This window comes from Coenobita brevimanus, chromosome 110, assembly GCF_032717465.1.
Source record: "Coenobita brevimanus isolate Jiangsu-jjx chromosome 110, ASM3271746v2, whole genome shotgun sequence".
NCBI lineage: Eukaryota > Metazoa > Arthropoda > Malacostraca > Decapoda > Coenobitidae > Coenobita > Coenobita brevimanus.
The window spans coordinates 50,255,384-50,399,562 of NC_137063.1; the positions used below are offsets into that span (position 1 = coordinate 50,255,384).

The 144,179-nt window shown below is 42.1% G+C and overlaps 3 protein-coding genes across 3 annotated transcripts; 1 reads left to right on the forward strand and 2 right to left on the reverse strand.

The window, feature by feature from the left end:
* Positions 1–20,456: 20,456 nt before the first annotated feature.
* Positions 20,457–104,722, forward strand: LOC145417585 (pteridine reductase 1-like). The gene is made up of 6 exons (XM_080286290.1): positions 20,457–20,601; positions 98,108–98,267; positions 98,856–99,078; positions 99,625–99,786; positions 102,049–102,117; positions 104,550–104,722. The coding sequence occupies exons 1-6, from the start codon at positions 20,457–20,459 to the stop codon at positions 104,691–104,693; spliced, it is 903 nt and encodes a 300-aa protein (XP_080142416.1). The 3' UTR covers positions 104,694–104,722.
* A 10,172-nt stretch (positions 104,723–114,894) lies between these two features.
* LOC145417335 (uncharacterized) lies at positions 114,895–116,679 on the reverse strand. The gene is made up of 2 exons (XM_080286015.1): positions 116,583–116,679; positions 114,895–116,319 (listed from the first exon to the last, which is right to left on the reverse strand). The coding sequence occupies exon 2, from the start codon at positions 116,199–116,201 to the stop codon at positions 115,269–115,271; it is 933 nt and encodes a 310-aa protein (XP_080142141.1). The 5' UTR covers positions 116,202–116,319; positions 116,583–116,679; the 3' UTR covers positions 114,895–115,268.
* A 12,680-nt stretch (positions 116,680–129,359) lies between these two features.
* On the reverse strand, positions 129,360–142,295 carry LOC145417586 (uncharacterized). Its single transcript, XM_080286291.1, has 8 exons — positions 142,244–142,295; positions 140,565–140,789; positions 136,303–136,519; positions 134,742–134,875; positions 133,542–133,652; positions 132,705–132,862; positions 132,217–132,417; positions 129,360–129,833 (listed from the first exon to the last, which is right to left on the reverse strand). The coding sequence occupies exons 1-8, from the start codon at positions 142,293–142,295 to the stop codon at positions 129,360–129,362; spliced, it is 1,572 nt and encodes a 523-aa protein (XP_080142417.1).
* Positions 142,296–144,179: the final 1,884 nt, after the last annotated feature.

Consider the following 144,179-nt stretch of genomic DNA (forward strand, 5'->3'; position numbering starts at 1 on the left):
GAAAGCAGACGAACGAAAGACGTTAGTAAATAGCAATTTATATAAATTTTGTTATGTTATTTCCATTTTAATTACAATATAACTATACATATCATACAAATATTTAATAAGATAGATAGTTTCCTTTTACTTACTCGATGTAAAATTATTTAGCAAGCTTTCATTATGTATTGTGCAGTGTTTTCAACGATTTGTTGTTCTCATAAAAGATAGTTAATTTCATGAGCTCAGCCTTTTAAATTATGTGTACGTAATTTCATATTACACTCTGTAATTGTTAATGGGCGAAATAAAGAATTTGAATTTCAACATAGGAAAGTATATTGACCAACCATATACGAAAAAAAATAAATAAGTAAGGAAAAGATGTTACGCAACTTCCATACCCGACGAGAATACGTGTCCTTGACTGACACGGGTCATATATAAGCATCACTGGACCCCCTGCCATCCATTCTGTCTCGGCTTGACCATGAGACTCGCCACGCTCAGTAAGTTGGCAGCCCCTTTTTGCTGGCCTCGAAGACCGCGTAACACCTCTTCTATAGCGATTTATCTTGCTCCTTTAGGAATTGTTTGCGCTTTTATCTACTTCTTTTACACTCTTAGCGATAGATTTTGCACCGTCAGCGATTTACTTTGCACTTTTAGAGGGTTAGTGTCACCTTATAAGCTTGTTCAAAAGATCTTTTGGGCTGTTAGTGACGTTTAATTTGTAGGCATATTATATATTCACTTTACATATTTTTTTTAAATTTCATTTTTCTTCTTTCCTTTGTACATCTGTAAAAAAAGGGAGAAAACAAATACCATACTAGAGGAAAGTCACCTTTTTTCTGCGTTGGTTTTTATATATTTATTTATTTATTTATTCATTTATCTATTCTCCCTTATTTCCGCTGCAACCCTACGATTTAATAATGAGCCTGTTGGAAGCCTCATAATATAGTAGGATTAATTCATACTCTGTCAAATCCCTCAGATTCGAAAAACGTCTCTCCCAGGCTCAATAAATCTTCTGGAAACAACAAATATTATAAAAATGAAGTTACTGAATGGAATTGATGTCTTCCCCATGTCGCCACAGCATGTTAGAAAAGATTAGAGTATCATGTGCAGAATAGATCGCTGAAGAGAAGGTGCTGAGAGATCCTGAAAGTCAAGGAAAATGCAGCCAGATATCTTCTTCAAACACCCTCTCACGCTAACGCACTCATCTGATGCCCGCACTCCAGCCACTCACGCACTCTTGCTTTACACCTGAACCTTACTGCGATACTGGCTCCTAGTTAACCCGTTAGTGCCCAGAGTTCCTGTGCGAGGGAGTTTGCTGAAAGGGTACTAAGCGCACCGCCCTCCGCCTATCGGCTCATAGTAGCGAAGCTCATAGGTCCCTACCCAGGGGTTCCCTTCTTTATTAAATTCTGAAAATTCCCAGATCCGTCCTTTATACAGGACACCAGGCGCCAGTGGGTTAAGGAAGCTACCTAACACCTCTTCTTTTCCGATTTATTTCTGAATATGTCTGGTATACACACACACACACACACACACACATTCTCTCTCTCTCTCTCTCTCTCTCTCTGAGCACTTACACTTTTTCCCCCCACTTTCTAACCCATTGATATCAGCGCCTCGGGAATCACAGCACACGCAATCTAGCACTCACATGCAACCCACACTCACATACCACTCACACGCACTTTTACAGGAGGGAAAAAAGAGGCGTTCGATCATGTAACTATGGATCAACATTGGATTCCGCTGACCGTGCGAGGGAAAAAAATGGAAGAGAGAAAACGGGAAAACACCACAAAGAGAAGAAGTTGTGGTGCCATTGTAGTGTTTCTGCCTACCACCTCGCCCGCTAAAGAGGGACGCCTACACGTGGTGGCACCGATATGACCGGGTGGTGTAGCTGCCCGGTTATACGGACGTTCCTCAGTCGCCTCCCTGTCTCCCGAATAGAGCAAGGCAGACTGCAGAAGAAGGGTATTTTTAGTCTGTAGTCCACTGGGGTTACGAGTCAAGTTAGTTTAAGGCCACGGAGGCACCTGCACTGGTTTCACTCTATTGTATTACTTAATCTGTCCCCTGTTCACTTATTAACATTCTTGCTTCGAGGACTCACTTGAGACTAAATTTTTAATGTTATCCCTAAGTAAGCAGGGAGGTACAGGAGACGTCATTGTTTTTCTGCCTCATGCTTTACGAACTCTTTTTCCTGTTCGCGTATTTTATCCACTTTGGTATTACGATGACATTTTGTATCATTCTTCCTGCTGCTTAAATAGCGTGACGAAATAACGTGCGAACTCTCTCAGAAACGGAGCTAATCAACACATCCCTTGCCTATGCTTTGAAATTTGGATAATGTTTGTTTCTCATTCGTTCATTCATATTGAACAGTTTACTATTTAAGGCCATTTTTTTCCTTTAAACATTCAATTAATGTTTAGTATACCCTTTCTATGACTTAATCACTCAGAGTCAGCATTACCCTCCTGATTTCACGTCTGACTAACTTAATATCCACTACACAGTCTCCATCCAGAAAGGCCCTCAAGTTTTGTGTGATCTCTCTCTCTCTCTCTCGCTCTCTCTCTCTCTCTCTCTCTCTCTCTCTCTCTCTCTCTCTCTCTCTCTCTCTCTCTCTCTCTCTCTCTCTCTCTCTCTCTCTCTCTCTCTCTCTCTCTCTCTCTCGTCGATACATGCGATTCGTATCAATTCACGGAAGCGCTTAAAGCGTAAAAAGAAGTCAGTGTTTGTTCACAGTGTGAGCCGACCATAAAGGGGCTTGGTCACGCGGCTCCTGTTTGCGTACCGTTGCCATGGCGATTCTGTCTCTGTTTACTGTTGCTTGGGGGCCTCTGTCTCATGCTTTTGCCTGTTTGTATTGGGGAAGCGCTCCCATCGTCTTGTGAGGCTTCATAGCAACTCTTTCAGTGCGACTTGTTTTGCGTATGAAACATTAGCGAATTATTTCCGCATAGTTCTTTAAATTCTTCAGTACGATGACGACTTTATTTTATTTCTATTACTGCCATGTGAAATTTTTTTTCTCTCACCTGACGGAACTGGGTCACTCTCACTCCTTGAATGCAAATTATACTGTGCTTACATGAAACTGGTTTATGCTCTGTTTTTTTTTTATAGATGTTCAACAGAGGAAGAAATAGCAAACTAAATAAAAAACATCAAAACATGAGATTAAATTACCCTTAGTTAAGAGGAAGGACTGAACCTCCTCGGTTACTAGTAAAATCGACCCTCCAGTCTGGCTATACCTGCCTGTCAACCCAACTGAAGGGCACTGTGGATCTCCATTATGGTCAAACAAGCGCTTTGTAAGTGGAAATGACTGTGATGAGTGTGAGTGGACATGAAGTGGAGATAATGCGCCGCTCTCTAATTCCCAGCCATCACATCATCTCTCTCTCTCTCTCTCTCTCTCTCTCTCTCTCTCTCTCTCTCTCTCTCTCTCTCTCTTGTTGATATAAACCCGCACCCCGTTAACAAATCCCGTTATCTGTTTCCTGCCTGGCCCCTCTCCCCCCTGTTAATCTGTTTACAGGGAGAGTTAACCCTTGCTGTGACAATGCGAGGTCAAGGTCAGGGGTCAGGTGTGCAGAGGGTTAGGCAAATGACACGGGACAAAGGATCATGTTGTCTTTAGTCTTGGAGATATTGCACCTCTTCGTTACTTATCTGTCTTTAATTTTACAACTTATGGACCTCTTTATTTGGTTAATTATTTCCTCTTAATTACTACTACTACTACTACTACTATTTTTTCTTCTTTATCTTCTTCTTCTTCTGCTGCTGCTGCTGCTGATGATGATGATGATGATATTAGTATTAGTAGCAATAGCAGTAGTAGTAGTAGTAGTATCATTGTTATTATTATTATTATTATTATCATTATTATTATTATTATTATTATTATTATTATTATTATTATTATTATGTGGTAGGTGGGGACGCTCATCATCCACTCACTCGATGTAGTGCTGCTCTCGCGTGTCTCCTTTTTCCTCTCCTTCATCCTTCTTTACTTCCATCCTCTTCTGTCTTTCTTTCCTTCATTCTTTCCTCTTCCTTCTGCTTGTGTGAGACTCTACACTGAGTGACAAGCCAAATGGTTTCCTGTACACCAGAAAACCATTTACTACGCTGGGTGGTAACCATTTAACAAAATTTAGGCATCTGGTGGTTTAGTGGGTAATTACGACGCTCCAGTCGGATTGAGCCGGTGAAGGTTTATATCCAAGAGGTGGTTGGGGTTTATTGCCCACGTAATGCCACTCAGGGACGAATGAGGCTGGTCACTCTCATTTTAAATGTCAGGACCACCTTGCCTAGCCCCGAGCTCCGACGCTCCTCCTGGGGCGACATAGGATTTGATGATGATGATGATGATAATGATGATGAAGATGATGATGATGATGATTATCCTGTACCGCCCCCCTGCCCCCCAGGCGCTGTGCTGCTATGCGTCTACCCCACACCCCTCCACACCACCCCGGACGCACATCTGCAGCCACGCTCTGGACCCTCACCTGGTATGATGCCTTACAATCTCTATTCCTGGTGTAGCAGTAATACTTGTTGTTGACCGAGGTTCATCTGAAACGTGAACCCAGTGGACTGCAGACTTAAATTGCTCTTTTGCTGTCCACCATCCTCCTTTTGGGGGACAGGGAAGTAGTTGAGGGACGTTTGTTTAGGCCGTTGCGCTTACATCGGTAATATAGGTGTAAATGTGGAATATATCAGTGTTTAAGTAGAGTCACAGAAGAATATTGCGTAGGTTAATAGCCTGAAATGTAATTAAACTACTAAATGTAAGAATGAAGTACGAGTACTTACTGAACAATTTATTCATCTGTGTTAATCGAGCGTCAGGTCATCAACTGAAGGTTAGCTGTAGAGCGATTAGTAAAATATCCAACTCATAATTATTGGTATATTAAATGCAGGATGATCTGTAGAGAGAAAAACAAACGTGACGGATATGGTTGTAAACAGTATATTTTATTATATATTCTAACAGGTTAACTTTACTCTCACCTAATAGAATCCTTGACCATCTCCCTTTTCCTATACTGCTGCCTGTATGGCAGTAAACTTGGTATATCACTTCATATATTCTGACAATAATATTTGACTTTACTCCTATAGATGCCTCGCCACACTTCCGCTTGCCCTTCTTTACATTTGGTTTTGGAGGGAAGCCCCACCGCCCTGGGAAGCCCCACCGCCCTGGGAAGCCCCACCGCCCTGGGAAGCCCCACCGCCCCCACAAGCCCAAAGACGACAAGCACTGGGTGAAGGAAGTGCATGTACACCACCACCACCCGGCGCCGCCTCCACCGCCGAGGCCTCATACACACGTATTTCCACAGGATTATCATCCACCACACCAAATTGGCAAGCCTGTAGTGGTACAAGCTCCTGTTCCTCCTCAGAAATATTATCAGCCTATTTATGTTCCCTATCCTCAAGTTGGAAGTACAACTGGGCAGATTGGCGGTGTTAATCCTCCCATACACTTGCCAGGGATTCAGATAGGGGGCCAACAGGGTTCCAATCAACAGTTACTGGCCTCTCTCAATACACTTCATCAGCTTCTTCAACTTCTGATCACTCAGCTTGCAAGTATAGTGCAACAGAAGCCAGAAGGAAGTATGACGCTTCAACGCATCCTTATCCTACTTAAACAACACGATCACTCAAACCTCCAGCTAGGAAGTCAGCTGGGACAAACCGATACCCTTGGCTCCAGTGCTCAGCAGAATCTTCAGCAACTTCTCCAGCTGCTCCTTAGAATTAAAGAGCGCCCACTGGTCCAAACAGGCAGCACAGTACAGGTCCAGCAGTATCTTCAGCAAATCCTTCAGCTCCTAATCCAATTTAAGGAACATTCGAGTCAACATTCACACATACAAGTTCATCAACTAGTGCCTCCCATTACTTCCCCTAATATCCCTGGCTATGGATCTGGAAGTACCTCTGGAGAAATAACTAAACTTCCCATCACATCGATTATTGGCCTTACAGGCTTACCTTCTCAATACATCCCTCCATCAGCCACACTCACCGGAACGGGTTCGGTGGGGGCGGGTTCGGTGGGGACGGGTTCGGTGGGGACGGGTTCCGGAATTTTGACATCCCTAGGTTCCACACAGTACCCAATCCCTTCCTCCCCCTCCGACCCTGGTACACACCTCGGAATTGGAGGCTACATTGGTGGCGAACTGCGTCGAAGTGCGTATGGTCTGGGTGGTGGTGATGATGATGATGATAATGATGACGATGATTAACTTACATGATTTTGATGATGATGATGATCAGGAGGAGGAGGAGGTGGAGAAGGGGGAGAAAGCAGAGAATAGCTCAAGATCCAATTCAGACTCAATATATCTTTGTTAGATCCCTCTGGATATTGCTGAACGGTTTTACTCAGCCTCAGAAAAATTCCCAGGTCTTCTTGATTTATAGTCCATCTCAGTAAATGCGATATAGATTCACTGTATCTTTTATTTCATTCAGTTCTCTGCTCATTTACTTAGGCGTAAATTTGTCATCTCTCAGTCTAATCCTGAGCTGTAACAAGAGATCAACATTGGAATATAATGCTAGTCACCAAGAAGTGCTATATAAAGTATGCGGAATTAAAGTATTATTTCACTCTGACTCTAAGCAATGGGAAATACGCTGCAAAAAGGTGAAAAATTACGCCAATTTAAAGTGAATGAATTAGTGTACCCATTAGATAACTTCATGTAAATTCAGAAAACCCCAGAGTCCGAATGGAATGGGGTACGCTGCATCCCTTGAACGTGTTGACGATCTCCCAGCACAAGGAACTTAGGCTATTTTAGGTGTTGTCTGTGAGAGTTGACGAGTTATTTTGTCTTTATATTCTCCACTGTTTTTGCCCTATGCATTTTCTGGGGAACTAGCCATGATGTCGGCTGGTTGTTCGCAAAAAACTGAACAAGTGTAAAAAATGAGTCAATTTTGGATGTGGTCATACATACAGAAGAATTCGTGCAGTCAGATATGCCAGATTTCTACACGCTCCTGTTAGTGTTTTGGAATACTGCATATCATACAGTTTACAAGTATATCCGTAATTAGGAAACTTGATTAATTCTTGATATTCATCATGAAGAACCAAGTATCCCCCCAAAGGAACATGCTCAATTACTTCAGTTAACTTCTAAACTAATAAAAATTTAATCACGTAAGAGGAAGGATTTTGATTTAGCCCAAGTAAAATATCCATGTGGGTCTGTGGCACAGGAAAGGTTAAAAAAATACGCTTCTGAACATGAACCGCCATTCAGATTATTCTCTTTTTTTTATATGTATATTTCCAGCTAAACCAAGAGGTTCCCTTCTTCCCCTATATCTATTGGTATTCTATTCCTAGCTAAGAAATGGTAAATTATGCACCATACTTTAAGAAATCATTTTTTCTTTACTAAAGTTATCATGATTTACGAAGCAAATGTACATGATTTGGATAAATTATCAAATAAACTTTCGAAGACTACATTACTGCCTTGTTTCCTTGTGTGTAGATAGATACATAGATAGATAGACAGATAAAGAAAGAGAGGATGGTCTGCTGCCCTGATGAAAGTGAATCCAAATCTCGGCTGGAGGAGGGAATAACTTAAGGATTTGAATTTCGTTGAAATAGACTTTACTTATCTACCATAAGACCTACGGACATGTCATTAAAAAAAATTCCACTAAGATCAGATCCACCAGTTGTGTATGTGACAGCCTTAGCATGTATTCAGTATGGACGGTGGGTTTAATGCGGAAGTGGTGGCGTGGAGGTGTGGTGCGTAGGAGAATTACTGAACCCCAGGAAACGGACATAATTATATAGATAGATAGATAAATAGGTAGATAGTTAGATAAATAGATAGACATACTGCATCAGACTTAGATACATTGATAGATGGAGAATAGACAGATAGATTGATGGATGACATATTGTATCAGATATATATAAACAGATTGATGGATAGATAGATGGGCGAATAGGTAGAAAGATAGATAAATGAATGAATTAACAGATAGACAGAAAGATAGATGATCTGATATTACTGTTTCAGATTAATAATGATCTACCTCTGACCAGACACTCTTAAATTAAACGAAGAACAGTTCATAAAAAATATAGGATTTTACAGCACGGCTTGTTAGTATACCTGCCTCAGCTCTATTGATCCTATTAAGCTGTTGTTTTCGAGCACACACCTGTCGCCATTACAGGTAAAGAAATAAACCCCATCACTAATTCCTCAGCCATTGTTTACACTGTTCTCCCAGGTAGCTTCCTGTGAGGGCCGACCTTGGCTCTATTTGTAAACAATTACACGTTCTATCTCCGGGATCCGAGTGACTCTCTCTCTCTCTCTCTCTCTCTCTCTCTCTCTCTCTCTCTCTCTCTCTCTCAAGCACTTTACCAACACTTCACCCCACTTTACATCGACAGGCTGGGCGATCAAGGCGGCGTTAATTTTAAGACAATGACCCTTGATTATAATGAGTGTTGGTCGGCCTTAAAGAGAATCGAGTTCATCCAAAAACAGTTCTCTTCTGCCTCGTTAAAGAGAAAAGAGAAAGCTTACTGAAATAAATTGGATACTGGTAACTGATTGCATGAGGCTGAAGGAGGGAAAAATGTGCCCACGTATTCTCTGCTTTACTGTGACGAAAAGACTAGTGTATCCTAGTGATGAGTGGCGCTATATTTTTCAGGTGCAGCCATACTATGCAGCTCCAGTTTTAGGAATCAAACGAGAACTAACAAGCGACTAAGCTGACCCTGAGAGTTTCCAGCTCAAACCACCTCATACTGCACCATGAGAGGTCCTAGCAAACCATGACCCCTAGTTACAAGCAGCAATGGAGCAACTGGCCATGGCGGAGGTCAGGCTGTACTGGTCCAATATTAGGTTAGGTTAGGATAGGTTAATGATTCTAAAAATCCCTGGGTTTCGCTATTTAACCACCTGTGGAAAGTAAGTCATGAGAGGTACACTATCCAGACTCTTGCTAGTGAAGCCAATTTAGTTGACGGTACTGAAGAAATGAAGGGGTTATTTTGGTTTACCTTAGTCAAAAAAAAAAAAAAGTGAGGAATATGGTGGAGAAGGATTTCCTGCTGAATACACCCGTAAGTTGTAATACTGAAGAATTTCACAGTACAAAGGAAAGAGTACTCTCTTACATCCCTTATCAACCACTACCATAATCGTCACCAAGTGCAGCTACATCAATAAGCTACAGAAATAATCATATCAACCAGTACACCATCATCACCAAACCTTGCCATCATCAACACCATCACCACCACGATCATCACTACCACCACCAACTGCTACCATCACCAAAAACAATAACCAAACCAGTTACTGTTAGCTCTCACTACCCAGCAGCCTACCACCACCACTACCACTACCAACAACCACTCTTACCATCATCACCAACACCAATAACCACACCAACCACCACCACCGCACCACACCACCACCACAACCCAGCATACCAATGAACCCCCGCCCTCTCCATACCAGCCCCCACCACCACCACCACCTGCTTCCCCTAACCACACCAACCACCACCACCACACCACACCACACCACCACCACACCACACCAACCACCACCGCCACACCACACCACCACCACCACCACCACCACAACCCAGCGTACCAATGAACCCCACCCCTCTCCATACCAACCCCTACCACCACCACCTTCTTCCCCTCACAATATCCCCACCCCACCCCACCTCCTACCCCTCACCACCTCACCAACCCCACCCAGCCCATCCTTCTTCCACCATGGCAATCCAAAACCCCCCCAAAAAAAAAATCAGGGGTATTTCAGGACCCAAATTCGTCTTTCCTTTACCCGTCCGAGATATTCTGAATTGTGTCGATTTTGTTTTTCCTTTCGGGGATTTTTTCAAGGTATTTTTGCTCTCTCATGTCATACTTTTCCCTCTCTCTCTTTCTCTTTTTTGCCTATTTCTGCCTCGTCTTCTTCGCGGTATTATTGGCGTTTTCGTGTCTGTCTCAGTCTCTTGTTCTCTCGTTCTTCTGTTCCTGTGTCGGTTTTTCTTTTTTCAGAATATTTTTGCTTCCTCCTTTTGTCGTTTTTCTTACCCTCTTTCTCTCCTTTTCTGTCTCACTCTTATTGTCCTTCTATCGCCTTTTTTTTTCTTTCCTCCCTAGCTTTCTGCCTCTCGTCCTTCTCTCAGTCGTTCGAAGTATTTTCTCTCCCGTCTTGTCTCTTGTTCACTCTTCTTTCTTTCTTTCTCTCAGTCAGTCACTCTCTGTGTGTCTCTATAGTCTTTTCCTGCCTGCTTGTCCGTCTCTTTCTTTGTCGTCTCTTCCTCCCTCGCCTCCTGTCTTTGTGCTCCCTCTAGTGGGTCTTCCAATCGCCATTTAGCTTATTTTTTTAACTCCCTTTTACCTCACTTTTTTCTTTTTACCATATGACTATTTTTTTAAACTTTATTGCGTCATTTTTCTTGATCATATCCTCACACCTGATTGCCTACTCTCTCGCTAGTTATAAACGATATTATGAAGCTTATGGCAGACTTTGCATGGTGAAGCGGAAGTGTGGTCAACAAGGAGAATGAATTACTCTGACAATCGCTGGTAATACTGTTGTCTCTGATCCATTTTGGAACCGTGTTGGGTGTGATGGTCTAACACTGAAAGGAGTGTGACACAGGGAGAGACGGAAAGTGAGAATGATATCAGCATCTGGTTATAAAATCCTAAGGCAGAGTCTTATATATAATTTTTACTCGCCGTAACCTAAGCACAGAAGGTATAACTACAGGCAAGATGTTAATGTAATGCAGATTGTTCTTCCGGAAAACATGGTTGAATATATAGATAAACAGAAAAAATATATACATCAGAAATGTGTAGCAAAGGAATCATAACTCAGTTGTTGTATGAAAGAGAGAGAGAGAGAGAGAGAGAGAGAGAGAGAGAGGAGGGGGGGGAGGGAGAGATTTACTGTACAGCCAGGTACAATAAAAAAATTTTTTTTTATAAAACTCCTTAAAAAGAGTGAAAGTAGAGAACCGGGTAGCCTACATCATCGACGTAAGACTGAAGTGATTTATAAGCTTACGCCGGGAAATAAGGCGTCTTGAAGGAGTTCCATGGAAAGCAGTGAAACTCTTACCTTCGCCCAGGTACTGTATTTATTACCGTATACACAGGTTTGATTGGAGAGGGGGCGTTACGTTGCGTGTGGTGGTGGTGTTTGTGACGTGCGGGGTGGTGTGTTGTTTGTGGTGATAAGGTGTGAAGTGTGGTGTTACGTATTGTGTGTGAGATGCAGTGTGTGGTGGTGTGTAGTGGACTGATGGTGTGGTGCGATATGGTGTGTGCTGTGAGGGGTAAGTGTAGCGTAAGGTGTAGTGTGGTTTCTGGTGTACTCTGATGCGTGGTATGTGGTGTGGGTGTGTGTGGTGGGTGGTGGGGCGTAGTTTGCGGTGTGGTGGTGTTTACCCTCCCAGTATATTGACTTGGAGATTCAGGCAAGGCGGAGGTGATGGGTGGGGAACGTGTGGGAGAAATGAGGCAGGAGCAGTGTTGACGGAGAGGTGAGAAGAGGAAACTGAGAGGAGAGGAGAAGAGAGGAAGGAAAACTGAAAAAGAGAGGAGGGAAAAGGGGTGAGAAAAGGAAGTGGAGAGGAGATGGAGAAGAGGAGGAGGGTTAGAAAAAAGGGGTTATATGAGGAGGACAGTAGAAGAGAGGAACGAAACTGGATGTAAGGAGAGGGAGAAGGAGTGAGAGAGTGAGGAGAAAGAGAAAAGAGTATGAGAGAGAGAGAGAGAGAGAGAGAGAGAGAGAGAGAGAGAGAGAGAGAGAAGGGACACGGACATTGGGTAAAGAATGTGCTGGAGAAATGAGACAGGAATAATGTTGCCTGAGAGAGAGAGAGAGAGAGAGAGAAAGGGGGGAGGAGGGGGAAGAGAGGGCGAAAACTTAAAGAAGAAGAGGAAAAGATGTGAGAATGGGAGGCGTAGATGTTAAAGAGAAGAGAAGAATAGGAGGAAAGGGTGGAAGGGGATTGGAGGAGGAGGAGGGGGAGCTGTTGAAGAGGAGAACGGAGAAAAAGGAGAAGATGTGGAGGAGAAACAGAATAAGTCTGAGGAAGAAGAACCGAAAGATAGAAAAGAATGAAAATAGGGAAGAAGATTTACAATTTGTGACCTGGATATAAGCTTGACTGTTCTTTGCCGTACACCAATTCGTTCAACTCAGCTTCGCCCAGATTTTCGTCCTTTTGCTGTACATTAACATTAAACTACGGCTCTGCATTTTATCTATAGCACTTCTTCGTGACTGGTATCATCATCATCATCATCAAAGCTTTATCAGTTGTTGCAAATAAGCAGTCAAGATGGAATTGGAAGGAGGACAGTTAGACACCACACTGGAAAAAAAAATGCAGAGGATGATAGGTAAAGGGAATAATATTAAAGAGAAAATAATATAACTTTAGGTAATGAGATACTGATAAGAGAATGGGAGAGAGAAAAGAAAGGGAGAGGGGGAGGGGGGTGGGGGGGTTGAAATGTATATAATCAGTCACATGGTATCTCGCTTAGTCATTCACCTTCCGATTTCTTTTCCTGACGCACCATGAACACCCACTACGGAAGTAAGTTGAAATTAACTACTTTTTCAACATTACTGTAAGCTGATTAGAATGCTTTACTTGTAATTCTTTACGTTAATGTAAGCTAATTAGAATTGTCTATTATTTCTAAAGCATAATTAACTATTATAAACAAAGTATAGCGTCTTTTATGTTACTTCAAATGTCAGTGTATGCTGATTAATAGTTTCTGCTTGTAGAGTAATTTTTAAAGTTGATGTAAAGTAACTTACATCAACGATAAATATTACTGTACAAGCATAAACTTTTAATTAGCTAACATTAACGTTTGAAATAGTATAAAGATCTATACATTGCGTTTATAGTCGTGTATTAGTATTGTTTGTAGTATTTCTAAAGCATAATAAAGCACTATAAACGCAGTAAGATTATTTTTGTATTATTTCAACTTTCTTGGGTAGACTAGGGTCAAAATATTTCCAAGTTCAATTAGTCTACTTTATTCCTTAACCTGCAGTGATTCCGCCACCTCTAGTTTTCTGTCCAACAAACACCAGACGATTTTATTCAGCTGCGATACCCATAAGAGCCTGACTGCCTGTTCTCGTAAATCTTCATGGTCACAACACGCAAGATAATTTTAGGAAGATAAGTGAATCCTAAGAAACTGATAGGAGGAACAGTACTAAAATAATCCCGGTCTCCTAATTCAAATCGTTACTATACCCCCTCTCATCTTCGGGGTAACTCTGTTTCTGCAGTTTAATGTGTGTATATTACGCCCGTATTCTCTCTCTCTCTCTCTCTCTCTCTCTCTCTCTCTCCTAAGCGATTTATTTTGTTTATCACACCTTACTGTTCTCTTCTGTGCTGCGTGAATCCTTCCAATATCGCCCTATTCTTCATAAATAGAGCACAAATGGATATCCGCCCAGCCATATCCAAAAATAAATCGCTAAGGAAGAGGTGCCAAGGAAGCTTTAGAAAAACACAAGAACACAGGCCATAGAATCCTGGGTATGCATTCGCCTTCAGGTGTGGAGGTTCCCTAGCACCGACTCCTTATTGACTTATTTTCCATACTACATTATTAATTTTCTGTTTTATGTTACTTACTGCATTATAACATCTATACAATTTGCATATATGGCCTACAAGAGAATAGTAACGTGCAATTTCCAAAAATAAGTCGGTAAGGAGCATGTGTTAAGGGAGCTTCTTTGGCCGACCAGAATACGGGCCCTGGACGTAATGATGTTCTCCAGCACTCTCTCTCTCTCTCTCTCTCTCTCTCTCTGATGATAATATTTATGATTGCACTCAACAGTAAGGTCAGTATTCTCGTCGGTTAAAGAAGCTCCCAAACAACTTTTCCTAAGAGATTTATTCAGCTTATTTACTCTTACTATTCTCTTTTGTATCTAAAAAAAATCACTCAAATATCACCGTACTCAGCATAAATAACAGAAATTGCTATTAACCAGCCGTGTCCAAAAATAAATCGCTAAGGAGGAGGCGGTAGGGAGCTTCCTTAAACAACTAGAGAAGGAGGAAAGTGTTGTAAATGAGGATGTAATTATCTGCAAAGCATATCAAAGGAGAGCCTACCAACATCCAGCTTAAACGTCTCTCACGTCTTGGATTTTAAGTCCTAAACATAGGGAGCAGGCAGACCGGAAGGCGAATACGCTACCCCCACGGCACTATGGCTCCTTACACACATATTAACGTCCGCAGCTTTACTCTCAATAGATCTAAATCCGTCCATCCTAGACATACTGCAGAATCGGAGAGAGGGAAGGCTAGAATCGACCTTCCTCCATGCTGGCGAAAGTGTGATTGGGAAGTGTGTGTGTGTGTGTGTGTGTGTGTGTGTGTGTGTGTGTGTGTGTGTGTGTGTGTGTGTGTGTGTGTGTGTGTGTGTGTGTGTGTGAGAGAGAGAGAGAGAGAGAGAGAGAGTTGAGTGTCGCATGTGTAACTGGACAAATTGGTATTGCCTATGTTATGTACGTCATGGCTATATTACGTATAAGTCGGGGGCAGAACAAATATGATACAAATATATAAGAGGACACACTACCTGTACCCATTTTAACTCCCCGCCAGTCCTTGGGCTTGAACCCTAGACTCGAGCCACGTCCATCACGGGACAGGTACACTTGCATCGACCCACCTCAACACCAATCACCCAAACGCGTACCGAAATCACTACCATCAAGGAAATTGGAGCCGAGTCATGTTTTTGCTCATCTGTCACTTTCCTCGCGTGTACAGGTAGTGACAAAAGTTAGTCTACACATTCCACAGCACTTACTTCATACTGAGGGGTGTCCATCGCTTTCCTCTCTGACGCATTAAAAAAAATGTAGTGTGTGTAACATACCAAGCCTCTCTCAGCTTAGGAATATTAGCTAGCAGAGGAATGTAAGCAGAAGAGGCGAAATATTAAGTAAATTTTTTTCCCCTACTCGACATTCCACAGAAGAGAAACCGGCTCGCAGGTACCCTTGATATTGGATCTGATTGATATTTCTCCGTATGGCGACCCGTTCCTTCTGATAACGTATATTTTGGCATATTTTTTTTCATATGGTGCTGGAGACGGACGCCTTCATGTGGTGATACTGATATAACTAGTCGTTCAGATAACTGGTTAAACAAGCGTTCCTCAGCCACTAACCTATCCATCGAAAGGAAGATGATGAACTATTGAAGAAGGGTAACTTCAATCTGCAGTCCATCGGGTTCACGTTACAGATGAACTTGGTGCTGCTGCTAGTACTATTACTACTACTACTACTACCACCACTACTACTACTATTCTTCCTACTACTACTACTATTGTTCCTACTACTACTACTACTATTACTACTACTACTACTACTATTCTTTCTACCACCAAACGATTTCATTCAGCTTTAGGTTGAATGAATCGAACTGATGAGATTGGATACAATCTTCAGTAACTCCTTTTTTTAATACAGACCTTTTCTAAGTTCAGTCAAATCGTCTGGATGTGGCAAGAGTGAATTTAGGCAGATGTCGCCGGATTTAAGAATTAATTCTCTTGTTGTACCGTCTCCTATATTTTATTCTCATATATGTTTGTTTGTTTGTTTTTTAGATATCTATATTTACACCAACTAACGTCAGATTTTCTCATCTAGATGATAGTAAATCATTAAAACTAGGGAAGGTAAAAGGTGTCGTTCCTAATCCTCTCTTAGTCTGAACCCCTCTCGTGTTCCATTCCAATTGATTTCACACGATTTTCTTCAGCTGAGCATGAATCAGAGGAGCCTGAGAAAGTTAAAGTGTGTTACCAGGTCTGCAGCACCCGTCTCGTAACGCACTGTCACCCCTTCTCCGTCCAGCTCTGTAATGTATGACCTAACCGATACTGTTAGGTCTTTATGTATGCAACTGGTCATCTCTGGAACTGTCCTCAGCCTGCACATCCCCCTCCCTATAACCTCCATTCTCCATCCATCTTGATAAGGACGAATCTTGGTATAGTATTTGGCACCCTTTTATCCAGTGTTCCTGGAGACAGCAACTTTTATGCACTCTTTCAACCGTTGGTTCTTTCTTTTTTGCACTGAAAAACGCAAATCGTCTGCCTCGTCACTCTTTCTCGTCAATTAGACCCGAGATAACGAGCGTATACAGATAAACGAGCGGCTGATATGAAAACAATGTGCAAGGTCACGTGTGAGGAAGGTGATTGTGTTGGTAAGTGGGTAGGTGTTTATGTGAGATAGGTGAGAGTGTTCATGAGTGAGGGGGTGTGTTTATAAAGAAGCGAGTGTGTTGATGGGGAGGTGGGTGTGTTTGTGACGAAGGATGGTGAATTCCTCAGAGAGGTGAGTGTGTTTACGTTGTGCTCACGTCTGCTGGGGTAAGTGTGCGGTGTTGAGGCGGGAGATTAGACCCGTGACCCGATAACGATCTAGCTCACGGTCAGGCCATCAGATACCCTCCCAGGTTTGCATGAAGGTTATATAAAACAAGTGAAGCATAACTTGAGCCTATACGGGTTTGATGAGTGTGTGTTAACGCATCACAGCTCGAACCCAAGAGGTAATCGGATGCTTTTCTAACATTTAAACGTTGCTCGGGACGTAAGATGGTCACCTGTATCTTAAATGGTCTGGATTTTGGTACATTTCCCTCCATTTATAAACACTTCAGGGCCTCGCATGTTTTGTTTTTGGGTCTTATGTGGCACTAGTGTCTGTATTTACGTCTAGTGTCTACTTTGGTCTGTCCAATATAGCAGGGTCCGTCCGGCACAGCAGACGTAAGATATAAACAATTACACTGGTAACCCAGACTCTTAGCACACCAGCCCCTGTAGTACCTGTAAGAGAAGCTGATTGTACCCTACCCTTTGCGTACTCCCATGTTCCTAGGATAAGTGTATACTGTAGAGGCAGGGAGAAAAAAATTGCCATATATTGTACTGGTGTATGTATTGGAGAAGAGAAGAAAAAACTGGTATACGTGGGTGAAAAACAGAGTGGAAATCAGTGAGTTCACATAACCACATTTCTATTGCCATCGCGAACCTGCTCGGAATGATTTTTTGCAGTTTATGTCCTTGGAAGACTCTTGCAGCGAGGCCAAGGAGGAGGAGCAGAAGGGGTAGGAGGAGAAGGAGGGGGGAGAGACAGAAAAGAAGCAATATTATGTCTTTTTTTTTATTTATTCATATGTATACCAGCACTGAATGGGGAAGAAAAACCTTGACTTGCACAGCCAGGGGAGGTCGTTACTAAAGTTAATAAAATCATCCAGCTTTAGCTAAACAAAATTAAGAAGAAGAATGAAGATGAATAAATAAATTAAACAAAAGTCAGGAAGAAAGAGTTACAGAGGTGGTCTTGAGGGTTTTAGATTCCATGGTGGTTGTCCTAAGCTGAATAAAATCGTCTGGCATTAACTTGAGTAAATTTTTTAAAATCTTCCCTGGTGTATTCCCTCGGGTGTTTGTACCAGTTAATAATTTTCTTGATTTGTTTTCAGCAACTGATTCGATTATCTGCAATGCATTAGGCCGCGTCTGTATCCAATGCGCTCTGGCACGGCCGGGAGTTTTGCATCACTGTAACTCATACAATTTCTCGCCCGAGCCCGCCCACGTCCAGTGTGGCCGCTCGCATGGGTTTAAATGATATAAAATTCCCGCCCCCTCCCGCCTACACCCACCCACGCCAACAACCGTTTGGTGTGGACCTTAGTCACTGAATTACCTATGATAATGTGAAATGTGTTGTCGTACTGCAGATGTGTTGGTGATGCTGCTGCCGCTGACTGTGCTGACTCAGGCCACGGGAAAGCCTGGTGAGTCGCCTTGATATATTTCTTATAATGAAGGTTCTCACTCAGAATGTCGTTTTCAAGGTCGAAATTTTAAAAAAGTGAAATATCATTGTCAAAATCCTTTAATATTAGAGTAATGGTTACATTAGCACCAGAAATTATTGTATACACGTATTTTTAAAAATGTTGCCATCTGGCTGCTATTGAAATTAAGGGGAACTGTCCAGAGGGCTCCAAAAAAGTCTAACTATGGCAATTATTGACGAGGACTTTGCGTGTTCAAGGTTGCTAGAATGGCGCCCCTGGTGGCTAACGGTAGAACTAATTAGATCAACATGGCGGTGCATGGTGGCCAGTTACTACAGAGATTTAGTTCGCTACAACCATGCCAAAAATGCTATGTAAAATCAATATGGTGTAGCTTGGTGGTCAAGTGGGTAAGATGGCAGACAGATGGGCTGGGTTGGCAGAGGAACGAGGTGGGTGAGCAGGATTTGGTGAATCGGTGTGTGTGGTATGGCTGGGTGGGGCAGCATTGTTGGGTGAGTGGGTGGGCAGATGGGAGGGGTGAGCAGGGGAATGAGGCTGGTGGGTGGATGGGCAGGGTGGGTTGGTTGGTGGGTTGGTGGATTGTGAGAAAATTGGCCCATGGGACGAGGAGATCCATGGCAGAAAGAGATCTTTGGGATATTTATCCTTGGGGAACTGGGCCCAAGGAAGAACATAGACTCATCGGGTAAAGTAGGATCCGGAGATTTTCTCGTACAGGAGGGCGGCCCCCCAGGGTCCCAGGCAATGCCAGTATGCACGGTAATAGTTACCTGTATTTACCCAAGTAACATCGGCAACCATGCTAGTATTGCATTAACTGTATCCAGAATTGAAAATCAGAATGAAGGCTATAAATGGCCCCTATGGTCAGAGAGCCTTGCATGAACTCAGTATATTTCCATGGAGAAGCAACAGTAAATTCAAAAATTCTTCCACCGGACTAAGGAAGTTAATGCCAATTTTCCCACCCATGTTCCAGTGGCGAGCCCAGTCTTCAATATCTCCGCCATGATTCCGAAGAAGCTCCAAGATATCTTCAATGGCACCTTCCCCACCTTACAGGTTCCCAACCTATTCCCAATGGGCTCCATGCCTCTACATGGGCTCTACCATCCACCCTCGTACCCCTGTCCATCCTATCCCCTCCTGCCTCATTCTGGCCACCCTCCTGCTCTGCCTCCCCACGGCTACCCTCCCGACCGTCATCCCTATCCTCCCCACGGCCACCCTCCCGACCGTCATCCCTATCCTCCCCACGGCTACCCTCCCGACCGTCATCCCTATCCTCCCCACGGCTACCCTCCCGACCGTCATCCCTATCCTCCCCACGGCCACCCTCCCGACCGTCATCCCTACCCTCCCCCTGGCAGTGGAGGTAGCCAGAACACCCTTCAGAACGAGATCAATGTCTCACCGATTATCATGTAAGTGGAGCTTCGTCCTAGCCTGTTCGTCGTTAGAGAAAATGGGGTTTTAAAAAAAATTAGATTGATAGATTGATTGATTGTCTAAGACTGATTGATGGACTGAGACAGATAGATACATAGATAGATAGCTATAGGTAGGTACAAATGTAGATAGATACGGATATGAATAAGAGGTAGAATAGTAAACTTTGGTTCAAAAGTAATAGCAGGAGGAAGAAAATTAAGTATCAGATAAAAAAATCAGAGCTTAACCCACCTACCTTAGCCTCAGATGTACTAATCTCACCTGCCTTCCATTTTCTTTTAATTCATTTTTTGACACCAATGGAATTGCCTAACCTTTTTCCTGCTTGTGATTAGCAATTATTAAAAAAAAATCGCCCGGCACTAGTCAGAAATCTGGCACTAGTCAGCAGTTGTTACCCCGCCTCACCTGACTGTTAACCCAGTGGACTGCAGGCTGACGATGCCCATTTCCTACACCTCACCATCCACCTTTTGGGGAATAGGAAGGGAAGTGAAGGATTTTTTTTTTTTATATATATATAACCGGGCAGTGGAGCCGCCCAGCTATACCTGTGCAACCACGTGAAGACGTCCCTGACTAGCACATAGATAGGAGTAAACTTCCCATCCGTGTATTGCCCGGGAAAGTGTCAAGATCACTCCTGCGTAATGCATTAAAAAATCCTGATATACTATCCCCCTCTAATATTTCTCTTACCTGCCTTCCTTTTTCCATGCATAAATTAATTGGTCATCTCGTCCCGCCTCCCGTTTTTCAAAGTCAGCTCCTTACCTTTTAAGTTTTCCTCCCTAAAGTTAATGGAAGATCAGATTTTTCCCGGTAAACAATATAGGAACCCCTCTTACCCCCATCCCCTTTCCCTAAAAATGTCCTTGACGTATAAATTATTTCTCGCCTCTGGTCCCGACGTTATTTTTATTCTATTCTTGCCGCCTTTTAACTTGATGCTGGAGAGGGGCGCCTTCACGTGGGGGTACCGATATAACAGGCGGGTCCACTGCCTGGTTATACAAATATCCCTCAGTCTACTCCCTATCCACCTAAAGGAGGATGGTGAACTGCAGGAGCAAGGCAGCGGCGGCCCACCAGGTTCCGGTTCAATGAGCCTGAGGTTGTGACTGGTACTACTACGACTACTGCTACTACTACTACCACCAGCACCACCTCTACTACTACTACTACTACTACTACTACTTATTCGTGTTGGGAAAAGACTTTAATAGTGAAGGGGTTAATGATGGCAATATCTAACTGCTCCCAGCCATAACCTCCGTCGGCTCAAGAACCTTTTTTTTTAATCTTGTTATCTCCGGAAAATTGTACTCAGCTTCGGAGATATCTCATTGAACTGGAGTGGCTAAATACAAGCTTCAGGGAGTGCATACCTCTGCCAAGACAGCACCACCACCACTCCTTTTGACCTTGACCTTTGACCTACTTGGCCCGAAATTTAGTCACTTGATCCTTTGATTTTACATAGTCATTATTTTAAATTAGGTTCACTTCCATCCAAGGGAGTTTCCATGTTACTATAAGACAGACAGACAGGCAGAAAGACAGACAGGCAGAAAGACAGACAGACAGACTAATCGAACCAAATGATAACCGTGAGAGAGGAAGGCCAATAAACCAGTTCAACCCGCGGGATCGCCCATTACTTAAGCATAAATACTCTGACGGAACCAAGAACAAACAAACCAAAAAAATGTCACTTAATTCAAGAGATTTAAAAGACTGCCGGGGAAATACGCCTCTCCTTAGTTTTCCTTTTTTTTTCCTTTTATCTTTTTTTTTCCCCTGTTCGTGTCCCCGCCGGTGATATATCTCCATTTTTGCCACCGCCTGACACGTCCAGGGAAACTTGTAGTCGTATATCAGGAGGAAATAAACGCGTTATGTATTAAGCCGGGGAGATAAAAGACTGAGGAGATGGATAGCCCCAGTTTTTACCTATGCAAAGATATTCTAAAAGAGAGAGAGCGACCCCACTCCTTCCCCCCCCACACTCCAGTTAGTCGTCAGGAGAAAATGATTCAGTTTTTCTCGTCATTCACTCTCCTTTTGATAGATAGATATAGACAGATAGATAGATATAGATGGAGAGTGATATAGATAGATATGATCATGAATTTCGTCCACGGAATATGACTATGTGCTACGCCAATGCCTGAACAACACCCGCTCGCTTTTCTATAAACTGTTTTCCACGTCCCCGTATCCCTTTTTCCCTGTCCATCCACCTTGCCCCACAATGCTGACTATATGTGTAGCCATGTCAAAGTCAGCACCTGCATACCAGCCAGTCCATCCCGTTGTGGCCATGATTTTACGCGTCCGGAAAAAGCTTTATTCGCTCTCAGGTGTGTGTGTGTGTGTGGGAGGGGGGAGGTGAATGGGGTTTTGTGTGTGTGTGTGTGTGTGTGTGTGTGTGTGTGTGTGTGTGTGTGTGTGTGTGTGTGTGTGTGTGTGTGTGTGTGTGTGTGTCTGTGTCTGTGTCTGTGTGTGTGTGTGTGTGTGTGTGTGTGTGTGTGTGTGTGTCCTTTCAATCAACCATTCTCGCACCTGATCCGAGTTTGCTTTTCATCCACTTCCGCGAATGGTGTCAGTATCACTGCAGGAATAGCCTACGTACCGACATCGAACACTTTTGCCTCTCTCTCTCTCTCTCTCTCTCTCTCTCTCTCTCTCTCTCTCTCTCTCTCTCTCTCTCTCTCTCTCTCTCTCTCTCTCTCTCACTGTCCCTTCCCTGCTGAAGTGGTTTGAGAGAAATTCATTAACTGCAGAACTGACAACCATACTCTTTCCTTAAGATGACGTGTACTTAACTCTTCCACACGTCACACACCAATTCACTCCAATCCGTGTTATATTTCACTCCCATTTCCCAGCATCTTTTATTTTCGTATTGATTTTGTTGTTCTCTAGGAAGGAATTATATTTTTCATGTAGGTCACTCTCGTAATACATTCCATTAACATTAATAATAATGTGTTAGTAATTTTGTTCAGAAGTTTAAGGTTATTAGCTACGAGGAAGTAATATTTGTAATTTAAGTTCATGACCCGTTATATTTGGCTGTAATTTCATAGAAACAAGTATTGTTGTTATTACTACTACTACTACTACTACTGCTGCTGCTGCTGCTGCTGCTACTACTACTACTACTACTACTGCCACTACTACTACAACTGTTATCAATTATCATTATTATTTACGTCGTTGCCAAGAAGAAATCAAAACATCTTTTTCTTTCTTCCTCATCTCAGCGTGAACACCACAGGCAAAAATCTCACCGACTCCGAGATAAAGGCTCTGGTAGCCAAACACCAGGAGGAGAAGAAAAAGAAACCAAAACGAGGAATACGAAGACAAGGAAGAAAGTGGTGGGTGTAAACAGAGCTCAAAGAAAACGGAGTGGCGTTGACGGGGAACACGGAAAATGGAAATGGAGACACGCCAGGAAAATGTTTTGTTTATTTTCTGCTCCTACGGGGTTAAGAGATTTCCCTTTAACTTGTACCCAAGCAAAAAATGGCCCAGAAACCAGGATAATTGATTGACTGAGTGACTGGCTGGCTGTATGATTGATTGCTAAGGGAAACTGATCCTGCCAAACTAAAAGCAAGTGATTTTTGGTATAATGCAAGAATGAAATTATGAAGAAACACATGAGCCTTATACACAATAATCCCTGCCGCTAATCATCACACACACACACACACACACACACACACACACACACACAAACACACACACACACACGAGAAAAAAAAACAGCAGGATGAGACGATAGATGTTCAAACTCCAGGTGGATAAAAATATACTAAATAAAAAATGTATAACTAAATGCCATTCTGTAGGCCCCACTTGAGACTTCCTAGCACCTTTTCCTAAGCGATTTATTTTCCATTTTGTAAACTCTCTGTTGCATGTTATCAAAATACCGTATGTTCAATATTTGCATCAGTAACGTGCAAGGGGATTTTTTTTTTTCAGGATTAATGTACAGAATATATCACTAATGAAGAGGTAATAAGAAGCCAAATGATAATAATAATAATAATAATAATAATAATAATAATAATAATAATAATAGACGCATGAGGCTGTAAAATTTGATATGTAAAACGGTGATGAAAAACGATGGCTTATGTGAGAAATTAAAGTGGGGATTAAAACTTGATTGTGTTTTTATTACCTTTAGTCTCGTGTGTGTGTGTGTGTGTGTGTGTGTGTGTGTGTGTGTGTGTGTGTGTGTTTTGCTTATTAGTCTCTCTCTCTCTCTCTCTCTCTCTCTCTCTCTCTCTCTCTCTCTCTCTCTCACCTGACCCCACTTGCCCACGTTGGCAGGCCGGGACGAATGGTGTTGAGCCACGCAAATCGTTCCTTCGTTAGGGCGGATAACAAGACACGGATATATTGCATTGGCGGGAGGAGGGGCGACCATAGGCAAAAAATTTATATATATTTTTCTGGTTTCATTTAAGATTATTTTTATACACAAGGTGATTCATAAAAGCCTACTCATCTACTCAGCTGGGTATAATATTGTGTTCCGCGGACGGCTATGGAAGCGTTATTAATATTTTTTGTGTATTATTTATTCCCTTCGTACTCCCAAAGTCACACCCATGACCACACCAGCAGGCTGAGCTGTCCCTGCAACATATTAAAACAACATGAAAGAACAGCAACAGTTTTATCTTAAAGTTGGCAACCAGCCCTGCATCCTGCCCTCCCCCCTGCCCCGCCCCTTTACTATCGCCAAATCTAAATGGGATTTGGCTTCTTACTTGCACCTACAGGATGTTTAGGTTTTGTTTGTGTGTGTGTGTGTGTGTGTGTGTGTGTGTGTGTGTGTGTATTAATGCCGAGAATGAACAGAAGAAAAGATAAGCAGGGCCAATATATACTCCCACATGCACACCCACCATAAGTGTGTGTGTGTGTGTGTGTGTGTGTGTTGAGTATTTACAAAGGAGATAAACGAGGCTTACACCCCCTTCCTCCCACATGTACAGGCCTCACAAGCGCCGGAACTGGCTGAAAGCAAAACCACGTCTCAGCAATTACCTCCCCCTCCGCCACTCGTAACTATGATCCACCGCCAAGTTACTGCAGTAACCCCTCCCCCGCTTCTCTCTCTCTCTCTCATCCAAGGGAAGTCGATGGTGCACTGGTTACTTCATTTAGTCCGCAACTGGAAAAGCACGAGTCCGAATGCAGGAAGAAGTCATGAATTTTTATGGAACACGGCTGACAAAGACCATAGAATTAATTGCCTCTGCCACCTACAGTACAATGGGCGGAGTGGCGCGGGCAGAGGTATGAGCTTTCTGCAATGCCTTGTTGTGTGTTTATTTTTCTATTGCTGGACAATTTTAAAATGAAGATTCCACACCACTACAAAAAAAAAAATACAGCCTTTCGTTTATAGTTTATTTTATTTATTTATTTATTTATAATTTTTTTTTTTTTGAGGGGGGGAATGAATTCCAACCTAACTAAAATCGAGAAATAGCAGAATGAAAGATATATATATATATATATATATATATATATATATATATATATATATATATATATATATATATATATATGTATATATAAACTCCCGGAAGGAAACAGGGTTCAGATTTGTTATGAATACAAGCTTGTGAAAACATTAATTGTTGACTGAGTAAGCGATAACATTGCAGGAACATACCGGCAGAGAGAGAGAGAGAGAGAAAGGTTATCTGGGAAAACGTACAACGGATACACAGATTAAGAAGAAAATTATATGACTACAGAGAGAGAGAGAGAGAGTTATCTGGGAAAACGCACAGCGGATACACAGATTAATAAGAAAATTATATGATTACTGAGAAAGAGAGAGAGAGAGAGGGGGGGGGGAGGAGGACGAGTAGGAAAGGCAAGAGCGGCTTTGTGACGTCAGGGAAACGTGCAAGGAGTGGCCTTCACTGTGCAATGTTTCCTTCTCTTGTTGTTGCAAGATCTTAACACTCTCTGTCCAGTTTTCTTCCATCTTCTTGTCTTACCCAGTTTTCCTGTTTTGTTTTGTTTATCTGTCCAATTTTTCTCTTTTGTTTTCCTGACCAATTTTCCTCTACTGTCTTTTCCTATTTCATTGTCTGGTGATGATTGGAACTCCAGGACTTTTACCATCCGGCGATAATCAAATTAAGAGTATTATCTCTGTTTCACGGGAAGTTATAATACAGCCACTTTTCCTCTTGAACAGAATTCTGCTTTAATTCCTCCTATGTTTCAAGATGCGAAATTCATCGGCCTGGTCAGTCAGTCACGCCTAAGAACTTTCACATGCAAGATATTCCTCTCGATAATCTGATTCACGTAAACTTCACTCTAATGCTCCTGTATTTAGCGTCACCGCGTCACTAGACTACAAATTGTTATGGTTATGTGCGCTGGCGTTCGCTGTTGAAACTAGAAACTGGTAACAGGTCAACTCTGAAACTGTTTTCCTCGATCTAGTTCCCCATGCCTACGACCTCGTGTTTTAAATGCAGTGTAAGCTGGTGTATGAAATTTTTTTTTTCCTTCCTCCGTCTATCTTCTTTAAAAAAATGCAAAAACAAAAATAAAAGGTGTGTCCAGGTATCTCATAATGAATGAATATTGAATTTGTCTCTACTTTCTTCGGTTTCTCCTGTAAAGAACATTTCTAGTTTCCCAACACTTGAGTAAAATGAAATTGCTCAGTGATATTCAGTTGCTTGTTCGCTTGCATTCATTTCCTGGCTACAGATTATGCTATGCCAAAGAGAACGTGTGTCTGTTATTAAGACAGGTGACCACAAGGTATAATTAAATTGGCCAGGTAACTCCTATGACCGAGAGATATCTAGAAATTTTAAAACAATTGTTGGAAGCACTAATATTTTCGAATCACTGAGCAGAATCATCACAGTCTAGAATCTTTAAAAATGATTAGAATTACTTAATATTTCATGTTAACTCGCCCACTTGCTCACACACACACACACACACACACACACACACACACACACACACACACACACACACACACACACACACACACACTCATGCTGCCACACAGAAATATATGGAGTGAGGCAAGACTCGAAGTTTGAGAGGGCTACCTGAGCGAAGTCCATATATCAAGCCCACAAACTTGCTGAATGAGAAATGTTCGGCAGACTTGCGTGGCGGGTGAATGCTACGCTCTTTTTACTCTAACTTGGCCTAAAATTTTCCTCTCTCTTTCTTGCAGGCTCAGTTGTATAAAAAAAATATATACACTAGGAAATGATGCTAGTCACGAAGAAGTGCTGTGGGAAGGATGTAGAGCCTTTGCATTGTCCTTTTTCTGTTACGTGGAATGAGTTGCAGGACAAAAACCTTGGTCAAGTTAAGGTGAAAGGACTAAATAAGTAATGAATGAGATGGAATGTTTGTGAGTCTATACTGAGACTGACTGTTGATGAGTAAATGATGGAGTGTTGCTGATGCTGACAAGGGATGTTTAGTGGTATAGTTGAGAGGGTGTCGGAACAGGTTTAATGCTGGAATGGTACGTAGGTGTGTGTTCTTACCTAATTGTATCTTTACAGGAATGAGTCAAGCTCGTACTGTCCCGTCTTAAACCATATTTACCGTACATATCCTTAAATTCATTAATTGTTTTGGCACACACTGTTTCATTCGGTAGTGCATTCCACTGATAAATTTCTGTATTTGGGAAACTAAATTTCCTAACGTCTCTATCACCTTTCTTTTTATGCAGTCTTTTGCAGTGTCCTCTTGCTGATGTATCCCCATAGTTTTTTTTTTTTTTTTTTTTTTTTTTTTTTAATGTGTCCGACTCTGGGCAAAGGCTGCAGGGCCTATTTCTCGGGGGCAGTGACCCATTCCGAGGCCCAGTAGTCCTCCTACACCTCCACATGTCATCACTCCGGCGCTAACACCCACCTTCCATATTGAATACATGCTAGGGCTGTCTCATACAGGAGAGTATATGTACCGTAAAGCGAGTATATTTATCGTAAAGCTCGTGTATGTATCGTAAAGTGCGTATGTGTATCGCAGAACGAGTATATGTATCTTAAAGTACGCACTGCGAACTCTTCCACAGTGCAGCAGGTGTGTGTCTTGGAGCGATAATGAAGCCCTGATGACACTCCTTTATCAAACCAAGTCTCCCTTGGCACGCATTTGTCTCTATTACCGCAGCTTCTGGAGAGGGACGCCTTCATGTGGTGGCACCAATATGGCCGGGTCGAGGAACTGCACGGTCAGATAGATAGAGAGAGAGACTGATAGACAGATAGATAGACAATCAGTAATAAGTCTAATAGCTGGTCACACCTAATTTCCATTTTGGTTACCGGACCCTCACATCAAACTCCATTTCAATTATTCCCTCCTCCTTTACGAATAATTACCCCATATATGAACAGTCCTCTATCAACTCATATATTGGTGACAGGTGTCTGGTGGTCTAGTGGTTAGAACGCCCTGGTCGGAGTGACGGCTTTGCTTAGGTACGATCCCAAAGAGGTGTCAATATTTGATATAAAACCCAACCCACCCTTGGACTGAAGCCCTTTTACAGCACATCCGGCAGGAGAGACTTCATGCACTAGACCAACAGACGTCCGTCTGGTTATATGACTACCACTCAGCTCTGTAGATGGTTCTCTGGATTACAAGAAAACATTTTAGTTTGTCTTTTAGTATAGAGTCACCTGGAGGTTACTTTACAATACATAGAGTAAGTGGATGTAGGGCGCCTCCACCTGTTTTAACCAACTAGTTCTATTACCTTAATTTGGCACTTCTTCGTGACTAGAATTCATTCACTCTTGGAGGAGATTTTCGTTCCTGTAGCACCTTATTAACCGCAGTTCAGTGACAGAATAAGACATACAACGGCTCTGCATCCTTTCCATAATACTTCTTCGTGACTAGCACACATTCTACAGGTCATCTCTTGCTACAGGTCAGAATTCAAGATAAGGAGATGGCAGTTTTACGCCTACTGAAAGTGAACAGAGTATAGGTTGCCCCTCCAGTGTTAATCTATTGTTACAACTCAGCATTCAAGATAGATAGATGGCAATTTTAGGCCAAGTTAGAGTGAAAAGAGGGCATTGATCAGGTTACATACTAAAATATACCCCAGTGCAATTCGACCTGTCACCCCGTATCACTGGTCGCGCATCAACAACCAATTATCTGATGGTAATTGTTTATTGAACGCCGTTTTGTGTTGCGATACCCAGTGTTGGTTGCTTTTGTGTGTGTGTGTGGGCGTGATTGATCATTGAATGAGGCTTGCTTGCGTGGTGATATCTGGGTGATTGGTTTACCCTGGCCCCACACACACACACACACACACACACACACACACACACACAAGACAGAGAAATAGATCAGTACATAGATAGAATGCAGATGGACAGACGACAGAAACAGACAGACACACGGAAAACCAGACCTCCGTGGAAAACAAACACAAACACACACTCTACACAAAAAAAACACGCTCTCCCACATCACAAAATGCTCTGTAAATATGATACGCTAATTTTGGTGTTGGTGTCAGCGGTGGGTGGCGGTGGATCAGTTTACCTTATTAACTTGATTGCCTGTGTTTTGCAAAGGATCAGGTGGGAGGCTCATTTTTTTCGTTTTATTATTATTGTTTTTTTGTTGTTGTTGTTTTTTTTACTGGCAGAAATAGTGGGATGATTTGTAGGATTCTGTGTGATCTGTGTATGGGGGGAACGAAGCGTGTTTGGGAATGAGTGTGGGGATTGGTGTGCTCGTGTGTGTGTGTGTGTGTGTGTGTGTGTGTGTGTGTGTGTGTGTGTGAGAGAGAGAGAGATACGTCAAAGCATTATTATATTCTATCAGTTAGGCCTCACCTTCCTTTACAAACTTTCACTCTCCTTCCTCCTCACTCATGTTTCCCCTGCGTTTTCAAGACTCGTTCCCTTTTTCATCACCTCTCTCTTCCTTCCCATATTTCAACATTACTTTCAGGTTCATACTCCTCATCCATCTCCTTCTGCGTCTCTTACAATATTCTTACGCACTGTCACCCGCTTTCTCGCATATCCATTTTCCTTTCGGGGGGCAGGTGATGCTGTGGTTAGCATATCCTACTCGCAAATGGACTTCCTTTGCCTTCAAGAACTTCATAATAACATCCTTTCTGTCGTTTTTTCCATCCTCTTTCATTTTTTTCCTGCTAACTCTCCCTATTCTACACTCAAAGTCCCAAGTATTACCATACCTCTCTCTCTCTCTCTCTCTCTCTCTCCACCAAGGTACTGCACATCCTCCCTTCCTGCCTCTCTCTTCTGTCTTCCTCACCCTCTCCCTTCACACACACAAACACACCTCTTCTTCTTCCACACACACACACACTCACACACACAGTGGCAATGGCGACGGAGAAAAACAAAAAACAGTAACCCCACTTTGCACTTTTCCCAATTTCCACTTTCTTTTATATTATCAAAAGGACTAAAATCAGCTTCTGAAAAAAGCAATAATAAGAAGTCTGCGTCATCCATGAGTGTGGGACTGGGTTAAGCTGTTTGGGGAGGGTGGCGAGGTGGGCTGACTCCCTGCCCAGATTGGAAAGTGGTTAAGCTAATGGAATGTTGCGATGTGTCAGGGTGATGTGTGTGTGTGTGTGTGTGTGTGTGTGTGTGTGTGTGTGAGAGAGAGAGAGAGAGAGAGAGTATGTGTGTTTTACTATCTTTAACATATTCCATATTACAGGCGATAGGAATTACATGCAACACAAGTGCTGGACAGTGGAATTACAGCCATTACGACAACATATTGATGGAAATAATGCACTCCCCCTCCCCTCCAAGATCTTATCTCTCATGACGCAGAGAAAACGTGAGTAGCAATTTTCCCATTAGTATGTATAATTCTCTGTTATTTCAAGATCGAATTTCACTAGTCAGAAATACCTCCATTTATTTCTATTTATTAATGGGGTGTGAATGAGAGTCTGGCCCATTTATCTAAGGAAACTCTGGTTAGCATCTCATATTAAGATTTTTTTCCGGGTCTCAAAACCCTACGTCATCTAAACCTAGGATAGGAAAGGAGGTCTGGATGATGATGATGATGATGATGATGATGATGATAATGATATTTTTTAATTAATTTATTTATTTACTGAACTGGATCTTCAGGTATGTCGGCGACACCAGATAAGTCAAAATTATTAACTAGCACATCATTATATTATTAAGAGAGAGAGAGAGAGAGAGAGAGAGAGAGAGAGGTGAAAATCAAAAAGAGTACTTTGATATGGGCTGGACGTGTAGGGTGGAAAGGTGGTTAAAAAGTTGCGAGAGTTCTGTCAACACTGAGACGTGAGTGAGAGAGTCAGAGATAGAGAGAGAGGGGGGAGGGGGAAGGAAAGGTTAGAGAGAGAGAAAAAATAAAGGAGTAATATAAATAAGGAAGGAAAGATGTAGAGAAAGGGAGAAATAAGAGACGAAATGTGTAGAGAGGAGGATTAGGGTTACCCATCCATTTTACAGAAACCTTTCCCTCCAATTCTCCGGTCACCATCAATTTCTCACTTTCCATCTCCACCATCTTCACTCAACCACGCCCTCCCCTCCCTCACCCTAACTCTCCAATCCTCACCTTTCATTACCCATTTCTTCTTCCACATCACCCCATCTCTCCATGTCTCCTCCCAGCCACACCAAGTCATCCTTTTCCTCATTTCAAATCCCTTTATGCACAACTTATCCTAGCCCTACCCACGCCTCCTCATCTCCCCTTATACACAACTTATCCTTGCCCTACCCACGCCCCCTCATCTCCCTCCTCATCTCCATCCCCAGCATCTCACCCTCTCACCATCATACCCACCTCCACCACCCTGCTCCTCTCATCAGTCACTTCTAAGAGACTCTTCTGAGAGCTTTCCATCCTACGTCACCTCCTCTCTCTCTCTCTCTCTCTCTCTCTCTCTCTCTCTCTCTCTCTCTCTCTCTCTCCTGTTTATTTTTATCACGAACTTGTCCTTTTCGAGTTTTCTTTTATCTAAAGTTTCCTCGTTCCTTCTTTCTCTCTCTTTCACACACACACACACACACACACACACACACACACACACACACACACACACACACACACACACACATACACACACACACACACACACACACACACACACACACACACACACACACACACACACACACACACACACACACACACACACACACACATTCACTTACCCTCACTCTACAATTTCAAACATCAAAGAACTTTTACAGACTCAGGGTACCTCTCTCTCTCTCTCTCTCTCTCTCTCTCTCTCTCTCTCTCTCTCTCTCTCTCTCTCTCTCTCTCTCTCATCCCGGCACACAGTCCTTATCACGACCCTGGTTTATCTCAGTTAGTTCACCATAATCTGGGGCGTAATTAACGGAGCTGGAAATTGAGAGAGAGAGAGAGAGAGAGAGAGAGAGAGAGAGAGAGAGACTCACGAACCAGGTTTTACCATGGAAATTAATTTGTCCTGTTTCACCAGCTGGTAATTGAGAGAGAGAGAGAGAGAGAACATGATATACGTTTGTGTGTGTGTGTGTGTGTGTGTGTGTGTGTGTGTGTGTGTGTGTGTGTGTAAGAAACCTGGAAATATTATTGTATCGAAAGATGCCAGGTCACCTGCCTTGAGTTTTCAAGAATGAAAAGTAGATTAAATCGCAAAGAAAGAGGTGCTTGTTCACACCCTAATGTGTCTTTGAATATTACCTAACACCTCTTCCTTAGCGAATTATTTTGTACATAACACCTTTGGATTGTCTTGTATATGATTGCTCAGCTGAATGTGTACGCGGTGGACTGCAGGCTTAAGTTCCTCATCAAACAGCAGTCCACCATCCTCCCTACGGGGGATACGGAAGTAACTGAGACTCTATATTAATGCCACCACATGAAGGCGTCCCTTTCCACCACGAAGCCAAAGATATGAACACCAACGAATATTAAAATGAACATGCAAAAATAAATCGCTACATAAGGGTTGTTAAGACCCTCCTGAGATACGAAGACAACCACGAGAAGACCTGATTATCCGGTAATTATCCTTTGTCCGAGCAAGGAAATTATTACTAGTGGTATTTTTACGAGAGATTATAATGTGACCGAGGAATTCTTGCAAAAATGAATATCTGATTCATTTACCTTATTAGGCGTGCTTAATTAAACAGTTTTATTTCTTAATCATTTTACTTGTATGAATTTTATTATGATTTTGTTATTATTATTAATATCATCATCATCATCCTTGTCATTATCATCAATATCGTCGTAGTTATTATTATTATTATTATTATTATTATTATTATTATTATTATTATTATCTATATACCTAGGCTGCTTCCCCTATAGAAAGGGAGGTAACCGAGACAGGACGACACACTCCCAATTTACTCATCCACACACACACACACACACACACACACACACACACAAACATTTATTCGTATCTTAGCCCCAAGGGGAGAAGGGACAGATCCTCACCACACCACACCGCACAAGGGTCAGCTGCGCAGTGCAATCAGCGACATCTGTAGCAGGGCCAGACAGCAGAGCTGGTTTACTCCTGCCACATCATAATGGACCCATCTCTTTACCCACACCTGACCTGATCGGTTGATCAGACCTAATGCGGGAGAATATCCCCTCAGGGCCGCGTCACCATTTATTCATTCACAATTTCTTTCCAGTCATCCCTATTACGCACAGCCACTCGTCCTTGCTCAACAGACATCCCTCTCGCATCTAACGCTCTCATCACACTGTCCATCTATCCTATTCGTGGTCTTCCTCTCAGCCTTATATTTCTCACATTCATTCCAATTATATTTTTCACCAATCACTCTTCATCCCTTCTCTCCATATGCCCAGACCATCGCAACACTCGCTGCTCAACTCTACCAGCCATCTCCCACATAACTCTAGCTCTCCTTCACACTTCAACATTTCTCACTCGATCCATATGCGTCACTCCACACATATTCCTCAGACACTTCATCTCCTTTACATTCAAACTTTTCCTCTCTTCTACACCCATATTCCATGTTTCAGCCCCATATAATGCAGTCGGTACCACTACACTCTCATACAGCCTTCTCTTTACATCCATTCTAAGAGAACAACATCTAAACACTTTTTCATTACTCCCAGCACCTTTCCTACTTCATTCATTCTAAACTACACTTCTGCATCTATTCTTCCATCCACAGCAACATGTGACCCTAAATACTTAAAACACTCTACCTCCTCAAGCAACTCACCATTCAAAACTATATTTATCCTCCTACCATCTACCAACCTTGTACACTTCATCACTTTACTCTTGTTCTCATTTACCCTCAATTTACTCCTTTCACACACCCTTCCAAACTCCTCTATCAACTGTTTCAGTCTCTTCTCTGAATCAGCCACCAGTGAAGTATCATCTGAAAACAGCAGCTGATTCAGATTCCATTCTCTACCATCGACATTCACCAGACTCAAACCTCCACCTAACACTCACGCATTCACGTCCCTTACAGCACCAAGCATATAAATATTAAACAACCAAGGCGACATCACACATTCCTGCCGCAGCCCCATTCTCACGGGAAATCAATCACTCACAGTATTTCCTACTCATACACATGCTCAACTATTTATATAAAAACTTTTCACTCCTTTTAACAACCTACCATCAAGTCCATACAATCTCAAAACAGTCCATAAAGCCTCCCTATCAGTTTTATCATACGCTTTCTCTAAATCCATGAACACCCAAAACACATCCTTACCTTTCGCCAAATACTTTTCACACACCTGTCTCGCAGCAAACACCTGATCCACGCATCCCCTCCCTCTTCTAAAGCCACACTGTTCATCACCAATCACTCCCCCTGTACCCTTTCTAACTTTCTTAATTAACACTCTACCATACACTTTACCTGCAACACTCAACAGACTTATACCGGTAAAGCTAGTACATTCATACTTATCACCCCTACCTTTATACAGCAGAACCACACAAACACTTGCCCAGTCAATCAGCACCATACCTCTCACAAAACACACATTCAACAATCTTACTAACCAGTCAACAATAGTCGCTCCACCACCTTTCAGGCATTCCACAGCACACCCATCCATACCTGCAGCTTTCCCTGTTTTCATCTCCTTTACTGCCTCCTGCACTTCCTCCATCGTGATCAACGAATCATTCAACTCTTCCAGCACATTTATTCCTTGAACCCTTCCACCTGCCACAATCTTAGCCTCCCTTTCCTCCTCTACATTTAACAATCTTTCAAAATTCTCTGCCTATCTCTTCCATACTGCATCCATCTCAGTTAACACCCTTCCATCTTTTGTTTTTACTCGCTCTTGCTTCCAAGACTCTCCCTTTCGCACCCTTTTCACCTCCTTCCAAAACATTTTCTTATTCTGTTGAAAAATCTCAGTCAACTGCTGCCCCACCTCTCACCTGCTGCCACTTTAGCATCACGCACAGCCCTTTTTGCGCTATTATTATTATTATTATTATTATTATTATTATTATTATTATTATTATTACCATTATTATTATTATTACCATTATTATTATTATTATTATTATTATTATTATCATCGTCATCTCCAGACAATTTTTTCCTGTTTTTGAGTTACTCTGAGGAGACAAATTAATATATCTTCAAAATCCAGTTCACCCTAATCCGGCTTTACATCCGTCACTGAGAGAACATAACTACGAATGACGTCACGGAGGCACAGAAATGTTAATAGACCGGTATCTACTCTTTCTCATTCTACAAACGTTTTCTACTTGAACGTTGCTGACGGAAATAACTGTTCTCTTGGTGGCATGGGTGGCTTCGTAGTGCGTTTTCCTTGGCGATTTATTATTTTTTCCTTTCTCTTGTCATAATAATAATAATAATAATAATAGTGATGATAATAATAATATTAATAATAATAATAAAAATGATGATGATGATGATGATGATGATGATGATAATGTGTCCTGTTGATTCAAATTGGAGAGCAAATCTGTAATAATTATAATAATAATTGTAGTAGTAATGGGAGAAGGAGGGGGAGGAGGAGGAGAGGAAGAAGAAAAGGAGAAGCAGTAGAGGAGGAGGAGAAGTAAAACGAAGAGGAGGAGGAGGAGGAGGTATTATTCTATCTATCTATATACCTAGGCTGCTTCCCCCAAGGAAAGGGAGGTAGCCGAGACAGGACGACTCACTCTCCATTTACTCATCCATTCAAACACATTCATTCGCATCTTAGCCCCAAAGGGGAGAACGGACAGATCCTCACCGCACCACACCGCACAAGGGTCAACTGGGCAATGCAATCAGTGACATCCGCAGCAGGGCCCGACAGCAGAACTGGTTTACCCCTGCCACATCATAACAGACCCATCCCCTTACCCGCACCTGACCTGACTAGCTGATCAGACCAAATGCGGGAGAATATCCCCTCAGGGCTGCGTCATCACTTATTCATTCACAATTCCTCTCCATTTATTTCTGTCACGCACAGCCACTCTTCCTTGCTCAACAGACATCCATCTCGCATCCAGCGCTCTCTTCACACTGTCCATCCATCCTATTCGTGGTCTTCCTCTCAGCCTTACACCTCTCACATCAGATCTAGTTATCTTTTTCACCAATCGCTCATTATCCATTCTCTCCATATGCCCAAACCATTGCAACACCCTCTGCTCAACTCTACCAGCCATCTCCCGAACAACTCCAGTTCTCCTTCGCACTTCATCATTTCGCACCCGATCCATACGCGTCACTCCACACATACTCCTCAGACATCTCATCTCCATTACATTCAAACTTTTCCTCTCTGCTACACCCATATTCCATGTTTCAGACCCATATAATGCAGTCGGTACCACAACACCCTCATACAGCCTTCTCTTTACATCCATTCTAAGCGAACGACATTTAAACACTTTTTTCATTCCTCCCAGCACCTTTCCTACTTCATTTATTCTAAACTTCACTTCTGCATCTATTCTTCCATCCACAGCAACATGTGACCCTAGATATTTAAAACAATCTACCTCCTCAAGCAACTCACCATTCAAAACTATATTCATCCCCCTACCATCTATCAACCTCGTACACTTCATCACTTTACTCTTATTCTCATTTACTTTCAATTTCCTCCTCTCACACACCCTTCCAAACTCCTCTACCAACTCTCTCCAATCTCTCCTCTGAATCAGTCACCAGTGCAGTATCATCTGCAAACAGCAGCTGCTTCAGATTCCACTCTCCTCCATCAACATTTACCAGACTCAGACCACCTAAAACTCTTGCATTCACCTCCCTTACAACACCATCCATGTAAATATTAAACAACCAAGGCGACATCACACATCCCTGTCGCAGCCCCACTCTCACGGGAAACCAATCACTCACAGCATTTCCCACTCTTACACACGCTCTACTATTTACATAAAAACTTTTCACCCCTTTTAGTAACCTACCATCAAGTCCATACAATCTTAAAACAGTCCACAAAGCCTCCCTATCAATTCTATCATACGCTTTCTCTAAATCCATAAATGCCCAAAACACATCCTTGCCTTTCGCTAAATACTTTTCACACACTTGTCTCACAGCAAACACCTGATCAACGCATCCCCTCCCTCCTAAAGCCACACTGCTCATCACTAATTACTCCCTCTGTACCCTCTCTAACTCTCATAATTAACACTCTACCATACACCTTACCTACAACACTCAACAGACTTATACCCCTAAAGCTAGTACATTCATACTTATCACCCTTGCCTTTATACAACGGGACCACACAAGCACTTGCCCAGTCAATTGGCACCATACCTTTCTCAAAGCACACATTCAACAATCTTACTAACCAGTCAACAATAGTCACTCCACCACCCTTCAGGCATTCCACAGCACACCCATCCATACCTGCAGCTTTCCCTGCTTTCATCTCCTTTACTGCCTTCTCCACTTCCTCCTTCGTGATCAAAGAATCATTCAACTCTCCCAACACATTTATTCCTTGCACCCTTCCATCCGCCACAATCTCAGCCACCCTTTCCTCCTCTATTATTATTATTATTGATGTTGTTGTTGTTATTACTATTATTATTATTATCATTATTATTATTATTATTATTATTATTATTATTATTATTATTATCATTATTAATATTATTAATATTATTATTATTATTATTATTATTATTATTATAGTCACCATCATCATCATCTACATTATAACAATAACAAGTAATATACAAAAAAATTCTCCCAGGAAATGATATATTCCAAGATGAGCCCATAAAACAGCCCATATATTTTCATAATGGTTTGCCAGCCACTTAAAAATTGACCACAACCCCATTACCATTAATATGAATGGATTTAACTCACAGTATTTCAATAAAGTGATATTCTTTTTTTGACATTTAAAATTTATGTGGTCAGTTGGGCGTCGCTCGAGCCACGGAATATCGAATTTTGTGAAACTAGGTTGATTTTGGGAATAAAAATACACTTAAGATAGACTGATGCTTTTGACAGATATATATGAGATAGATGTATGATAGATAATGGCCGATGGTGGCTAAATGATATACACAAACAGAGAAATAGACTTTTCTGTTTTTACTCTAACATGGCCCAGATTTTCGTCCTTTCGCAGCTTATTCCACAGTCAATGGTGGGCACAGAAATACACTTTAGACAGACTGATGCTTGAACTGATAGATAGACATATGAGATAGATAGATGTATAGTAGACATAGGCTGATGGTAGCTAAATGATATACAGAAATATAGAGAAACAGACTAACTGTATTGTTTTTACTTTAACTTGACCCAAATTTTCGTCCTTTAGTCGCTTCTTTCACGCAACTCTGTGGCAGAGAAAGGCGATGCTACGGCTCACCATCCTTTCCACAGGACTTCTTCGTGATTAGCCTCATATTTTAGCGTCAGTCTACTCTTACAACACGGCATTCAAGATGAGGAGATGGCAATTTTAGGCCAAGTTCAGACAAAAAGAGCATTGTAGATATGGACTGATATTGATAGTTAAATGATTGAGAGACGTAGAGTAAATGGAATAAAAACCTTGAGATAAGAGGACGAGAGATTAATTAAATATATGTGTGTAGTAACCTAACTATACTCTTTTCACCTGAACTAGTTATAAAATTTGCATCTCTCCAGCTAGTCACGAAGCAGTGCCATGGAGAGAATGTAGAGCCGTAGTCTCTATGTTTGTGGTTTTGTGCTGAACTCAAAGCCAGTTTCATTTCTTAATATATTCATTGTTTTTGTGACATTTTGTTATTCTTTAAAGCATATGGAAAGTTTGTACATAGTCTGAGAATTCTGCCTCATTATCCATCAAAAAATTCACCTCATTATGATCAAGAAGCATCCTCCTTTCTCTTTAAAGATAAAAAACGAGAATATACTCATGGAAAAATAAAAATAGCAATGGAAATAAAAGCAATCTCTCTTCCGACTCAGTGAATGCGTCGACAACACAGCGGTCGTATTTCCCAAGAGCATCAACAATACCTGCCCCACGGAAACAAGAAAAAAAAAAAAAGGTGTTTTTCTCACCTAGATTTCTGCTGTAGCATTCATTCGTATTACACGGGACAGTTTTTTTTTATTATTTTTTTTTTTTTGACGTCAGCCGAGTGCTTGACATTTCCGGGAAGGCAAAATAATTAAAATGTTTGTTACTGTGACATAAACTGATTGCAAGTTGAAGATGCCCGGGGGAAGTATTGATTTTGTTTCACCTCTACGTCATCAGAGCCATCCACACATCAGATAAACCCAAAAACACTATTCATTTCGTGCTTCGTCGCCAGCAGTGCCATCCACACATCATTTAAAGCAAAGCAGGTATCTCTTCTACACCTATGCGTCACCAAAACCATCCACACATCAGGTAGACTAAAAACAGTATTCACTTTGCACTTGAACGTCAGGAATACCATCCACGCATCATATAAAGCAAAGCATCAAAACCATCCACACATAGCATAAGGCAAAACGTAAAATCAACTCTCCACCTTTTTCGTCATCAAAACCGTCATAAACCAGATCAATAGTCGCTTTGCGCTTCGACGTCAGCAACACCATCCACACATCATATAAAGCAAAACAAAGGCTCGTGGCTGCATTTCCCGGGAGGCGTAGGAACCCGTGCTGTTGTGTGGCAATGGGTTTATCTGATTCCGCTCTGTCATACTGAATGCTTCCCTCCCCTCCCATTTTTCCTCTCTCTCTCTCTCTCTCTCTCTCTCTCTCTCTCTCTCTCTCTCTCTCTCTCTCTCTCTCTCATAGTTTGTCTTACATTTGCTAAAGTTTTTCCTGTCAAACTAGTCTTGTTCCCTTATGATTACTGTATTTCCTCTCTCTCTCTCTCTCTCTCTCTCTCTCTCTCTCTCTCTCTCAAATATATTCCGACTTTATAGCTAGACATCATACTAAAAGATCCTGCTTTCTGTTTCCTTCGTATTCCAATCCGTAAAAGGAAATGGAAAATGGAAAGATGGTTTTGTTGATATTAAACTAACATTTATTTTGTGTTATTCATTTTACCCTTTCATAGGTGATTTGTGGGACATGCTGTGTATTGTATGCTGAATAGGTAACGAGAGAGAGAGAGAGAGAGAGAGGTGGGGGGAAGGAGGGGAAGGACAAGACATATACCATCACAAAACGATGGTGCATGAGAGAGAGACAGACAGACAGAGGTGGGAAAACAAGGAATATTCAGTCGTATACCGAGAGAGAGAGAGAGAGAGAGAGAGAGAGAGAGAGAGTGAGAGAGGGAGGGAGGGAGGGAGGGAGGGAGGGAGGGAGAGAGAGAAACTGGGCATAAAAAGAAGGCAAAACTGCTTAAATAAACCCAAAATAGAGACGGAAAAAGAGTTACATTGTGAACAAAAACACACAACAAGCGAGGAAGCGACAGAAATGAATCTCCACAGCGTAAAGAGATAGATATAAGTTGCCATGTAAATAGATAGACAGATAGATGGACAGGTAGACAGATAGACAGATACATGGATAGATAGATGGATAGAGAAGGAGGAGGGTCAATTTAAAGACCAAACAGACACAGACGGAAATGAATCTAAAGAGCAAACACTGAAAGAGAGAACAAGGAGTGTGTGTGTGTGTGTGTGTGTGTGTGTGTGTGTGTGTGTGTGTGTGTGTGTGTGTGTGTGTGTGTGTGTGTGTGTGTGTGTGTGTGTGTGTGTGTGTGTGTGTGTGTGTGTGTGTGTGTGTTGTCGTGAGTGCACATGAAGGCAACGATGCAGTCTAGTTTTTCTCTCTGTGTATAAACTTGATTGGATGGTCACAGCTTGAAAGGAGGCGGGGAGAGGTGAAAAGAGAGAGAAAGAGAGAGAGAGAGAGAGAGAGAGAGAGAGAAGGGGGGACAAGACATACAATCACATAACGATGGAGAGAGAGAGAGAGAGACAGACAGACAGACAGACAAACAGAATAACGGGGGGGGGGGAGGAAGGGAAACGTGAGATAAGGAAGGAAAGGAGGAAGGGACAGAAAGAGAGAGGTGGGGGGGGGGAAATGAGACAGACGGGGAAAAGGAAGGGAGACTGCGACGAGAGGGAGAGACAGAAGAAAGAGAGGTGGAATGAAGGGTGGGGTGAGAGACAATGAGGGAGTGAAAAGGAAGGGAGAGAAGGGAATGAAAGAGACAGATACAGAGGGAGAAGGGAGAGAGGGAAGGACTGAATGACTGCAGACTTTAAAATGCAGGGACAGACAGGCAGACAGACAAAGACAGAGACAGAGACAGAGACAGACAGAGAGAGGGACACACAAGGAGACATAGACTGGGAGAAGACAGACAAGAAATTAGGAAAAGAAAACGAGGAGAGAGAGTTCTGAAACATGATAAGATTTAAAGAGAGGAACGAAAATGAAATGGAAACGAAAGTGAGCGCAAAAAAAATATTGGGAGCATGCACCAACAGACAGACAAACAGAGAGACAGACAGACAGATGGAAAGACAGACAAACAGACAGAGATGGAGAGAATGGGAGAAGGGAGACGATGGGGTGAAGAAAAACGCAGCAAAAGAACAAGAGGAGGAGGAGGAGGAGGAGGAGGAAATGCAAGAATTGGTCAAAGAGAATATAAATAGAAGATGGGAAGGCGTGACGAAAGAAACAGAAGAGGAGGAAAAGAGTGAGATGCTGAGGAAATGAGAAAAAGAATAAGAATTAATGTTTTCCTTGTCCCCTGTTTTTCCTTCTTCTTTCTCTCGCCTCCCTTCTCTCCTCCTCATTCCTTCTCTCCTTCTCCTCTTTCCTCTTTTCCCTCCTCCTCTCTCTCTCCTTCTCTCCTTATTATCTCCTCCCTTCCTTCCTCCTTCTGCAGTTGATCTTATTTCTCCAACCAGCTTCCTTTGCTTTACTTGTTGTTTTCTTGGTAATTGTCTTCTTTGTCTTCTTCCCTTTTCTTCTCCTTCCTGTTCCTCATTTTTCACCTGGCTGTCAGTTCTCCTTCTCCCTGTCCTTCGTTGCTGTCTTGCCTTCTTTGTTTTTCTGCTTCTCTCTCTCTCTCTCTCTCTCTCTCTCTCTCCAATAAAGCGAGTCTACAAGCACACAACGCTCGAGGAAACACGCAGTAGGCAGGATGGAAACAAGATTTAAAAAGAAAAAATACGGTGAGAGAAAAAAAAACATATATATATACAATACAAGAAATAGGTAATATTAGAAATTATTACTTCATAAACCAACAGATTAAAAAAAGGGAAAAAACGAAAAAATATATAAACTCGACGTGAACGAAAAAAAAAGACGAAAGACTAGGAAAGGGTAATAGAAAGTTGGGAAAAAGTTTAAGTGAGCGTTACAGAAAAAATGAAAGGAGAAAATTACGGTACGAATAATATGAGATAGTGTTATGAAAATGTGAGTGGCCGGAAAAGTTAGGTTATTAAAGAGAGAGAGAGGGAGAGAGAGAGGGAGGGAGGGAGGGAGAGGACGGTAACATTTTCACGGTGTATATCAGTACCGTAAAACTCTCGGGCCAGGCGACCGTCACCTCTCTCTCTCTCTCTCTCTCTCTCTCAATTATTCTCTCGTTTTACGTTTTCTTTTCACCACACAGCGTACTATCATACATATTTTTTATCCTATGCTCTTAAGTGTTCATTATGTACACTAAGTTTTTTGGTGTGTGTGTGTGTGTGTGTGTGTGTGTGTGTGTGTGTGTGTGTGTGTGTGTGTGTGTGTGTGTGACTGCAAAAGAAAATGGCTCAGAGAGACAGACACACACCCAGACAAGCAGACAGACACACCCAGACAGACATAATATAGAAAAAACATAACAAATAATCCCTTTCATTCCACATTTTGTCATAACAGTTTCACAAGTGTTGTTCTAGTCTTACAATTGTATTTGTTGAAAAAAAATCGAGTGAACGTCAGAGCCAGCTGTTGAAAATAATAAGCATGTTTATTACTGTGTGTGTGTGTGTGTGTGTGTGTGTGTGTGTGTGTGTGTGTGTGTGTGTGTGTGTGTGTGTGTGTGTGTGTGTGTGTGTGTGTGTGTGTGTCCTCGTGCTAACAACTTTGTCTCTTTGCCTCCCTTACCTTTGTTTTAAATGCTCTTGTATCCGCTCACCTCCCTTAGCGATGGCCCTCTTCTCTTTCTATACCTAAGTACTCGGCAGGGTCAAAAATAACCCTCCCGGGGAATCAGAATACGTATGCGCCAGTGGGAACTACCGAAAGAATAGTTCCGCCCATGAGATAACTCGAACATCTTTAATCCAATTTTAACCAAACTTGGTGGAAGGGTTGAGGGTCATTCAGTAAGGAAAACTTTTTTACAACAGGTAACAGGTCAAGGTCACAGGGCAAGGTCAAAGTTCAATTCCTCTCTTGAGAATCGCCGGTGGAAAGAGACATTAGGAAAACAATTGTGGAATTCTTTTTCATTAATTTTTAGCAATATTTCTTCAGCGTTTTTCCCAGTCAGTTAATTACCCAACCTATTTACGCAACTGGTCCCTCTCTGTAACCATACAGATTAAGGAGCTTCAAAGATTTCATGTATTTTTATTTCCAGCAACAGCCTTCCTCCATTAACACCAGCGGATGTAGCACATATTTTTCTTCCCGTCTCGTGGCCTTCCTTCCATTCCTTGCTCTTTCTTTTTTCTCTTGCAAAAGAAAAAAGGAAAACGTGAAGGGGTGGAAGATCATTTCGAGAAGCGCCATGAGAAAACACAGGGACGGGTAACAAATATTTCCTCTCTTTATCTCTTGATCTTCCTTTTATCCTTTTTTTCTTTCCTTCCCCTTCCCGAGGGGAAAAAAATAAAACGGAGCAAAAACCCCGGTCTCACGAAGCGCGATAAGAAAACTCAGGAGCTCATTTGACTCCAGGTAAAATGTAAACAAAACTTCTCGGAGGGGAAAGTGAGATGGTCCCGATTACCGAGTCGAAAAGTGGAGATGTGTGTTTGCCTGTGTGTAGTTTTTCTCTTTCTCTCCCTAGCTTACGTAGTCAAAAAAAAAAAAAAAAAAAAAAAAAAAAAAAAAAAGCCATCAGTGCACATACGGCCTGGAACATTCTGACACTTCGGACGATGGCTACTGATAAATGTTCGATGATTTAAACCCGCTTTCTTTTTTAGTGCGTTCGACTCTGGCCATAGGTTTAACAGCCCGTTCCTTGAGTCCGAGCAGTCCTCCTACGTACCATATACCTCCACATGCCGCCACTTTGGTGCTAACACCCACCTAATTGAATAAATGCTCTGGCTGTGACGTACAAGATTGGTGTCCTGGCTTAGCGGAGGTGTTTTTATGACATGTCTGTAAGTCTCGTAGATCTGTAAAGTCTACTACAGCTACTTTAAGAGGTTTTAATCGGTTCCTTGCCTCAACCGCGACTCGAACCCGCGTCCTCTGAAACAGTAGACCATCTCTGTACCGACTCGGCCACCTGCTTCGATGAGAAAGTCATACATTGCATGATTTTGACATTTCCTGTTGGCCGTTGCTGCTGTGTATGCAGATGACAATAAATAATTTTTTTGGGGACTTGGAAAGCTTTATTGGTCATTTCAGACACCATCGGCCTCCTCTTGTGCGATACTTTTTTTTTTTTTTAATCAATCGTACCTTATTCTTCCTTTTCTCTTTTTTTTTTTACTTTCAGAAAAGTTCTTACGGATAAGTGATATGACAGCCTTCGTAAAACTCTTGGACTGAGATTCTCCTCAAACGTCTCCAAGGTGGCGATTTGTGTTTGTTTGTGTAGTTTTTGGTTCTGTTGCGTTACGTAACTTATACCGACTGCTTTATTTAACCTTGGAGAAAGCTCTTGAGGAGGAAGGGTAAGAAACAGGCTCCCCAAACTCCTAGACTGTGAATTGTCTCTCTAAACGTCTCCAGAAGTGGCGAATTGTGTCTGCCTGTGTGTGTGTGTGTGTGTTTTTTTTCTTTTTTGTCGTTTACGTATTTATCCCTAAGACTATAATTTAAACTTGGGGAAATTCTTACTGCGGAGGGGTAGGAAACAGTCTTCATAACACTCCTTCCCAAACGTCTCGAGAAACAGAGATTTGTATTGGCCTGTTTTGCCTTTGTTTCTGCCGCTTAAGGGACTCCTTCATGTGGTGGCACCAATATAAGCAGGTCGCTCAACTGACTGGCTATACTAATGTCCCTCAGCTCACTCCCTATCCCCCTAAAAGACGAAGATGGACAGCAAATCAGCTGAAGCCTGCAGTCCACCGGGTTCACGTTTCAGATGAACCTGGTGATGCAGTAACTAATACTAATACTAATACTATTACGAACACTAATACTTTTGGTCCTTGTGGAATGTGTAACATGGTGATGTGTGTGTGTGTGTGTGTGTGTGTGTGTGTGTGTGTGTGTGTGTGTGTGTGTGTGTGTGTGTGTGTGTGTGTGTGTGTGTGTGTGTGTGTTAAAAATAACCAAGTAAACTACATACGTGTGTGTGTGTGTGTGTGTGTGTGTGTGTTAATAATAACCAAGTAATCTACATACGTGTGTGTGTGTGTGTGTGTGTGTGTGTGTGTGTGTGTGTGTGTGTGTGTGTGTGTGTGTGTGTGTGTGTGTGTGTGTGTGTGTGTGTGTGTGTGTGTGTGTGTGTGTGTGTTCTCTGTACGTATTCCCTAACCGGATGCATGCTAAGTGATAACACAATGTTTTTTTAACAGAGAGAGAGAGAGAGAGAGAGAGAGAGAGAGAGAGAGAGAGAGAGAGAGAGAGAGAGAGAGAGAGAGAGAGAGAGAGAGAGAGAGAGAGAGAGAGACCAGGCTGACGTCATTATATTACACAACGTAGGAAAATAAAGTGAAGGGGTTGTTAAAATTGCATCTATCAGGATTATATCGAAAAAGTCTATCAGAATGGTATACAGTGTGAGAAGACAGAAATAATATCATAAAACTAACAGGATGAGATGGAGGGATGGAGTGGAGCAGGGGAGGGGTGTGAGGTGGAGGTAGGGTTGCCAGATGGTAGAGGGTGACATGGAGGCGATTTGTCTGTGGCCACCCCTTACGGGATTAAGTCGTCTGCGTATAGATAGACACAGATAGATACAGAAAATCGACATCTTATGTTTCAGTAACATAAAAGAGGATGTTAAGGTGTGATGTGAAGAGTAAATCGCTATGGAGAAGGTGTTACGAAGCCATTTACGAGGCTTAGAATACTACTATTTTTTATAACGTAAGTCTATATCATGTCCCTTAAGTTCGAAATCTCTCTCCGGAGGTAAATAAGAATCCCTGGGAGTGGACAGACAGACAAACAGGTAGATAGATAGATAGATAGACAAGCCGTAGGTAGGTAAGGGGGTAGACTGGTAGGTAGGTAGGTTGGTAGGTATGTAGGTAGACAGACTGGTAGGTAGGTAGGTAAGGAGATATACTGGTAGGTAAGTTGGTAGGTAGGTAGGTAGACAGATAGATAGGTAGATAAATAGATAGACAGATATACCGTCTCTAAATGGTTAATGCTCACTAAACAATAAATGAACGCTAAATGAAGATAAACGGTGCAGCTTAACCCGATAAATAATTAATGATGTAAACTGTGGAGCAGGAATCAGGGTTTATCCAATGTCAATATTTTCCCTTCCTTGAAACCTCGTCCTAAAGATTCTGCCCAGAGAGAGAGAGAGAGAGAGAGAGAGAGAGAGAATGTGATTTACTCGAATCTCTTCAAGTAAGAAGATGGAACTTTCCCAAGAGTTCCAACATCTCTCTCTCTCTCTCTCTCTCTCCCTCTTTATCTATCTATCTATCTGTCTGTCTATTTATCTGTCTATTAATCTCCACCGCAGGTCTGAAAGATGTATGGCCGACAGGTTCATATGGCGTGTTATCCTCCACACCCACACAGACCAACTTCACGCAGTGTGGGTGGCAATGAATTTAAGATTTTTAGGACACGATGGTTGACAAGCTGCATATATATTACCAACAACGACTGCTACCTGTCACTGAGCTTCTGGTAGTTGTGGTAGTAAGTTGTTGGTAGATCTAGTAGTATTCCCGAAGTTACGCCCTACCAGCGCTACGTGAACCAGTTTCTGTAATGTTTTTGGCAGGTTTAGATTCGGTATTAGAGTTGCATCGTAAATCGCGGGCTGGTGAAGGGGTCGGCCACGGGTATTTGCTTGCGTGCATACATACGTGCTCGTAAACTTAACGCCCTCGCTGGAAATAAACACACCCATGTACAGGGGTATGGGTGTATCTGAATTTGCTGAATAAGGTTGTAGAATTTGGATTTCTCATTTAAATCAAGCACGCGCGCGCGCGCACACGCGCACGCACGCACGCACACACACACACACACACACACACACACACACACACACACACACACACACACACACACACACACACACACACACACACACACACACACACACACACACACACACACACACACACACACACACACACATTCATGCACACATTCGCTTATCTAAGTTTGTTGAAAAAGATAGCAGTGTTTGGCTTTCCTGTTTAGATTACACACACACACACACACAGACACACACACACACACACACACACACGCACACAATCCAGTTAAAGCAACCTGTTGACACACTGACTGAGACAGCTAAGGATGACGTTGTGGAGAAACACGCACTAGATGCGAGACTTCCTCCTTAATCAGTTAGACCCGCGAGTTTCCTTAGAGCAATGAATGAGTCTCAGGCAAGGTATAAGATCTGGGCTATATTGTGGTAGGTTAAGGTGGTTCCCTAACACCTTTTCCTGACCGATTTATTTTGCTTATATCAACTTCCCTTCATCTTCTGTGTTACTTAAATCAATCTAATCTCACTATACTCTGCATAAGTAACACACAAAACGATATTAACCAGCCGTATCCAAAAATAAATTGTTAAGGAAGAGATGAGAGTACCGGCCCAGGTTAGGCTGAGAGTAATCATGATCTGAAGAAATTTATTGGCGAAACCGAGAAATGAAAAAGTTGTGATCCTAATCTGCGTTTCTCCACGTCACTCTCCAATAACACAGACACGAGCAACAGGACAAGCTCAGAATTCGATGGACTCAGACTCCCTCTTACGGTCCACATAGTCACACATAAATAGCAGCAGGAAGACGTTTTAGTAGGGGGAACCACCAAAGGAAAAACTGTTGTAAATACCATCCTGCTTCCCGTAATTCTATACCTGAGATTAATGGGAGGAAAGTAGCGGGGGAAGGCAAAAAATCAGACAAACCATCAACAGAGTGGCCCTGTAAAAATGTCAGAGAAAAAATTTAACTCTTTGCCTCCTACTTTCTTGTTTCTTATTTTTGCACTGGGAGAGTAGGATTAAAAAACAAAATTACAAGAAGAAAGTACAAAATATTAGAACAATCAACAGAATCATCCCTTAAAATCCCAGACGCATAGCTTTAGAACAGGATCGATGGGATGGAATAGCTTCGTACGCAAAAAACAAAAAAGCACAACACAGGCTGACCATTGAAACAGCGACCGTGTGAAAATGACAGAGAGGAGAAAAAGCCAATGTTTCCTTGCTCTGCCCCTCCCCCCAGCATCCCTCACGCCTTCTCACCTCACCGACAACTTTTAGAACCACGAAATGGACAATACGTTAGCGCCGCTGGGCCATCCCTTTCCTCGGGGCGCTAAACTCCGCGTCCAGATAGCGCCGCCGACATCACTGGATCGCAATACGTCAGGACCAGATGCACGAGACTAGGATTACCCACCAGACGAATGAGCAAACTTAGAAGGCCCTGCGGAGACAGAGTGCGGGCGCCATCCTGGGCAATTTGGGGATGGGCTTGAGGGGATGGGGACAAATGGTGCGGGTGTAAGTCTTCCACAGTTTTCATTGCCTGAGGTATTAGAGTGAGAGCGGAGGGTGGAGAGAGGGGAGCAGGAGACGTGTTCCTCAAGACCTCTTCCTCTATATAACTCCTTTTTTCTATAGCGGGTGATCAATATATCATCCCTCACTTTCGCCCGGCCTGGAGACTTTCTCGTGTATCCAAAGACGGCTCAGCCTGTGGTATGAATGCGTACCCTTCACTATCTATTACATTCCTATTCCCACTGCCACACCCACGCCCACACCAGCACACTGGGCCGTCCCCGCAGCACACATGATACTGGTTGATAAATTTCTGCTAGTTCTGTCACCTCCAGTTAGATACATTTACTCTACTCCATTACACCTTGTCTGGCATCATCAGTGACGTCTCAACACCTGTGGCATTGATAAAAGTCCTCAGTACTGGATATACCTTTTTGTACTGCCTTTATATATTGGTTCTCCAGGTAATGGATAGAGGTTTACCTACTGCAGAGGATTTACATCAACACTACAGGCGTTGGGGACATCGCTCATGGTGCCAAACTTGGTGAAATGGAGTATAGACGAGGATATTTATTTTCTAACTATAAAGGTAAGTTTTAGTTTAGTCTTCTAGATGGTTCAGGAAACAACGTTGCACCTTGATTAAGCGATTCATTTTTCATATTACATCTTAATATACTCTCTCTCTCTCTCTCTCTCTCTCTCTCTCTCTCTCTCTCTCTCTCTCTCTCTCTCTTTCACACACACACACACACACACACACACACACACAAATATAATCATAAGTATTCAGTCCTCTTTCTGTTGTACATTACATAAATATACAGAGAGTTTCAGTATTCCTATTCCAAAATGTTTTTCTCGGTGTTTTCGAAAAGCAGGTGAAATATTATCATTTTGTAATTAAGAATATATAAATGTTCACTCAGGGGTGCAATTACACAAAGAGTTTCAAAATGTTGTGGACATATTATTGCTCTATTTATTTTTTTCTGTAAAGCAGCAAAATTCTGCACATGGAGTCGGCAGTAAGTTATTTTTTTTTAATGTCTTCATTTATTTTTGCAATATTTAAGCCTTCGAAGCAGTCCTTTATGAATATTTAGATCAACAACAAGAGGATGGACAGCAAGAGACTAACGAGGAGAGTGTATGCGCGTGAGGTGCCCGGGGGAGAGGGAGGGGGAGCCCGAGGATGAGATGGAGGGATGAAGTGGAGAGGTATATGAGAGAGGAGGGTGCGAGCTGGGAGCAAGGCAGTGAAGTGGCACTGGACAGGGCGACATGGAGGCGATTTGTTTGTGGCCACCCCTTGCGGGATTGAGGCGTCTGGCAATAGATAGACAGATAGACAACTTTAGTCCTAACGCCTTCATCTCGAGCATGATTTTTTTTTTTTTCAGTTATCAAATGGTTTACCGTACAAGGACACTTCAGCCTGCACTCCACTGGGTTCACATTGAGATAAGCTTGGTGATGCAACTTCTAATTACTTACATTAGGTTGAATGGCATTAGCGAAAGGTGTGTTTTCCTTCTTCAGTCCGGTGGTCTCTTGTTATTCTTACTCTTTCCAATCACCGTGTGTGTGTGTGTGTGTGTGTGTGTGTGTGTGTGTGTGTGTGTGTGTGACCCTTCCCTACGGCACTGATTGGCCTATATCTAACCTCGCGTCCGACCACCATACAACACACCACTGCAGATGTATTTATAAGCAAGCATTATTATTTCCTCATTTTTACCCTGTGCTTGTTTCATTTATTTCATCCACAGTTATTATTATTATTATTATTATTATTACTACTACTGCTACTACTACTACTACTACTACTACTACTACTACTACTACTTCTAATTTGTTACATACAAAATGTTATGTTATAGAATGATATCACTATGTAATTATCTTATGAAATGAAGTGAAATTACTACTACTACTACAACTACTACTATTACAATTACTACTGCTACTACTACTACTATATTTCACCTTCTCACATCTTCATCTCCCCTAGCTTCTACACACTCAAACAACAATCAACCACAGATACATAATACAATCAGGCTTCTTTATATCATTCTCCCTATCGTCTGTATGGTGCTCCTCTTCCCACTACTCCTAATATATCTAAATCTGTTTCCTCTCAACTCAAGGTCAGATCCAGAGAGACGGTACTGGGGGGTCATAGCTTCCCCTATCCCTGGTGTTCAAAGCTGTGTCATATATTTTTCCATGCAGATTTGTCAGGAAAGATTGTCAGCCATGAGGAGGCAAAGTTAGAGTGAAGGGTGAGAGAAAGAGTGAACCATAATGTGAGAGGGACGAAGTATGAGACGTAGTGTGAGTGAGACGTAGTGTGAGAGAGATGCAGTGTGAGTGAGACGTAGTGTGAGCGAGTCATGGTGTGAGTGAATGAGTGAGTAAGTGAATGCAACAGTCATGCAGAATTGTCAGGTCTCGTAGTGTGAGTGAGTGGTATCGATCAGACTTGGCGGTGTGTCGTCGCTATTAATACCTCTCGTAACATGAAAAATTGCTCTCTCTCTCTCTCTCTCTCTCTCTCTCTCTCTCTCTCTCTCTCTCTCTCTCTCTCTCTCTCTCTCTCCAGTAACCCCAGGACCCCAGTACGTTGACCCAAACTCCAATAAACAGAACCATATAGGCCAAAAACCATCTTATTAATCAAGCGAGATCACCGGTTTGGCCACAGAGGTGAGGAGGTACGTGAGAGAGAGAGAGAGAGAGAGAGAGAGAGAGAGAGAGAGAGAGAGAGAGAACTAGGAAAATGAGCAAGAGGAGGGAATGAAGAAGAATGGGAAGGGGAAGCTGTAGATCATCAGAAAATTAAGAAAAATAGCAGAAATAACGTGAGAGAGAGAGAGAGAGAGAGAAAGGAGGAAAGAAAGAAAAAAGAAAGACACACACACACACACACACACACACACACACACACACACACACACACACACACACACGCAGAAAGAGAGATGAGGACGTGGGGAAGGGGGTATCAGGAACGATGAACAGGCCGAGAGAAGGAAGTTCCGTGAGCAGTACCATGCGTCACAGGAAGGACACAAATGTGAGTGAAACAGGAACAGAGGAAGAGATCAGCTTGGGTTGGTGAAAAAGGCACTCTGCCCCCACTAAGATGATCCGATTAAGTGTGTGTGTGTGTGTGTGTGTGTGTGTGTGTGTGTGTGTGTGTGTGTGTGTGTGTGTGTGTGTGTGTGTGTGTGTGTGTGTGTGTGTGTGTGTGTGTGTGTGTGTGTGTGTGTGAGAGAGAGAGAGAGAGAGAGAGTGACGAAACGGATTAATTATGTTTTGTAAACACGGCACATCACTTTCAAGGACATGATTCACTAAAGGAAGAGAGAGAGAGAGAGAGAGAGAGAGAGAGAGAGAGAAGTAAATGCAAGGAAGAATTCCTAAAGGGAAAAGTTTAATTCTGACGTCGAAAGAAAAGTGGAGAGAAGCATCTCTCTCTCTCTCTCTCTCTCTCTCTCTCTCTCTTTCCTATTGTGAACTTCTGTTGGGATGCATAAAATTTTATTTACATGTTTCTGGGTATCTTTGAGTAAGTTTATTTTCTTCTCAGTTATTTCGTATTATTTCGTTAGTTATTGGGATATGGTGTGTGTGTGTGTGTGTGTGTGTGTGTGTGTGTGTGTGTGTGTGTGTGTGTGTGTGTGTGTGTGTGTGTGTGTGTGTGTGTGTGTGTGCTGTACGGTTTTAATATTCACTGAGTTTTTTTGTCACTTGTTCGTTTGTTTTTGTGTGTGTTTATGTTTGTTTCCCTGTTGTGGGTCGGCTGTTTGTTTATTTCCTGATTTTACTGCGCATGGTGTATTTATCGAGGCATCGCGGTGTATGGCAGTGTGTTTTTTTTGCTCATTATTTGTTATCCAATGTATTTTTAGGCTTGGTTTTGTTGGGAGCGTTTTAGTTGGTGAGCTTTATTAATATTTACCGTATGTTAGATCGGTGTTGTATGAGAGAGAGAGAGAGAGAGAGAGAGAGAGAGAGAGAGAGAAAGGGAGAGACACACACATACACACACACACATTGTTATGAGTGCCCCATCTAATCTGCATATCAATGAGGTGGATCACGGCACTGCACTTAATAAGGGCCGTTTGAGTGGCAGAACTGAGAGGCCTATTCACCAAAGGGAGGATGGAACAAACTGCCAATCTTATTTACCCCCTTTAGAGCGTAGGGACCTGAGGCTAGGCTGCTGCAGACCAGGACGCAGAAAGAGAGAGAAGGAGAGAGAGGGAGAGAGGAGGGGGGAAATGAGTGTTTATGTGTACGTGCTTAGGGAAGTAAATGGTCTACGGTATTGTTTGATGAGAGAGAGGAAATGTGTGTGTGTGTGTGTGTGTGTCAGTGTGTGTGTGTACAATATAAACGTGTATGTTGGAGTGTGCATGAATGTTAATGTGTATGTAAATTAATGTGTGTTCGGTGTATCCTTCCGCATATGTGAATTTATGCATGTGTTTGCGTGTGTACGAGAGAGAGAGAGAGAGAGAGAGAGAGAGCACAGTGAGGGAGAGAGAGAGAGAGAGGGAGAGAGAGAGCACAGTGAGTGCATAATGAGCGAATGCGCCTGTCTGTGTGTGTATGAAAGACAATTTTTTAGTTTGTACCTCTCTCTCTCTCTCTCTCTCTCTCTCTCTCTCTCTGCGTGTGTGTGTGTGTGTGTGTGTGTGTGTGTGTGTGTGTGTGTGTGTGTGTGTGTGTGAACTCTTGTTAATGGTGCCAGCATCAACACTCCCCGGCTTTTCTGCTTACTCTCAGAAAAATACTAGAGTTGTCCCTATCATGAAAGGAGTTAACAGGGCTATGAACATGTGAAAATAAGCACCTATACTCATTTTACCCTAACTTGGCCTAAAACCTGTCATCTCTTCATCTTCAGTACTATGATTTGTAACAGTAGATTAGCACTGGAATATGATCCTAGTCACAAAGAAGTGCTATGGAAACGATGTAAAGCTTTGTTATTTTACTGCCTCAGAGCTACGCGAAATAAGCGGCAAGAGGAAGAAAATCTGGGACAGGTTAAGGTGAAGAAACTATAGTAATGTAGCAGAGTGCGTTAGAGTACACACTTTAATCCGTGAGCGCGACACATCACACACTTTTCAATTCCAAGTATTCATGTGCTGTAGTTCTTTCACCTTGACTCTGCCCAGGTGTTCGTCCTTTTGCAGCTTATTTCACGGCGACGCGGAGGTGATTTGTTGTAGCCACCTCATACGAGATTAAGACGTCCGACAATAGATATAAAGATAGATAATTCATTGTTACGACATCAGCAGGAAATTTGGAGAGAGAGCAATTTTAGGCCAGGTTGAAGTGGAAAGAGCGTACCTGGCATCAGCACCCGAGGCAAACAGGTCCACGAATGAATAATGAACACACGAGACTAAGTAATTGTTTTCCTCGTACGCAAATCACGCATGAAATTACCACAGCACGGTACGGTTATGAAGTTACTGTCGCCTTTCAGATACAAGTAACATACAGAGTTATTCGTAAATGCAGCTCCGCCAGAAACTCACCTGGTGTTATCTTATGTGTTGCAGGGACGGTTCAGTCTGCTGGTGTGGGCGCGGGTGTGGCAGTGATAGAAGGAAATGGGTAAACGATGCAGGGTGGATACTGATAACACAACGCAGTACTCCCCACAGCACGAGAGAAATCGCCTGGAGGGTTAGAAGTAGAACGTTATAATTGGGTCATCTTCGTTTATGTGCTTCTTTCAGAGGTGTTTATTTCACCTAGGAAGGGCTTCTCGTATTTAAAGGGTTAATGTAGGCTATCTCTAACTTCCTCAGATACAAAAGCCTCCCATAAGGTAACGCAAAAGCTTCTGAAAGTAGGAAAAATAAACTAAAAAAGAATTCTTAGACTCAGACAAACTATACCATAACCAGGTTAAATTGTAATACAGTAGGTGGTTCAAAACGACCAATAAGAGGTTGATACTGTTTTCCTTTCACCCCACCCCTTTTCCCTTGCATCTTCATTTACCGCTACTTCCCTACTTTCCTTTTTATCCCTCTTCCCCTCTTCCTTGTCCTTTCCCTCTTTCTCTATTCCTCCTCCATTACTCCATACCCTTCATTCCCCTCTTCCTCTTCCCCCACTTCCCTCCTTATCTTTCTACTCCGCTTCCCTTCTCTCCCTCCTCCATTTCCTTTCCTAACCCCCTCTTTCCCTTCTCCCCCTCTTCCTCCTCCACACTTCCTTACACATCCTTCCTCCCCTTCACCCTATCCTGTACCTTCCTTGTCTCTCTCCCCCTCCTTCTCTTCCTTCTCCTTGCCACTTCTGCTCTCTCATTCTCCTTCTTACTCTCCTCCTCCTCCTCCTACTCCTCCTTCTCTCTTCCCTCCCTCCCTATATCCTACTTCTACTCCCCCCTCCTTCCCTCCGCCCCATCCAATCTTTGTTATGACAGCTTGTTACGTCACTCTCATCAATACTGGTGACGGGGCCCCGCTCCTCCTCACCCTGCCTCACCCTGCCTCACCTCTGCCTATCTCCGACTCCCCTGCCTCACTTTGGCTTCTCTTTACATCATCCTTCCTCACCCTGTCTCATTGTGATTCACCCTGCCTCCCTTCTGCCTCGCCCTTCCTCACCTTGCCTCACCTTTGTCTCGCCCTCACTCTATTTCACCCAGCCTCACCCTGCCCCACCTCTGCCTCACCACGCCTCACTCTGCCTCACCCTGCCTCACGCTGGCTTTTCTCTACCTCTCCTGATTCTCCTGTTTCTCTTTGACTTTCCCTCACGTTTTCTCCTTGTTTTTCATCGGGTTCTGTACAGAGAGAGAAAGGATTGGACATGGAAGGGCCAGTGGGGAGGGAACACTGCTCACCCCTGCCTCACTCCTGCCTCACCCCTGCCCCTCTCTGTCTCTTTTTCGTCCCTTCTTTCTCTCCGATTTCACTGCATTCCTGACTCAACCTGCCTCACTCGCCTGCCTCACTCTGGCTTCCCTCTGCCTCATCCTGCCTCACCATTCGTCACCCTGCCCCAGCCAGCTTCATCCTGTCTTATCCGTTCCTCACGCTCCTCACCTTACCTCACCCTGCCTCACTCTGTCACATCCTGCTTTACCTTCGCGTCACCCTGCCCCACTCCTGCTCATCCTCACTCACTATCCTCATCCCTGTCTCATCCCTACGCCACCCCCTCACTCTGCTTAACTCCTTCCTCACCTTGTCTCACCCTGCCTCACCTCCAGTCATTCTGCCTCACATTGGCTCACCCGGACTCACCCTACCACCCCTCTGTCTCATCCCCGCACCTCTTCCTAACTCCTGCCTCACCCCTCTCTTACCCTACCTCACCCCGGCCTCACCCTGCCTCACCCTTGCTCACTCTGCTTTATCCTGTCTCACCCAACCTCACCCCTGCCTCTCACCCTGCCTCACTCACACCTCTTCCAACCACCCCTGTCTGGCTTGATAGTTTACTGCCTGACTCCTGCCTGCATCATCTGTCTTTCTCCTGCCCACCCCATCTCTCTAGTTTACTCCACCCCTCTTGCCAGCCCCACCTCTGCTGCCTCAACCCCTGCCTACCCCCTTCTTGTCTATTCATCTTGTGTCTGCCTCACCCCCCTGCCTACCCCCTTCCTGCCTAATCCCCCCTCTGTCTATTTCACCCCTCCTGCCTTCCCTACCTTCCTGCCTACCTTACCTCTCCTACCTCACCCCCCTGCCTGCCACTTTCCTGCCTATTCACCTGTCTACCTCACCCCTACTGCCTATCCTGCTCAATCTGCATCTTCCGCCTGACGTTTCATGGCCTGGGTACCTTCTGCCGCGCTGCCTGAGCTCCATCATTACCTGCCTTATTGCCTGCCTCTCTACCTCCTTGGGTCCCTTCCAGCCCCTTGAATATGTTCCTACCTCCCGTCCTACCTTTACACTCCCCTGCCTACCTTCTTACCTACCCACCTACCTGCCTTACTTGATATCCGACTACCTTCCTGCCTACCTTTTTACGGTCCAGTCTACCTACTTACCTATCTCGCTAACTACCTACCTTCCTGCCTACTTATGCACGTCCCTGCCTATCTCTTTACCTTCCTGTCTAGTTTCTTACCTACATATCTACCTGCCTACCTTTTCACCTTCCCTACTACCAGTTACCTACGTACCTGCCTATCTGCTTACCTTCCTGCCTACCTTTTTACGTTCCTATCTACCTCCTTACCTACTAACCTACCTACCTAACTACCTACCTAACTTCCTGCCCGCCTATCTTCCTGCTTACCTTCCTGCCTGTTTACCTACCTACCTGCTACCTACCTACCAGCCTACCTTTTGCCCTCCTGCCTGCCTTAATCCTCCAACCACTTCTGTCGAGTCAGTGCCAACTCACACACTCCACCCCACCATGACAACGACACCAGTATGCAGGCCAGGTCGCTCTTTATGTAACTCCTCTCCTGCCCTATCTCGCCTTCTTGATTCCCTCTCCACCTCCCTACCTCCCTCTCCACCTCCCTACCTCCCTCTCCACCTCCCTACCTCCCTCTCCACCTCCCTACCTCCCTCTCCACCTCCCTACCTCCCTCTCCACCTCCCTACCTCCCTCTTCACCTCCCTATCTCCCTCTCTGCCTCCTTCTTCACAGGTCCACCTTTTCCCTCCTTCCTCTGCTTCCCTCTCCATTTCTCTCTCTCTCTCTCTCTCTCTCTGCGTGCCCTATCTCCACTGCCTCTCATATACCTGACCTGCTCTTCTCTCTCTCTCTCTCTCTCTCTCTCTCTCTCTCTCTCTATCTATCTCTCTCTCTCTCTCTCTCTCTCACTCACTAAATGTCCCTAATCATCTTCAATCATCCTAAAATTCTTGAACAACCCCCAGTCATACCTAATCGTCCTTAATTACTCCCCAATCATACCTAATCATCTTATTTACTCCCCAAACATCTCAGTTCATCCCTACACATTCCTCGTCATCACTACTCTCTCCCTAATGACTCTCAGATCGACTCTAATCACCCCTAAATGACCTTTAGCTGTCACTGATTATCTCGTCATCCCCAATTACTCCCTAATCACCTCTAATTGCTCCTTAGTCATCCCTAATCGTTCCTAATCCTCTCTAGTTACTCTCTAATCACCTCTAATCGTTCCCTAGTCATCCCTAATCGTTCCTAACTCTCTCTTATCACTCCCTGTCCATCTCTAACAGTCCCTAGTTACTCCTAATCATTCCTAAGTATCCACAATCTTCCCTAATCCTCCCTAATCACTCCCTAATCAGCCCAATACCTTCCCCCTCCTAATCATTCCTAATTCCTCAGCAGGAAAGAGACATGATCCAAACCTCATCCTAATCCTCCCTAAGCCTCCTCCTAATCCTCCCTAATCCCCCTCCTTTTCATCCCTAATCTTCCTCCTATCCCAGAAGAGGAAGGGGAAGAAGCACCATGATCCAAATCCCATCCATATCCCCCTAATCCTCCTCCTAATCCTCCCTAATCCTCCTCCTAATCCTCCCTAATCCACCTCCTAATCCTCCCTAATCCCCCTCCTAATCCCTGGGAAGAAGACAATGAGGCGAACAAGAGGGAAGTATCAAATGTCCTGAATCCGGTTAGGTCTTGTGTAGTGTTGCATTTCATCCTCTCTCTCTCTCTCTCTCTCTCTCTCTCTCTCTCTCTCGTTCCACAGGTTAACACGCCTGACAAGGGAGAAGACACCTATTATAGACCAGGAAAATATCTCATCACACCTTCTCTGGCGAATTATTCTGTGTAAAGCCCATATATTTTCTCTTGCCTGTTATTTGTACATCATCTAATATCGACACAGCTTTCACCAGTAACGTTCAAAGAATATTTAGATTTCAAGGGCAAAATAAATCACTAAGGAAGAGGTGTTACGGACCCGAGAGCTGCGAGAAAACAGCCAAGGTCAACATATCTCCGGACCTTTTTTTTTTTTTTTTTTTTTTTTGGGGGGGGGTCAGGGGGATACTTATGGAATCGAAATTTTTACAGTAGTTTTTACAGCACTTTCCTCCATTATTTTATTTTATTTTATTTTTTTGTCATTCCACCATGTTTTTTTTTTCTCTGCCAACACTTGCCCCTTTCACTATCAAAACTTTTTCTGCTCCAAGACTTTATTCTCACTGACCACTTATTCTTCCTTTTAACACTTTTCCTCTCTTGTATTACTCTTCTCTCGTCCACCACTTATTTCCTATTCCACCACTTATTTCCTCTTCAACCACTTATTTCCTCTTCCACCACTTATTTCCTCTTCCACCACTTATTTCCTCGTCCACCACTTATTTCCTCTTCCACCACTTATTTCCTCTTCCACCACTTATTTCCTCTTCCACCACTTATTTCCTCGTCCACCACTTATTTCCTCTTCCACCACTTATTTCCTCTTCCACCACCTATTTCCTCGTCCACCACTGATTTCCTCGTCCACCACTTATTTCCTCTTCCACCACTTATTTCCTCTTCCACCACTTATTTCCTCTTCCACCACTTATTTCCTCGTCCACCACTTATTTCCTCTTCCACCACTTATTTCCTCTTCCACCAATTTTTCCCATCTCACTCCCAACACTTTCCTCCGCCTTTTACCACTTAATCTCCCAACACTTTCTTTTTCCATTCACCACCTTCCACTTTCTTTTCCACTGAATTTTTTCTTCCACTTTTTTCACCTATCCTTCCACCCCGGCAACCACAACCATGAGAGAGAGAGAGAGAGAGAGAGGGGGCTACAAGCTTGGCAACTATACTATTGTCACTCTAACTTGGCTCAAATTTTGGTCCTTGAACGGCTTATTTCTCGTAGTTCAGTGACAGAGGAAGACAGTGCCAAGGCTCTACATCCTTTCCATAGCACTTCCTCGTGATTTGCACCATATTTTATTGTCAGTCTCTTGTTACATTTCAGAATCCAAGATGGGGAGATGGCAATTTTAGGCCAAGTTAAGGCAAACACACTATAGCCACACAAGCGTCACTCTTAGGCAGAAACATAAACCACAACTAAATAGGGTCAAAATAAAGACTGATTTTCACATTACTACTAATCATATTATAGGAAACTAAGCCTCAAAATATAAGCTGAGAATCAAGTAATACTGCAAATCTTACTACAAGAAACTAAGCCTCAAACTATAAGCTGAGAATCACGTATTGCTACAGATTATATTATGCATCTGAAATTCCTTCCTCCAGATCCATAGAAATTATCCTCAGAATCCTGGCCCATATCTATAGAAGGATTCCGGAACAGCAAGAACGGAATCAGACTGACTTTTATCTTTGTACCGCATCTTCCCAGTTTTCCCCAAATCTCCCCCAAATTTCCCAAATATTCCCCATCAATCCCCAACTTTATCTCAACATTTTCCCCACAATTTCCACAAAGTTTCCTAAAATGCCCCAACCTTTTCCCCAATTTTCCCCATTTCCTCTCCAAAGACACTAGTCCCCAAGTTCGTCAGGGAGAAGGGATGGTGGGGGAAATTCAGAATGCTCGTTCCCTCCCCTGGCGCTCTCAATTATTCACTCCTTTTCTCCCTCCCTGGCAGTCTTGAGAGGGGGAGAGACAGAGACAGAGACAGAGACACAGACACAGACAGACAGAGGCAGAGACAGAGACAGACAGAGGGGGAGAGGGAAGGGACAGACGGAGGAAGAGAAAAACAGAAAAGGAAGTGAGGAAGGCAGATGTGTGTGTGTCTGTGTGTGTGTGGGTGTAAGAGAGAGAGAGAGAGAGAGAGACAGAGAGAGATGAGAGGGGGGGAGGAGGAAGGGGGGGAAGAAAAAGAGAGGCGGGAGAAAGCGAGAAACAATAGACGAGAAATTATGGCAGCTTAAGATCCTGAAGATTGCCTTGACGAGGGAGAGAGAGAGAGAGAGAGAGAGAAAGACTAGAGGAAAAAAGAGAGAATAAAAACAAAGTAAAGAAAAGAGTGAAACTAATGTCAGAAAGAGAAAAATCGGAATGTAAACCCTGCTAACAACTGAAAGAGAGAGAGAGAGAGAGAGAGAGAGAGAGAGAGAGAGAGAGAAGGGAGAAAAAGTGAGAGAGGAAAGAGAGAGGCAGGAAGAGGGAACCGGGACAAGTAAAAGAAAAAATGAAAAGCCAACTCAACAAATATAAGAAAAAAAATGTTCAAGACAAGAAAATTTATGGGAGAATTTAGAGATGTTTGAACTTAGAGAGAGAGAGAGAGAGAGAGAGAGGGTGAGAGAGAGAATGGTAAGGAATGGTAATAATAACAGAACTGGAGGTGTAAATGAGAAATGCACTGTTAGAGGTTCTTTGCAGCATTTTTCAAGGTCATTAGTGGTTTTTACTCTCTGTTCCAGGTTAGGTTAGGTTGTGTCAGGTTATATTAGAATTAGATTAGGTTAGGGTAAACTAGGTTAGCTTTTATGTTAGTTTTGGCTACGTAAGGCTAAGTTAAGTTCCGCCAAGATTCATTCTCCTAAGTTTAGGCAAGGTTTGGTCAGGTTAAGTTCGGCTAATTAGATAGCTTAAGTTAGGTTAAACTAGGTTAGATTAGGTTACATGAGGTTAGCTCTGCCTTTGACTTTAATTATATCTGCACGACACAAAAGCTCTAGTTTCACGAAGAGAAGCTGATGTGTTTGTTCTGCTTTATCGATTCCACGTACTGTCGCTCAAGAATAGATTGCTTCTCCCGTCTCACTTCCACGTACTGCAAACAACAACAAATCTTCGTTATTGGAATTTGTGATCATTAAACAATATTTCACCGCAGTGTGTTATGCAGCATTCAACCAAACAAGTGAAGAATCGAAGGATATTATTAGAAATGGAATACGATGCAACTGAAAGAGTCATCATGTGTATAAGTGAAATAAGGAATTGAAAAGGTTTGAAATGTTTGCTTGAATCCTATAACGTGCTGCTGGAGAGAGGTGCCTTCGCGTGGTGGCATCTATATAACCAGGCGGCTCATCTGCCTGGTTATACAAGCATCCCTAAACCTCTCCCCTATCCCACAGAATGAGGATTGTGAAATGCAAAAGGTAGTTTAAACATGTAGTTCAACTGGCTCAAGATTCAGATGAGCTTGGTGTTACTATTGCTGTACTCCTACTTCTACCACTACCACTACTACTACTACTACTGCTACTACTACTACTACAACTACCACTCCAAAGAGGCAGTTCCTATTTTATTCCCTCTTCTGTGAGATATTTCATTCAGTTTAAGAGAGCACCCGGGCAGTAGGGGAGATAGAGAGCTATATACGGAGGGAGAGAGAGAGAGAGGGAGAGAGAGAGAGAGGGAGAGAGAGAGAGAGACCATTAATCAGCAGGGCCATTAGTAAGAAATTGCTTGGGTGAGGCTAATTTAACTTTGGACCTCTCAAGTTGAACTCATTTCCCGTGAGCAGCATGCAAGATGGAAATATGTACCGACCTTTACATTGCCCCAGGCCTTATTTTATTATTTATTTGTTTATTTATTTATCTATTTATTTTAGTTGAAAAAGCCAATCTAGGAGCGGTCCTGTTCGTCTGCCTCTTACTAGCAATTTTCGGATACAAATTGCTTTTAATTCCTTAAACTTTAGAAACTGTAGCCAAACCCCATCACACCACACCATCCTTTTCCACCACACTACACAATATACTCCTCCCACAGCATACACTCACCCTCCCACACCACACACAGTCTCCCTCTCACCCCACACAAAATCTCCGTCCCACACTACACTACACATCAACCTCCCTCGCCATACTACAAGAGACGAGAGATCATTGTTGTGTCACCCTTGTCAGTCTTTGGTGTGTTATTTGGCAGAGAAAAAGAAATGACATGAGACAAATATAATGAGATGGCACAGAGACCATACTTATGTCAGCATTCTCAGCCTCCCGTAACCACTTACTCCGGCCTCACTCAGAACACTCCAACGCAGCTCGGATGGACGCCCGTATGTCCTTAATAATAATAATAATAATAATAATAATGATGATGATGATGATGATGACGATAATAATTCAACATGTGGAAGCATTGATTTTATTGTAGCAGTGAGTAAGAGAAGTATATTTAGTTGCTACACGTCAAAATGTTTATGTATTAAAAGATGACATAATAATTTCATAATGGTTTTGTCATTTTAGAGTAACTGTACTTACTAAGACCAAGTGCTAGCAGTGCCAATTTACACACAAAAATACTGATATGAAGAGACTATACTATTTATGGTCAGGAATATATGGATATATGTTTTCATGAGGGAATGGTCTCTAATTCTCTTGCGTCCGTAGGTGAGAGAGAAGGTCAAGATGGGCAGCAACCGTCAGTGGACAAGGTGACAACTTATAGTACCAATGTCTCACCATCACCCCGACACCACCACCACCACCACCACCATCATCAAACCCACGCCACTCAGACCTTTCAGCCCGATACGTATTTTGCATTTTGCTACCTTCAGACAATTTCTTAAGTTTCTGAGAGAAAGTCTCGTTTTTGCTGGTGCGAAGAGGGATAGCTATTATAACATGGAAAATGGCACTTGCCGGTCTGATATACTAAGCGCACTGGTTCACAAGCTTCTGCTCCATAAAGACAGTTTTGGATCTTTCGTATTTAATGTGAGGCGGATGACTAGTATTACAATCCAACTGTGTATGACCAGTGGCGTCACCAGGGGGGGGGCTAGGAGGGGCTTAGCCCCCCCAAATCAAGGACTCAGCCCCCCCAAAATTGCAGCCCCTCAAAATAATAATAATATAAAAATCACCAGCTTACATAGTAGGCTATGCTTGCAGCTCGGCATTGACCCACCTAGCTTTCCCCCAACCCCCTACCACCAATCCACTTTTATTCGTGCATCCATATTAGTTTAATACAATATTATTTATAGCTATATAATGTGATAAGTTATTCACAATCTACGTAAACCTATGATTCAAATCATAAGTTATAATATATTAGTTTCCCATATACTTTTTCTAAGATTGGTTTTCTTTGAAATATATTTATTGCACAAAGAATGCAAGATTATTACATTTATCAGACTTACTATATATTTACAATATATAATATGGTGTATATTAATCACGAAGCTTTAAAATTGGATTATGCAGTCTAAAATGTCTGTGCCTGTATTAATAAAAACTCCTAGGAGTAAAAAGTTCCTCTCAAAGTGAAATTTGGGTCCTAACTTCTAGAAGTACTCCTAAAAGTTACTTTCAACTCCTAAGTTTACTCGTAAAATCGCTAAAAAATAAAAGTCCTCCACAAGGACTTTTAAGGAGATAGTAGGGCTTTTAGTGACAGTAAACACAGTAGCTGCGTCCCTCAAACACCAAGAGGCAAGACAACATAGACCATGGCTGACCGACACCACCCACCACGCAGAAATTTTCGAGCTCGGAAGGATGCATTCATGGAATATGATGATCAAGAACTTGTAAGAAGGTACCGTTTCGATCGTGAGGGCATCCTGTTTATTACTGATTTAGTAAGAGATGTACTGGAAAGGCCCACACATCGAAACCATCCTCTCACACCCGAGATGAAAATGTTGATACTATTTAGGTACCTTGCAACTGGAAAAATGCAGCAGTGTAATTGTGATGACTTTGGACCATCGCAGTCATCAGTGAGCAATGTGATAACGGAAACACTCTATGCTCTAACTGCTCCACACATTGTTAAGAGTTTTGTGAAGGTCCCTCGTACACTCGCTCCGTCCAGTTTCTCTTTCTCCTGAATTTATGTGCAGCCGTGGAATCTTGAAATTGTGCCATTGTTGACGGTCACTGTACCATGTACACACAATGCCCCGATGGTAGCAGACACGATCAGCTGACCACACGATGTGTTTACATTTTATCCATTTTATCGACATTCGTAAAGAATCATAATATATGATCAAACAGATGTTGTTTCTATATATAAAAGCTAGTTTTTCATTTTTAAACTACTTACTGATACTCTAAGGCTTTGTAATGATAATTTTTTAAATATATTAAGCAGAGATTCTTTGTGTTGGTAACACTTTATGGTTGGAGCGAAATTACTACTACGAGTCCTCCTAGGAGGAACTTTTAGAAGCAACTTTCGGCTACAACCACTTTTAGTAGTAATTTTAAGAGTACTTCTAGAAGTTTTTATTAATACAGGCCCTGATCTATGCAATTTTTCACAAATTCGAATGTTCAGAGTATCGGAACTCAGAATGTTCGTTTACATTGAGAAGTGTCTGTGAACTGTGGCTAAATCCTGTGTTGTTTTCGGCTTTATTTGAATGTATTGGTTTCAGTGGCTGTATAGACGTTACTACGTTCCGGTATATTGCTAGCCACCTCACTTTACCTGTTCATTTTTGTTTTTACAGATGTGTGATCTAGCCAATACTCTATACAAAGAGACAGCAGTAGCCTACTTAGTTGGTTCAGTCGACACGACTGTCGGAACTGAATGTAATTTCCCTTTTATAGGCTATTCTGCAGTAATACATTTGCGGATCTCAGCCAGCAGCCACTCAAGTGATGAAAAGGTCATCTAAAAATCCTCAGGGACAGGGTGACATAAGGAAATTCTTTCGCACCCGCACCTCCAACGATGACTCAGATGAGTGCCAAGAAAAAGTGGCTGTTATTGGGAATGAGGTGCCAGAAGCAACTCCAGATAACCCCAAAGCTGAACCCATTCAGACATGTGTAAGTAGCCCTATATCAAACTATTTCAGTAATTTTATGAAGCTTAGGCCAGGATTTTTTTTATTGATTTATTTTTAAATTGGCTAGGCTTAGGCTATTTCTCATTGTTGCAAATATATTGTCCTAAATGTACAGAGTGGGAGAGTAGGCTAAAACTCTCTCTCTCTCTCTGGATATATATATATATATATATATATATATATATATATATATATATATATATATATATATATACCTTATTTTACTTTTTCTTCATCTATAGACCTCAAAAATGCCCCTAAAACTGCTCAATTTCCGAAAAATTTTCCGGGGGGGCTTACAGCGCCCAAAGGTGGTGGTGAACATTGAAATCTCCTAGAATGGAGATTTCAGAGAAAGGAAAAATGGACAGAATGTGTTCTATCGTAGAAGTAAGATAGTCGAAGAAATTTTCATAGTAGAATTAGGAGATATGTAAACAGCGCAAATATATTTAGTCAGAGAATGACCAGAAAGCCGAAGCCAGAGAGTAGTGAATTCAGAAGAATAAAGTTCAGGAACACGAGAGCAAGACAAATCGTTCCATACATATACACAATAGCCACCTTTGGCTTTGAAATGAGTATAGAGAAAGTAGAAGGAAACAGAAAAGAGTTTGCTGTCAGTTGCCTCAGACAGCTGAGTCTCTGTCCAGAAGAGAAGGTGAAGTTTAGAGGAGGAGAGGTGGTGTTCGACGGAGTAAGTTAGAGGAAAGGCCGCGAATGTTGCAGAAATGAAGTGAGTCAGACAGTGGTTCCAGACATCTGAGTTGTCACCGGGATACGGGCGGATGGTGAGGGAATTTATGGTCCCCCCCCCCCGGGGACTCCGAGGCCTGATTTACTAATTTTTTTTTTTTTTTTTTTTTGAAAAGGAAGTGTAGTGCGTACTGTGCATGTAGTTTGGTGCTGACAGTTAGAGAAACATGTATTGGAGAGCATGCTGGCCTACTGTGTTACTGAAACACTGAAGTTCAGCAAACGGGGATGGTCAGGAACTAGTCCCGATGGCTGATGAAACGGGAGCTCCAGCTCTCCCTGTCATCAGCGTCCCATCCACCCTGGGAGTACTGCCAAATTTGATAGAAGACATTTGGCAAGATATCCTGTTTATACGTCAGCACTAAAATGACTTGCCGGGGACTGGTTTGCTGTGCCTTGGCACCGCTTCTTGTTTATTCTTGTTACTTCCAGACTACTTCAGTTTAACTTAGGCCTCGTGTATGAAAGTGACTAATGAAGACTAACCCCTTCAGTTTGTCTAAGAGTGAAATAGTCTGGGAGCATAGAGTAAAAGAAAAATGAGTCGTCTGGCTGCAGAGATTACTTTATTGTACTTATTATATACTTAGTTTTTTTACCAACTGATACAGACCAGAGAAATCAAAGCGAAAGATTGTATCACATTCATCTGACTGAAGTGAGTCACTCCAACTTGAAGTCGTGGTTGGATGAAATTCGATAAGCTTTAAGTTATGAGGCACGAGTGTTCGGTGTGTGTGTGTGTGTGTGTGTGTGTGTGTGTGTGTGTTTTGGGGGGAACGGAACACTCGCAGCTTTAATGTCGTGGTTGCATGAGAAGATTAGAAGTACTAGTCTTAGGTTACTAGTCAAATCTCTCCTCCAGTCTGCTTATGCTGTAGTCTAAACATGAAAGAGCCAAAAATTTAATCTGTCTGGATAGATCACGTGTATTATAGTATTAAAGTAACCTTTATCTTATCTAAGCTCTTTGCTGTTTATGGGTGGAGTGTAAATATGTACTTCCCCGCTGTCAAAAAGAACCTGCATCTTCATGCTAGCTCTCAATATAACATCCATTGTCAACTTTTATAAAGACTCCAATCGGCTGTACGACCAACCAGACTCCTACAGTAAATTGCAGCAAAGTTTAATTTAGGGTAACTTAGCTCTTTTTACATAGAGCACTTTAACACTTGGATTTTTTTTTTTTTTATACAGCTCTGCATTTTTAGCTTGTATCTGTTTTCTTTCACTGCACAAATAAGCCTTTGATCTTATACAGCCTGATTTGTTTTACACAAGAGTAATTTCCTTTGACTTCTGTATACTTACAGTAGGTGATGGTCGCTTGAGCCTGGAAAAAATCGAATCGTCCTATCTGAGTTGACCTCTGCCGGAGTTGACCCCTATGCAAGAGCCGGGCTGATCTGGGCCGAGCTGACCTTGGCCTGAGCAAAGTCGATCTGAGCTGACCCCCTTGCAAGAGCTGGCCCGGGATTCACAAATGGCTGCTGGGCGACATCGCCGTACAACATCGTACGGGGGTCAACGATCACCCCTCAAGGGTGATTCACAAACACTGTATTTGGCTCCCTTCCAAGTCACTTCCGTGGCGACCACGGATTTTTCTGGGGAAAATTTACTCGACCGATCAGCAGGCACCGATCTATCACGTGACTGAATTTAAACAGACCACACCCTCCCCCATTCTCCTCCCTTCCTTGTCTTTCTCTCCCTCCCTCTCCCCACAAAACAAGTACATACTGTACACAAATACGTACATATGCATTTACGCACGTAATTACGTGCGTACTTAAGGACAAATGTATCCCAAGGCGAACCTAGGTATTTACGTACATATGAATATAAAAAACATATCCAGCCATATTATTTGAATGTTCACAGTAACTGGAAGCTGGCATCACTAAGGACAAAATTTGCTAACGATGAGAACCTAGAGATGCTGGGCCGACAACATCTCATACCCACCCCATAAAGGACCCTCAGAGACTGGGGTCTGCACACCGCCTGCTCAATTTAAAAATATCAGCAGCACCGCCTTCACCTTTCTTCAGAAATCTGGGAAAAGCCGACTAAAGCAACGTTGCGTGCTGTCCTGAGGAACAGAGGGAGGGCAGCTCTGTGATACGGTGTGCCACATGGACTACTGAACCTCGGGAACAGGCAACCTCGCTCATGTCTAGAGTTGGGGGGCATGATAAATATGAATGAATAGGAAATGAGTACATATTCCCTCTCATGAAAGCTCATTCATCCGTCCATCATATAGCTATGGAGTTCCAACTCCATAGCACCACACGACTACACCATCCACACCACATCACCAATCCACCATGCTCCACATCACACGCATCAACACACCATAACTATCAACACCACCACATCAACAATTCACCATTACCCATACCGCAAATGCCACCACACTACCTATCTACCATTTCTCACACCACACACTCACCGTCCACATCACCACACTCTCGCCATGCACACCACCACCGATCCACCATTCCCCATGCCAAACACATCCCTACACCAACCCGTATCACCATCACTTTACACACACAAGCACACACACAACACCACATCACTCCGCCGCACATCAGCGTCATCACTCCACTTGCACCACTCACACCATCATTCCACTCACACCACCACACCACACCACACCACCGACATCACCACCACATCAACCACACCACTACAAAATACTTCCATCAACAAACCACCAGAGCTGCTGTGTGTTTTAGCAGATGCAATCCTTTTGATGCTAAGTTTCCACGCATGCTTTTTCATTAACAGCAAGTCTCGGTAATGGATCGTGAGTGTGTTGCCTCTTGCATGTCGCCTCGTAATGCACACAACAAATAAATAATGCAAACGCAAATAAAATCATCAAAATAATTATAGAAAATCCAGTAATGAAATCTGTCCAGCCTTCTAATTGCAAGTGAATTATGTGTCAATAAATTTCAGCTCTTAAAATGGGCGATTTAAAACTAATTATTATATATGAGCTCTAAAATGGCTTGGGAAGCAATTTGGGGCAGCTTTCAGGCCTGAGGTAGGGTAGAGTAGAGTAGGTAGGGTAAATTAAGTTAGGTAGGGTAGGGTAGGGTAATAAAGGGTAGGACAGTCAGGTAAGGTAGGGCAGGATAGGGTAAAGTAAGGTAAGGTAAGGTAAGAAAGAGTCACACTGGGTAGGGTAGGTTGTACAGGGTGAGGTAGAGTCAGGGTAGGTTAGGCAGGGTACGGCAAAGTCAGGTTGGGTAGGGTAGGGTAGAGTCAGGTGCAGTAGAACTGGTTAGGTTGGGTTTAGGATAAGTTAGGTTAGGTTAGGTGAAGTTTAGCAATCTGGTATGTTAGGGTAGGTAAGGGTAAGTTGGGTAAGACGGAGCCAGGTAAGGTAAGTTAGTTTAGGCAGGATAAGGTAGAGTCAGGTAGGGTTAGGGTAGGGTAGGCAGGGTCCCATAGGTCAGGTTAGGTAGGACAGGGATGAATGGGATAAGGCAGATAGGGAGGAGTAAGGTAAGGTGAGGTGAGGTAGGGTAGGGTAGGGTAAGGCAGGGCAGGACAGGAAAGGGCAGGGTAAGGTAGGGTAGGGTAGGCAGGATAAGGTAAGGTAAGACAGGTTAAGGGTAGAGCAGAGAAAGTTAAGTTAGGAAGCTGTAGATCGAGTTAGGTTATGCTTAGTTAGGTTTAGTTTGGCCAGAGTAGGGTATGGGAGGACTCGAGTGGTTATATTAAATTAGGATAGTGTAGAGAAAGGCAGGATACAGCTGGTTAGACTGGGTTAGGGTGGGGTAGGCTAAGTTAGATTTGGGTAGGGCAAAGGAAGAGTAGGTTAGAGCAAGATAGGAAAAGACTGAAAAGGTTGGACTATGATGGGTAGGGTAGGGTGGGGTAGGCTAGGGTAGGGTAGGGTAGGCTGGGCTAGGGTAGGGCAGGGTAGGGTAGGGTAGGATAAGCTACACTACAAAACTTTTCTTAGATAAACTGAAGATAAAAGAAAAAAAACAGACCCAATAATCAATAAACTTTTGTTCACCTTAAAAGGGAAATTGACTTCCAAAATTACGTAGGTTTCTCCATCATAAACAAATGCAGTGGAGTGGGATTTAGGGAATTTACTTTAACACCAAAACCTGGACTGGTTTCACTGTAAAAAATGAAAAATATATATCCCTGTAAATCTTGTCCTTTGTTTGACTCTCACACAAAGGTCATGTTTTAATTTTTAACCTCTTTATACTTGGCGGTAAAATATGAAACTATAAACTTACTTTCTGTATATCAATTCAGCTGAGAGCAGTGTGATGTTATATTGAAGTGTGTGTGTGTGTGTGTGTGTGTGTGTGTGTGTGTGTGTGTGTTCTGGGTTGTGACTGTGTTCGTGGAGGTATAACAGTGTGTGTGAAGGCATGGCTGTTTGTGTGTGAGGGTGTGGATGTGTGGGTGTATGTGTAGGTGTTGCTGCGTGCGTGTGGAGGTGTATCTGTGAGGTCCCGGAGGCTGCCATCCCCTGTCTACCCTCTGATCCTCAGTGTGAAGGGGATTGTCAACACTTACCTGGCTGTCGCAATCACACGGGGAAGCAACAATTGCGTGTGTATCTTCCATCTTCTGCTTCTTCTTTTTCCTCTTCTCTTTCTTCTTCTTCATCGTCCTCGTCACGTGACCTCCAGTATTGCTGTGAGTCTGAAAGAAAACAGACATATAAGTCGGGTAACCAACTCTCAGGACGCATTGCCAAAAAGAAGCAACAAACTGTACATCCTTTAACTCATCATTCAAGCCTAATAAATTCCTCAACTCAATGTATGTTCCTATGTTAATATTAATATAAAAGAGGTTGTAGAGGTAACTCCAGTACTTCAGGTTAATGTTTAATATTCCATGTATTTCATCGTAAATCTTGACTGCTCCTGATTCAGCTAAGGTAAATAGAGTCCAGGAATTATAAACTAGGAAAAAAGTGTGTCTAACATGAAGGAATAATGAATGCATCATTTTTCGACTCTAAAGTAAGTGAGAATCAAAGAGAGATTCTGAATGGAGGTGATGCTGTGTGGATGTGATTTTGTATGTGTGCCCTTGTGGATGTAAGGCTGTGTGGAAGTGATGTGTAGGAGTGAAGCTGTCTGTATGGAGGTGTGTGTGTGTGTGTGTGTGTGTGTGTGTGTGTGTGTGTGTGTGTGTGTGTGTGTGTGTTGTATGTTGAGGTGATGCTGTGTGGAAGTGATGTTGCATGTAGGAGATGATGCTGTGCGGATCTGATTCTGTGCGGAGGTAATACTGTCTGACTGTGATGCTGCGTGTGGGAGGTGATGCTGTGTGGAGTAGGGTGGAGTGAAAACAACGGTCAAAAATCAAATCACATATTTATTGGAAGTAATACCTACCAAAAGTTGTCAATGTAATTACTCATTAATGATATACAATTTTATTGAAATAGGACTAAATTTTCTGCCCTTTACCATCTGTTTTTTTTGCCAGCCTGTGACACAGATGACACAATTCCTTGGCGCTCATTGTATTATAGAGTATAATTTACAATTATACATTATAATATGCAATGTACAAATGTACATGACCCAATATGTGCAGTTTAAGCCAGCAAGCACAACACTTACGACAAATCTAAAACGTTACTGTGTGGTGCCATTTTCACTCTTCGTGTGAAATGTTGGCATGATAGCTCGAGCAGGTATTCTTGCTCAAATAAAGCCATCCCTTGCTTCTTGTCCAACAGCAGCTATTGATGCCTCTGTGACTGCCTTCACACACTTTTCCACTGTTTGTGTATGACATGGGAAACGTGGAATTTCAATGGCAAGAGTTGTTTCGTTACGAAGCACACTTTCCAGGTCAGCATCGGAGATTCATTTTTGTGACTGGAGGTTGTCAGGACACACTTCTGCCAGCCAATCAAATCAGTATACTCCTCGGCGTTGAGACTGAGAGGTCGTACTTGATAACTTTTGGTACCCCGTTGACGTGTCTTGGAGGCTCTAAATCTTCCTGGCTTGCTCCTTGAATTCGGGGACATTCTGTTCATACTGTTTATTTCTTTTCGACATTGGGTATCTCACAAGTTTGAGATATTTATCGTGGTGACTTAGTATCAGCTGTATAATATGGGTTGATGTCACAGTAGGTATTGATGCTCGGGTCCAGATTTCTTTCATTTTAACAGCCAGGACATCAGACACTTCTGCAACAGTTGGTGCGCTTTTTTTAATTACTCTTCAATTTCAGTCTCACCCAATGATAGTCCATAGGCATGTCTTCAGTGGTTGGCAACCTGTGCAAGTTCATTTTATAAAGATTACCGAAAATTTGGCATGCCAGAGGTTTTCTCAGATGACGCTCAGCCATCTTGTCACCATGCTCCAACACTCAAACTTCATAAGAAATGCAACAGAACATAGTAGGCTTAACAAACTAGAAGTATTATATGCAATATATAATATTTATACAATCAGGTACTCATAAAACACTTGAAAATCATGTATTTGAAACCTTAAATGGCTTGTCCTCTAATGTATTTGATACGACTGATCATGTCCCGGCATATAAAATTAGCAATTTTGGTAGAGGGCAGAAAATATTGGTTTTGGAATACCGAATTTTACATGCAAGATAAGTGGGACAAATGACAGCTTTTAGTGGGTATTACATGTCATAATTCAATTTTTCATTTTTACACTCCACCCTAGTGATGATGTATGGAGGTGATGCTGCGTGTGGAAGGTGATGCTGTGTGTGGGAGGTGATGCTGTGTGTGGGAGGTGACGCTGTGCGGAGGTGATACTGTATGACATTGATGCTGCGTGTGGGGGATGATGCTGTGAGGTGGTGTGCTGCGTGTAGGTGATCTTGTGTGGTGGTGATGCTGCGTGTAGGAGGTGATGCTTTGTATGTTTGTGGCTGTGTGAATGTAAAGCTGTGTGGAGGTGATGGATGTGTTGAAGTGCTGCTGTGTATATGGAGGTGTGTCTGTGTAATGATGCAAGTTATAGGTCACAGGCACTGAAGCTATATTCATTTTCCTTGTTACGATAACATTATCCTTTAATCTTGCTTTGTGAAGAGAGCAGATGATAAATGAGAGGAAAATACAGAAAAAAGTGTATGAAAAGCCGGCACAAAAAAAGCCCCCAAGTCTTCATATAACATCCCTGTACAATTTATCATAAACTGAGTGTACGTTCATTACCACACTGCATAAACGTGCAGTAATCATGACTGACGAAAAACATTATGAGGTTAGGAGGTGATGCTTGGGGTGAGGTTTTGGGTGAGGGGTAGTGGGTGGTGGGGGTGGAGGTCTAGGAGGGGAGATAAGGGGAGGTAATAATGAGGAGAGATGAACTGAGGGAGGGGGGGGGGTCAGCCAAAGGTATATGAAAGAGGTGGTGGGATAGGGGAGGGAGGTTGGGTGGGAAGGGATGAGGGCCGAGGAGAGGATGTAATTCAGACTGGAGATCACATGTGCCCCAGTTTCCTTCATTCAAAGCATGGGATATGAATTTCCATTTGACATATAAGGCCGCTTTAGCTCTGAGCATGCCAGGATTTAGACATACTGATATTTACGTGACAAAATTAATTACCCTCTTAACATGCAGATTACGTACGAAAATTTATATGACAAAGGCTTTGAAGGGCAGTACTCTGGGTGGCATAAGAGGTTTCGCAGAGTCTCTCCATTAGCGATTTATTTGATTACTAACCTAAATATTCCCTTGTATCCTAGTTTTAGTGTTTTAATATATTCTAACAGAGGATACTGGGGTGTAATGAGAATAAATCGCTAAGAATGAGGTGTTACGAAATCCCCAAAGCCGCTTAGAATACATCTCGCTATCTAGCACTTCCATACGAGATTTCTTACTATGATTACTCTGCTATCACGTATTTTAGACAATTTATGTCATTCTGAAAAAAAAAAAAAAAAAACATAGCAAAGGAGACATTTTTGAGAAGTAATAGGTAAAACAAATCGCTGAGGAAGTGATGCTACGATGTCTCAGAAGCGAACGAGAATATGGTTCGGGATATTGCGTGTAAAGATGGGCGTTTCGACCCTATCTCGCTGACAGTGAGTCCTACAACATCGGAAAGTCTAAACATAACAGAAAGAAACCCATACAAACAAACATAGACTGATAGATGGATAGATAGATAAGAGAGAGAGAGGAGGGGGAGGTTCATTGCTTCGTTCACCCATGAGATGGTTCGCTGGTGCTTCGTTTAGTTTAGCTTACAATCATGATGAAGGTACTGATAATGATTGTGATGGTATACTTACATTATCTCCACGGATACCGGTCTCCCAGCCTCTGCACTACCTCCAGGGCACATAACGAAGGAGGATATTGCAGATAAATAACGATAATATAGCAAATAACAAGAGAAACCTGGAGAAGGGGAAAACACGACCCTCTCACCCAAACACTGGAAAGGCGCTGCCAAAATATTCCCGCAGCCTAACCGTGACACCACAACCAATCAGAACCCAGCTTTCATTCTGCCTCCCAGCATGACGCCATCCAGTGACATTAACAGTAAATCTATTCGAGTTAATCCTTTCGGTGCTATGATCTCACTAGAACATTTTATTTAGGCTTAATCCAGACCATGATTTTCTTTAGTTTTCCTTTTTAACGCTGAAGGAATTTCAAACAGTCGGAATTTTAATGACGATAGATTTTAACCCGGCGACTGCTAGAATCTGCCAAAGTTTAACAAAACTTGTCTTCTGTTTGCCTGGGAAACACAACGCAGGGATCCATAGAAAGAAAAAATTATGGTACAGGAAATCGTAAACAATTTTGAGGATGCGGTGCGTAAGAGAAGTGTAATTATAAAAAAATAACAATAACGAAGCTGCTTCTGTTATACAAAGAAGTAAACATAAATGCTCTCAGCCATCCCACAGTTCAACTAAGCATAGGGATAAATTGTAGAAACCGTTTGAGAAGTGTGCCGATCACGAAAATATGGAACGTCATCACTACTGTTTAGGCACACGACAGTAAATTTCATCATTTCATCATTTATGTGGTAGGTGGGGACGCTCACCATCCACTCACTCAATGTAGTGCCGCTCTCGGATGTCTGCCCTTTCCTCTCCTCCATCCTTCTTTCCTTCCATCTGTAGGACTACATATATATATACTTCTCTACAAGTAACTACAAAGTCTTTATGACACATCCTCTTCTGTCTTTCTCTCCTTCATTCTTTCCTCGTCCTTCTGCCTACGGGTGGCTTTACACTCCCTCTTCCGTCTTTCTTTCCTTCATTCATTCCTCTTCCTTCAACCTGTGGGTGGCTCTACACTGAGTGACATTAACTCGACTGACGATTGCCGTAACTTACAAAAGGACCAAATGGTCTAAAACTTGGCAAATGGAATTTAATGTTGAAAACTATAAAGAACTAAACGTAGGCAAGACCACTGGAGATACTAAATACCGCTTAGATAACAAAAGAAATTAGCAAATTGGAATGCGAGAGAGATCTAGGAGTTATAGTTAGTAACGACCTCAGACCAAGGCAACAGTGTATTAAAGAGAGAAATAAAGCAAATAGGGTTCTAGGATTTATTTCGAGAAGCGTGAGCAACAGGTCATCAAAAGTAATACTGCAACTTTATCTAGCATTAGTAAGGCCACATTTAGACTACGCAGTACAATTTTGGTGTCCATACTATGGAATGGATATTAACTCATTAGAAAATGTACAGAGAAGAATGACAAAAATGATACATGATGTTCGGAACCTGTCATATGAACACAGACTGAAAATACCAAGTCTGCACTCGCTAGAGGTGGATAGTAAGGGGAGACTTAATTGAGGTGTTTAAGTGGATGAAGGGTATAAATAAGGGAGATATTAGCAAGGTTCTTAAAGTGAGCATACACGATGGAACTAGAAATAATGGTTTCAAACTAGAAAAATTCCGTTCCAATAAGGAAATAGGTAGAAATTGGTTTGGTAATAGAGTAGTAGACGAATGGAATAAGCTACCTAGTAAAGTAGTTGCTGCCTCTTCCATTGAGAGTTTCAAGCATAGGCTAGATAAGCATATGACAAATAAGGGGTGGATATAGAAAAAAAAAATCATAACCAATACTAATTCATACTTTTTCCTTTTCAGGTTACACTACGATAGTCTCTATTCTCCTTTCACACTTTCCTATAAAATGTCCACGCCAGTTTTTCTATACTGCGTGGTGTTCTTTCTGACTTTTTCCTGCCGGCTTCGGCTGGAGGGTTTGGAGGGCAGGGGAGAGCCATCTTTGTTGTTCTTATCTCATTCTAGCAGTTCAGTTGCTCTTCTAAGAGCTACCTAGCATGGGCCAACCGGCCTACTGCAGTTATCCTCTCTTCTTATGTTCTTATGTTAACGCCGACAACATCGTCATCATTAAACTCGCTGCCCTCATTATCCTCATTACGTCCTAGGGTGTGAAGATAATGATGACGTTGCTCCAGTCTTCTCTGCTGCCCGTACTCATTAACCCCTTCAGGAGGATTGCGTATGTTTTATTTATTTATTTATTTATTTATTTTTTTTTTTTGCTACTGGTCCTAGATAGGGATGCCTTCATGTGGTGGCACCGACGTGACCTTCAACGGCCCTCGCACAGTCGATAGGTATTCAACCAATTACCGAGATTATGAGGAATTATAACAACGTACTGACAGAGACGTGTTGAAATTAAGAACAGTCATGCAATATTTCAAAGCACGAGAGAGAGAGAGAGAGAGAGAGAGAGAGAACGTAAATAATAAACCACGCCCAGAATCCGTTGGTGCCTACACTCGGTACAAGCTATTTATACGCCAAAAACGTTTATACGCGAAAACGTTCCACGAGGCGTACGCAGTCTACGCCGCAGGATTATCACGAACCAACCAGTCTAACGCACCCTGGCCACCTGTTGTTGCGAGTATGTAGCGCGGAAATTCAATGACCGCTCACATGAACTCTAAAAGCCTAAAATTCTGCCTAGGAGTGCTTGTGTATGCTGTTCTCTTCTTTCATACAGCTGTCAAATATTTCCCACTCAAACCACAGTTGATCTGAAATTAGGAAAATACGATGTGAGAAAAATACGACAGTGAGAAAATACGAAGCTATATGAATACGAATTTGGTGAGGTCTGCCCCTATCATTCCGCTTCATGGTCACGGATCGTAGCTCTCTCTCTCTCTCTCTCTCTCTCTCTCTCTCTCTCTCTCTCTCTCTCTCTCTCTCTCTCCGCATATAAACTGAGCAATAACACGTTCACTCTATCCTGACGAAGATCCTGAACCGCCATCTCTGCTAAGTGTAGTTAGATGGTATTGCACACCCCTTAGAGATAGATAGACAGATAGATAAATAGATAGGTGGATAGATAGACAGATAGGTGGAATGATGAATGGATGGATAGATAGACAGATTGATATAAAGTGCGGCGTCATTGAGGTTCTATGATAATGATGCTTCGGATTATACAGCATCCTCTATTTTGACATTTAACTAACTTCTTTTGTTATTATAAAACTCAAGAGTAACGTTTATACTACCGTCATAATGTTTCGTCCATGTTTCACTATGCTAAGGGCTGTAAATGGAAAGAGTTTTTTTTTTTTGGGGGGGGAGGGGAAAGAAGAAAAAAAAAAAGAGGAAAAAGAACACCGCCACCACCACCACCACCACCAACAACAACAACAACAGCAACAACAAACAATGACAGCAAGAACAACGAGTGTCACCCAATCAGCCGCCTCACCCAAGGGATTCAAAGTCACACCAAATCACTCGTTAATCCCCGGAACGTTTCACTGAGAAGGGGCGTTGGGACTTTGGACAGGAGGGTAGGGATCAGTGAGAGAGAGAGAGAAGGGGGGATCTTAACTTCTTCAGACCGAGGACGGATTTATTTTATCCTATTTCTGCTGCTACCAGACGATTTTACTCATCTCAGGATAGATTTCTAGTTGTACAGGGGTTTGATGAAGGCTACATCTAACCAATCCAACTCGAAAACACTTCCTAGAAATGAAATACAAAATAAAAATCGATTTCTGCAACAATATCTAAGTTTATAATACGTCATGGGAGGGAAGTTAGTACAAAGGAATACAAAGGAATACAAAGGAAAGCAAACAGCAACAAATATAACAGTAATTTCGAGGCTATTTATAACACAAGACCATGATTATGATATCTGATTTTATGACGTTAAGATAAGGGAAGCAACGCAAGAAGGTTCAAAGTAAGAGATGTCTGAGAGATTTTTTTTCTTTTCTGGCTTATTATATCGTCTCTCCTTATATTTCCCTTGTGGCTAATATTCCCAAGCTGAGAGAGGCTTGGTATTTTTCCCTGCCCTAATGTTTCACTTCCTCTGCTTCTCAATTTCCTCTCATGGTTCCAGAGCTGAGAGAGGCTTGGTATTTTTCTCTACCCCTAGTAAGTCTTTTCTATCTCTCACTTGCATTTGTTGACTAATATTCCCAAGTCTAGAGAGGCTTGGTACTATTTCTCATGGTACAGTACTATGGTGAGTCAGGGAGGAAAGTAACTGATAAATTATGCCCTCTGTGTGAAGCAGTAGATCAAGATTAGATAAGGGTTTGCCCCTGACTGCAGTGTTCAGGGCAGTCCATATACAAGAACATAAGAGCATAAGAACATAAGAAGAGAGGATAACTGCAGTAGGCCAGATAGCCCATGCTAGGCAGCTCCTGAAAGAGTAACTGAACTACTTGAATGCGATAAGGATAGCAAAGAAGAAGGCCTCTCTTCTCCTCCATCGGGTGATTTTTCGTGTGGTGCAAGGACGGTTCAGTGTCATCAGTGTCTACCATTACTTATTCATTTCCTACTCCCTCTGCCACACCCACGCCCACACCAGCAGAGTTAGCCCTCTCCACAGCAAGTAAGTCACCAACAGGCACGTTTCAGGTAGGGTGCTTTTAATGGCTCACCCTGTATACAAAGACGACGGAAGGAAATGACAGCAACGTACGCAAGTTAGTGCTGGTATTGCACCCTTAAACGTGTGTGGATCCCTGACCTCATACGTACACACACACACACACACACACACACACTAGGGCTCATATTTCAGTGGTGTGTGTGTGTGTGTGTGTGTGTGTGTGTGTGTGTGTGTGTGTGTGTGTGTGTGTGTGTGAACTGTTTTTCATGAGATTCATGAGAAATCATTAGACCGAAAATAAGAAGCCAGTCCATAAGAGTGAGATGTATGTTTATGAGATAGAGAGAGAGAGAGAGAGAGAGAGAGAGAGAGAGAGAGAGAGAGAGAGAGAGAGAGAGAGAGGAGACAGACAGACAGACAGACAGACAGAAAGGGGGAAGCCTCGAGAGACAATGGGAGTAACACGTTGTGAACAAGGGAATACCGGGACGTCTCTCTCTCTCTCTCTCTCTCTCTCTCCTGCATTTCTCAGCGTCAAAACTTAGCCGTGCATGCCTCACCCCTAAAATTAATGCTAAAAGTTAAGTTTGGAGAATCATTAAGTTTTGTAAAAGTATAAGAAAAATTTATCTTGTGCTGATATTTGGGGGAAGTAAATTCTTAGTTTTGTGATTTCCATTATTATTATTATCATTAGTAGTATTAATATTATCATTATTATTATTATTACTATTATTATTATTATTATTACTGCTGGTACTGTATTTATTAATATTTACTTTCAGCTTAAGCCGAACGATTTCCTAAAACTGAAAGTGAGTCATTGAAGCCCGAGTTTTTTTTGGCAAAGAGCATTTTCCCTTTTTTCATCTACGCCTCGTCTGCCAGGACAACAAACCTCGGTCACTCCCATTCCTAATATTTTCTTATCTCATTTCTACCCAACTCGCGCACTCCATCTAGCCACATTATTTTATTTTCCGTCTCTCTCCAGTCTCATTGCCTCTTATTTACCCTTCTCGTTCACTCCCATCCACGCTTTTTATTTAATTAATTTTTTTTTAACTTTCCACCTCTGATCTCCCCAGTTTCACCCACTCCTATTTTCTCATTTTCCTGACCTACTTTCGCTACCCATACATTTATTTTCAGTCTCCCACACACTAGTTTCACCCACTTCCATGCCTCCCCCCTCTCTCTCTCTCTCTCTCTCCCTCTCTCTCCTCTCATTACCCATTTTAAATCACTGTCTCTAATCAACCAGATTCATCTACTCCTATTTTAAGTTCTTATTTTCTTCCTCTCACCCTTCATCCTGCATTTTTTATTTATTTTCCTAGTGCCCACATCAAGTATAGTTTCTATCCCCTCTCTCTCTCTCTCTCTCTCTCTCTCTCTCTCTCTCTCTCTCTCTCTCTCTTTCGCGCGCGCGCTCGCTAATAGGGTGGTTTACGTTTGACCTAGATGAGAGAGTGTCTGAAAAAAGAAATGAGTAGAATAGAACAATATTGTATGTTATTTATTCTTGCTATAAGTTGTGAGTTTTCTTTCCCTTATTTCTCTAACCCCCGCCCCCCGCCTCACCCAGACCCCCCTTCCCCCTAGTACTCATTCCCAGTCCCAATACCAGCGTGGCGAGCCGAACCGGATATGCAAATAGGGAGAGCAGCGGCAAAACCGAATTATCCTGGTATGACCCTGCCTCCTGGGGCTCCTCTAGGGAAAACTCCGATGTTAACTACAGCATGGCGAGAGAGAGAGAGAGAGAGAGAGAGAGGGTGGGGGGGTGGGGGGAGGGAGAGTGGATGGGTGGAAGAAGCGGGAAAGGGAGAGGAAGAGCAGAGAGAGGGAGAGGGGTGGGGATAGGAGAGGATGGTACTGCCTGGAGAGAGAGAGAGAGGGGGGGGAAGGGATAGTGGATGGGTGGAAGAAGCAGGAAGGGGAGAGGAAGAGCAGAGAGAGGGAGAGGGGTGGGGATAGGAGAGGATGGTACTGCCTGGAGAGAGAGAGAGAGAGAGAGAGAGAGAGAGAGAGAGAGAGAGAGGAAATGTAGAGGACGTAGAGATAGGGTGAGAGGGTGGAGGTGATAATGCTTGGAGAGAGAGGGAGAAAGGGAGAGGGAGGATGATAGGGGAAAGAGAGAGGAGAGAGGGAGGGAGAAAGAAGGGGAGAGAGAGGGGGAGCAAAGGGGTTGTGCTGACGAGGGAGAGAAAGAGGGGGGAGGGGGATTATGCCTGGAGGAGAGAGGGAAAACAGGGAGAGGGGAATGGTGCTATTGTCTAGAGGAGTGAATGGGGGAGAAGAAAGGAAGAAGGGACGGGAGGAAGGGAGAGAGAGGAGAAGAGGGGAAAGAGGTGGACAGTAGGGGAGAGAGGGGAGGAAGGTGCTTTGTAGAGGAGTGGGAGAGGGAGGAAGAGAAAATGGGAGAGGGAGAAAGAGAGAATGGGAGAGGGCGAGAAAGAAAGAGAGAGGGAGAATGTGTTGGATATTGCTTCCCAGGTCCCTGTTGCAATATCCGCAGAGCAACACTGCAACACATCACGGAGAGAATGAGGATCCTGCACTGCCAACAGCCCAATAAAAACGGGTTGCAAAAGGGAGAATGGGGGGCCCGAATATTGTGATGGATGCTTCGAAGCTCCAAACCCCTCACCATTGCAACGACCCTCCATTTCCACCCTCCCTCCAAAGCCCTGTTCTTTGCGACCTGTATGTAAAGTGGGGGGAGAATAATAGCCAGTGTGTTGTCTATTGTTAATCCGAGTATTGTGATGGATACTTCAAAGCTCCGAACCCCACACCGTTGCAACTCCTCTCAATTCATTCCCTCCAGCTGAAGCCCCGTTCTTTCACGGTCTGTATAACGTGGGGAGAATAACAGTCATTGCTTCCTACTGACCGCTTCTGTCAGAGGAAGTCATTACATTCTTGCTACCACTTGACGATCCTCTAGAAATTAGGACAGACCTCTAGTAAGGAAGGGTTAATGAAGTCTACATCCAGCCCCTCCAGATGGAAAAGACCATCCAGAACTGAATATAATCGTCTGGAGGGTACAAAAACAAAAGGTAATATCATAGTAATGAAGAGATTAACGTCTTCAGCCGAAGAACTTTTTTTTAAGCCTAGGTAGTTTTAATTGAAACGAAGTTTATATATACCGGATGCATTAAGGGCATTGTAAGAAAACACACTATGGGTTTGGGAGCTCAAGAAGGGAGGTTCAGCAGATTATACATCCCTGTTAGTCTTTCTTTCGCTAGATGACTTTTTTCTACGCTGAGGATAGATTTTTCGAGCTAGAGAAGTTTGAGATAGCATTAATGCAGCCCTTCTCCACCAGGGTGCCCTCATAGACTGGATAAAATCGTCTGAAGATTCAGGAATAAACTAGAAAAAGACTCCTCCACCTGGAATAGTGAGGTCAGTGTGTGGGCGAGTGGGAAAGGGGAAAAGGAACACAAAAAAGACGAAGGAAAAGCGAAATTAATGAGTGCGTTTCTGCGTGGCTTCGTTTTCACTCCAAGTCGCAATGTTGGTGCGATGCTGTGGGCGTTGGTGGGGGGGGGGGAGAGACTTACCAGGAACTAGGAGTGACTTTTAATGGCCATTGATACCACGATAACCACCGCGATGAGAGTTTCGCCCGTGTTTGGTCTTAATTGCTGTTGGTGTGGATTGCCGTGAGGTTCAGGGGAAACCGAGTGAAATCAGTAAGTGTTAAACCAGCTTCATCATCATCATCATCATCATCATCATCACCACCATCATCATCACCATCACCACCATCATCATCATCATCATCATCATCATCATCATCACCATCATCATCATCATCATCATCATCATCATCATCATCACCACCACCATCATCATCATCATCATCATCATCATTACCATCATCATCATCATCATCATCATCACCATCATCATCATCATCACGCCAACTTGTATCTATGAAGCAAGGTCAAAACAAATAAAAAAAAAATACAGCGAGAGAAAAGGTATCTGATATATTAGAAGGCTTGATATTAAGAGTAAGACACCGAGTCTCAGAATTGATTTTAATTAAAAGTTGTGAAGCTGTAATGATAATGAAAATCATCATCATCATTATCATCATCATCATCATAACGAAAGTTGGATGATCCGAAAAGAACTGAATTCAAGAAAATTAATTGAACTGAGAGAGAGAGAGAGAGAGAGAGAGAGAGCAATTTCACAGTTAAGTAGTTCAGTTCCTTCTACCCCGGTACGTTCTTACACACTCACAATTTCACAAGTGTGTCCTCTTTCTCAACCTACACTCAAACCACTTCGGATCGAGAACGTCCTTTCTGTAATTTATTCTCGCTATCTCCAGACGATTTTCTTCAGCTAGGGAGATTTTTCGAGGCCAGAGCGGTTAGATAAATTATAGCCTTCATTCAACCCCTTATTACTATCTTTAAATGGCGGGCAGATTTTTCCAACACGAGGGGTTGATAAAGTCTTCCTTAGCTTGATAAAATCGTCCGGAGGTAGCAGCAATAAGCCATAAACCCTCCTGAGCGAGTTGGTATACAGCTAAGGTGTACAGTGCAAAATAAAATCGCTAAAGAAGTGGCGTTAAGAGGAATCCAATGGCACCCCAAGCACAGTCAAAAGTGATGCCAATTCTAGTTATTATCCTTTATGTGGCGCTGTTGTTCTGGATGCGATAGTTATAATTCAAGGCAGATATATTAGTATTATGCAACTGGTAATATTTGGATTATTGCCGCCACTGATAACAATTACATTATTTGTGGCTAAGAGAGACAGACAGAGTGAGAGAGAGAGAGAGATAGAACGTAGAATCACACACACACACACACACATTGGTTCAAAAAATCTTTCTTAAATAACCTGGATCAAAATCAGAAGTTTTATTTTTATTTAGGTTATTTATCATTCAGTACAAGCCGCAGCACTCTGGGAAACACTGTCCCAGAAGGCCAAGCAGGGAGGGGTGCATGAGGAAAACTAAAGCGGTATCACAGCGCATAGAAGGTACGAAAGTAATTATCATTACAAGCACAATAATGAACAAAGACATACAATGATACATACATGGTACAAAGTTGTCACAGTAAATTGATATGAGTGAAGTGGTACATACATATACGTATACATCTATACATATATGTATGTATTCATGCAAAATCAGAAGCAAATATAAAATAAATAAGTCACCCCTGGCTCATAATGCTAAAAGAAAATGGAGAATTGAAGGGACACCTGTTGTATTTGAGCTCTCGTTCCAGTATTCGTATTTTTTAGATGTATATATTTTTGTGCCGTTTTTGTTTTGTTTTTTTGCTTGTTTATTTTCTCCACGTTGTGTCATGCACCTTTACCGCATCTGTAGTTGCAGCCAGTACGACAAGACTGATTCGTATAGACATCAATGTATCCCTTTGCTTTCGTGTATCCTTTCCTGCATGACCATCAGCGACGGTCCTGGGGCTTGTCTGTCTATCTATTGCCAGACGCCTCAATCCCGTAAAAAGTGGCCACAAACAATCGTCTCCGTGTCGCCCTGGCCAGTGCCATTTCAATGCCCTGCTCCCACCTTACACCCCGCTCTCTCATGTACCTTTCCACTGCATCCCTCCATCCCTTCCAGCAGTACAATTAGGGACCAGAGGTTAAAGCTGCCTACTCTAGGTCGAATTGTAGGGGAAATTTTGGACTCAGCAAAACGTGACTCTCTGTACAAATGACTAGTGTGTTCGACAGTTATAAAACTAAGGATCGTTCTCCTACTGAGGGATGTGGTGCTATAGTCGCGGCGCGGGACTCTGAGGTTGTTATTATCGTGCTCTGGCAACCTACGATTCAAAAGTGCGTCTGATTTTGTGTATAATATGAGATGCATGTGATTCGTGTATAGCATGTTCGTGTATAATAATATTCGTGTATATTTGTGTATAGTAAATGATTCGTGTACAGTGTGATACGAAATCGGACGCACTTTTGAATAGTAGGTTGCCAGGGTACGATAATGACAACCTCAGAGTCGAGCGCAGCGACTATAGTGAGGGACGCCTTCACGCTGTGGCACTGATATGGTCGGACGGTGGAACTGTCTGGTAATACAAACGTCCCTCAATCTCCTCCCTATCCCCCAGAAGGAGAACGGTGGGCTGCTGAAGAAGGGCAACTTAATTCTGCAGTCTACCAGGTTCACGTTTCAGATGAAACTACAACAACAATAATTGCTAATACTACTAATAATAATGTTATTATGACGGGTACTACTACTGCAACTATTACTACTACTGATGGATTCAGCGGGAAAGTGAAAGGACTCAAGAGGAGAGAAGGGAAGAGACGAAATGGAAATACATGGCAGAATAGAAGCGATAGAACTTCAAAATAAGGAAGATATGAGCAGCTGTCAATCTCGACTCGTGTATGAGACTACCTTAACCCTCTCAAGCTCCTATGATCCACATGGGTAAAGAAAATCGTCTGGAGGGCTAAGGAAAAGGAAGGAAAATTATGGATAAGCTAATGGATCAAATGGAGAGAGGGTGAGAGTATGGGGAAGGGGAGGAGAGACAGGCCCAAAGGGAAAGGGAGGAAGGGGATAAGTGTAATACATGGAAGTGAGCGAAGGATTTTAAATATTAAGGAATTTATGGGTATGCATCAATGGCGATCTTGATTATAGCTTTCAACCCGAGGGCGCCTCTCTCTCTCTCTCTCTCTCTCTCTCTCTGTTTTTTTTTTTTTTTTTTGCCAGCTCTGGACTATTTTATCATATATATATTTCGAACTGGAAGAGGCTGTTGTAAATTTCATTAGCAATTTCTCTGCTATAAGGGGTTCTTCTAAACTGAAAAATGTTGTCGAGAGATTACAAGAAGAAGAAGGAAAAGGAAGAAGAAAGAGGAAATAAAAAAAAGCAGAAGAAAAAAGGAATGGGAAGAGTTATAGTGATGGTGGGGATTAGTACCGAGGAGGGTGACATGTGAAGGTGTGTGGGATGAAGTGGGGACTGCTGGGCCTTTGAAAACGATCTATCAGGTCTATAGCCCTTGACCGGACACGTGCAAAACGTGAGAGAAGATTAGTATATAGATAGACAGATACTGAAAGATAGATAGATGTCCCTATTCTCGCACAGGCAGGCACTAACAAAATGATCCGAATCTTTCCTTCCATCTTAGCAATACCTCCTGCAAGCACACTCTGTCCTCAAGGTCTTCCAGTAACCCTGCTCTCATGCACACACCTTACTATGCCCTTTCTACGCTAACCTGATCTAAAATTGCCATCTTACCATCCTGAATTCCTCACCACTCCATCCCTTCATCTCATCCTTGGCTTCATCCTTCACCTCTCCTCCTCCACCTCACTAAAGGGCACACTTCAGATCAGTCTCTCATTCTCCATGCTCTCCACAAGGCCAGGGTATATATTAATAGAGCACTTGTTGATACACTCTCCCCCTCCCCTTCCCCTTCTCACAGACAGAAATAATATAGAGGCAGTGCTCGTTAAGTCAGGGACGAGTTTCAATATATAAAAACTTTCATCAATACGTTTCCACTATACATTAGGGGGAAAGAGGAAATTCATGTTTATACGTATATGTAGCAGCGAGACTCTCCATGCATTTCCTTAGTTATATATATGTCAATTTAACTCTCTCATGGACGGGACAAGTCTAAGATTCAGTTTTAGCTAGAGACAGGTGGATTTATTCAGCTTAGAGTGAGTTACCTGAGTCTGAGAGTGTTAGTACCTTCACATTTACCCCCTTATGGTCAGGACTAATCTGGTGTTCTATTACAGCTAAGACCATACCATTACATTTAGCTAAATTGGGGTTACAGGAGAGGAAAAAATTTAACTTCAGCAAAAGCGAATAACAGTTGCTTGAAAATAGGCGGGAGAATATCACAGCTGGAAATATTCAATAGAGTCGGCTTAGTAGAGCCTGTGGACGCTTGATTTTGGCTCAGCTGGTAAGAAGTGAAGCAAGAAAAGCGAAATCCAAGAACCCATTCCGCTAAGCCTTCTGCGAATACGAAAAGATGGTAATGCTTGAGTAGGAAGGAAAGTACCGGCGGTGATAGTAAGGAAATGATACTGGAATTTCTGACGACGGGTGATTCTCTCTCTCTCTCTCTCTCTCTCTCTCTCTCTCTCTCTCTCTCTCTCTCTCCCTTTCTCTCTCTCTCAATTTTCTCCTGTCATCATTTTCAATTCTCTCATTCGTAAATCTTCTCATTACTTTCCTGTTTCATATTAAACACTGACCAATGCATCACTCTCTCTCTCTCTCTCTCTCTCTCTCTCTCTCTCTCTGCATGTGTGTGTGTGTGAAGATTTAGTGACAAAATTTAGAAAAAGGAAATCATCATTACTCAAGTGTAAATGTATATATATATATATATATATATAATATATATATATATATATATATATATATATATATATATATATATATATATATATATTCTTCAATATCCAACTGACCCACATAGAAAGCATAAACTTTTGATAATTACAAACAGTAGTGAAAAAAATGCTTAGTAAAAACTCAAAATTTGCTATACAGTGAAGATAATAACCCGCAATTACCTGCAGAAATATGGTGTATAATGGCCAAATGATTGCTCAGTAACAGCTGTACTTAAACAACGCCTTAATGACCAGTCAGGAGACAGGACGTGTGTGTTGGCCAATCCCCAGGTTTGGTCCTCCCCCCTTACTGTTTCTTAACCAGCCCGTACCCCACTGATCGGGCTAATGTATGGCCCGGCATGTACTGTATGTGCAGGGAATCTTACGAACGAACGAACGAACGACCAAGCTAGACCGGGCTAATGTATGACCCGGCATGCACTATACTGTAGGTGCAGGGAATCTTACGAACGAACGACCACGCTAGACCTGGCTAATGTATGGTCCGGCATGCACTATAGGTGGGGGAAATCTTCAAACGAACGAGCGACCACGCTAAATCACACAGTTGTTGTACCCAGGTGTATGCAATATAATCAAGAAATAAAGGAGTGATTCGTCTGTAGCGTGGATATTCGGTCGGAAATTATGTGTTTTTGTAGAAGAAATCTTAGGTTAAAACTTCAAACGCCACACATATCACCACTTGAGCACTACTCAGCTATAGGTATGCATGTATTTTAATATTCTTCGTGAACATTATATATATTATGCCACTTAGCGTAAATATTAAATCAGTAAAAGTATTCATGGACCTAAAAGACCCCACTCCATCTTAAGCGTAATTAATGGAAGCTAATGAATTCCTGCCTTCAGTTCCGAGGTCTGGTTGTCAAAAAGGTTTATGTGGTCGTATCAAGTGCTGGATACGTTTTTTTTTTTGTTTTTTTTTAAATAATATCTGGGACTAAAAGCATCTAGCCATGGTTTACCCTCAGCCAGACTGTTATTCGAGACAACTAATAACCTTTTCTTCGTTGCCGTGGATTTTTCTTGCATGTATAAAAATTGCTTGACGCTTGCCCAAGTAAAACACAGGCTTGGTAACTTGAGTCCAAAGGGTTAATTACATGATGAGAGAGAGCGAGAGAGAGAGAGAGGGAGAGAGAGGATCTGCCATTCAACTCTGGACAATGGTAAGACTATTTTTATCCCGTGCACAGAGACTCGCAGCCAGGTAACAACATGCCAACTTTCAAAATGCAAAAAGACCGGGAAGAAAGAGAAGAAAAAAAGGGAAAAACATCAGGAGACCAATTCCGATGATTGACGGTAAATTTTGCGCCGCTGTGAGTAGCTCTGCGGGAATGAGGAGAGGAGGGAAAGGCGTTGAAGAAGAGGGACAAGAAGGAAGAGTAAAGAGGGAATGAGGGAGAGGAGGAAGGAGCAAGTTAAGAGATAGGATAACAAAGAAAAAAGGGAGAAGAGAAATTTAAGGGAATAGGGAAAGTGGATAAGAAGGAAATAGATAACTAGAAACTATATTGATTAGGAAAGATAAGCAGGCGATAACAGATAAAGAGATAAAGGTAATCAGGAGGTAAGATAAGGAGAGGGATTCTCCAGCTAACACCAGACGATTGCATATAATCCCGATATATTCCTTATACGTTTACCATCAGTTTACATTCGCCTAACACTAAACACGCTAATCAGGCTTACAGGGGCTACCTTCAAGGCCTCTGTGCACACCCTCTCATAGCCACCCTTGCATACTCGCACCACCATTAGTTAATTGCTAACCCCGGCTTACCTAGCTGTCTACACTTCTTGTTTACCTGTCTGTTCTAAAAATTACTATTCTATTAATTTAGTATCGGCAAAGGACCGGGAACCGCCCATTTTTGCCTACATATATTCACGAAGATTTCCTTCCCTATCTCCACTGCTGTTCGACGCTTCTCTCTTCTGTCCTGCCTCAAACATTTCCACTACGTCTCTCTCTCTCTCTCTCTCTCTCTCTCTCTCTCTCTCTCTCTCTCTCTCTCTCTCTCTCTCTCTCAATTAGTCAGTCATCGAGAAACACAGGCGACAGGGCAAATATTCCAACATGTGAGATTCCTCCTTTGAAATATTCCTCAGCCTCTCGCTCTTAAGAAGACAGACAGACAGACAGACAGACCAAATACGCAGAATACTTGGAATTATTTGAACATTATTAAGGGAAGTAAAGGTCTTATTTGGCGAGAAGGAGAGAAATCCAGGGAAGGTGTCACTTCTCGCGGTCAAGAGAACTTTATTATTATTATTATTTTTAGTATTATTTGTAGTAATAGCAGTAGTAATAGTAGTAATAATAGTAGTAGTAATAACAGTAGTATTAGTAGTAGTAATAGTAGTTGTAATAGTAATGGTAGTAATACTATAATGATGATGATGATGATGAACAGATGACAGTTTAAAATCAGGCTGGAGTAGAAAAAGTACAGTATAGTGCCGGTAGTGTTCTAGGGGGAAACTTGGACTTGGAAAAAATATTACTTGTCTCACTGACCCTCGCGGTATCCATAGGTCTTCAGTCGCCATCTTTCACTGTGATGTATTTTAATATGATTTTCACGATTGGATTATTATATTTAGTCTCTGGTGGCATAGAGCTGAGAGAGAGAGAGAGAGAGAGAGAGAGAGAGAGAGAGAGAGGCAGCAAAAGAACTCTGCTGAAGCTACCAACTGGACAACTTTCTTCATTAAAGAGAGAGAGTGTGTGAAAAGACAGAGGGCGCTGAGGAAGAATGCACGAGGACAGAGCGAGGACAGGACGAAGACAGGGTAAAGAGCGAGGGACAGGACGAGGACAGGACGAAGACAGGGTACAGAGCGAGGGACAGGACGAGGACAGAGACAAGATCAAGAGATGTCTTGATCTAGGACAGAGAGAAGACAGCGAGGACGGAAGACGAAGGAGACAGGACAGCGTGAAAGACAAGAGAAATAAAATGCTTTGAAAGAACTGGTAAGGAAAGAGAGAGAGAGAGATGGGGGGGAGGCGTACGAAACTAAGGCAGGATAAAGCAAGGAGGGAATGGAAGCAAGTTAAGTGCTGAGCAAGGACAGGGCAGCTTGTGAGAGAATCGTAGTGAAGAGGTTGTGATGCAAGGGCTGTGTGGTTCAATATAACACACACACACACACACACAGTAAGCATCGAAGACCAAAATTCTCTCTCTCTCTCTCTCTCTCTCTCTCTCTCTCTCTCTCTCTCTCTCTCTCTCTCTTTAAAACACTACCTACACCTCACACCGTCATCTCGTAACAACACTAGCGATTTGTATATTTTGGTACATTAATCTTAAATCGTCAATAGTATGTCACGTTCAAGCCACCGAGAGAGAGAGAGAGAGAGAGAGAGAGATCATTTCATCATCATCAACCCTCCTAGTTTTCCCCTACTTTGTTGATTCCTTCATTTCACACTCGTTATTCATATTTTCCTTTAACATTATTTCTTGACGTCTAACATCCACGAGATCCAACTCCGCCTGCATTTTGATATTTTAAAACACATTCCGTTCGATTTTTCTTGTTATATTTCATTTTCAGGCCGCTTAGGGAAAACTGAATCAATATGGAGGTGTTGGATACATCCTTCATATGCTCCGTGACGACCAGGGTGTTGATCCAAGCTACATGGAAAAGTGTAGAGGGAGGAATAGTAAGCTAAAAATTTTATATACTTCGGTTTACCTTGTTTACGTGAGCAGCTGTGACGCAGTGCTGAAGTAGGTCTATGCTGAATGCTGAGGGAAGACAACTGTTAACTACCATCCTCATCTCACACACACACACACACACACACACACAGTCACGCGTGTACTCTGACTCATAGCTTCGAATGGGCTCTGTGAACCATCTTTTCGCCGAAAGATAAACCTCACCTCAATTCCAGTTACTGTACACGTGCTGGGGCCGACCGGATTCCTGGACAAAGTTTGTTTTCCCCTTGTCCCGGTGCACTCAGCAGGCCTGTTGCGTGACGAACCCCAGGGAAAAATTGAGTTTCACAAGAGTAGTACTAGTAGCAGTAGTAGCAGTAGTAGTAGTAGCGGTAGCAGCAGTAGTAGTAGCAGGATGAAGATACGAATAGATTAGACTATGCAAAGTAGGGACAAAAGTTCAATCAGTATTTCATCTGTTCTCTCTCTCCTCTGCTGGCCAATATTCCGAAACTAACAAAGGTTTGGTATGTTATTTTTTTTCTATGTCCATATATGATCCGTCACAGTTGTTGTTGTTGTTATTATTATTATTGTTGTTGTTGTTGCATTCCCAGGCTCATCTGAAGTGTGAACCAGGTGGCCTCACAGGTATAAGCTTTCGACCTTTTTTTCTGAAATAAAACCGGAGAGAGAGAGAAGTTGTGGGGGAGGGAAGGGAATGGCCATAATAGGACAGAGTTAAGACAGCAAGTGACAATGGTATTAGAGAGAGAGAGAGAGAGAGAGAGAGAGAGAGAGAGAGAGAGAGAGAGAGAGAGAGAGAGAGAGAGGAGGAGGAAGGAAGGAAATACACACCCATATACTCAAATCCCAGGAACAGGTGAGACATGAAATCAAGAGCAAATCAATGAGTCACTCTGGTAAAGGGCCTGTTATATAAAACGTTCATTACGAGATCTGATGCTGGAGAGAGAGGCGTTCATGTGGTGGCATCAAGAGGTGGGCGGGTCATTAACCTGGCTCTACCATATATGTGTAGGAAGTACTATATAAATAATCTGTATATATAGATCCTCAAGATAACCAGTATTTAAACATCATTTCTAAGCTATATTTACGCCTTCGTGTGGTGGAATGAGCATACGTGGGCGGCTGAACTGCCTGGTTATACACACATTCCTAAACTACCTCCCTATCCCCATAAAGGAGGATGGTGGACTGCGGAAGGTCAACTTTAGCCTACCATCCACTGGTCCCACGTTTCATATGAGCCTGGGACAACAACAACAACAACAACTACTACTACTACTACTACTACTACTACTAGTACATCACCTCCATCCACTGGGAAATTATATTGTGAAGATCAAAACCAACCTTGCTAATACAGTTCACCATTTGGAGTTGTAATGTGAAGGTTAACATTAACCCTCATATTACAATCCGTTGGCCCCAAGCACGCCAAAGGCTGTGGTTACCAACCATCTACTATTACTATTATTATTTTATTTTATATTTATTGATATAACAGTGTAAATAAAGACATTAAACTACTGGAGTCGCTGGTCTATGCGACTCTCGACCACTGTAGCTTTGTAATCCATATCCGCCAGAGAGACAGGCCTGAGGGCTGATGATCTTGTGCCCCTATTACTACTACTACTATTACTACTACTACTTCTACTACTACTACAAAAAACACTAGAGCATCTGGGATTGATGATCTTATGGTCACTAGGTGTATATGTATTTTTAAGGCAAAAGAATGTAAAGAAAAACGAAAACACATTCAACATGATGACTTCAAAATCTCCAGACATACGGCAACATGAGTTTAAAGTTGCCATTTTAGCATTTTGGTCACATATATGGAGAATTTGCCTGCTACCTAGCGCATTGTTTTATTATATTTGGCTGTATATGCATTGTGTAGAGAGATTTTAGCAATATTGTAAGTATTTTGCAGTTTTGAGACGGGAATATTAATAGTGTCTTCAAAAATAAGCAAATTTATCATACGGCATTGAGTAACCCCAGCTCAGGGTCACACACACACACACACACACACACACACACCTTGAAGTTACAAGCTAACTTAACTGCACACAAACAAATAACAAGCACATACCCCCCACACACACACACGAACAAACACAACCTCCTCCCCCCCCACACACACTAACAGACGTAATTTACACACACGTGAACAGCCGATGGTTTTACACACACACATACACACACACACACACACACACACTCACACACACACACACACACACACACACTCACACACACACACACACACACACACACACACACACACACTTTCTCCTCAGTTATCGGTAGGGTAGGCAGTTCAGTCGTGCGACGGACGAACTTCGAGTTACGTATAGGAGGGATGGCGTCTGCATCCAACCAAAACGATCAGGGTGGGTGAAATTAGTATTTTTCCAGGGTGTCTTAAGCACTTCGAGAGAGAACCATTTTCTTTATTAGGCACGTCTCAAGACGATTTTCTTTAGCCTAGGATGGATTAGGGGAACATGGAGGGTTTAATACAACCTTCATTAACCCCTACAAGTGGCGTACCCAGGGAGGGGGGCCACCTGGACCGGCCCCCCCCCCTTAGCTTTCTGGGTCCTTGAAAAATCTATAATTTATTTCAATAACAGCAAAACATGAAAAAACTGGCAAATCCCCCCCCTTAGAAAATTCTTGGGTGCGCCCCTGACCCTTATTATAACTTCTAGTACCGGTACTACTACTACCACTACTACTACTACCATCACCACCACCACAACTACAACTGCAATTGCTACTACTACTACTACTACTACTGAAACTATTATTACTACTACCACTTCTACTACTACAACTCTTACAACTACTAATGCTACTACTGCTGCTGCTGCTGCTACCAGACTCAATAAAATCTTCTAGAGGAAGCGAGAGACCTTGGCAAGAATATGATCAATAAAGAACGTTACCGAAGGGGTTAAAGTCACTCTGTGCCTTCACGTGGTGGCACCGATAAGACGGGTAGGGTGGGTGGGTTTCGCTGCCTGGTCATACAATCGTCCCTCGGTTCCCTTCTTAAACCCCCAAAAGGAGAATGGTGGGCTGAAGGCGAAGGATAACTTCAGCCTGCAGCCCACTAGGTTTACTTTCAGACGAGGCTAGGGTTGCAGCTACTACTATTACTGTTACTACTGCTACTACTACTACTACTACTACCGCTACTACAACTACTACTACTACTACTACTACAGCTATACTTCCTGCACTATTACTACTACTACTAATACCACTACTACTGTTATTATAACTACTACTACTACTAGTAGTAGTAGTAATAATAATAATAATACTACAACTACAACTACTCTTACTATCAGACGATTTTATTCAGTTCAGGAAATATCTCTCGCCTTGATACATCCTTCTACCCAAAAAACAGATATTGAGTCTCTTATTATTTACATATTACGTAACTGTCGTTCATTCACCTTGACTTGGCCAAGACTTTCTTCCTCTTGCAGCTTTTACCCTTTGCGCAAGTGCGGAATAAGATAACACTACGGTTCTACATCCTTTCCACTGCACTTCTTCATGACTAGCATCATAATTATGTTATTGTTATTCTCTAGGTACATGTCAGCATTGAAGATGGAGAGGTGGCATTATTACGTCTAATTAAAATGAAGTATAGAACGAATAATTATGCAAGTAATAATAATAAAAATAATGATAATAATAATAATAAAAATAATAATAATAATAAAAATAAAAATAATAATGTAGTAGTAGTAGTAACAGTAGCAGTAGTAGTAGTAGTAATCACAATCAGACGAGGAAGAAGTACACATGCTAAAGATCAGCATTTACCCCACAAAACACAGCTGAGGCATCCAAATATCATACAATTTTGTGAACAACGGCTCTATCACGCACACGATTTTGCCACAACGTATAGAACATAACCTGCAGCAATCCGTGCGTGTGTGTAATGGATGAGTGAGAAACAGCAGCATCCAGCAGCACCTGTATTTGACTAGACGTATTGAATATTATCTGACTTTTGCTCTACATCCATTTTTATATCAGTGTTACCAAACGTAGGGTATTTCACGCCTATGTTTGTGTGTCTGAGTATTTGTTTGGGTGTGTGTGTGCGGGGTGTGTACTGTAGTCCGTGTGCGTGTGCTTGTCCGTCTGTATCTGTGTGTGTGTGTGTGTGTGTGTGTGTGTGTGTGTGTGTGTGTGTGTGTGTGTGTGTGTGTGTGTGCCTATGAGTGGGCTGTCTGTGTGTATATTCTGCTTCCATATAGCATACACACCCACACTGGATGCACAAGCCAAAATTCATCAATACATTTTCAAAGTTAATTGTGGAGATGGATGACGACAGCCATTAGGTCAGAAAAAAAGAATCTTGAACATTTCTTCATAATTTTGGAGCTGTCATGTATTCGAGTATATTTCTCAAGACCTCATGTTACCGTTCATTTCTTTCATATTCATCGCTATTAACTTAGATATAGTACTGAAGAGGGATGCCTTCAGGTGGTGGCGCTGATATAACTGGTCGGATGCACTGCCTGGGTATGCAAGCGTCCCTCATCTACCTCCCTTACCCCGAGAGAAGGTTGGTGAACTGCATCATGGTGACTGAAGCCTGCAGTCCACCGGGTTCACGTTTCAGATGAGACTGGGGCCACAACAGCTTGGACTTGATACCGGTAGAGAGAGAGAGAGAGAGAGAGAGGAGGGGGAGAAAAGGAGATATGTAAAATATGCAAAATAAATCGTTAAGGAACAAGTGCTAACAAATCTCTTATGCCTCCTAGAATACGTTTCGCGACATGAACTCTACGTCGCGAAACGTATTCACACGAAACGTTATGCACACATCGAGTTGCATTCTGACTAGCGTAGTCTTCGTATGATGCTCGCTCTCTCTCTCTCTCTCTCTCTCTCTCTCTCTCTCTGCCTTTGTACAGAGACGCGAAAAAGTTCTTTGTACTATGGCACGAGAAACGTTGACGGATTAGGCCCCGTCACGGCTACACGAACGCAGTGCTATGAGAAACGTTTTTGTTGTCTATTCCCTCATTCCGGTGCCGGTGAGAGACGCCTTCACGCGGTGGCACCGATATTACGGGGCTGTGGAACTGTCTGGTTATACAAACGTCCCTCGGCTTCTTCACACTCGCCCGGAAGGAGGATGGGGAAGTGAAAATGAAGATCAACTTACCCCTGCAGTCCACCGAATTCAAGCTTCAGATGAACCCAGGATTACTACTACTACTACCACCACTTCTATCACTAATAATAATAATACGACTACTACTGCTGCTACTACTACTACTATAACTAGCCTACTGTACATTTCCTCATTCCGCTGTGCCTTTACTATCGTTACTGCTTCCAGAGACACTTTTATTTGGCTCTGAATTTAGTATTCGAAATGGATGGGTTTGATACTGCCTTGTTTTCCCTTCACCGCTAAAGGTCTTTCCTAAGGTGATTAAAATCGTCTGGAGGCAGCTAGAATAAAATTTAAAAAATCATCTGACAGATAGATTGATGGAAGGCAGATAAATGTATAGATAGACAGATAAATAAAGGGATACATAGATAGACTGATAGATAGGCAGATAGACAGATAGGTAAACTGTGACTAATAAGATACTATCAGACGTTTCCATTAAGCATAGAAGAGAATTTCCCGACGGGGGGGGGGGAAGGACTGCTAGTTTTTTTTTAACAAAATTTCTGTAGGTACCATGAATAAACTAGAAAAAAAAAAAGTATGTCACCGGATTCACGTTCCTTCTGACGTAGGTTAAATCATGACGTCATTTCCGGTCCATTTCATAACACCTGGTGGGATGCTGCAATCGTATTCACAAACTTTCTTGTAAATTTTCTGTGTAGGTGTGTATATGAATGTTGATTTACAATTTAAGCTTCGCTCGTGCAGTCACTTCACAGAGAGAGAGAGAGAGAGAGAGAGAGACCAAGTATAATGACCTAAAAAACACGAAAGGGACTCGTTTATCGTAAAAACTAGCCAAGATCCTTCATGAATATTTCCCTGGGCGTTTCCTTACTCTGTCTCTAACGTTTTCTGTGCATCAGTTTTATCTCACGAGGCCAAACGTTTAAGAGTAGTATCTTTACGTATTCTGAGATGGTTTGGCCATGTGGAGAGGATGGAGAATGAGAGACTGACTAGAAGAGTGTATGTAAGTGAGACGGAGAGGGAGAGGAGGAGAGGGAAACCAAGAATGAGATGGAGGGATGGAGTGGAGAGATATATGAAGGAGAGGGTGTAAGTTGGACGGAGGACGATTTGTCTGTGGCCACCCCTTACGGGAATAAGGCGTCTGCTTCAGGATTTATAGAAGGTAGATGAGGGTGTGGGCGTGTTGGAGAGAGAGAGAGAGAGAGAGAGAGAGAATCTAACTAACTACCCCTCCCCCATCCCCACTACAGAAGGTGGGTGGGGGTGTGGACGCGTTGCATTGGTGACGGGGGCAGGTGTGCGGCTGGGTAGGAAAATCGCATCCGCCCTCCATCGACAGGGGTACAAGGTCGTCCTGCACTGCTGCGCCTCCATCACCAAAACGCAGGAGTTGGCGCAAGAGCTTAACACGTGAGTCCAGGCATCGCAGTACAGTTCAGTTAAGGCCCGGCGGTGTCTTTTGTGATGTGGGGGGCAGCTCAGTTTTCTGGTATGGGTGTGGGTATGGGACCAGGAAAAAAATAAATGATGTAAGATTGACATTACCTACCCTGACTGAGTCAACCCCACAACAAGCAAGAGATATCCTGGAGGAGTGGCAGAGGAGCATTATATGTATGGAACATCAATTATATTCACCATTCCAGGTCACTTCCAGACAGCACCCACGTGGTATACGAAGACCTTAGCGCGGACGTGGTAACGTAAATGTGGTTATATACTGCAGTTACTCTAACTTGGCCTAAAATTACCATCTGTCTGTTTTGACTGCTAACTTGTAAGATTAGATTCATATTAGAATATGCCAATAATCATTACACAGTTATATGGAAAAGATGTTGAGCTGTTTTATTGTCTTGTTCTGCCACTGAGCTACTTCAAATAAGCTGCGAAAATACAAAAATTTGGTTCAAGTTAAGGTAAAAATAATATAACTCCTTCCTATGTGGCACAACTTTTTCATATCCCTTCACACATCGGTGTGAACCCCTCCTCCAGAACCCGAAAAGATAGCGCCCACATGGTACAAGTGGACCTGAGTAAGGACGTGGTGACAGGGACAGCGAGACTCATCGAGGAAACAGTAGGGTGTTGGGGTCGCCTGGATTTGCTCGTCAACAATGCTGCGTGTTTCTTTGCTACGCCAATTTTAGAAGCCACCAGTGACCAGTGGGACGCCATCATGAACCTCAACGCTAAGGCACCGTATTTTCTTATGCAAGTTAGTAAGGTCTGGCTGCTGGTACTGTCTCTAAACTTGGCATTATTCATCTCCTGGCACCATTTGTCTCCTGAATTATCCTTTTCCCTGTACCAACACCCCAGTGAGATGCCGTCATGGAACTCAATGCAAAGGCTCCTTATATTCTTACGCAGGGTGGCAGACTACTGTCTACTTCCTAATAAGTGTATTCCCTTACATCTGTACTCCCGTGCATCATAATTAACCATATTGTACATTTACTAATATACACCTTCACCAACCATCTTCATCAACCACCACCCTCAAATGTCATCAATCAGTTATCTTCGTCAGCCCTGTCTGATGCTGGAGAGGGACGCCTTCATGTGGTGGCAGTGATATGACTGGGTGGCTCTGCTCCGTAGTTATACAAGAATCCATCAAGTCCCTCCCTATCCCCCCAAAGCAGGATGGTGGGCAACAGAAGAGGGTAACCTGCCCTGCAGTCTACTAGGTTCACATTCAGATATGCCAGAGGTTGCAGCTACTACTACCGCTACTACTGTCAACCGCATCTCTCCTCAGGCTGCAGCTCCCCACCTAACCTGTTCAGAGGGATCTGTGGTGAACATAACTGACATCCAGGGTGAACGTCCTTACATCGGCAAAAGCCTTAACATCTACTGCATGAGCAAAGCGGCACTAATCATGGCCACTAAGAGCCTCGCCCTTGAACTTGCTCCTAAGGTAAAAACAATAAGAAGGAAAAACAGTTTATCTACTGCATATATAGCCAGACACCTTAGTCCCGTAAGTGGTGGCCACATTCAAATCTCCTCCATATCGCCCTGTCCTTCACCATTTGGCTACCATCCCTCCAACTCTCACACCCCACTCATATATCTTCCCAGTCCTCCCCTCTATCTCTGTTCTCTGTTACAGTTCATTCTCGGTCTTCTCCTTCCCCATCTCTCCCTCCACTTCTCTCACATACACCGTCTAGTCATTTCCTCACTTTCCATCCATTCCACATGGCCAAACCATCTCAGAGTATTGTCTTCTCTTAATATTTTCAGACACATTCACATCAACACCACAACGTCCCTTCACTTCCTCGCTTGTCAGTCTTTCTCTCATGCAACCGCACAGACGCTTAGATAATGAAACATCCGACCCCTACAGTTGGTCTAAGGGCCGACCATTTGACTTTGCCCTTTGATCTTGGCCTTCGACAGACTGCTCTCAAAATTTAACTATATTTCATGTTTGCCTCCATCGTAATCCCTTTACAAACTGTGGTCCAGATTAGATCACCAGTTTTTGAGTTGACCTGGCTCTGCGACCTTCATCTTTGACATACTGTCGGCAAAATCGAGTTTCTTCATCCAAAGTTGGTCCAAGTCGAATAAAAGCTGTTTGAGTTGTAGTGTCGAAATCTGACCTTGCCTTGTCACTTTGACCTTTGACTAATTGTTATTAAAATTGAATCACCTCGTTCTTACCTTACCCTCAGTCGTTCCGTCAAGTCTACTCTGTAATCGACACGTGACTCTGACTTAAAATGCAAATCCCTTCTCCAGTTCTAGGCACAAACAGGTAAGGATGAAATAGCATCAGCCTACGAAAAGCAGTAAGAGAAGAGAATGAGGTTGGGTAGAGGGCGAGGGAAGGATAAGTAATAGAGGAGGATTAGGTGGAGTAAGGGGAGGGTAAGGTGGGGGTGTATGGTGAGGGGGTATGAATATCTGAATAAATAGTAAATAAATAAATAAATAAGATAATGCCCTCTGTGTGGGAGTGCTGAATCATGGAGAATGGATGGGGGGAGATGCTGAGTCACTGAGGGTAAGGGGATGGAGGGGGTGAGGAGGGGTGCAGAGTCAAGGTGAGGGGTGAAGGACAGAGAGAGAGAGAGTGAGATTAAGATGCAATAGCCAAAATAAATCGCTAAAGAATAGGTGTTAAGAAGAACTGATCCACCGAGAATACTACCGAAAGTTTTTTTTTTTTTTTTTTTGGGGGGGAGGGGAAATGGGACCCCTGGTTACACCTCTTCCCTACCTATTTATTTTTGCAAGAGAATACTGAGATCTAATGAGAAGAATAAATCGCTACAGAAGAGGTGTTAAAACTTGAGTTATTTTACCCAATTCGTAGTGCTGGAGAGGGGTGCCTTCGCGTGGTGGCACCGGTATAACAAGGCGGCTCAAGTGCCTAGGTATGCAAACGTCCCTCAGTTGCTTCCCTATCCACTGAAAGGAGGAAGGTGGATTGAAGGAGAAGCCTGCAGTCCACCGGGTTCACATTTCAGTTGAACCTACACCACCCCCACCACCACCAACAACAACAACAACCACAACTACAAACACTTCCACTATACTACTACTACTACTACTACCACTACTAGTACTACTGCTCGTGACACAGTCGATAGATATGAATCCTATAGCTTTCTTCGTCCTGAAAATACATACTAAGGGCGTCTTTTATTTTTTTATATTTCCATGTTCAAAAATAGTCCTTGTGTTGCTTCTTGACTTGCTTCCTTTTTTTTTTTTTTTCTATTACTTAAAAATAATGCTTACCATTTTTTTATTTGTGTTCTTTTCCTGTTTTTATTTTTCATCACTTCTACCCGTTCTGAGAAAGATATCATAATTTCTTATCTTCTTTTCAACCCACTGAATTTGCTGACGTCCTTTTTAGTTTTTTTCTAATTACTCCCAAACTAATTTTGTTTAGTATAAGGGAGACTTATTTTCGTAAATGGTTTAGTGAAAGATACATCTCACCTACCATGTTCGAAAAGTCTCACCTCAGCTCAATAATTTTAATAATAATAATAATAATAATGTCATATAATATAATAATGATAATAGTAATAATAATATATTAATAAAAATAATAATAATAATAATAATAATAATAATCCTCCGAACGTAGCAATAATAAAAAGCAAAAAGACCACTGGATTCATAGGGTTAGCTGATTCGCCGTTCTTCTGTTTAGGTGCGTGTGAATTACGTGCATCCCGGGGCAGCAATGTGGCCGGAGGATATGGAAACGGAAGCCAGAAAGGTAATCTCTCTCTCTCTCTCTCTCTCTCTCTCTCTCTCTCTCTCATTTATTTTGCCTTTCCAGTCTCCGGGTGTACTGTTTCTCACTGTTGTTATGTCAGGCAGTGAAGAAGGATTTGTCCACAAATTGGCGCAGTGAAACCGAGTGTCTTTCCTCAAAATTTTATCTTAGCCTACTTGATCGGTCAATTTTGTGTCAGCTTAGGTCCGATTAAGGTGTTATAATGACGAGGCCCTTGGACGCCGTTTCCAGTACGTACAATGATGTCTTTATGTTGTTCTCTTGAAGATATCAGACGATTTCCTTCAGCTTAGGAGAGATTTTACACTGAATGGGTTAGATAAAGTGCTTCAGTAGTACAGTACAGAGGTACACAGAGCTACATATAGCTGCACAGACCTTACGGTCCCTATGAGGTGGCCTGGCCTTGATGCTAACACTTTAGCCTAGTCACAGAAGTAGTGGAAAAGGATAGTACAAGTACAGCGTTGCAGCAATATAGTGTCTCAGAAGCAGTGGCGTCACCAGGGGGGGGGGGGCTAGGGGGGACTTAGCCCCTTCAAATCAAGGACTCAGCCCCCCGAAAATTGCAGCCCCCCAAAATAATAATAATAAAAAATCACCAGCTTACATAGTATGCTTGCAGCTCGGCATTGACCCACCTAGCTTTCCCCCAACCCCCTACCGCCAATCCACTTTTATTCGTGCATCCATATTTGTTTAATACAATATTATTTATAGCTATATAATGTGATAAGTTATTCACAATTTACGTAAACCTATGACTCAGATCATAATAGTTAGTTTCCCATATACTTTTTCCAAGCTTGGTTTTCTTGCAAATATATTTATTGCACAAAGAATGCAAGATTGTATTACATTTATCAGACTTATTATATATTTACAATATATAATATGGTATATATTAATCACGGAGCTTTACAATTGGATTATGCAGTCTAAAATATCTGATCTATGCAATTTTTCACAAATTCGAATGTTCAGAGTATGGGAACTCGGAATGTTTGTTTACATTGAGAAGTGTCTGTGAACTGTGGCTAAATCCTGTGTTGTTTTCGGTTGTATTTGAATGTATTGGTTTCAGTGGCTGTATAGACGTTACTACGTTCCGGTATATTGCTACCCACCTCACGTTATCTGTTCATTTTTGTTTTTACATATATGAGATCTAGCCTATACCCTATACAAAGAGTCAGCAGTACTTGGTTCAGTTGACACTCGACTGTCAGAACTGAATGTCATTTCCCTTTTATAGGCTATTCTACATTAATACATTTGCGGATATCAGCCAGCAGCCACTCAAGTGATGAAAAGGTCATTTAAAAATCCTCAGGGACAGGGTGACATAAGGAAATTCTTTCGCACCTCCAAAGATGACTCAGATGAATGCTAAGAAAAAGTGGCTATTATTGGGAATGAGGTGCCAGAAGCAACCCCAGATAACCCCAAAGCTGAACCCATTCAGACATGTGTAAGTAGCCCTATATCAAACTATTTCAGTAGTCATTTTATGAAGCTTAGGCCAGGATTTTTTTTATTGATTTATTTTTAAATTGACTAGGCCTAGGCTATTTCTCATTGTTGCAAATATATTGTCCTAAACGTACAGAGTGGGAAAGTAGGCTAAAACTCTCTCTCTCTCTCTCTCTCTCTCTCTCTCTCTCTCTCTCTCATATATATATATTATATTTTCTCATTATTTTTTTAGCCCCCGCTAAACCTTGATATACCTGGTGAAGAACCGGCACGAGATCTATTTTTAATTTTTGTTTTTTTGTGAATGGCTTTGTTTTCCTATCACAGTACCGGTAATGGAAGATAAATCTTGGCAATTATATCTATATACATTGAATAAAGAGCTTCTTTGAAGTATCAAATTTAATATGGTAAGACTAAGAAACCGTTATGATACCACATAATACTAGCAGTTGAAGAAAAACTATTATCTGCAAAAAAGCTTTATACAATTACCTTGTACACATCATAAGGCTTACTGATACCTGGTATTAGGCCCATCAATATTCATGTGTCCTATAAGTTTCTTATTAATAGCCTGTGAGACCTTATTTTACTTTTTCTTCATCTATAGGCCTCAAAAATGCCCCTAAAACTGCTCAATTTCCGAAAAATTTTCCGGGGGGGCTTACAGCGCCCCCCCCGTACCCCCCAGCTGCATAGGGTCGCTTCGCTCCCCCCCCCCTTCTACCTACATCAGGGCTACAGCCCCCCCAAAATCTGACCCCTGCTGACGCCACTGCTCAGAAGTACAGTGTTTCAAGATTGGTTACAGAACGATAAAGTGTTTCAGAAGTAAAATGCATCAGGATTGATTACAGTACAATACTGTGCTTCAAAGGTGCAGTGTTTCAAGACTAATTACAGTACGGTGTTTCAGAAGTACAGTATTTCAGGAATGGCTATCGAAGACCCCGCTAGGTGTGGTGGGCAGCGGAGATGAAGTCGCGGAGGCTGTGGTGTTCCTTGCCTCCCCGTCAGCCAGCTATATGACCGGTTCTGGTATATCCGTGTGTGGCGGCCGGAGCATTCACCTATAGTGCTGTTTACGAGCCGTATCACAGCTGGTTTCGCCTGATTATTGTCGCAGGTTACAGTGCATTCTCACCCCACCTCTACTGCAGTGCCACAACTTTTAATCCCACTCATAGTATAGGTACCGTCAGGCAACTTGTATTTGAAGTCCCACCCCTCCTCACCCACTCAACGGTCGGTGGGCGAGGAGGGGCGGGGCTTATAAGTCAAGTTGCCTGGCGCAGGGAATAGAATGTACGTACAGGGTGGCTCAAATACAACCCTTCTCTTCCACTCCGCTGGGCGATATCTCATGCGTTCATGGGGACGATTCGGTCACTGGTATTATTATGTACCCTGAATCATGTATTCATTTCCTACTCCCAGTGCCACGTAACAGCCATGCCTACGTTTCAGTATCTGCCTCGCATCATTTTATTTGTCTCCTGCCAGATTCCACAGCCTCGCCTACATTTCAGTATCTACCTTCCATCATTTACTCATTTCCTACTCCAAATGCCACAGCCAAGCCCATATTAGCCACCTGAGCCGTCCGCCCTACACGTAAGGTACTGCCATATGAGTTTCTAGTGGAGAGCTGTTTATGGTCTTCCCTGCGTATGGTTTCCAGGGAGGTGATTTCCGTGCTGTGTACAATATTTGTGCTTTTTCTTATCCAGGAAATTCCATGTTAGGTTAAGTTTGTTTCGTTGGTATCAGGTTAGGTTAGTTGGTAAATTAGTTAGCTTTAATCTGTTAGTGTAAATTGACTTAGTAAAAAATAGTACAGGTAACGGATATCTGCATTTTGGAATTTTATACACAAACTTCAGTGGACAATTTCAGAGCTAACTATGAGTAAAAAAAAAAAAAAAGAAAAGTATCAACTTATGTCTCTCAACCACTACAGAGATACAGGTGGCAGATGGCCTTGTGGGCAAATGACGAGGGAAACCATTATCGCTCATATGCTCATCAGTAAGTATAGGTCCCCCGGTGGGTAAGAGTTAGACGTATATTGATAATGGCACTTTTACCTTACAATCAGCCCTAGAATCACACGAATTTAGTGCATCAAGTTCCTGAATACCCTTTACATGTAGGACTGCAGTTTTTTGCCCCAGAATCTCGGGCCGAAGCTTATGCCGTGCTACAGTCTGAGAAACATTTTTATTGGTGGCTGGTTTGTGTCCATTTCCTCTATATAGATTGTATTTCTGTCGTCTTGTGTTGATGTATTTTCCATCGGTGTTCAAATCTGTTTATATATTCATGTTGTGCTTATGCTTTATCGATTTATTACAGACGTGTATGTCAGTACTGTGTTGTTCATGAAATGTACTCGTATGGTATGACAATAAAATGTTCAATGTTCCTTACAGTTTTCCTTTATGAATATAGACAACACTGCAGCAGGGATCTCTCTCTCTCTCTCTCTCTCTCTCTCTCTCTCTCTCTCTGAACTGGAGGAAATAGATGTAGCGTTCATTTACATGACGTCGTGGTAAACATGAAGTCCTTGGCCAGTCTGTCTTCCTTTATGACGCTATCATGCATTATACATTCCCGTGAGCATGAGGCATATCGTTTTTTTCCTTTCTTTCTTTCTTTCTTTGTGTGTGTGTGTGTGTGTGTGTGTGTGTGTGTGTGTGTGTGTGTGTGTGTGTGTGTGTGTGTGTGTGTGTGTGTGTGTGTGGATACGTTTGCTTACATGATTCATGCTTCTTGCTTGTGGTGTTTTGTGACATGGTTTACCTTGGTTTTACAGCCCCTATGGTTTGTATCATGGGCTGACTCAAGTAAATTATACCCTTGTGGGTGTATGATACGTATGATCAAAACAAACACGTATACTCGTGCATAACTGTATTATTATATGTAGGCCGTTTATTTCCTAATGTATACACTTTAATAATGAATTATCGTTTTATAACACTGATTATTCTTAGCCGGTGATATTGTAACATGTTCTTTTATTATTTTGGAATTATATGAACATGTAAATTACTTAGAAGAGGTTTTGCTAACTGACCAACTCGACACTCTTTGTGTGCCGAACACAAGGGCGCTTACACCTGACTGTCGATGAAACTGTATATTGTTTGTTAATACGTCACTGCACGAAGAACAATGGGATTTGAATATTTTATGCTGGTCACAGTCACAGATGGCACGTACACCGTTTATAGAACAGGTCCACACAACGTAACACACATGCTGGAGAACTGCACAGCACATGCCACACAAACACCCAGGCAAAGAGGCTCACACATCATAACACACATGCTGGAGAACTACACAGCCCATGCCACACAAGACCTAGGCAAAATGGTGTAAGGAACCTATGGGACGACCCCACAATGGCAGTCTTGCCTGCGGTCGGCGGGTCTGCTCTGCCAGGCGGACCGGAGTTAAACAACAGAAACAACAACTGATGGCATATTCTTTATTATGTGTCTTTATATTTTTTTTTTATCACCAGATGGTTTACTTAAAGGAAGTATCCGAATTGAAGAGTTAGATAAAGACGTCAACATCGCTTTTACCATTACTGGACTCTTCCTTAGCTGGGTCAGATCGCCTACAGAGACACAGAGACAGAGACAGACAGTGACGAGGGACCAAAAAGAAAGAAAAATGACTTCGGAGACAGCGTATGACATTTTCTTTGGCGATTTATTATGCACATTACACCACAACCCATGTATGATAATGACACAACTTATGAGGACATTAAAATCATGTAAGTAAACTTCCAAGAGAATATTAAGATGTATGATAATAACATAAATTTTGAGGGCATTAAAATCATATAAAGAAACATACAAGGGAATATTAAGATGTAATAACGCAAAACAAATCGCTAAAGAAGAGGTGCTTCGAAGCCTCTCGTGTGCCGTCTAAAACAGCGTCCAGACTTACATGCATGAAGCCAGCGTTATCTCCATCGTGTAAGCTAATTCGCCCTAACACAATAACAGCCGACACCAGCCACACTCCCAGCATCCCACCCTTCAGGATATTACAACCAAGCCACATTCTGGACAGCTTGTGGGGTGGGGTTGAGGTGGGGTTTGGGTGGGCTGGGGTGGTGAGATGGAGAAGGGTTGGGTGGGTGGGGAGGCAGTTGGATGAGAAAGGGATGGGTAAGGGTGAGGTGCAGAGGGGTTGGGTTGGGTGATGACGCAGTGAGGTGAGGAGGGGATGGGTGAGGGTGGGATGGGTGAGGATTGAGTTAGGATGTGTGGAGGTGGAGTAGGATGGAATTAGGGTGAAGAGGGCTGGGGAAGGGTGAAAAGGAGTTAGAATGGGTGAGGGCAGAAAAGAGTGATGGGTGGATAAAGGTGTAGAGGGATGAAATTCATGTGTAAGGGTATGGTTAGGGGTGGAGAGGGGTGAGAGTGGAGAGAGGACTGGTTAGAGTGAGAATGGGATGGTTTGATAGTGGGGTTGGTAGTGGGTGTAGGTGGAGAGAGGTGAGTAAGTATGGGAGACGGTGGAGAGGATGTGGTAATGTAGACTTGAATAAGTATGGGAGACAGTGGAGACGATGTGGTAATGTAGACGTGAATAAGTATGGGAGACGGTGGACGCGATGTGGTAGAGTTACCATGCAGGGAGGGGGTGTGGCGGCGGGGAGAAAAATGCAGAAGGGTGGGGCTAGGGTGGAGAGAAGTGGAGTTAGGGTGGAGAAGGGTGAGGTGAAGGTGGAGAGGTGGTGGTGTGGGGTGTGGTGGGGTTGTGCTGGAGAGTTAAGCGGTGGCGGCACTAACTATCCACCACAAGTTACACCTTAAGTGGATTAGCGATGCAGGTGCGATATGGCGGAGGCGTGCCCAGGTTGATTACATTATGGTCAGGAGCTGCTTCGACTGCAATTAACTCCCTCAATGTCGGGGCAGCTCTAGTATTTTATTCCACAATGCTAGCCGATGTTAGTCAGCCGAGATTGAGCATAAGAGTCTGAGAGTGTTAGTCCTGACACCTTTGACTCTTTCAATCGTGAAGAGAAGTGTTACTTTTCCAAATCAACATCAGACGATTTTATGCAGCTGAGAGTGAGCCACAGGGACCTGAGTCTGAACAGCGTGCACCTACCAATTCTCCTGACCCAGAATCAGTCCTTGCTGCAGGCAGATATTTAATAGAGTGCACCAGTATGTCCTTCCATGTGAACCTATATCAAGGCTCCCTCAGTGACATATAGAGACTCCCTCATAAACACAGCCACTCCAACGCAGTTTTCACGTGCACTCCTCATTCTGTGCTCCAAAACCCTTCCACGACTATGCTCGGGCTTGAATAGTTGGTGGGGGTGGGTTCCTTCCCCAGGGATAGAAAATGGCTCTCCTCAACCCTACGAATTTGTCTTTCAGAATCCGTAATGAACGATTAGAACTTGCATTGTGGATCTGCCTGCCAATATCAGTCGCGTGAGAGTCGGGCGTTAACTACATACATACATACGTACCCATACATACAGGTTATGGGGGAGGCACTTGTACCCTATTCATTATAATTAGGTGAAAAAAATATGCCATCCCTCCATCTTGAGTGTTGAGGTGTAACAAGAGAGTAACACTAGAATACGATGCTAGTCACGAAAAAGTACTGTGGCGAGAGTATCTGAGCAGTAGTATTATATTATTCTGTCACTGAGCTACGGGAAATAGGGAGTAAGAGGACGAAAATCTCCGTCTATAATCAAGATAAATGTAGTATAGTTTTGTAGCCACATATGCTTACTAATTTGTAGGACAGTTAGTAAGCATATGTGAATAATTCTTTATTCTTATTATCGGATGGCACTATAAGGTACCTCTATATGGTAGTGTTAATGACGTTGTAGCTGCATGCCACTAAAGCTAAGATGGCCTACCAGACTATCACTATAGCTGGGGTGAAACTATAACTGGAATGGCACTATAGCGTGGCACTATTGCTGGGGTGAAACTACAGGTATAACTGGGATGACAATATAGAATGACACTATAACTGGGATGAACCTATAGCTGGGGTGCCACTATCGAGTGACACTATAGCTGAGGTGAAACTATAGCTAGGGTGGCAATATAGGCTGGCACTATGGCTGAGGTGGCACTATAGCTGAGGTGGCACTATACCTGGGGTGAAACTGTAGAGTGCAATTAAATGTGGCACTGAAGGCAGGTGTAGAAGTGGGGTGACAGTACAGTTGAGACCCCACTATTGATGGCACTATACATTACACTGTATAAAGCACCATTGATGACACTATAGATGGCATTAAAATCTCGCTATACAAGACACTGTTAATGGCACTATAGATGGCACTAAAAACTACGCTATAGAAGATATTATTGATGGCACTATAATTGACACTATAAATTACAGTACAATAATTAGCATGGCAGATGGCACTATAGGTGACACCATAAATTGCACGATCAATACCACTGTAAAAGACACTATACATGGCACTGTAATGGCACTATAGGAGTATGCTGCGGCCGCCACTCACGGTAATGTCACTGCCGGTCATATAGCTGGCGGAGGGGGAGGCAAGGAACACCACTGCTTCTGCGACTTCATCCCCGCTACCGACAACACCGAGAGGCGTCTTCGATATCCTGTCCTGAAATATTGTGCTTTGGCAATATTGTGCGCCTCAATAAAGAAAACAGTAACAACAATAACATCAATAATAATAATAACGACTACAACAACAATAATAATAATAATATCATATACGCTTCAGTATCAAGGGTGGCCAAAAAAAAATCGCCTCCATGTCACAGTGCCCTCCTCCACTTGGCTGCCTTCCCTCCAACACCTTCCTCTCCCCACATCTCTCTCCACTCCATCCCTCCATTTCACCCACGTTCTCCACCTCCACTTTACTCACGCTTAATTACTGCAGTCCAATGAATATTTATAACTGAATGAATATACCTACTGTAAATACGAATCCTGTTTTCTCACCTGCTTGCCCTCCTCACTCATACCTTCTGGCCACATCGCTGCCCCAGGGTTCACTTAGTTGGCACGAACCTGCACATGAACAAGTTATCAGGGAGAATATGATAACAGGATGAGGAAGTATATGGCAAAATTATTAGGGAGAATATGATGGGAGGATGAGGTAGTATATGGTATAAGTTATTAGAGAGTAAGTGATGAGAGGATGAGGTAGTATGTGGTTTAAGTTATTAGAAAGCGTATGAAGAATGGATGAGCTTCTTCCTCTTCCCTAAACAGTCTTTCTCTACAGTGTACCATACGAGAGACCGACGGCGACGACGACGACGATGATGATAATGGCTGTGGCGGTGGTGGTGGTGGTGGTGATGGTGGTAATTAATGACGATGAAGGTGGTGGTAATGGTGGTGGTAGTGGTGGTGGATGTAGCAACGATAAGCATAACGACGATGGTGATGATGATGATGATGATAAAAATGATGATGATGATAAAAATGAAGATGATGATGATACCTTAGGAGCAAGGTCGAGGACGAGACACTTGGTAGCCATGATGAGAGTCGCTTTGCTGATGGCGTATAAGGAGTAGGGCGGGTTCGGACGTTCCCCCGCGATGTCCGCCACGTTAACCACCAGACCACCAGAGCGAGTCAGGAGGGGTAACGAAGCTGTACTCAAGCAGTGATGAGAGATAAGGAAAAGGGGATGCAGAGACATAGAGAAGAAGGAAGGCAGAGAAAAAGAAGAGAGAATGCAGAGACAGAGAAGAAAGAAGGTAGAGAAAGAGAAGAGATAAGGAAGTGGAAATACAGAGGGAGACAGAGAAGAGGGAAAGCATACCAAAAGAAGAGAGAGAAAAGAAGATGGAATGCAGAGACAGAGAATTAGAGAAGAGGGAAGGTAGAGGGAAAGAGAGAGTGCACAGATTCTCAAACACGATCACTGGGTGTCCGTGATTTAAAGCACCCAACTCACTAACTTCGAAGCATGATTATGAAGCATCTTAAAAACGGTGATTCACAGTGGCGTCACCAGGGGGGGGGGCTAGGGGGGGCTTTGCCCCCCCAAATCAAGAACTCAGCCCCCTAAAAAATTGCAGACCCCCAAAATAATAATAATAAAAAATCACCAGCTTACATAGTATGCTTGCAGCTCGGCATTGACCCACCTAGCTTTCTCCCAACCCCCTCAAACCCATCCACTTTTATTCGTGCATCCATATTAGTTTAATACAATATTATTTATAGCTATATAATGTGATTAGTTATTCACAATTTACATAAACCTATGATTCAAATCATAATAGTTATAATATATTAGTTTCCAATATACTTTTTCCAAGCTTGGTTTTCTTTGAAATATATTTATTGCACAAAGAATGCAAGATTGTATTACATTTATCAGACTTATTATATATTTACAATATATAATATGGTATATATTAATCACGGAGCTTTAAAATTGGATTATGCAGTCTAAAATATCTGATCTATGCAATTTTTCACAAATTCGAATGTTCAGAGTATGGGAACTCGGAATGTTTGTTTACATTGAGAAGTGTCTGTGAACTGTGGCTAAGTCCTGTGTTGTTTTCGGTTGTATTTGAATGTATTGGTTTCAGTGGCTGTATAGACGTTACTACGTTCCGGTATATTGCTAGCCACAGATATGAGATCTAGCCTATACTCTATACAGAGTCAGTAGTACGTAGTTGGTTCAGTCGATACGAATGTCAAAACTGAATGTCATTTCCCTTTTATAGGCTATTCTTCAATAATACATTTGCGGATATCAGTCAGCAGCCACTCAAGTGATGAAAAGGTCATCTAAAAATCCTCAGGGACAGGGTGACATAAGGAAATTCTTTCGCACCCGCACCTCCAAAGATGACTCGGATGAGTGCCAAGAAAAAGTGGCTGTTATTGGGAATGAGGTGCCAGAAGCAACCCCAGATAACCCCAAAGCTGAACCCATTCAGACGTGTGTAAGTAGCCCTACTATTTCAGTAGTCATTTTATGAAGCGTAGGACAGGATTTTTTTTTTATTGATTTATTTTTAAATTGGCTAGGCCTAGGCTGTTTCTCATTGTTGCAAATATATTGTCCTAAACGTACAGAGTGGGAAAGTAGGCTAAAACTCTCTCTCTGCAATGAACTGCAATTTTAGTTTACATTCACCGATAAGTAATACTGGGAAATAAATGAAAAAAAAAAAAAAACATCCACATTGCATTATGTCACTGTATGGGAGGATATCAGTTTTTATAGAATACATTTTTTTTTTTTTGTAAATTTGTTTTATCAAAATGGTTTTATAATGTAATTGCTTTATGAATTGGAGTTACTTGTTATAGAATAATATTTTATATATTTTTTTTTTTGTGAATGGCTTTGTTTTCCTATCACAGTACCGGTAATGGAAGATAAATCTTGGCAATTATATCTATATATATATCTATATATACATTGAATAAAGAGCTTCTTTGAATTATCAGATTTAATATGGTAAGACTAAGAAACCGTTATGATACCACATAATACTAGCAATTGAAGAAAAACTATTATCTACAAAAAAGCTTTATGCAGTTACCTTGTACACGTTATATCATAAGGTTTACTGATGCCTGGCATTAGGCCCATCAATATTCATGTGTCCTATAAGTTTCTTATTAATAGCCTGTGAGACCTTATTTTACTTTTTCTTCAGGGTAAATAGATTCATGAGTGAAGATGGGTTTATGGGGAGTTTGGTCCAAGGGGGAGATAGGTCTTGGGGGTAAAAATAGGCACATAGTTAACAGAGGTGCAAGTCTTCACCCACAGAGGAATGATAATATCCACCTCAAATCACTACGCCACATTATAGCGCCTACGAATCCAGAGGTGAAAGTAAGGCAGGCGCGGCGAAGGTGGGCTTTAATCAGTGTAATCTGTACCTCCTAGTTACATAGATCATTCTCTTCTACATCGAAAGGATAAAGAAATGCTCATCTTGTTCAGTTAGTTTATTGTCAGTGGATCTGCTCTGGCACAATCCTTCAAACACTTTTCTCTACAAGAACTCATTGTCTAAATAATAGGGCTTTTTTGTTACAGTATTTCTAAATTATTCTCACCTAGATATAAATTTGTTTTGCCCAGTACCATGAAGCTATTAGGCCTCACATAAATAACCTGTAGTATCAAAACAAAACTAAAATAATCTAAAGGCCTCACGAATAAATTTTCTCTCTTTTGTAGGAATATGGAGTACATAAATCCAGTTGCCCTTACATCTTCGTGACATAAATCTCAAAGAATATACAACTTCAATCAGATATGTTACATATTTCACTGTTAAGGAACAAAAATATCTTCACTTTGTTGATAGGCATCTTTAGCCTTGAAATCAGTGAAACGAAAACTAAATATTAATTGGTAAAGAAGTTGAAAGAAGGAACTTACAAGAGATCAAAAGTAACAATGGGAAGGAAAGAACTCAAATGTATGATGATTTGTAAGTAATAAAACTAATGGGATAAGTGTGACATAAAGACATATAAAGATGTTTGCTCGCTCTTAGCATGCAGATCTAAGTTTGTTTGGTTATACGAGTACAGCATACATGTGGTACTAGTATTAGGGCTGGTTACACTATGGCTGCTCTCAGCTAGTGTTGTCTAGCCATATATTAATCATACACCCTTATGCCGAATACATTAAAACCAGTACATCCTGATAGCCAGGTGCTTTCGGTAAAGAAAATCAACTGTGCATATAGATCCATAGCAAACCCTTATTGTAAGATCAGAAAAGAGTGATCAACGTATACGGGCGCTGAATAAATGTAGTAAGCCAAACTGAGCAACAGTCTCAGCCATATCAAGAGGTCAGTTCAAAATAAGATGTATAAAAAGATAATGTATCACAAATTCTATTAGTGCACCTCTGGTAAGACTGTGCATCCCTATGAACTACATACATCATCAGTTCAACAGGGTCAGAGCTGATAAATCTCTTGTTCAATCCTTGTCAAAAGTTTCTGACCACCTTCTAACTCTGTCTTTGGCTGTGTGGAAGTCGTGGCCAAGGTTTCACGGAGAACGAAGACCTGTTGATGGCAGTTCGAAGCTTTTCCAGCGTGCACGAGTAAGGTCCCGTCCACACCAAATCCTTTCTGGCTTGGGTAGGAGTACTGCATCACTGTAACCCATTGATGTTATCACCCCCAACCCACCCGCATCCAGTGGGGCTACTTGTGTGATGCAAAACTGCCGCTCGAGCCAGCAAGGACCTGGTGTGGACACGGTTAAACATGTTCATCATGAACTTTTCCTCGTGTAGTGTAGCAAAGCTTCGACCTACCACAGCGCCGCTGGACAAAAGGTCTTCGTTCAGTATGACTTTCTTCCAGAGAGTGAACAGGGACAGTACACGACTGTACTTTGAAGTGGAACTTAAATGTTTGTAGTTATTTGTCAGACAGTGATATGCAGCTTGCAATTGCTGTTATTTGGGTAGAGAAAAATGTGATGAATCTTTAGTTTCCTGTAAAAACCATCACTAATAACTCTCCTCCTTGAGCTCAAGCTGGTGCACCCAGCAACGAGCTTAATGAAGAACTAACAGTTTCTTCTCCAGCTCTGTGTGTTGATATGCCTACTTAGCGACATTTTTGAAGAGCTACAGACGTTCGGGGTTGAAGAGGCTGAGAGGCCAGGTTTACCGTAACAGGAGAAACAGTAGATAGAATAGCAGGAGAGACAGCAGGAAAAGTTGAGATCTGAAAGGTTCGCAGTAACTCTGATACAGGAGTGGTTGAAGGCAGAGAGGCTTGATGAATCGATGGTACAAGGACGACGGAAGGTATGTCTGGGGTGCGATATGCTTGCAGGAACCTTGACAAAGGAACAAGGGAATGAATCTGCCTTTGCCCTGTGTGCTGCAGAATCTCATTCAGAGGGGCGAGTCGTAGCACATTGCTCCCTAACTCGTAGACGAGCACCATGGCAGGGGTGGGCGATGCGGGTGTTGGTGGGGCTTGTCTGTTGGACTTGGCTATGGTTTCCGTGCCTGAATCTTCGGGGACCGGTCTCTTCTTGCTAGCTTTCGGTGCTATGGTTGGTTTAACTGCAGCCACTGGTATCTTGATTTTGTCAGATTCCACTTCCGATTTCTCATTACCTTTCAGATTTTCAGTACACTCAGGATTGCCTGTTTCTTTTAGTTGGGTTTTCCTGTCTTCTTTCCTGTCGTCAGTGTTTCTGGATTTTCCTGTCTTGCTCAATTTGTTCTCTGGCTTTCCCTTTAAGGCTTCAGCACTGTTGAAGTTTACTTTACAGCTGAATGTGGCTCCAGTCTCCTGTTGTCTCCTGGCTGCCTCGACGTTTCCGGGAGAGTTGTGGTTCTCCCGACAGTTATTTTGCCCAGTTACTCTAGCGATTGACCTCAGGGTTGCAGGGACAGGGATGGTAGCAGCATAGGAAGACCCACGGCCCAGGTCACAGCAGGTGGGCATAGCATTCTTGTCTCGACCAGTGTTGGGGATGCGGGAGTAGGAACGTTGGGGATTGAAAGACACGTTGACGTAAACCATGGTAGATTAGCAACTGTTTTTCTTTTTTTTTCCTTCTTCACAATAGATATTTTCCTTCACACTTGGTCTTCTTTACGACTGGTCTCCCTTACACTTGGTTTGAGAAGTAGTGCCGTTCCTGTAAACAGAAGAAAGCTTGATTAAATCCCTGTCGATCACACGGAGGCCAATTTCTTGTCACAGTCTTTCCCTTTCTGTTGACGAGATTCAAACAGATGTAACTGACTAGAGTCTAAAGTTCACATTTCAGTTCAAATTTTAAGGTAAAGCAGACAACGCGAACAAAAAGTCTGAAATGTGCTAAAGAGTTACATTAATTTTTCAGTCAGTACTAGTTAAAAGTTGACAGTCACGCTTCCACGACCAAGAACACGGCTGTACCTGTAAGTGCTGGTTGATGATGGTAAGTTCTCTTGGGTAAAAAATGTTTCCTCTCAAACTTCGCGCCAGTCTGGGGAAGTGTGGCAGCTGTCTCGACCGGGCTGAGCTGCAAGTACGTCACCACAGCACTGAGCACAATCTCCGGCTCGCCGCCTACCTGTTTATATACCCGAGTGACGATACGTTTCGTCGTGGAAACGTTTCCCTGTCGGGACTGGAACGTTAATTTTTACATGTAATTTACGACTGCATGTATAGTTTTTCAATAATATAACTCGTGGTTTCAGTTATCGTGGTTAAAATATTACTTTTTACGTAAAATTATTATATAGTTTTTGACGGAAAATATAATATGGGTTTCACGACCTGAGGAGGGGAAACTCTGTCATCATTATCATCATCATCATGACTTTTCTTACCTATAAATGGGCTGAGGTAAGAATAATTGCATCAGCAGCAGTAAACTTCATTACATCATTATCATCATCATCTTTCTCATCAGTGGTTTGTCATGGGTGGTGAAATCCCCTCAATACTTCCTGGTACACAAGTTCTAACAAGCATATCTTTGTCGGTCAGATTTTTTTTTTTTTTTCTGTTTTTCCCACATTTAGAGTTTCATTCCGATTATTATTATCATTATTATTATTAGTAGTAGTAGTAGTAGTAGTAGTACCGGGTATTATTATTTGTGTTGTTATTTTTTTAGTAGAAGTGGTGGTGGTGGCAGTAGTAGTAGTGGCAGCAGTAGTAATGATAGTGCTATTTTTAGAACAATAGGTGTTAGATTTAGCCCTCATCATTAACGCCACTGCTATATTTCTAAATTACAAAATACCGTCTGACAGAGACATCGAGAATAAGCTGCTAGAACATTACATCGGAGTGAAGGAGTTCTATTCGGATGGCTTTCTCAAAAATTTACGATCTATTCTTGTGTGTGTGTGTGCCTAGGAAGCGGATAATTTTCCCATTTCTCTTATTTCCAAAACTTAATGTATTTAAGAGAGGAAAGCAGTATAAAGAGTAGTGGTAGTAGAAGTAGTAGCAAATGAGTTCTAGTAGTAGCAGTAGTCCCAGGTTCATCTGTAACATAAACCCAATGGATTGCAGGCTTAAGTAACCCCTCTCCATTAGCAGTACACCATCCTCCTTTTGGGGAGTAAGGAGCGAGATGAGGAACATTTGTATCAATAGGCATGAATCCCAAGTCATATCGGTGCCGCCACGTGAGGGCATCCTTCTTCAGCACCATGAGGGGAAAATTATCATCGCATGAGGAGGAAGAAAGGGAACGGGAAATTGTGGAATATGTTCAGACCTTGCATACAAGAAACAACTACCTTCCCATTTCCGGCTGAAGAGAACTTACTGAGTTTTATGCTGTTTGTGTCTTAATGATGTGGGCAGTGTTTGCATATAGGGAAAAACACATGGATACTGAGCAGTAATAAGGAAATTAAGTGACCAAGTGAGAAGTGTTTCGAAAATTAAGAATCTATGAGGGGAAAAAAAAAAAAAAAAAAAAAGTCTTCCTAATTTTAATACAGTCGGCTGGTGATGTCGAGAATATAATATACGGCTGTATTGAAAAGGTACAGGACAGGGTGACACAAAACTTCCCAATGGGATATTCCCTCTTGCTTCACGCTTCGCCATATACTGTATTGCACAACGAAACCCTAGATTTTTCTCACCGAGAGCCTAGGTAGAATATCTCTCTCTTTCTCTCTCTCTCTCTCAAGCAGTAAATGAGTACAGGAACACTAAAATGAGTAAAAGGGGAAATTACCACTGAGCAACGTATTCAGTATAAACCGTAAAAGCCTAGTGTCACCATGACCTACCGTACAATCACGAGCCATGATGCAACGTTTTTCTCCCTTTTATTCTTGCTATTTGTTCTGATAGTCTGATAGTACGTACAGTACATATTCATTATACCGCAGTCATTTTTTTTCCAAGCGATTCCTTTTACGATCTTCAGCCTCCCCTACTCTGTTGACCACGCAGAGGCAAACATACGATGCCTATCGTACCAACGTATCCCATTTGCTGTTGCGTTGCTGTGATAGTCTTTGGTACACTCGCACCAAGAAGTGATGGCAGAGTTTCAGATTGCTTCGGTCACTCTGCACTGCCATACGTTCAATGAAAGCAGTGAATATAAGGTAAACATTCAGTGCCTTCATCACGTCATATCGAATAAAATATACATCATATCGCGCTAAGAATGATGTAAAATGAATAACGAGAGGCAGTGATAGATTTACAAGTTAACAGTTACATTTCCCGATTTGAATGAATGTGAAATTTATTACTCCGCGCGCGGTGGTCAGTAGGCCTAAAACTACGTGTTCCAGATTTATTTTTCCCAGGATTTCAAATACAGATGCTCTAGTTTTGAAGACCAGTTAATACAGTAATATCATTTTGTAGTTTATTCTTCTTGATACCAGATGATAGGAAGCGTAATGAGGAACACACTGAGGTGGTTTGGCCATGTGGAGAGAATGGAGGGTGAAAGACTGACGAAGAGAGTGTATGTGAGTGAGGTGGAGGGGGGAAGAGGGAGGGGGAGGCCGAGGATGAGATGGAGGGATGGGGTGGAGAGGTATATGAGAGAGGGGGGCGTGAGTTGGGAGCAGGGCAGTGAAATGGCGGGGGACAGGGCGACTTGGAGGCGATTTGTTTGTGGCCACCCCAAACGAGATTGAGGCGTCTGGCAATAAATAGATAGAGATACCAGATGATTTTATTCAGTGCAGAATCTCCATATCATGAAGGCTGTAGCCTACCCCTCCAGTTTGAAAAGTTTATCCAGCAATGACAAATCTGTTTTTGCAGGACAGACAAGAAGTGCAGAACCTTTCCATGTCATTCTTTCTACAAAATCAAATCCTAACTGCAAGAGAACAATTTTTATGAACTACTTGTGCTTGGCAGGCCCAATACAGAAAATTCCATTGTTGCTGATACTTCCTGCAAATCAGTATCTGAGTTACAAGAGGGAATTTATTGTAAAACTGAATCTGGCATAAGGACAGCACTCAACAAACACTCCCACAGACTGTGATACGTAACCATCATTTGGACAATATGAAATTTCAAAAAAAAAAAAAATCAGAAATCTAGGGGATTATTCCCCCAAGCTAGACCCTGATAGATCATATAGCCCTGCTTGGGTGATGGGAGAGTGCAACCCCTCCCAGCGAGGCAGATACCCAGGCAGGGCGTGATCTCTCTGCCTCGCGATCTCGACTCAAGCACTATACATACCAATAAGCCACCTAGCTCCCCTTCAGACATCTAGTGGCATGGCAGTTGAGCTCTTGGGTTGGAAAGCACCATGTTCTGCACACTACAGTTTGAATTCCAAGGGTGGCCAAAGGTTTTTCTATCGTAAATGTTCCCAGGGGTATAGACCATTCTCCTACCCTTAAATTTTCTGAACTACAGTAGCCTAGCCTTGGGCCCCTACACTCCAAAGAGGGCAAACTGGATTGGTAGTTACTTTTTTTTTTTTTTTTTTTTTTTTTTTTTTTTATACCAGAAACCAGGTCAAGGATGCTAAAGCATTTGAAAAATATGAATCTTCATTGTTAGCAATCCTTAACCCACTGAGCCTACTGAGATCTTTTTCTTTTTTTTTATTACTATCATCTACTGAAAGCTTTAACCACCACTGGACAGGCTCTCAGGAGACAAAACATAGCACAGCGGTTTAACAATCTCTCTCTCTCTCTCTCTATGCAGTGTAATGATATGCAACACAAGACAACCCAACCCAATACACATCAGTTAAACTCAAATCAATTCAACTCACTCATACACACAGTCACAAGGAGTAAACAGTAGGCTACTGATGGAAAAATATATATTTCCAACATGGATTAGGGCATATTAAAAATATAATAACAAACAGTGTAATATACAGTAAATGCAAATTCTATTACTTCTTATTTACTTATATAACATGCAAAAACATTCACCTCCCTTTTTTTTTTTTTTTTTTTTTTTTTTCCAACAGGTATAAAATAATCAAAAGCACTTAACAGCCTCTGCTTTATGAAAAGCAGTTCCTTCAATATACCCTGAACACTTGTGGTAAAATATACCAATAATACTGTACAATAAAGCACCATCACAAGAAAGCACTATGGTATGATGAGCAAGAGGGGGCAGGAGATGAAGGAATGTGCTATACAACTGCAGACATTACTGCTTCAGTTTTCAGTTGAACAATTATATAACAAGGACATACTGCAAACACTTTATCACTGGGTTTCAAAAACCATTATTCACCATCATGCTATTTATCATTTACAAGTACATTACTACAATGAGCCGTCTTTATGTGTCATATATGAGCTTCAAAACATCACAGTTCTTTTTTTCATTCATTTGTTGTTTTAAACTTCGGGGACTAGAAAATTTGCTTTTCAGGAAAGGGCAGTCCTTGTTCTATATAACTCCTACTGTACAACAAAGGAAGACAAAGGAAATAGCAGCAGGAAAGATGTGACTTTTGTTAGACACTACGTAACTGCAGCCATTTTATTCTAACCCAATGAAAGTACCTAACCCCTTTCAGCTTAACTGATAGCCAAAAGTAATGAGACTGGAGAGTTTGATTTGACCAGTAACTACAAACAACAACTAGTCAAAGTCCAGGCTGAGACTACAACTCAAATACATATATCTCCTATACACAGTGCATCCTCTGGGGGACTATACCTCCTCCAATTTCCTTGCACCTTGCTAAAGTAAAGGACCTTGAGGAGGTGCTGTCTGCCACAGGCAAGTGGCTTCTTGCTTGTTGTCAATGCATCTACCTGACCAGACAAACCATGGCTGAACAACAAAAGACTCATTCCTATCTCACAACTAAGGCTTCATGCAACCATTACTTATCATCCAAGTTGTGGATGGCTAACTTTTCCCAATTTCCATAAATAACATAAACTTACTACAACCAATGGGAAGAAATAAATGGTCATCTGTGGTGCCTGTAATGCAGCATACCAAAACTAAGTACAAAACATTAATATATCTACTGTACTTAATTACACTGGTTTACAAAAAAAAAAAAAAAAACTCAGGCAAGCATGTGAATAGGTGTTTTTGACTAATTTTGATATGCTTAATTCAAATTTCTAAACAGTTTTGCTCTATCACCTCTAGTTTTTTTGCTTCCACATATCCCTTTTTTTTATTATAATCATATATTTATAATATAATGAGTTTATTTCATATATTAAAATGGCATATTACAGAATGAAACAAAACAGACACAGAACACTGACAGAACTAAATATTACCATTACTTGGATATAAGCATATATACACACCATAGTACTACAGACAGTCAGAAGTGAGTTTTTTTGGACGATATGGTGTACTTTGCCTCAAGGATGTCGCGCAGGAGCATCCAGCTGGAGTTCCCCATCATGCTGGAGTTCCACTTGCTTTGGTAGTTGCTCTCCATCTTAGTAATATCTTGGTGGAACCTTTCCCCATGTTCGTCACTTACTGCTCCAAGGTTCTGGGGGAAGAAGTTGAGGTGGAAGTGGTGAAAGTGAATCTTGAGAGACATTCGGCACCCTATATCCTGATAAGCCTGCAACAACTTCTCGACACGCTCTTGGTAATCTAGTGCACGTTACCAAGGAAGCCATGGCAGACTACCTTAAATGCTTCCCATGCTCTCAGTTCCTTCAAGGTGAGCTTCCCCTGGAATACCTCATCCTTCAGCACCTCCCAGATCTGAGGTATGATTACGATGCCTTCCTTGAGCTTAGCAGAACTGAGAGCTGGGAACAGAGTGCACAGGTGTTGGAAGGCAGCGCCATCCTTGTCCATGGCCTTCACGAAATTCTTCATAAGGCCAAGCTTGACATGAAGAGGGGGAAGAAGCATCTTGTTCATGTCCACCAGAGGATTTTCTTGGACACTGTGTTTCCCAGGCACGAAAGTGCTCCTAGACTCCCAGTCATTCTGCGTGTACTGCTTGACATGTTTGAGCTTGTTGTGGCACGCGTTTTAAACCAAGTTCCAAGAAAATAGGACGGTAAATGGATTTTTGGCAAATATTTTGGGTTTAGGCCTATATGTATACATGTATATCTCAAAAACTAGAGGTGATGAGTGAAAACGGATTTTGAATCTATAATCAGCACCCCAAAATTAGATTAGAACAGTTAATTTCATGCTTGCCTCAAATTTTTTGTAAACCAGTGTTATCTACAGTATCTATTACCTGGACCCATATCCTGACATTCACCTCTGATGGCCATGGTAAAGCAACTTCAATACAGCATTTCCTTACTTAGCACATGTTCCCTTAACACAATTTCACTATAATGCTGTTAATCATAATACAAATATTTTTCCTATAAAATGCCACTGTTCAACATTAATCCAGTTGTGCCACGACCCTTTAACAAGGGTGGAAATGAGCATTTACAAAATCAATCACTGGAAGAATCCCAAGGTTAAGATCTATAATATGACTATAAGCAGAGGGCAATACACCAAATACCATTCCAGCAAAATCCCACAGGCAGCAACCTTGAGCACCACTGGGTTAAGTGGTCAGCATGTACTATCACTCAAAAAAGTATCCTTACTAAAGTAGCGTGAATCATTTTAACACAACAGACGACGACATACAGAACATCGACACTGTTCAAATCGCTCTCCTCATTGTGGATTCCTGCATTCACGTGAGTAAGGATATTTTTTTGAGTGACAGTACAGCAAAGGGTTTGGGTTGATACAATGCATTCTAGCATTTATCACAATCTATCACTTATTTCAATGAAATGCTTATCTTCCAGACACACACATTCAATCACAACATTAAATACAAAAAGGCACTTAGTGTGCAATTCCGAACAGATTTTTCGTACTTGGGAATATATATTTTATTGCTAAAGAACAAATCTCACTTTAAGCATTTACAGAAACATATCTACCCTGTCAGGCAAGGAATTACTATACAGTACAATGATTTTGTCCTCACTGTCCAACTTTTCATTTCACTCAAGGCAGCCTTCCTGCAATAATATATCAGGCTCACTTGAATGAATAGCTTTTACATATCAGTGAAAAGCTGAAAAATGTTTATTTCAAGCTATGTGACTTGAAAAACATAACACTGAATAAAAAGAAAAGCAACATATAGATCACTCGGAAAAACCGAATACTGTATATACTGTATTATGGCAAAATACAAAAATAACTGAAAACACTGACAATGAATACAGTACAAAGAATACAATATAAAGTGTAGTCACTGACCATTCTGTATACAGTACAGCACTTTCATAGTGTGACAACACTATAACACGGGTAAAAGTAACATTTAGAAAATATCTTTTTTTAATTAGTATCAATTACAGTATACTGTCCTAATTTACTGCTTAAAGATCTGCCAGTTTTTGGTAAGCACAGGTAACCACATCGACCCACTCAATGTAGTGCTAACGACAAGTGACTCCACAATGAATGACTAGCCAAAGGATTTCCAGTACTCCAGGAAACTATTTACTACACCGGGTGGTAACCTGTAATCAACAAAATTTGGTGGTACAGTAGGTAAACTGTACACCCAAACTGGATGTCATCATTAAAAAACAAAATCCAAAGAATGGTCGACGTTTATCTCACACTAACGGATAACTGAATGGTCACCTTCAACTTAAATATCTGGAATGAGAAGCCTAGCTTCAGGCTCCTTCAATTCTGAAGAGATACTGCAGAGATGAAAGACAGATTGATGGAACTGATACTGCCAGTTTCAATGAAATATGTGTACAGTACTTTGCTTTAGCATACAGTATACATAAGTTACAGCAGGCCCTCAATTTAATGGACCTTGGTAGAAGGCCATTTGATTTAACGACACTATGAAGGCCACTGAATATCCATCAGCTATAGCAATGTCTGTCAAATGGGGCACAATGGGTCGCAATACATGGGTTTCATACCCTTCTTATTCCAGTCTGGCCTGAAATTGCCCTCTCCCCATCATGATTGCTGAGTTGTAATAATAGATTACTGTATAGTGGTAGTAATACTGTACCCGTCATGAAGAAGTGATGTAAGAAGGATGTGAAATATGCTGCAAAGGGCAATATTATGGGCCAAGTAAGTGTAAAATGGGTTATGGGTATAGTTTTAATTTTTTGTACTAGAATATGTTACACTGCACTCATTTATTTTCATAATTGTGCTTGAAACCCCACCTCAGGGGAGTGGGGGTGGACCATCGGATATAGCTGATTATCAGCTTTATCAGATCAGGCTTTCCCCCAGTTAGCCCATTACAGAGTGTCTACTGTATATACAGTATACATTCATTACACTTGAATTTTCTGGTTAGCGCCCTCATGACCAGAAAAGCCATACCCAACAACTGTACTGCAGTCAGCTAACCTTATTTAATCTAAAAAAATTCCATTCATTCTCATCTTACACGTCAGGACCAACTTGACTAGCCCCAGGTTCCTATGCTCCTCTATGGAGCAACATGGGATTGGATGATGGATGGATGGATGGATGAAAAATCCCATGTTTCCTTTTATGGAATCCCTATACAGTTGAACCTCAATTATCCGCGAGCCCAAAACCTGAATTGGCACTAAACCGGACAATTTAAAGAAAAATTTCAAAATCGATCAACCAAGGAAATTCCAGGACCTAACCGGCATTTCAAATTCACCGTGCAACCATCCCGCCCGAATGTTTTCATTCCTTTGCCGCCATAGCACATCACCGAGGTTCCCGCCATTGTTTTGAGGGTTAACAGTAAACACTGCAACACACTGCTGTTATATCGAAATTTTCCCTAATACTTGGTGGAATATTAGTTCTGTCTGACCAGGAAATCATCGACAGTGTTCTTTTGCCTGAAAAGAAAAATGTGGACGAGGTGGCTTCAAGCGATGTGGAAGAGGAAGGAGTATGTTCATTTTGTGGAAAGATGCTGATGAATCATTTCAAAAGATCATTCGATTCATGGAGAGAAATCCAGCCTACACAGCTAATGAACTGCTTCATTTTCGTGGCCATTATGATGACTTTGAAAATTGTCGTCATGTAGCAATCAAACAGTCAGACATCAGGGACTTTTTCATGAGGGGTAAACCTGCAAAAACAGCAAACATTTCACTCGTATCCTCCTGTTCACTTGTGTGGTTCCCAGACAGTGATGGATCAACGTTCACACCACCAAGTACTCCAGCAAAAATGGCTGCTCCACCAGTCTCCCCCATCAGGCCTGTTCAACCCCAAGCCAGCCTATCCACTCACGTCAATAAGCCAGCATCACCCACAACTCTGCCACCACCACCCAGCCCTCCCTCTGAATCTGAATCTGATGTGGATGATGGGATGGTGATAAGTGATGATGATGAGTGATCATGTACAGTAAATACAGTAAAAAGGAAATAAAAAAAGGAAAATTTAAAAAAAAAGACAAAAAAATAATGTACATAGCATAACTGAAGGATACAATAATGGTTAACATTTAATTTTTACTGTACTAGTTCAGTGAACATAAGTATATACACTATACAGTTGTATTAGACATTTAGTTACACTACTACAGTAGCGGTTGAGAGGCTTTTGGGTAGGTTGGGAGGTGGATTACTGATGACGGGGAATCGTCCAGGGTGCGAATTGTCCTGACGAGGAATCGTTCATGTTTTGACGAGGAATTGTCTGATGGCAAATTAACTTTACAGCGAATTGTCTCGGAACCACCTTGGTTTCGGGACAATTCACCATCAAGTCAATTGACTATAGAAGTAGCGTGACTTGCATATACAGTAATAATATCACAGTAATAATATCATTCATCCATCCATCATCCAATCCTTCATTACCCCTTGAGCAGTGTAGAAGCCCAGGGCTAGGCAAGTTGGTCCTGACATTTAAGATGAGAGTAACCAGCCTCACTCATCCCTGAGTGGCATTATGAGAGCAGTAAACCCAACCACCCCTTGGATATAAACCTTCACCGGCACAGTCCAATTTGAGCGCCCTAATTACCCACTAAATCACCAGGCGCCAAAATTTGGTTATATGATTACCACCCAGCGTAGTAAATGGCTCCTGGTGTACAGGAAACCATTTGGCTTGTCACTCAGCGTAGGGTCACCCACAGGCAGAAGGATGTGGAAAGAAAGAAGGAATAAAAAGACAGAAGAGGGAATGTAAAGTCACCCGTAGCCAGAAGGACAAGGAAAGAATGAAGGAAAGACAGAAGAGGATGGAAGGAAAGATGGATGGAGAAGAGAAAAGGGCAGACACCCGAGAGCAGCACTACGTCAAGTAAGTGGATGGTGAACGCCCCCACCTACCACAAGTAATAATACCACATACCTTTCCTCTTCTCTCTCCATTCCTTCCTTCCTCTTCTGTCTTTCTTTACTTCACTCTTTCCTCATCCTTCTGCCTACGGGTGACTTTACACTCTCCCTTTTGTCTTTCTTTCATTCTTTCCTCTTCCTTCTGCCTATGGGTGACTCTACACTGAGTGACAAGCCTAATGGTTTCCTGTACACCAGGAAACCATTTACTACGCTGGGTGGTAACAATATAACCAAATTATGGCACTTGGTGGTTTAGTGGGTAATTACAGCACTCCAATTGGACTGAGCCGGTGAAGGTTTATATCCAAGGGGTGGTTGGGGTTATTGCTCATGTAATGCCACTCAGGGATGAGTAAGGGTGGTCACTCTCATCTTAAATGTCAGGACCAAATTGCCTAGCCCCGGGCTTCTACGCTTCTCAAGGGGCAACGTAGAATTGGATGATGGATGGATGGATGACATAATAATTAATAATATATAAAATTAATGTAACATGTACAGCATATGTATAGCATACAATATACAATAATACAGTAATGTGTACTCACCCATGACCTGTCGATGCCCCAGCAGGCTGCAGGGTTCCGAGACACAGGTGAGTACCCATTACACATTACTGTATTATAGTACATTGTATGCTATATATATATATATATATATACACACATTACATTAATTTTATGTATTATTACATTAATTATTATGTATGTGGTATTATTACTGTACATGCAAGTCACGCTACTTCTATAGTGCACAGTGTATGGCAACAGGAAATGGGTGTTAATCATTAATCCGGAAAAATCGTTTTTCCGGCATTTTGAATTCCCCGTGGCTCCTAGATAACTGAGGTTCTACTGTATTGGGCTTGGCCATGGCAAAGCTAATGTTTTCTATGGACTGGAAGCTAAACCAAGTGAAGTGCTAAAACCTGCTAATTACTTCCCAACAGTGTTGGAAGCTGTTCAGCCATATAAATGACATTTGACGTAACTGGGTAGTAAACAAATACTGCCTGTATAAAATGAACAAGGACAGTCAACTGTCAATACACAAACAACTTCCACTTCATAACATACAGTACAGCATATGTTATTGTACACTTAATCAGCACCAGCATGAAGTAATATACTCTTTCACTACTATAATTATTTTATTCTAGGTGTCACAAGAAGATTATATTCAGCCCCTTGGCAGTGGAGTCAAAGATTATTATATCATCCCTCTCCAATCTACAACATCTCTCCTTTGCTAAATAAATTCGTCTGACAGCAGCAAGAATAATATTCTACCAACATTTTTTTACATCCTCAAAGTGAAGGAGTTAAGATGTACCAGTATGGCACATTATACTGCATTATTCTTTACAGTGTATGACCAGGGCTTTGTGTCCATTTTTAACTTTACAGTCATCACGCTGACTCTGCCAGACAGATGAATGTGCAGCCATGTGTGGAATGTTTTTCTTGACCAATCAGGTGGAGTCAGGATTCTGGTGGCTTGAACAGTGAGTGAATGGGAGCGTGACTCATTCAACTGAGCAAACTTTGGTTTGTATCTCGTTCTATCAAGTATTATCTCTGGACCCTGTTTCACTCCACTCTGGGGTGGAAAAGGAAGTCTGGATAATTGATGAATGATGATGATGATGACAATGACGATGATGATGATGACGACGAGGATGACGACGATGATGATGATGATGATGATGATGATGATTCCTTACAGACTAGTAATATGCTGGTATAATATATTGTCCGAGTATCCACTAATGGACAAGACATGCACACCAACTTATCAATATTATCCTCGTCTTAGGGTAGATTCTTTACAAAATTAATCCTCTCTATTCAAAATTTCATCTTAAGGCTATCAGATACCCCAACACACATGATTTCCCATATCATTAACCCCCTCAGCTAGTGGGCATTGTTTTATTCTTGCTACCATTGTGCAGTTTTCTTTACCTCATGAGAGATTTTCCCTTGGCATGAATAAAACCAACTGTAGGTAGCAATATGACAAAAATTACATCATGGGATTGAAGGGATTAATGAGCTTTCATTGCACAGAATCCAATTTCTCTACATCTACTGACCTACAGCTAACAATATACAGTATGGTAATTCTGAGAGTGCCTCTATGACTGCCACTCACTGGAATGTTTTCAACCCCTAAAACACACTGCAACTTTATCATCTTTCCCTTTTTCTACCTACCCAATGCAGGGATTAAAACTGTTCAGGGCTATGGCATGCTTATATTATTTTCCACCTACCCAAAACAGGGATTAAAATTGTTCAGGGCTATGGTATGCATATATTATGGACTCAGTGTCTAACTACTGTACGTATGAAGCTCTTTCATCAACTAATCCAATTTTCTAAATAAAGAAAAATTGCTACAAGACGAAGAGGCGCTCATCCATTTCATCTAAGCTTTCACTTGAGGAGGTCAAAGAGGAAGTGGGTCTGGGTGGCCCGTCCTGACCAGCAAGAAGTGTTCCAACATCAGGAATTTGTGGGTCAAATGGATCTTCGTCTGTTTCGTCAGAATCCTCGCACGCCAAGAAACTTTTGCTACCATCACTCACTGAAACTTTATCATCTTCAGAGTTCTCCATCATGCCATTTGGGATACTGATAAATGTACTCTTACACTCCAAAGATTTAAGATGATTCACAAATATCTGGTAGGCTTTTGTGGCTTCTTTCACTGATACTATTACCTTGTGCCATCGGTCTTTGTCTCCAATTGATGGGGATGTGATCTGCGGTCCCCAAAGCAGCTTGCGGTCCAGCCAAGTGCCCCCGTGGATCCAGGTTAACAGTTGATCCATCTGGCGGGGAACACTGAACCGAGACGAACATGGGAGCTGAAAAGATCATGACTGAAAGATTAACATCAGTGATCTTTTAAACAATAACAGCAATTCTTAATAAATCCATTCATCTGTATACATATACCCTACATATACATGTGCTACAGTGTACTTTTGAAAGAAAACATCATATGCACAGAAAGAGCCCAGGACTTACTTGATATACAGACTTAGGGCTTCTTTAGAACTATAACAAATGCAATAAACACCAAGACTATCCATGCCAGAAATATGATAACACTGCTTAAATCACATTTGGAAGAAGTTAAATTGGCTGCCTGCAATTAAACATGCATGCTATGGACTTGGAAAACTTAAACGAACAAAAAAATTAATTGTCCTGATTAAAGTTGCTCACCTACTCATTAAGCTAAGTAGAGCCTCTAAACATCTGTGCCTATTTGTTATTCTCATTACATGAACTTAAGACTCCATTCAATTATTCGGTGATTAGTAAGGTATACCATCTACATCCAACAAGAAAATTGTTTGGGCTATATCTTTTCATGCCATTCTTGTATTTAGTGATCCTCCTGTCCATCCATCCGCCCATCATCCAATCGTACGTTGCCACATGAGGAGCATAGAAGCCCGGGGCTAGGCAAGTTGGTCTTGACATTTAAGATAAGAGTGACCAGCCTCACTCATCCCTGAGTGGCATTACATGAGCAATAAACCCCAACCATCCCTTGGATGTAAACCTTCACCACCTCAATCCGATTGGAGCGCTGTAATTACCCACTAAACCACCAGGTGCCAAAATTTGGTTATGTGGTTGCCACCCAGCGTAGTAATCGGTTTTCTGGTGTTCGGGAAACCATTTGGCTTGTCACTTAGTGCAGTCACCCAGAGGCAGAAGGAAGAGAAAAGAATGAAGGAAAGAAAGACAGAAGAGGGAGTGTAAAGTCATCTGTAGGCAGAAGGACGAGGAAAGAATGAAGGAGAGAAAGACAAAAGATGGAAGGAAAGAAGGATGGAGGAGAGGAAAGGGCAGACACCTGAGTGAGTGGATGGTTACTTTGAAACATCTCACACTGTTTCTTCTTCTCATACTGTTTATTTCTTCCTGAACAGAAATCAGCGGCACAGGGATGTGGCAACACTACTGTCAACTCATTTTAAGCCAGCATTTGGCACTTGGTGGTTCAGTGGGTAATTATTGCACTCCAGTCGGATTGAGCTGGTGAAGGTTTCTATCTAAGGGATGGTTGGGGTTGATTGCTCATGTAATGCCACTCAGGGATGAGTGAGGCTGGTCATTCTCATCTTAAATGTCGGGACCAACTGCCTAGCCCCGGGCTCCTATGCTCCTCATGGGGCAATGTAGGATTGGATGATGGATGGATGGATGGATGGATTAAAGCTTTGATTCACGGATGGGATAATGGTTAGTGAACCTTCCTCATATTTTGATTTTTCAGCTCAAGTTCCTTTATGATTACTTTGTACAGATGAAAGACAAGTTCAGGGAAAAAAAGGGAAATGTTCCCCTGAGCTAGACCTTATTAGATCATATAGCCATGCTAGGTGACAGGAAGGCGGTACCCCTCCTGGAATGACAGCAACCAGGCGTGGCTCGAACTCACGACCCCCCTCGGTCCCAAGTCCAACGCTCTACCACTGAGCCACCCTGCCCCCAAGACAAGTTCAGGGCCTGGATTCATAATGATGATAACAGACTTTTGATAATGTAAGGGCTCTGGTTAATCTACTTGCCAATGCTCTGCTGTCCTATCATATCCACCAAACATTTACGGTACCTGAGACAAAAGCCATGGTATTGATACTAGACCTGAGACCTTACAGGAGGCTAAACCCTTTGGTAAAGCCATCATCAAAAATTGAATAACACAGGTAATGATTATTATCATCATTCTGATTCCCCTTTCCACTGTTTCCTTTGATTACTAAAATTAGCATCACAATGGCAGAGATTCTCTGGAAGTAAAGTTACTTGGCAACAAGCGACTTCGAGCAAATTTCAAATTGCAGTTTCAGTTTGTTAACACACTTCAGTATTAATGGTGTCTGATAAAACAGGAGTCAACTTCAGGAATTTGTTCTTGGAATAATTACAGTAAGAAATGCTTTATCAGCATGGATCCAATTCACGGCTGTTATGGAATTACAGTTACTTAATGCTTTATGAGTGAAATGGTGTCCCTTAAATTCATCCACAAGGTTGCATGTAACTGCAGCTCCGTAATGACTGTGAATTGGACTTATTGTGAGATAACATTTATTACTCAAAATTAGCCCAACAATAACTACCTCAAGTTTGGCACATGTTTCATGGGATGACCTGTATTTTAACCTCGAAGTTCAGATTAGCATAGAGGTACAATGCACACAAACAGTACATGAACCTATATCTCACCTCGTCCGGCACCTCAGCACTAAAGGGGAAGGTCACAGCTGCCACATTAGAAAAATCATCATATTTTCCAACTGCAAAACTCTTTGCATATTTCCACTGGCCCCGGATAGGTGTGATACTCTCAGCATCAAGTTGGCCTGGGACCAGGAACAGTATGCACTCGGCAGCTTCAAAGTGACTGCGGATCCACTTCTTTGGGTCCTGGCATAGTGAAAAAAGATCATTGTTGCAGTATAATTTAAGAGTAATTCCTTGATAAATATTACCTCTTCTGAACCTATGCAATTACCAGTATATCCACAGTAAATAACAGGCAGTTTACCTATTCTAGCTTTGAAATTATCATGGGTCCAGCACTTCAAGTCCTCTCGAAGTGATAAGATAACCATCACGGGTGAGTTTATAACTGTGACCCCTGGTGGGAAAGCAACAAAAACCTTCAATATTCACACTAGAGTAGGCAAGAACTTTAAAGTGTCCTCCCTGACCTGGCATCCAACCTCTGTGTCAACCATGAAGGGGTGGATGTAGCAGCATTCCCTCAAGAAGGAAGCCATTGCCTTCACCATTTCTAGGCTCTCAACAGTCTCGGGTAGATAAATTAAAAGCACCTTTCTGGGTTTCTCCTTCAGTTTCATCAACAGCGCTGTGGGAAGGTACAAGAGATCCAGAAACAGGAAAGGAAAATATAAAACTTAACTATCAACATTACCTACCTATCCATTGTCAGATGTCTTGAGCCCGTATGGGGTGGCCACAAACAAATTCCCTCCAGTTCACTCTTTCCTCTGCCATTTGGCTGCCCCCTCCCTCAAATATCTTTTCATTCCGTCCCTCCATCTCATCCTTGCTCTCCCCCTCCTCCTACCCCCCTCCAACTCATTCATACACTCTTCTAGTTAGTCTCTCATTTTCTATCCTCTCTACTTGGCCAAACCATCTCAGAGTATTTCTCTTACCACTTTTAATCACATCCACATCAACACCACAATGTTCCTTTACTTCCTCATTTCACTACTGCCCACTGAAACAGGCCACATATCAGTTCACTGAGACTTAAATTTTTGTAAACTGATAAATACAGTACCTGTATCAAAAATGGACATTTCCTTCGTTTCTCCAGCAAGTTATGCCCCAAAAGCATGACAAAGATGGGATGTAAAAACAGGGTGAATCAAATGAGTAATGAACAATACAGACTTAGGGCAAATATATTTTCTTTTAGCCTGATGCATTTAAGAAAAGTGAATGAGTTAAGACCAGGATAGTGTAACAGGAAAGTAAGAGTATAAGCATACATAAGACAAACGATCCGAGAACCTTACATCTCTTTTGTTTAATTCGCCTGTGAAGTGTGATAAAGAAGACGAGGGAAAAACAGAGGATGACTCCAAAGACGATGCAACTCCATATCGCCAGAGAGCTAAACTCCACCACTGTAAATTAAGACAGATTACTATTTCATTCAACAAGCAAATATAAAATATGCATCTACAACTCCTAGGGAAATTCTTGTATGGCCAGATTATAAATAAAGCATGTTGTATATCTCTTCATGGTCATGCTGAAATGACAAAATGACTATGGTAGCAGGATTGTTAAGCAACTGAGTTATGCAGACCTCGAACCCACCTTGACATTGCAGGTCTTAAAGATGTGTACTTGTCACATCATTTTTTTTTTTTTTTTTTTTTCCACCATTTATAAAGGCTCCAACATGCTTATATGCATTGGCCTTGGTCACCTAGTGGCAGCTCTCCAAAATGTATCATGACACCATTAACCCCTAAAGTGCTGACAGAATTGATCGATCCTTTTTCAGGATTATACAAAACACTGAATGTGACTGACTGAGGGGCTCAGGGAAAAACTGGGGAAAACATGCTCTGCCCCGATAATAATCTGATAATAGCAGGAATAATAATGATTTGTAAAATAAATGTCATGTGATTGACGGGATTAGACTGTTTGATGTACTACTCTCTGCCAACAATTACTTTTTTCTTTTTTTTTTTTTATTCTCACCATCTCCAGACAATTTCATTAAGTTCACGAGGGTCATTTTCTACATAACGGAGGTGAAATACTGCCCTCATTAACTCTCCACTACCTGAGGTCCTTTATAAGTTGAATAAAGTAGTCTGGTACCAGCAAGAAGAAACTGTAATTTGTGTCCTTGACCTAAAAACATTAAAGAGCACATTGCCATATGTTACACTGCATATAATGTACTGTCAACAACAAAAGTTAGTTGACCAACCAGTAGCACTGTGTCCTATCACTTATTTCTCGTTTTTAGCCACATGTCACATGCTCCTTTACTATGTGCTTCATATAGTTATTACATAAAAATACATCATGCAACAAATTCCATCACACAGCTGGCTGCAGTGTTGGCAAACTTGGAAGATGTGGAAGCTGATGGACATTTGCATAACTGGACAGCAAAGCCATTCAGTTACATAAGTGCCATCACAGGAAGCCATCCCTCTCCAGCATCATTTGTTACTGTTCTCACTCTTTACCATATACTGGAGAGATAGCCAGGAAACAGCTCTCTGCATTCCCATGTGTGCACTTTCCTGAGACAACCTGGACGGTGAAGGCATAAACAGCTATGTTGTTCCACACAGGCAGCAGCACAGTTGCCTCTGTTGCACTGGGGGAACAAAGATGAATTTAAGGACACATCCCTTGCTTGTAACAAGGCCACCTGTGTTAATTATTTTATGATGCTTATCTTCCCAACCAAATGTTAAGGTCACACAACCCACATCAGAGGCATATGTGATATTATTTAGGTAGACCATTTAACAGCAGAGAAATTCCCAGTCCCATTAATCCCTCACTTTAAATCATCTCCGCAACATGTAGGGAATATGTAAGCAGAATTCGTTTTTCCCCACTCACAGGGATACAGTACTTCCAAGGATCAGGGAGGAGAAACCTGGTACATGTATGTGTTTGACCACTTGTAACTACAGGAGCATTTCAGCCTAGGTTTTAACTCTACGTATTTGTGAGTTTCCATGCCTGACAAAGAATGGATATACAGTATACCACCTGCCAAGCTGGGAGCCTCACATCATTCTTACAGCATTGCAGCATCTTCCAGGGTCACAGGTAGCTAGTCATCTAGTACTAGGCAAATTCTGATATCACCATTTAGTTGATTCCGTAATATTTAATGTGTTCTCAAGCAGGGTACAGCAGAGATTTTGTTAATGGAGAGGGAGGGAGAGGCCTAAATTTTGGTTGTCATCATTCTTGAGATAAAGCTGCTTGGAAAGTTCCATATTATAGCAGTACACAGATTATAAATACATGTACCGGTATTTAGTGTTATTTACCAAATAAAGCAATCCAGGAAACCATCATTAATACAGGAGTGATTAAAGAAAAATAAAAATATAAATAAATGACTACCTTTCTGACCTGCTTACTCTGTTAAAAAGGAGAAGCACAGGCCTCTCTGCCTTAACCCATGATCTCATGGCACAAGCTAACTTTTAAAAATATCTGTTAAACTACAGATAAACATCTCGTTAGCAATGTACCTAAATCAAGGTTCTTTTTGATAATGTTTACGTCAGGGGTGGGGAACCTTTCTCCTATTAAGGGCCATTAGGATATTTATAACATCATTTGCTGGCCATACAATATTATCAACTTATAATCAACTGTAGCCCAGTACATAAAATAATATATATATATATATATTTTATGGGTTTAAGAAATTCCATCCATCCATCCATCCATTGCCAGACGCCATGTATCCCAAACGGGGTGGCCAAGGGCTTAGAGTTAATTGTTTTAAAGGGAGGGGCACTAATCCTCCACCAACCCCACTTGACACGTAGGGATGCCAACAGCATCTGGTGTTCTCAGGCGGTCACCCATCCAAGTACTAACCAGACCCAACATTTAAGAAATTGCATTTATGAATTGCCTTGCAGGCCCAATCAAATGGTCTTGAAGGCCTCATACGGCCCGGAGGCCAGACATTCCCCACCCCTGGTTTACGTGCTGCTGTAAGGAAACATCAGTGCTTAGAGTAACTGTATAACTAACCTAAGAGAAACTTACTTTTCTGGTGGTGTGACCAGTTTTGAAGCAAGTACTGCCCTCTCACGGCATTCTTCATCCCCATCAACACACTTGACCAATGACACATTGTACGACACTCTGCCAAATTTATGAGGCACTGTCTGTAACGTGACTGGGACTTCAGGCGAGCGATACAAGTAGTCAAGATGGTAAAAGAAGAACACATGCCAGTCATGGAGGGGAGTGTCCAATGGATCTATTTAGGAAAGGAATGTGACATTAGATTACGTTCAGTGAAGAAAAATTCTCTACAATAGGAAGAGAAAATACAGTACCCCATAAACTCTAGGAATACCAGTAAATGACAAGATGAGTACCACTACAACAGGGGGATAATACACCCTCGCTTTAACAGGCTAGTTAGGGGAAAGCCAGGTCAGTCAAAGTTAACAGTCCATTATACACAAGGGTTCCCCTTGAGGTGGGATTTCAAAAACATGTCTGAAAATAAATGAGTAAGGTATGATATTCAGTAGCATACTCTAGTACTGGAAATATAAATTATACCTATTTTACACTAAACTGGCCCATAATTTTGTCCTTTTGCAGCTTATTTCACATTCTTGTCATGGCATTTTTTCATGACAAGTAAAGTTACTATAGCCTGTTAGCACAACTCAGCAGTCACAATGGGGAGAAGGCAGTTTCAGGCCAGCTTGGAATAAAAAGGGTAAGAAACACATGTACTGCGCCCCATTTAATTGACACTGTTCATAACTGCCAACAAAAGTTCGGCAGACTTCATGGCGTCCATTAAATCTGATATCTGCTATACTGGGGTCCGTTATAACATGGGTATACTGTGCAAACAGTTATTCATGAAATTATCATCTCGTTGGTCCAGACTCAACTTTATCTAAGACATGGAGGGAGGAAGAATTCAAAAACACAAAAAATCTTTTCTAACAAATGGAGGGAGGAAGAATTAAAAAACACAAAAGATGGAAAGTTATCAAACACTGGAATGAAATTCTGGTTGGCTACAAGATCATTCACACATCATTCAAGTCTGCAAATCCTAGCAATTATTTCACACACACACACACACACACACACACACACACAGCAAAATAAGAGAGGGACATGGCATGGAACAACTGGAGAAAGAGAGGTAATAACAGAACAAAGGAGGAATATAGAAGAACTAGAAATGAATATACAAGAATACAGAGAGAGGAGGAAAGAAATTTTGAAAAAGGTATAACTGACATAAATAAGGAAGACCCCACACTGCTTTATAGATTTGTTAAGGGTAAACTGAAACAAAAGGAAGGAATCACCAAACTGAAAGTAGAAGGAGAGGTCTATATCACCGAACTGAAAGTAGAAGGAGAGGTCTATAAAGATGCGGCAGCTAATGCAAGCCGAAATAATGAACAAATGTTTCCAATCGGTTTTCACTAAAGAAAGGGATTTTGTGGAAGGGGAGAGAGTGACTAGAAATACTGTGATAAAAGATATAAATATGGAAGTGCAGGAAGTGTTTAAATTACTGGAAACTAAAGATGTAAGGAAAGCCTCATGACCAGATGGAATCTCCACTTGGGTACTGAAAGAATGCAGAGAAAAACTGGCGGATACGATTCACGGTTTAATTGTGTGTTCACTGGAAGAAGGGAAAGTACCTTGGGAATGGAAAAGGGCCAATGTGATACCAATTTACAAGGGAGGAAACAAGGAAGAACCCCTGAATTATTGACTAGTGTCCCTGACCAGCGTAGTCGCAAAATTGTGAGAGAGAATTCCGAAAGACAGATGGATAAAATATCTGGTGGAGATGAACATTTTGGCTGACAGTCAGTTTGGATTCAGAAGTGGAAGGTCATGTGTTTCCAACTTGTTGAGCTTTTACTCAAGAGTGATTTATGTGCTACAGGAGAGAGACAGCTGGGTGGACTGTGTGTATTTAGATTTGGAGAAAGCCTTTGACAAGGTACCCAACAAGCGACTAATTCAGAAATTGGAGCACATAGGAGGACTGAAAGGAAACCTCCTGGAGTGATGACAGCCTTCTTGAAAGACAGACAAATGAGGACAGTAACAAGGGACAAGATGTCTGGATGGAGGGAAGTAACAAGTGGAGTCCCACAGGCCTCGGTGTTAGCGTCAGTAATGTTCCTGATTTATGTAAACGATATGGTAGATGGAATGAACAGTTATGCAAGTCTGTTTGCTGATGATGCAAAGATCTTGAGAAGAGAAGTAGAGGAAGACTGTAAAATGCTACAGGAAGACCTGGATAGATTCATGATTGGAGCCGGATATGAGAAATGAAATTTAATGCAAAAAAATGTAAAATATTGGAAATGTGTAAAAGCATATGACAGGGTGGATAGACAAGGATTGTGGAAAGTGTTAAGAATATATGGAGTAGATGGGAAGTTGTTGAATGCTGTGAAGAGTATGTACAATGGTGCGAAGGCTGCAGTGCGTGTGGATGGTGAACTAAGTGAATTTTTCTCTTTGAAAATTGGGTTGAAACAGGGATGTGTCATGCCTCCATGGTTGTTCAATCTGTACATGGATGGGGTAATAAAAGAGGTACAAGGCAGGGTAGTGGATGTTGAAGTGGCCCTGGTGAGAGAGGATAGTGTTTGGAAACTCCCTGTACTGTTGTTTGCAGATGATACTGTGTTGTTGAGTGAAGACGAAGGGGAGCTGCAATGCTTGGTGGATGAGTTTGGGAGAGTGTGTAAGAAATGGAATCTAAAGGTGAATGTAGGGAAGAGTAAAGTGATGGTCTCTGAGAGAGGTGAAGTCAGTGAATGTACAGCGAGGTTGGATGGTGAGGAATTGGAAAATGTGAGTACATTTAAGTACTTGGGTAGTGTGATGAGTAAGGATGGAGGTTTGGAGGGTGAAGTGCTTGAAAGAGTACAACAGGGAAGAAAGGTTGCTGGTTCTTTGAAAGCAGTGATAAGAAACAGGGAAGTGAGCATGGAAGTGAAAAAGTTACTACATGACAGTATTGTGAGATCAACTCTAACGTATGGAAGTGAAGCTTGGACGTTGTTGGAAGGACACAAGTCAAGAGTGAGAGCAGTGGAAATGAGTTATTTAAGGAGCCTGTGGAGTCACATGGAGAGACAGGCTGACGAATGAGGATATAAAGGAGCGTTGTGGTGTGGATGTGGATGTGAAGTAAGCATTATGAGGAACACACTGAGGTGGTTTGGCCATGTGGAGAGGATGGAGGGTGAAAGACTGACGAAGAGAGTGAATGTGAGTGAGGTGGAGGGGGGAAGAGGGCGGGGGAGGCCGAGGATGAGATGGAGGGATGGGGTGGAGAGGTATATGAGAGAGGGGTGTGTGAGTTGGGAGCAGGGCAGTGAAATGGCTGGGGACAGAGCAACTTGGAGGCGATTTGTTTGTGGCCACCCCAAACGGGATTGAGGCGTCTGGCAATAGATAGTTAGATAGTAAAAGTATCAAGAGGCCATCACTGAATTACATGATGGGTAATGAACCAGTCACAAAAGTGAGAGAAAAGAAAGATCTGGGAGGGCTGGTCCAGGATAGTTTCACCAGAAAAACACATTAACAAGATAGAAAGACACAATCTCTTGACTAACATAAGAGTGGCATTTCATTACATGGATGAGGAGATAATGAAAAAATTGATAGTGGCCATGATCTGCCCCAGGCTGGAATATGCAGTAGTAGTGTGGTCCCCACACAAATAGAAAGATATAAACAAGATCGAGAGAATACAAAGAACAGCAACCAAGATGGCCCCCAGCCTGGCAGATGTCGTATCGAGAGAGAGTGGAAAAGCTGGATCTGCCTTCCCTAGAAGAAAGGAGAGGGAGGGGCGACATGATTGCGGTGTTCAGGGCCATGATGGGAGTAGATAAAGTTGACAGGAAAGATCTGTTTGTATGGGATGGGAGAGTAACAAGAGAACACAGAATGAAACTGAAAAAGCCAAGTTGCTTGAAGGATATCACGAAATATAGCTTTCCATATTGAATCACAGACCTGTGGAATAGCCTGGACAAAGAGATTGTCCAGTCTAAAAACTTAAACGAGTTCAAAGCAAAATCTGACATTGAGAAAAAGAGACAGGACCCCACAAGCATAGCTCATTTCTTGTATATCACAACTAGGTAAATACAACTAAGTAAATACACACACACACACACACACACACACACACACACACACACACGCATTTTTTTTTTTTTTTTTCAGAATCTCCTCCTGAAGTGGTTAACTACTCCAATACTGCTGACGACACTCACTGATCCGTGATTCTCTGGGCATGATGAAGCGATAACTGCCACCTTCTCCTTCACCATTCACAACGGCCAGCTGGTATCTCTGCTCACTGCTGTTCTCGGGTACAGAGAAGAAGGGGCAGTCCCAGTAGAGGGTGTCCAGCAAAGGGAGGCTCACATTGGAGAGAGTGAATCGGCGGCATATGGGAGTCTTATCAAAGTGAATTATCTCGAATCGGAACTCCAACTCTGAGGGTTAAAGATGAAGGATTTCAAGAATACAGCTGAAGTCCATGTGCAAGAGACACAGACTGGCTGATGAACTGGCAGCATGTGAGTCTCTTACTGTGGTGAATGATAAAATCAGAACTCCACCGCTAAGAGTAAGAGATAATGGGCTTCAAGCATATAGCTTTGGCCAATAAGCAGCAACAGACCCAGACTGGAGAGTGAAACTGAAGTACATGAACTTACTGCCACAGTGAATGATCTTGAATCAGAAGTCCAGCTCCAAGGGCTAGGGTTGAAGGACTTGCGCAGCCTAGATAATTACATTATGTCCTTGTTTTAAGCTGCATTATTTAATGGTCTTTTTTGCTATAAACACCTTCATTCAATCTTTTTTCTTTTTAATTCTATTCATGCTACCCTCAGACAACTTATTCACCTAAGAAGAGGCTTTTCAAACTGGATGGATTAAATACAGCTTCCTTAGCTACACCAAATAGTATGAATGATCTTGGATTAAATTACCTACAGGAAGCAAGAATTAATAGAAGTAACAGTGTACATCATCTTAGTGTACATCATCTTAGTTCTGATTCAAGATCATTCACCGTGGCAGTAAGTTCATGTGCTTCAGTATCACTCTCCAGTCTGAGTATGTTGCTGCTTATTGACCTATTAAATTATACACGTTTCTGATTTTTTAATTTTTTCTTAACGTATCAAGTCCTATGCCATCACAATCGTACAGCTACATTGGCTTAACAGATGCTGAAGATGAATGCCTTCATGTGGTGGCACCAATACAACTAGGCAGTGAAGTTACACATAAACATCCCTCAACTCTCTCCCTAAACCTCAACAAAAGAAAACTTCTGCCTGCATCCATCAGGTTCACATTCAGATGAGCTTTATGTTACAACTCCTACTACATTTAGGTAATAATAATAACATAGCTTGACAAACTGCTTAAATTTTTATGACTGGTAACAAGAACAGTGCTGCAACAGGTAAAAGCTGGCCAACATCACCCTGCCAGTTATGTGCTTTGCCTTCCATATTTCTCATTCTCCCATGAACATCAAAGAGTATCCTTCCTTCTCATAATCCTTCACAGTACAGTATAATTTATAATGCCTTCACCTTAAAACATTTCACTGACACCTTCCACTGCCAAAGACATCAGTGAAAGGCTGGTGAACCTGTCTTTGTAAATGTACATAATAATGACCAAAACAAACATGATGAAACACAATACAGTATAGGCTATACAATGTTCTAATACCTGACTGACTACAATGTAGCTACTGCATAAGAACTAAAGGAAAAAATTGTAATTTCTTTAGTAACACGATTTATATACAGTAGTTTCCTCTACTGTTCCTTATCTATCATAAATGATAAGAAGCATTAACATATCCAAATATCCCACACTGAATGATAATACAGTACATGTAGAATGACACTTCAGAGCTCACCTCTCCAAGCCGGTGAAGGAAAAGAAATGTTGAAGGCTGTACGTTTAGACATCCATGTGCTTTGCCGGTATATGCTTAGCCTAAACAGCAAACTGTCCCAGGGTGATGTGCGAGAAGGAGTATCCAGATCACATTCTGAGAAGACGATAAAAAAGAAATAATGCACATTCACCAGTGCATGTAAATGACATTCAAAACTGATCAAAGACTGGTAGTAACTAAGCACCTAATGCAGCACACTAAGCCACAATCAATTCTGAAAAACTAATAAAAAAGAAACAGTACGGTACTACTAGTAGTAAATGTTCCTCAGCTGATGGTACTGACTTGTAACACTGCAGACTGCCAAAATGACAGCAAGTCAGTACAGTACTTTTCCCAGAAACTATTACCGTACCAAAATAAGATAAAATTTATACTGTATACAGCATAGCAATAAACAGAACACTCCTCCATTCATCCATCTACCATCAAATCCTACATTGCCCCATGAGGAGCGTAGGATCCCGGGGCTAGGCAGTTGGTCCTGATATTTAAGATGAGAGCGACCAGCCTCACTCATCCCTGAGTGGCATTACGTGAGCAATAAACTTCAAACACCCCTTGGATATAAACCTTCACCGGCTCAATCCGACTGAGTGCAATAATTACCCACTAAACTACCACGTGCCAAAATCTGGTTATATGGTTACCACCCAGCATAGTACGATAAATGGTTTCCTGGTATACAGAAAACCATTTGGCTTGTCACTCAGTGTAAAGTCACCCACAGGCAAAAGGAAGAGGAAAGAATGACGGAAAGACAGAAGAGGGAGTGTCAATTCTATTTAATTTGTGATGTGGATGTGACAGAAAGTGTTTGGAGAAATACACTGAGGTAGTTTGGCCATGTGGAGAGGATGGACAGCGAGACGGCGAGGAGGGTGTATGCGAGTGAAGTGGAGGGGGAGGCCGACGATGAGATGGATGGATGAAGTGGAGAGGTATATGAGACAGGGGCGTGTGAGCTGGGAACAAGGCAGAAAAATGGCACTGGACAGGGCGACATGTAGGCAATTTGTTTGTGGCCACCCTTTTTGGGATTGAGACGTCTGGCAATACTGTAGATAGATAGGCCCATTGGGTCTATATACTTTAGATACGCCTACATAGATCATCATAATCTCTGACATCCTGCTCCCTCTTAGGACCTCTCCCACAAGGGATGCCATGCTCATGACAAAACCACCTCCAGGACCTACAGTCATTCCTAAATGGTAAGGACTCCTGAAGGCTAGACATGCTGAAATTTGTGACAGTTCTGGGGCAGGATACTCGAACACATTTACAATCAATTCCCTGACGTAACCTAAATCTGTCTTTCCTTCAACAATAAACGACTATAGCCTATGACGATATTTTCCTCTTGTAACCAACTTCATGGACAATCATAAGACATGGGAAAACTCTGAACTCTTCTTTCCTTGTCCTTCCTATAAAACAATCTTAAGTTACAAGAACGAATTCATAATAACTTCATTAACATGGTAAATATGTATCTGTACACTTTCTAGTAACTTTGCTATGTCATCTACAATAACCAAAGGTAAATAATAAAATAGGCCTACAATGATTGAAGTAAACCCTCACTATGCTGAACACTAATAACCCAAACTTCAGATTTATTACCACCTGAACCTTATGGAACGTGCTTCAAGCTTCACATACACAAAACAAGGGGTCAGTTTAATTAGGTGAAACAGCAGCTGACTGAATGGTCATATGAGCAAGAGTATAGCTATAAACACTAATTTTTACTATAGTGTAATCTTCTGTTCAGAAGTATACTGCTGACTGAAAATATCAAGTTTTACACTACAGCATACCTTAATCCCATAGAAAACTGGAATAGAGTACGGTAGTGTCAACATGTCCTTCAGCTGGGCATCCTCCAAAC

Bases quoted from the DNA above. Each gene is read 5' to 3' on its own strand.
- LOC145417585 (XM_080286290.1), top strand. From the start codon at position 20,457: ATGCTGGAGAGGGGCGCCTTCACGTGGGGGTACCGATATAACAGGCGG. The intron at 20,602-98,107 runs GTTCCGGTTCAA...TCCCCACTACAG, and splicing joins AGGCAGCGGCGGCCCACCAG to AAGGTGGGTGGGGGTGTGGA. The intron at 99,079-99,624 runs GTTAGTAAGGTC...ATCTCTCCTCAG, and splicing joins CACCGTATTTTCTTATGCAA to GCTGCAGCTCCCCACCTAAC.
- LOC145417335 (XM_080286015.1), bottom strand. From the start codon at position 116,201: ATGGTTTACGTCAACGTGTCTTTCAATCCCCAACGTTCCTACTCCCGC.
- LOC145417586 (XM_080286291.1), bottom strand. From the start codon at position 142,295: ATGTCTAAACGTACAGCCTTCAACATTTCTTTTCCTTCACCGGCTTGG. The intron at 136,520-140,564 runs GTGAGTGTCGTC...TTTCCTAAATAG, and splicing joins GCCCAGAGAATCACGGATCA to ATCCATTGGACACTCCCCTC. The intron at 132,863-133,541 runs GTAAGGTTCTCG...ACCTTCCCACAG, and splicing joins GCGAATTAAACAAAAGAGAT to CGCTGTTGATGAAACTGAAG.